At 40.5% G+C, this 142353-nt stretch overlaps 4 protein-coding genes and 1 long non-coding RNA gene across 13 annotated transcripts; 3 read left to right on the forward strand and 2 right to left on the reverse strand.

Moving 5' to 3' along the window:
- Positions 1-217: 217 nt before the first annotated feature.
- PRKD3 (protein kinase D3) lies at positions 218-46694 on the forward strand. 5 transcript variants are annotated; one of them, XM_054822783.1, is made up of 20 exons: positions 218-357; positions 3154-3466; positions 3940-4194; positions 16077-16215; positions 17926-18057; positions 18779-18936; positions 21128-21317; positions 24081-24158; positions 26168-26351; positions 27894-28017; positions 29369-29446; positions 31081-31357; positions 34522-34574; positions 34944-35016; positions 38388-38494; positions 39095-39256; positions 39723-39821; positions 41343-41610; positions 42512-42597; positions 43475-46694. In XM_054822783.1, exons 3-20 carry the CDS (start codon positions 4075-4077, stop codon positions 43646-43648), a joined length of 2502 nt encoding a protein of 833 aa, XP_054678758.1. In that variant the 5' UTR covers positions 218-357; positions 3154-3466; positions 3940-4074; the 3' UTR covers positions 43649-46694. The 5 variants fall into 5 exon arrangements, with proteins under 5 accessions (XP_054678758.1, XP_054678754.1, XP_054678757.1 ...); XM_054822779.1 differs by having other exon boundaries at positions 3154-4194; XM_054822782.1 differs by having other exon boundaries at positions 254-294; positions 3154-4194.
- A 650-nt stretch (positions 46695-47344) lies between these two features.
- NDUFAF7 (NADH:ubiquinone oxidoreductase complex assembly factor 7) lies at positions 47345-53700 on the reverse strand. Of its 2 annotated transcripts, XM_054822797.1 has the most exons (10): positions 53391-53700; positions 53147-53310; positions 52905-52985; positions 52005-52115; positions 50807-51017; positions 50288-50346; positions 49443-49556; positions 48513-48656; positions 48008-48181; positions 47345-47628 (listed from the first exon to the last, which is right to left on the reverse strand). In XM_054822797.1, the coding sequence occupies exons 1-10, from the start codon at positions 53470-53472 to the stop codon at positions 47416-47418; spliced, it is 1353 nt and encodes a 450-aa protein (XP_054678772.1). In that variant the 5' UTR covers positions 53473-53700; the 3' UTR covers positions 47345-47415. The 2 variants fall into 2 exon arrangements, with proteins under 2 accessions (XP_054678772.1, XP_054678773.1); XM_054822798.1 differs by lacking the exon at positions 48008-48181 and having other exon boundaries at positions 53391-53666.
- A 41-nt stretch (positions 53701-53741) lies between these two features.
- On the forward strand, positions 53742-71335 carry CEBPZ (CCAAT enhancer binding protein zeta). 2 transcript variants are annotated; one of them, XM_054822811.1, is made up of 16 exons: positions 53742-53912; positions 54097-55613; positions 56650-56881; positions 57439-57610; positions 58216-58304; positions 58822-58875; positions 59555-59657; positions 60784-60852; positions 63274-63340; positions 64763-64863; positions 65599-65659; positions 66764-66972; positions 68004-68087; positions 68526-68587; positions 68675-68756; positions 69541-71335. In XM_054822811.1, the coding sequence occupies exons 1-16, from the start codon at positions 53763-53765 to the stop codon at positions 69678-69680; spliced, it is 3192 nt and encodes a 1063-aa protein (XP_054678786.1). In that variant the 5' UTR covers positions 53742-53762; the 3' UTR covers positions 69681-71335. The 2 variants fall into 2 exon arrangements, with proteins under 2 accessions (XP_054678786.1, XP_054678787.1); XM_054822812.1 differs by having other exon boundaries at positions 56650-56878.
- On the reverse strand, positions 67492-71895 carry LOC129205380 (uncharacterized). Its single transcript, XR_008576706.1, has 4 exons — positions 71729-71895; positions 70101-70145; positions 69760-69843; positions 67492-69641 (listed from the first exon to the last, which is right to left on the reverse strand). It is a non-coding gene; the product is annotated as an uncharacterized LOC129205380 (long non-coding RNA).
- Positions 71896-72024: 129 nt separating this feature from the next.
- SULT6B1 (sulfotransferase family 6B member 1) lies at positions 72025-81515 on the forward strand. Of its 3 annotated transcripts, none has more exons than XR_008576678.1 (8): positions 72430-73405; positions 76770-76882; positions 77131-77220; positions 78226-78352; positions 79006-79100; positions 79390-79546; positions 80463-80923; positions 81184-81515. XR_008576678.1 is itself a non-coding variant. In XM_054822585.1 (8 exons), exons 2-8 carry the CDS (start codon positions 73378-73380, stop codon positions 80591-80593), a joined length of 741 nt encoding a protein of 246 aa, XP_054678560.1. In that variant the 5' UTR covers positions 72430-72540; positions 73300-73377; the 3' UTR covers positions 80594-81103. The 3 variants fall into 3 exon arrangements, 2 of the variants coding, with proteins under 2 accessions (XP_054678559.1, XP_054678560.1); XM_054822585.1 differs by lacking the exon at positions 81184-81515 and having other exon boundaries at positions 72430-72540; positions 73300-73405; positions 80463-81103; XM_054822584.1 differs by lacking the exon at positions 81184-81515 and having other exon boundaries at positions 72025-73405; positions 80463-81109.
- Positions 81516-142353: the final 60838 nt, after the last annotated feature.

Raw genomic sequence — 142353 nt, forward strand, 5'->3', positions numbered from 1 at the left:
AAGCAACCGCTGAAGGCGTCGCCCCGCCGCGCCGCGCCCCGCCGTCCCGTTAGCGGTTCAGGGCAGCAACCGCCACAGGCAAGAAAACTAACGGAAACTCTTTCGGCCAGGGCTGCGCATGCGCCGCCTCACTCGCTGAGCCCCTCTCTCGCGGGGCACGCCGGGGCTTGTAGTTCGCCCGGGAGAGGCGCCCTGGGCCAGAGCGGGGCGGCGGGACTACACTTCCCGGCAGCTCCCGCGCCGCAGCCCGTCCCGGGCGGCTTTGGTGTGTGCGGGGAGCCGCGGGGCTGCGCGGTGGGTGAGATGTGCGCGAGGCAGCTCTGGCCCGGGGGCAGTCGGCGTCTGGCGGGGCCGCAGGTGAGGGCGGCGGGACGGGGGGGTGCGCGCCGCCGCCGGGGCTGGGAGCCGGCGCGCGGGGGGGCGGGGGCCGGGACCGGGCCCGTCGCGCCGGGGAAGGGCGGGGGCGGACTCGGAAAGTTCCTGCAGCGGCGGGAGCGGCGACGTCGTCGCCGCTGACCCCGACGAGGGCTCTGCCCCGGGAGCTGTGAGGGGGCCCCCGCCGCCCCCCGCGGGGGGGAAGCGCCGTCGCGGCGGCAGCTCCGCCCTGGCGCGGGAGTGCTCCGGGGTGGGGGTGACGGGCCGAGGCCACATCATCTCCGGAGAGCGGCGCCGCGGGGAGCTGTGCCGGCAGGGGCGGGTCGCCCAGCGGGGATTTAAACCGGGACGGGACAGGACGGGGCGGGCGGCTGCCAGCGCCAGCCCGGACGGGGCTGCGTGACCCGCGGCAGGCAGGACGCATCCCGCCGCCCCGCCGGCGGCTCCTCCGCTGGTCTCGCCCGGCCCTGCCCGTAGCGGCGGGGAGGCCTCTCGCCTCCCGCAGCCCCAGTCCTGGCACCTGCGGGCGGCCCCGAGGTCTGGCGCCGTGAGCCCGGCAGCTGCGCGGCAGGGGCTGGAGTCCCTCCCGGCGAAAAACGGGGAAGCGACCAGCTGCCGCGGGGGTAAGACGGGCGAGAGGAGCCGCTTGGAGCGGGGCTCGGAGTCGGTGTCGTGCCTAGCAGGGGGAAAGGAGAGCGAATTAACTGCCAGATGTTGAAGAAACTGCCTGAGAGCTGCTTGGTTTGGGAGCAGCCCCAAAAGGAAGGGGAGGGTCAGCGCTTCTGTGGCGAGAGCAGGCTGGAAAGTAGGCTGTGAGCTGTGCAGCGGGGACGGGTGGGCTCCCTTCATAGACAGCCCTTGTGTCTCTCGGCTTTTTGAGGTTTACCGGTTTTTTAATAAATATATATGTTAAAATATATATAATCGTAGGATTGAATGTGAATTTCAATACACGCTTATTTTGTTTGATGTTCAGAATCAGTTTATCCTGACTGCAAGGTGAGCAGTTTCTATGGTTTTCCTTTCTTAGCAAGATCCATTCTTTCCTACCAAGTAGGAAAAATAAACTTGGTATGAAAAGGCTTTGAAAAGGCAAATGCATCATGCTTTTGGTAAATATAATTAACATTCTAATTAGGCAGCTGTAGGTGAGCTTCTGCAGTGTGTTTTCACTGTCTAAATTAAACTTGCTTAATTAATTATTTCCCATTAATTCTTTCACATCATATGACTTCTATTTTCTGTTATGTTGGTTAGACATTACAGGTTTTTAATTCAAATCCACCCCTAAGGCTCGCTCTTTGCTGTCTCTGGTATCTGTGAGAAGTGAGGGAGAGAAAAAGCAATATGTAGAAAACAAAAATAAGTTATCTTCAAGCAAAGTTGAAGGCACTGTGAAGCTGCTTTCTTTAAATGTTACTGTTGCTGCCCTTGTTCTTATTTATGACCTTCATCTGTATTGTGTTTAGTGTGTTCTTTAAGGCAGAAGTGGTCTTTTCAGATGTGGTTGGTAAATGTTCAGCAACTCTTTGAGTATTTGAAGACAACGGTTTGTAGATACCTGTGCAGAAAATTCAGAAGGTATCAATTTGTTCTATCTTCTGGAGCCTCTGTTAGGAATTTTTATCACAGAACCAAAAACTTATTTTCCTTCTAGTACTGCAATTCATGTACCTCTCTTTGCTTATCTAACTTTTAGAATGCAGTGGCAGTGCAGTTTTGAGTTGTTATGCTGGTAAATACCAGGAGTGTGTAATCTATTAAATGGACTGTTTTACCAGTTGCCAGCCTTATTTCTAGTAAGGACAGTTTATATTGTGTGTGATAAACTGTGGCACTCCTTTTCTAAAATTTCATTTAATGTTAGTAACAGTCTTTCTGAGTTTTTTTTTTTGTACATAAGGGAAGGAAAAAATACGTGAGCTTATTTGGTGTCCTGTATGGATCTATGCTCCTTTAAAGACTGTTAGCAATATGTAGTATCTATGTATTTGAACCACTTCTGTATTCACAGCTAACTTTTTCTGTGGCAGAAGTTGCAAGGAGAATCTAAAAATTATTCTTTTTGAGCATTTCAGTTGCTTGTGAAATGCTTGAAGGATCAAATCAGGTAGCACAGCATTTTGTAACAAGTATTTTGAGCCTGTCCTCATGAAATGATTTATCTTAAAAGGTTGTAGCAGACTTGCTTTATTAATCAGGTGTATAAGCATTAAATGTTTGGGTTTTTTTTCCAAAGGAACCAGTGCTCAATTGTATGATATGCATGTCTTCCTACAGTCAGAGTTTGTGCAAGATGTCCTTCAGTTGTCTTGAATAAAAGTATTAAAACGGTATCCTGAGTACATGCTACATAGAGGTTTTGTCAGTTTTGACATTATGGTTTTTTGACATTTCAATGCATTTAATAAATTTCCTTCCCTACTCATTAGCTTCTCAGTATACATCTACAGAGCAGAGATGTGATCTACTCGCCCTTTTTCTTTCTTTCTTTCTTCTTTTTTTTTTACCCTCTTAACTGTTAAGTGCTTTGCTCTGCTAAATTACCATTAATTAAAAGATGTGGTAACATATTGTAGTATTAGGTCTGATTTGTCTTGTCTATCACACAGTGGGAAAACAGTTAAATTCCAGTTGTAAGTACAAAATGTTACTAACATAACATATTTGAGTGCAAGGAGTTGGTGATCCTGCTGCTTCAAAGTACAGTGTTTATGACATTGCTGTGCAATCTTATGCATTTTGTGTGAAATAACCACTCTATCTTTTCCCCTACAGGCAGAGTACAACGTTTCAAAATGCTGGAGATTATCTGGGTGAAGCTAGAGATTACATTTAATGTGATTGTGTCTTCAGACATTCTGCTCCTGCATTTCGTGAGCTAAAATATTTTATAAAAATGAAATCAGATACCTTCACTGATCTCCAAGTTAACCGTGTCCTGTGAATTCAGAGAAGACTTTCTGAAGGAGGAATAGATTCATCGCATACGTGGACTTCTGTTGTTGTTCACGGATACTTTTTTTTTTCATTCTAAAAGGCTATCTATATGAAGATGAGTCTGCATTTAAGATACAATTTGTGGAATTAGGTGAATGAGGATACTTCTAATGAGTTACCAACATTTATTTCCACCTGTGTTTCCAGCTTTTTTTTTGTTTGTTTTTTAGTACATAAAAATGAAGGAGAAGTATAAAACAGCAGAGCTGATGTATTTCTGTGAGGCCTTTATGTAAGCCTCTGTTGTCTGGACGTGGTGCTGAAGGACAGGCAATCTGCTTTTGATCAGCTGATTGTAACTGCAGAAAGAGAACCTTTAATTTAAAGTAACTTACAGCTGAAATTATTTTACTCTTTGGCTTGCACAGAATGAAAGGGAAAATTAAGTTTTACTGGTCAGGGGTGTTTTACTGAACTAAGAAAGGGAAAGTTACATTATCCTTGTTTTCATTTCAAACCAAGAACTGACAACGTATTTTTCTTAGAATTTGACTACTAGGGAGATCTTGACAGAGTAAAGCAAGTCAGATGTCAGCAAACAACTCTTCTCCCCCATCCTTACAGAAGTTTTCCCCACCTACGTGTCATGCTGCTGCACCACAAACCCCAACTTTGTCTTCAAGCCCGCAGTCGGGACTCTCCAGTCGACTCTCCAATGGCAGTTTCAGTACCCAGAGCCTCACCAACTCCCGGGGCTCTATGCATGGTGTCTCCTTCCTTCTGCAGATCGGTCTCACTCGAGAGACTGTCACCATTGAAGCTCAGGACCTGTCCCTCTCTGCTGTTAAAGACCTTGTGTGCTCTATAGTTTACCAGAAGGTATGGTATAACACTACCGGGCCCTGCTGATGGCAACGATTGTTTTGTAACAGACTGCTAGTAATAACAATGTGTGACTGGAATATGCCAAGAAGTCTGGTATAGTGACAAAGATCCATGTTAGATGTTTGTAGTTGTGCACAAAGAAATTTTGTGAACTCCCGAGATAGAAGCTTCTAACTTAAAAGGAGTAAATTCTTCTTTTACTTTTTTGCTTGTGAAATCTAGTAAAAGAAGATGTAGTAGTAAATTTTCTGCAAGAATCAGTTTTTACAATATGGAGAATATTTTTTTCCTTTCAGTGATTGTCACTGATATTTAGGTTTTTACTAGTATGTGCTTACTACTGTTAAGGAGTATTCTTGGGACAGTATAGCCAGTCGTAATGAAAGGACCAATTGTGGCTACAGAAGTGCACTGCAGGCCTGCAGAGTTGCATGATACTAGCTTTTCTTTTTGTTTCTAGTTAAGTATTAAAAACTCCACCAAACAGCTAATACTGTCCTAGTATTGTTTTTCCATATAAAGAATACATGTGTTACTCTTTTATGAGAAGACTATTATCAGCACAATTTCTATTAAGAGAGGGTCAACCAAGAAAAAAAATCTTAATGTACTTTTCAAAGGTGTCTTGATTAAGCTGTTGCATGTTCTGACTCTCTAGGAAGGAAATAACAGTGATCTTGCTGTCTTTGGATTTCAGTTTTATCTTTATTTAGGTTAGGTAGGTTAGATCCTACTAAGCAACCTGAAAAGTAGTTGGCATTGTTTCATAAAATAATTAAGAAATAATTGCTCTTTTCCCTCAAAGCCAGGAGTGGGTGAGAGGGAGGGAGTTGAAGGTAGATTATTTGAATTGTTTTCTCCATGTCATTGTTTGAATTGTTTTCTCCATGTCTTTTGTTGTTGTGATTGGTATTTATGGTTGATTAGTTTTATTAGATGGTTCTTTTTCACTTAATCGCTTGAAAGAAAGTAAATGCAAACATTATATGAACTCTCATTTGCATATGCTTGTGTGTCTTTTTTCCCTATCTCACAACTTTACTGCATCTTTCATATTTTTACAAACTAGCTGTCAAGCAAGCTGATTTCGTAATAACTTTATGGGCTACCAAAATGTAGTTCAGCATGTTAGCTCTCCTCTGAAGAGACGAGTTATTTGGGTCAACTTTTTTTTTGTACCATGCATGTTAGGTGCGCTTCTTCGCAGCCATTTTAGGGGCTGCTTTTTCTTTCTGTATCAACTCCTTTTTGCATCTGCATATTTCCTGTCTTCTGTCTTAAAGATGAAAACAAATACATTCACACTTATTTTTCTTTTTCCTTTCTGTTCTTTTGGCAGGCTCAGCTAAACGTTTAGCTCAAGTTCTTGTTGTAGCTCAAGAAACTTCTTTTATACTGAGCCTAATCTACTGCAAAACTGATGAGGATTTCATGATCCGTTTTCTTCTTTTGTCTGGCTTTGGTTCAGTTTATGCTCTGCTGCAGCTGATGCTACCAGTAAATGACTGCTCAGTGAGAACATGTTTGCAGGCAGCAAACTGATCAGGAAACAACCTTACGTGTGGGGGATTCATCTTTCATAAGTAGTTTTGCAGCCAGTGCACAAGTGGCAGTATCCTCCCTCCAGCCTCTATTTGACAGCAATGTGTCCTGCCTTGACTTTTTTCTCTTAGAGCTGGTGACTGTTGCAAGCATATTAAATATTCTAGTATTACTATATGGACAATTTTATATTTATGTAAAAACTGTAAACTCTGCTGTTCTGTTTACTGTTGTGCATATAACTGCCTGTTTTTTTTTTTTTCCAGTTGAAAGCTTTGAAGCTACTGAGCATGCCTTTTGAGATTCAACAGTATTAAAGCTTCCCTTTCCCTCTGGTATTTCACAGCCTGCTAAAACTGTCTTTTCTTGACCAGTTCCTTGGTCTCAACTTCAGGGTACTGTAGAGTTTGTTCTTGTGATAGTTCTGTAGTTAGCAGTATCTATTTACTGTTGTGTTTCTTTAATGAAAAAGGAGAAATAGCTTTTTTTTTTCACTTGGAATAATTTGTAGCTTTTCTTCTTATTTGAGTGGTATCTTTACTAGAATGAAATGGAAGTTTCCTTACCTATTTTTAATAATGCTTTTAAATCACATTTCAGACTTGTATTTCTCTGCATATCTGGAACAACAAAAAAAAAAGTTTCAGGTGTCCTTCCTCATTTGCTTGGGAGCTTGAACTGCCTGCCTAGCTATTTGAGGCTATAACTACCGTATCAAAAATGTTGATTGGGACTTAGAGCAGATCCTTGAGGAGGTTGGATTTTAACCTTTATAAAAGTACTTATAGCATCCTTAGAAGTTTTCAGAAAAATAAATTATGCCTTACCTTTATTTCTTTTAGGGAAAATGAATCAATTGTGGGGAAAACAATCCTGCAAAAGTCTGTGTAGGAGAGCAGTTTAGTTAGGAAATAAGTACTGTGTTTACTTAATGCATTTTCATAGAGCTTTCTGTATTGCCAGTCTTACTGTGTTGTTGATGGTCAGCTGTGCTTCCTGCTTCAGATGCTGTTGTTCAGTGTAGCCTGTTCAGGTTTTGCAGAAGGGTAATTAAAAGTAACAGCAGAACTGAAACTAAAGAGGCATATGTCTGCAAGGAGAGCGAGATGAGTAATGCAAATATTTGATGTGTCTCTTAGCTCTGTTAATGTTCTAAACATCAGGAGAGGAGCAAAAACTTTTTTCAGGTTTGAAGTTAAATTCAGGGAGTACTATGTTAGGGGTATTGTATATTGGAATGCTTAATAGAAGTCCTTAGAAAACCCAAACTTTAGACTTTATAGGGATGCTTCAAAAGATTCTTGGTTATATTCTCAATCTGTCTTCTCTGTTCATTCCTTATCTAGATTGCTGTATATTAAAGTACCAGACATATAGTTCTCAGGGGGAGTCTGAAGAGGAACCAAAGCATGAACAGATATGACTGCTAGAATAGAGGGAGTGTGTTTAGAAACAGAAAAAAAGCGTAGCATAAGTTGTAGATGGACACTGTGTGTCCTTGTGCAATGATCAGATATTACAGAGGCAAGTTTTTAATCTTGTTTCAAATACTGTTTCTTCATTCCTCACGTGAGGACACAAAGTAGAACATAGGGTTTATTAGCTTAAAACTAGAAGCATGCATGTGGTGATGCTCCACTGCCTGCAAACTGAGAATTGTGTAGAACAGCATGTTATAAATGCTTTATTCCGGCTTGTTTATTTTGTTCTAGTTAAACTAATAGCTATAAATGGTCTGTGCTATTACTTTTATAGTATCAATACCTGCAAGATTTATCATAACTCTTTTCTTAAACTTTTTAAAAATGATTCTGAAACTTCCCTTATCTACCTCTTTCATCTACAAACCTGTCCTTCATCCTTTTCATTTTCAGTCATAATCAACATCCTCCTCCTTTGCATACTTTTCCTCCAATGGCTTTGCTACATTTTGCTCTGAAATAGGCCAGTTACCCTCCTACCTTAGGGTGTTTGCCTGAAATTCTCCTGATCCTTTCTAACTGTTGCCTTCTCTTTGATTTGAGTACTGATATGCTGTTTACCTGTACAGTCTGTTTCTTAGTCCTCCAAACTAGTTTTTCTTTTTCCACTTCACTGAACCCACAAAAATGGTAACCATTTAGCAAAGTCAAAGGGGTATTTCTTATGTCTTACTGATTAATAAACCTCTCTCAGATTTTTTTTTTCCTCCTGTATTTTCATAACACTCTGCTCTCATATGTGTTAAATTTAAACAAGGAGAAGAAAAAAGCCAAACCAAACTTATTTTCTCACTCTCTTCCTCTTCATTCTCTGCACTTATATATTTCTGGTGTTTCATTCATGTTTGCTGCACTTGTTTCCTTTCTATTTATCTTTTTCTTATCAAATTTGATCCCGACTAGTATTTTTTGGTCTATCTTGTGTCTTATTTGACCTTGAAAAATAATTTTTCCTTCTGTGGCCTGCCTATTTCACGTGTGTTCTTAAACCTTCTCCAACAATGTTTGCAATTCTGCTGTTGCTGAACTCTTCCATATGTATTACGTGGTGGGTTTTTTCATTTCTTTCTTTGAAGTAGTGTCAAAATTGTCTTGCTTATGTATAGGCTTGAAACCCTTATCTAGCACCTGTTGGTTTCATCTTAATTTCTGTAACTCTTGTGTTTGGTGTCTTTGCTTTTGCTAGCAATAATATTTTTGTTATCTTAATTTTTCTTCATCCTAACATGATCACTGTTTTTCAACTACATGTGTAATTGTCTGTCTCTCAACAGCAAATTCATGATTGTGTATAATCTCATTTCTACTTGATTACTGTCTTTCTTTGTGTGTCTTTGTTCTTTCGTATTATTTTTTGGCTATTTTTTCCATGTTGGGTTTTCTGGTCATCTTTCTCTGTAGGCAGAGTCCTTAAGGTGTCATTTACCTTAAATGTTGTCTCCTCTCCCGACAGTACTTATGCTTTCTTACTAGTATGAATTCCCTGATTGTTTCCAGCCACATTATGCTGATTTGACTTGCCTGAATTCAGGCCTTACACAGGTACTTAGCATGTACACACTCATATTTATTTTTTCAAGACTCTGAACTGTGTAAGGTGTTGAGAACACAATCACTGGAAATATAGCTGTGTTTAAAAGGAGTTAAATTTTGTGTATTTTGCCTGCTTGTGAATCTGTCTACTGTTTCTGTAGTTTCATGTTTTTATAAATGTTGCAGTCCTGGTACATTGTATTCCCTGATCAATAATTTGAATAATCTGAATTGAATGTGGTCCTATCTGTATGCACTTTTTTAATAGTCCTGCCTACTATTTTAATTAGACTAGGTGGGATTTCATTTTTGATAATTGGTATATGACCGACGTCTTTGGATTGTTTGGAAAACTAGCCAGTTTCCTTTGAAGATGAAGTAGACAGGGAGGCAAAGCGGAGGGAGAAGAAGAGATGTATTCAAACATTTTGTTTTGATAATCAAGGGGGGAAAAAAAGCGTGACATGAAGAACACACAAATACATCTGTAGAATTGTCTAAGCAAGTGACAATTAACTATATACCTATATTATTTGTATACCTAAGAACTCAAGTTTTAATGGGGCTGAATTAAAGTAGTTTAGATAGCTAGCTCTTCAGTGAGAACTGCTGAAAGGAAAAAGGTGTTTATTTTGAAATACTTTAAATTGTCATGTTGTGGAAAGAACAAAACATGTGGAATGAATATGAGCTGTCTTCAAAGGTTTGGACACTGTCATGGTAGTGGGGAGCTATCTAACCAAATTGTGGCAGAGGTGTTGACTTGAAGCTTAATATGATTTCTCAAGTGTTAACAGATGTTTTACTAATAAAATATTGAGAAGTAAAAGAATCTTATTACAACGATCATATTACAATCCATCCATTTTACAAATCTATCTGTACAACTCTTGCAGTAACAGCTTAATTTAGGTAATAAATAGGTAACAGTACCAAAATCATCCTTCTGGGTTTTTCTCCAGGTTAAGCTTGTAATAGTTCATGGTGCTTATTTTTGAATGGCTCTAAAACTAATGCAAATCACGTTTTGTATTCATCAGCTGTGCTCAGATCTTTTCTGCCCCTGTTGGTCTGCTGCCTTGACTTCTCATCTGCTTTCTTCGTATGAGCTAAATAAGGCAGCAGAATAACAGCATTAAGGCATGAGAAGCAAACATGCCTGTGAGAAGATGGGAGCTGAGGAGTACTGGGGGTATGGAGCTGGTATATGTGGGGCAGATTAGCATTTCCAGCATGGTAATAGGTTTGTATGCTGGAAAACCTAGCCAAGCAGTAGTCCAAGTATGTCTGTACTGAGGCATCTGGTGAGGGACAGATCTCATGCAACATGTTTAAAGCTCATTTTCTGTGTGATAATGTGATTTGGCACACGATTCTAAAGAGTGGGAGTGAATAGCTGGGTAGGGATGCAGGATAATAGATTGGAGTGATTTCAGTGAACGAAGAGAATTTCCAAGGTAATGGGTGTTTTGCACCATTAGACTTTGGAATTAACTTTCAGTGGTTTGAAGCATTTGTTTTGAGTTATGATGGGTCATGAGATATTGGACCTTGAAACAATATCCGCCTACGCTTTTCCCTAGTGTGAATTTTTGGCGACTGGTCCAGAACTTTGTAAAGTAAGTCCTGGAACTGGAAGTAGATGGATTTTTCAGTTACTGCCAAGATAGAAAGAAGCCTCAGTTGTGTTTCGCTCCAGCAATGCTGGCTGCTGTGTGTTGAGTTCTTCTGGGTAAAAAGAACGGTGTAATGCACTATCAATTAAAACTAGACATAATGTAATACTTATGGTATAAGCATTCTAGATAACACCAATTGTTTTTCTCCATGTAACTGCAATAATGCACTAGTAGTGTTATTTGTGCTAGTACCACCCAAGTACAATGGATCGCATACATTCTTTACATAAGTTGATGGTATTGGTGTACCAGAGATTAATTTTGGCACAGTCTGTTGCATACGTAGACTTCCCGCAAGTGGTTTCCTGTAGTTAGATGCTCTTTTGGAACTGTTAACACTGGGAACAGTCTCCTTTTTGCTTTTAGGAAATATAGTAATACTGGGATTAGCAGTTTATATGTTCTGAGTCACTGTGCAGATACTTTGGGCTTTTAGGCAGGAAAGTAATAGCTGTATGATCCTGTAAGATAAAACAGGCTTTAAAAAAATTCTGCTTTGAGTTTTGTTTTCAAGTTTACGTTATGAGCTCTTAACACTTCAAAGGAACTGGATAGTGTTCTTCCTTAACAGCTTCATGTAATTGAGCAGAAGGAAGGCTATAAAAGCTGTGCTTTGCTGCAGTACGAGAGACACAAATTTGGTAGTGTACAACTTGAACATAGTTGAAGCTTTGTGTAAAAATTCTGTTAAAAGATACCACTTGAAATAAAAACCTTGTTAATCGATGAGGTTATTCTTGGCCAGCAGTCCGCACACAGTCTTCTGGCTAAGGTGCTAGCAAGGAATGCTGTATTCCCGAATGTACTGGGGAGTGGAAGAGAGAGCAGGGCGCTGCGCGTCTGTAAGGAGCCAAGCTGTTTGCAGAGCTTCCCCATTGAAGCCTGGCCATGTGCCTTAGACATGGGCTCTGACGGGCCACCTGCAGCTCATCAGGGCCGGCTGTGCAGAGGGCAGCCAGCCAGCACTTCCATTGCTTGGGTGCACAGGACTGTACTGGGGGCAGAGGAGAGTAATCTGAGCTGAAGTGTGTGGAAAGGAGCAGTCAGAGAGGCATCTTTGTGTTAGGGTCTGTTCTTTTATAACAGGGAAATCATGGGGGTGGGGGTGTGCGTGCAAGGAAAGGGCAGGACTTATTCATCAAACTTGAAAAGTTTTGGGACGATTGAATCCGACAGCCTCCTGGCAGAGATGAGGGTGCCACAGCTCTGTGCCCCAGGTCCAGCCAGGTTTGAGACTGACCACATATTCCCAGTAGTCACAGGCACTCGGATGCAGGTGTGCAACACATACGCATATACATACAGATCAACACAGGGGGACACACAGAGCACCTACATGAACACGAACAGCACCAATAGTCTCATACTGTACCCTTCTCTGGTGGTTCCCGATGAAGGTCTGTTAGTGGGAACACACACACGCTCCCACCCAGCAAAACGACAGCAACAAAGTGGATGTCTCCAGCAGCGGGGCTCAGGCACGCTCTGCCCGGTAGCAGCTGCTGGATCTTGGTCTCTCCAGTTGCTGGCACCACAGACAAGTGGGTCCTCTGACCTGTAGTCTGGCTCCAGTTGCTGGCCCTCAGACCCCCCTATACACACGCATATGTGCTCAGAATGAGAACCCATCATCCAGGAAATTAGTTAGAAATGGAATTTAATGAAAAGATAGGACAGATGGTGCTTATCGGGCACAGGGCATAGCCAGACAATTGTTCTGACAAGCCCCTCTTTACAGGTGACCAGCCTTTTTTATCTTCTTATCCCTCTATTTTTTCCCCATGTTTGTTTCTCCCTGAATCACCTCTTTTCTTGCCTTTGGTTCCTTCCATAAATATCCCGTAATACTTGCACAGTCCTAATGCCCTGGCATCTTATAATGTGTGCCATACCATTGGACAGCAAACCCTCTCAGTCCAAAAGGTGCTCTAGTGCTGACTTGATGGGTTTTATGGCTGGAAACTGTGGCTGAGGCTCTCCTGTGACAGCCCTGGGAGGGGCCTGGACAGGGTATCCTTTCCTCAGATTTCTTAATTTGGGTTCCCCACCTACTCTTGTACCTCTCTGCTCCTCTGGCATGTGGAGATGGGCCTTTGATGGGCTGATGGCCTCTGTGATGGGCCTGGGAGGAGCCGGCAGGGCATTGTATGGGCTGCCCGACCTTCGTTTTTCCTCTGTGCTCCTTTGTGGACATCCAGACAAGCACCTGACCTAACTGGCAGGACAGTTAAGGGACATGTTGCAAGGTTCCTCAGCTATGCTTGTCCCAGTTGTGGATTCAGAAAAACCTTGGAGCAACTGCAACTCTATTACCAATGAAGAAGTTCTCTCTAACACTTCTAGTTTTTGGTATTCTTGTTTCAGAAATGGAGATTAGGCATGCACAATGCATAGAAAAATGTGTCCTGGATGAAGTCTGTCACATATCTACAGAAACTGTGTACAGAGTCTGTGTTTAATGATAGACTTACTGCAATAAATACGAGCATAGACTATTGTTAGTCTTGTTAGGCCTGGGCTTGTGATTCTGCGTCTTAGTCTAGAAACTACTGATGAAGCTGAAGCTTGTAAATAGAGGAATTATCTCTTATGAAGTTAAATATTACAGTTACAAAACCAGACAACCTTTCACAGTCATTTCATCCATGAGTGTGTATACTTGTTTTGAGAGAAGGTGGCAGTAAAACATGTCACTACAGTATCATAAGCATTCATGATACATGGCTTAAAAGATCAATTTAATTAAGGTAGAACCAAACGAGGATGTTGATGTCAACAGTTCTCACAATCTACAATAAATGATTTTATTTTCTTTACAATACATTTATTCCATAGAGATTAATTTAGCCTTTGCCTGGAATTTATTTGAAAATCAAATCTTAATTATAGGCATTACATTGGTATTTACAAACTCTGGAATTAATGTTGATGTTACTTTCTAAGGAATGTAATGTCTCATATTTTTAATGATTATACTTGCTGTCACACAGAGGATTTGAGTATTCATCTGTAACTTTTGTTTATTCTGTTAGCTAATGCTTTTTAGTCATCAAAATCAATGTGGTATGTTTAAAACATTTTAATAAATCCAAGATTTGTACATGAGACCGAGTAAATGGTACACATGGTAAATACATATGGTCATAGCATTTAAAGTAAGTGCTTCTTGGTATGTGATTGTGACCTCTGATTACTGGAGTGGGGGAGATGTTCTGGCAGCTGCTTGATAGGTTTATGGTCTCAAAGAATGAAAAAAAGAGAAACAAAGACATATTTCTATCAAAAGAAGACAACTTAAACCTGTGAAATATCTTAGAGGTTCTTTAAAATCTGTGGTTTGTTGGTGGTTCCGTGAACTTAATACAAAGAGGCAATAGTTCACACTGACTCTCTGAATCATCAGTTTTCCCTCCTGGCAGATGAATTAATATCAGCATTAATAAAAAGCATCATATTTATCTGCAGGCAGATACATACCATATTCATGTTGATTTTTCTCTACCTTTTGTTGGAATTAAGTTTGTCAGCACCATGATGCAATTGATGTACTATAAATAGAAGTTATCTATTGATTGTAACATCCATGTGGTAGCTTCCTCTTTTTGTTACTTGCATTAAGATGTGATACCTGGCTAAACAATGTATATAGTATCAAAGGAATAAAACCTCATAGAACTTATTAAAAAAACGTAAATATAACTTGGGTTTTTTTGTTAATTGAGGCATGGTGGAATTTGAAGTTAGAGCTTAAAGCAGGTTTATGCACTGTTTTAGGTATGAAGAACTGTGGAAGAATTACTAGCGTGCTGTGTCTATGCATGTTCTGAATATAAATTCAAGTTCTGCGCATACTTGCAGAGATACCGAGATGCACGTTTGGGCAGCACAGCTAATTCTTAAGCTTTTTATTTGCTTTCCTAATAATCTTTGGGAGATTGGAAAACTGTAATTTTCAGAATATTCATGGATATTTGCTATTTATCAAGATGAATGAGCCGATGAGTATACTGAAATAAAGTATGATAAGAGAGGAGTTCTTACAGGTAATTCCAGATGACCTAAGGGATTTTAAGCAATAGCATTTTATTGTACAAAGGTTTAAAAAGCATCTGGTCTAGGAGTGCTACTGTCATATCTGTACCGTCATGGCTACTGTACAGAATACTAGAGAGTATCAAATTTATCTGGGGAAACTGAGTGAGTTGGGAGACAGAGGAAGCAGCCTACTGCTTTGGCATCAGCCTAGTAAATCAGTTTCTTGGTGCTGCGGATTAAATATCTACTGATGTCAGAATATTTTTTTCAGGTCCATCTTTTGCTTTTGCATGGGTTAAATAGCACAAATTCTGCCTCTCTTTCTGACTGTCCAAGTAGATAGTATGCTTTCCAGAACATGCGGATTCTTCAGTTTTATGTGAAATGTAAATGTGTAGGGTGTGTACACCAAAACAGAGAAGGCTAACAATATTTTGGCTAAAATTGCTACCGGAAAGAGGAAATTATTTTCTCTCTGAATGGGAAGGGAGTGTGAAAACGATGGGCGTGACGGATACCTTCATTATGTCTTTGATTTGGTACAAACAAATCTTTGACTACTTTAGTTAAGGACAATTAATACGCTACAAGCTTCATGCAGTTTAGACCCTGTTTCTTATTGACTGTGCAAGATCTAAATTACCAAACTGTAGTCTGTTACCTAATCAATTGAAAATTTGTTATGTGCTTTTCTGTATTTTTTCCCCCGCATTCTTCCTGTTTTCTTCTGTGGAGCACTTCTGTGTGAGTGTTCCCACCTCGAGTTTGAATTCTGGTTTGAACAAAAAGGCCAAAGGAGCTTGTTGATTCGTATTCATTCCTCTCTCGGGTCTATTCCTGCTCTTTTCCTCTGTGAACTCTGTTTACTTTTAAGCTTTTCATTTTAAGAAGTTTTACTCACACTTGACAATATTTTGAAGAGTGGAAAAAATACAGAATAAGAAAGCTATTTTCAGTGAAGTGTCATGGAGAAATGGTGTGTTACTTAGTGTATCTGTTCCCTGTATGGATTTGCAATACTATCTTCTGTCTTTGGGGTGAATTGAGTTTTCCTTTTCTTGCGTCTGCAAATCTAAACTGTTGTAAAACAATGACATGGAGCCTCTCTTGGCTTGCCCCCAAGAAAAGTGTGGCAGGTGCTACTGGAATGTCTTGAGCCGAATACCTACCTGCCTGACCAGAATGTCTGTGAAATAAGAATTACAGGTGGTGAGATCTGAGTTAGAAAGATCTACGTTGGCTTTCAGGTGCCAGACTGATTATGCAGGTCTGAGAGATTAAAAACCCAAAGAAACAAAAACCCTAACATTTTTTATTTTCAGGTTTGAAAAAAAGTGTCACTGTTAGTGGGGAGAAACAGGGAAGAAGTTGGTATTGATGAGTTTTATTTGGTGGGATTTTTTTTTTTGCTTTTTTTTTTTACCTTTTTATGCTATGTTTCAGTTCCGAAAATGCTTCCATTCCTCAGAAATAGACAGATCAATTTTGTTTCCATGGAACTCTTAAAACACTCAAAACACTGAAGTTCTGTAGCTGTTATTAAAAACATTTATGGATAAGATTATCAACAAGCATGTGTTAATTTAGAGTTTGCTTTCTATTGCAGTTCCCAGAGTGTGGTTTCTTTGGCATGTATGACAAAATTCTCCTCTTCCGTCATGACCTGAACTCAGATAATATTTTGCAACGGATTACATCAGCAGAAGAGATACATGAGGGAGATCTTGTTGAGGTTGTACTCTCTGGTAGGTATTGTTGTAACAGTGGAACAGCGCTTTATTCAGTAGATTAAAAGAAAATAGGACTTTATGGAACATTATTATCGTGCTTGCCTTGGCTCTTTGACTTGAGTCTCACGCTGGGTCACTGTTTTTGGGTAGAGGTTTCCAAGAAAATTGAAGTGATACTGATACTTCAGTACTGAGTTTTGTTATTGCTTCTTTGTCATGTTTTAATCTTCTTCACATTTATTTTTACAAATAAATTTGAATTCTAAGAATATGAATTTATAATTAATACAAGTTTATTATTATAATTATTGAAACTGAAATGCAGGTAGGATTCAGGATTTGCTCTTCCAACCCTGTTGCTGGCTTTCTTTTGCTTAGATCTGTCTCTTTGTTCTGTAGCTTTGGCCATTGCTGATTTATACTGCTAAAAGGCTTCATATAAATGTACTTCCTGAATCATACCTACAAGGACAGAGTCTTAAGGGTTATTGTAATGTTTGAAAACAGTATCTTTTAAACAATAAAGTTCTTAGCGTGATGGTTATTAACCTGTAGTAGTCTTCAATAACGAGGATAAAAAATTCACCCAAACCCTAACTGATTTGAATTGTATGTATTTCATCAATACCCTGTCAAATTCAACCAAAAGCCAGCTGTAGTTAAACTACAAACACCAGTTGGACTAGTATCAAGCAGTTCTTTCAGACTTCGAGGACTAAGTGCCTGACAGAGGTTACATTTTAGAAAGAGAGATCTCTTGGCTGCCATGGGATTAGATTTGTAAATTGGATCAATAAAGTGTGATTTCCAGAGTCATAAGACTGAGTTCTTTGGCTGCATTTCAGGACCTCTGTTCTGGGCATGTCTAGGATGTTCAGTAGTTGATCATCTTGGTTTGAGCTTTTAATTACTTCTGGTGAGTGGCATAGTTGCAAAATCTGTTGTGTGTGCCTCTTCTTGACAATGTCTGACCATTTCCGTATGAACAGACCAGCAGAAACTGAGGCATTTTGAAGGCATGTAAATTTCTGTCAGTAGGGTTTTAAAACTGAGGTATGAAAATCTGAATATGAAGTCTTAGTACATATTTGTTCAAGGAATAGTAACCATCAGAGCAAGGTAATGTTGGTGTAAAATACCACTTTTTTTTCAGTCCAAAGAAACAAGACAAAAATTCATTTAAATATATTGATGCTTGTTTAAGAAAAAGAACATTACTAATGAAGTGTCCAGTGTTCCATGGAGACTCTATCCACAGTTCTGTATTGATACACACAGAGTTCAATGTAATAAGTATTTACTGAAAAAAGTCCTTTAGAAGATAAAAATCTAACCTGTAGAAACCTTTGTTTGAAAATTTTGTAGGTTGCAAACCAGCTTGAAAATTAAGTTACTCTTTCAAATGTTTACTGTTAAGTTGATTTTAGCAAAGCTCATTGTATTTGCCTTCTCAACTTAGTGAGGTTTTCAATAATGTGACTCATATTGTCAGTTAGTTGTGGCCATTAGCCTACAAAATCTAACGGATTTTTTTCTCAATAAAAAAGCTTACTGAAAACTATATAATGTTCTAAATGCGTATTTAAATGATATACTGTAAAATACTGATGTCTAAACAGCTCATTAGTGTTCTTTGAATCTGCTATTTTTAAAACAACATATTCTTTCCATAAATCCTTGTTGATCCTGTGGCAAGAACCGTAACTTACTGCAATTTTTTAAAAGCTTTGGCTACAGTTGAAGACTTCCAGATTCGTCCTCATGCACTTTATGTGCATTCCTACAAGGCTCCTACTTTTTGTGACTACTGCGGAGAGATGCTTTGGGGTTTGGTACGACAAGGACTAAAATGTGAAGGTAAGTCCATGATTTTTAGTGGGCTTTTTTTGTGTGTGTGTATCTATATAAGATGAGGAAGAAGAAATTGTATCTTGCTTGATATGTTAGCATGTGATAAATGCAGTGTTTCATAGAGTTGGAAGGGGTTGTGCATCAGGAAACCCGAGTTCTGACCCTGGCTTTAACGCAAACTGCGTGTGACCTTGGGCAAATGACTTAAGAAGCGTTCTTGTTTCCCACTTTGAAAAAAAGCCAGCTAGCTTACAAGCGTATGTTCTTTGCACAAGGAGCATGTACTTTGGAGAGACTCCCGAAGGGGAATCCCTTTCCTTATGGCCTTCATCCAGCTGGCTGCAGAGTGCTCTGCAGCCTGCTGTCAGGTACTGACGCTGCCTGCTCACTGGCTTCTCCTTGGCTCTTGTGCTCCGAAGTCAGGGAGTGATGAAAGCTTCCTGGTGAGGGGAGACGTGAGGGGAGCCATCAGCTACTTCAGAGTCTCAGACCTTGCTTACTGGGGACCAGTATTTTAGCAAGTACTGCAAGTACTGCAAAAAAAAGCTGTTTTTGTGGATTGCGTCAAGAATGCTAAAAGAAGATAATTTAACAGAACAATCTATTTCTGTCTTTACCATTTTCCTGGATCATCCTTTTAACTGCTTTATCAAAATATTAGTACTATTTTTGTTATTTTGAATGTTGGGAGTTTTTTTTGCCTATTAAAAAAACCCTTCTCTTTCAGGTTGTGGGTTAAACTACCATAAGCGATGTGCCTTCAAGATTCCAAATAATTGCAGTGGAGTGAGAAAGAGGCGTCTGTCTAATGTGTCTTTACCAGGAGCAGGGCTTTCAGTTCCAAGACCAGCACAAGCTGAATACACATCCTCTGCCTCTGAGGAAGTATGTAATGTGAAAGGGGAAAATTTCTGGCTTTAAATCCTTTAACCTCTGGGGAATTAGATAGTGTTGCAGGTGGCTTATAATAAGTATGAGGGGGTTGAGCTTAACCATTATGATTTGGTTTAGTTCATTTTTAAATCTGGTGAGTCTTAGACTGTGACATTTACTGATAACTATTATTATTGTGAAAAATGAAATGGAAAGTAAATTATAACTTTTATGTATAATTTTGTTATTAGCCTGTCACTCATGGTTGTATGAACTCTGAAAACTTTGGTTTCAGGAATGATAAAACACCTTGCCTTCTTTGTAATACAGATTCATTCTGTAATTATGGTATCAGGATAGAATAGTTACTTGGCTAAAGCAGTAGAAATTGCAAGCTTTTTTGCTGGGAGAGGAGAAAGTGTTCCTGATATGCTGTTAAGCTTTTCAGAGTTAATCTAAAAAAACCCCCTAAGCCCTGTCAAGGAGGGTGTTAGGAAAGATGGGCTTACAGTAAAAACCATCATCCATAATAGTTCTTTTTTATAATGGTTATGAAAATTGCTGAGAGGCTATCGATTATACTGCAACTGTACTGGGATTGTAAGGCAGAACAGGCAGTGATTAGATCCATTTGTTTCATTGCTGCTTTCACCATGGGGTAAAAGCAGTGCTTTTGACACTTAGTCTTTCCTACTTATCTAATTCTATTACTTTATGTTATAACAATTCTTATATTCTTACCATATTTTAAAATATAAATTGTGTAGATTTTCTAGTTCAAGAACATATTTTTTTTTTAGCTAGAGGATACGAAGTCTAGTCTTGAGTCATGAAAAATACTTACTCTGTTGTTTGTAACTATTGGTAAGATTTATTCATTGAACGTAGAATTGTAACTGTTTCTCCTATCACAGCATTTAACTTTGATTTCTACATGAGTGTTTAATACCTCTTTGACACCTCTTCTTTGCTATCCAATTTTGAATACTTGGCTTAGATGACCAGTAAGTTATTATCATATTTGCAGTTCATCTTTGAGCAGTCTTAAAATTCTTTAGGTCAGATGTGCAAGGCCATGTTCCTTTACGTATTTTTTGTAGATGGTAGGTAACTGTAATTTTATCCTGCTGAATGTTCAGTATGATACTTAGTGCCTTTTTTGTTTTAATTGCCAAAGCTTTTGTTTTAACTTAATTCCAAAGATTTTTTTTTTGGGGGGGTGGTGGTAGTTTAATTTCCAAAATTATTTTTTAGTTTTCTAACTATTTTTTGCCTAACTTAGTAAGTTATCCAGGCATGCCGTACTTTGCTTTTTCAAAACTGATAGCTTGAGATAGTGATTAGATTTTGGTTTGCCTACCTCCACTGTTTTCCATTTTATCCCCTAAATGGGAGTCTGTATGTGCTGTCTGTGAACCTTGACAGATCACTTAAAAAAGAAATAAAAAAAGTAAGAATGAATTTTTTGCATTTTAGCTTCTGTGGAAATAAAGATTCATACATACTTTCCTGCTTTCTGCAAGGCTTTTCCATCTGGTGTTTTGTGTTTTCTTGATTTTGTTTTATGATACCAGAATGTCCTCTTAAAGTTTCTTGGCCAGGTTGCTTTCTTATCTGGTCCCTTTCTGAGCCAACACCTTCTTCCCAGCCCCACTGCCTTCCGTGCCCCCCCCCCCATTAGAATCACAAAATAGTTTGGGTTGGAATTGAGCCATTGACCACTACCATCTGGATGCAACCACCCAACCAATTCCTCATCCACCAAACAGTACACCCATCAAATCCATCTCTCTCCAATTTAGAGAGAAGGATGTTGTGGGGGACAGTGTCAAAGGCCTTACAGAAGTCGAGATAGATGACATCCATAGCTCTTCCCATCTTCACTGATGTAGTTGCTCCATCATAGAAGGCTACTAAGTTGGTTAGTAGGACTTGCCCTTGGTGTAGCCATGCTGGCTATCTTGAATCACGTCCCTGTCCTCCACAGCATAGCTTTTAGGAGGATCTGTTCTATGATCTTCCTAGGCAGAGGTGAGGCTGACAGATCAGTAGTTCCTAGGGTCCTCCTTCTACCCTTTTTAATAATGGGTGCAATGTTTCCCTTTTTCCAGTCACCAGGGACTTCACCTCACTGCCATGACTTTGAAAAGTCATGGCAGTAGAACTGCTTTGATGCAAATCATATATACCTTCTTTATTCCAGCGCTGCTGCCCAGAACCTAGTAAGAGGATTCCCTCCTGGAGTGGCCGTCCCATCTGGATGGAAAAGATGGTGCTTTGCAGAGTGAAGGTTCCACACACCTTTGCTGTTCACTCTTACACTCGTCCCACCATATGCCAGTATTGCAAACGACTGCTTAAGGGCCTTTTTCGCCAAGGAATGCAATGTAAAGGTAAATGTTTAATTTTCTGCTGCAGTGATAAATTTCAGTAAAGATCTTGTATTTAAAACTGATTTCAACTTATGTTTTGATTGCCAGAAGGTTGTGTGCTGTGTAATGGGCAGTATAATTTCTGAAAAACTGTATATTTTTGAGAAAATTACAGCAGCCCTCATTTTCATTTTAGTAGACTGTGCATTGTACGTTTTTCTGAAAAATAAGATTTAATCACATGTAGATTGCGTACACCTTAATTCTGGAACGATAATTCTAAATTAATAAAAATGGGAAATGCTTCCCTTTGTTCAATATCTGTCTTCTAGACTCACCCCTAAAGAATTTGTAAGTTTTCATTATATTATTCAAGCACAGAATACTGGTTATTATCTTTCAGAAAAAATTTATACAGGTAGTTGCTTTTCCTAAACTAGTTTAGGCTTCATCAATTGCATAGTTTTTATTTAGCATATGTTAAGATGCATGACTTCAGTTCTCAGACTCTTCCGTGCAATTCCCATGGCATAACTATGACATTGTGATCTTCTTCTGGCTCTTTTTTGCTGGGTAGTGCAGATCTGTCAGCTTTGTTGCAGGAAAGAAAACAGTAGTGATGAATCATAAACATTAATATGGAAAGGACTTTCCATTTCTGTCATGTGAATTTGTCAAATGTGAGTACCAAAGGTCAACATTTTGAAAGAGGTCCCTTAATACATTGTCAATTTCCTTTAGTAGGAGAGAGCAAAAATTGTAAGCTTATAACTGTGTTAACTTTCTTTTGACTAAAAATACTGCTTTCTCAAGTAAGGATGTAGTTTTATCTTTCATTTCTGTTTTTATTAATTTGCAGTCTTTGTAGTCTGCATCCTGAACTGTTTTTGATTTCTTTTTTTTTTAAGTCAGTGTCTCTTGGGTACATGTAATACATGAATAATGAAGCCTAAGAAAGATGCTTTGCAGTTTTAACATATAGAGGCTACTGACCATATACAGTTGTTGTGACTGTATATCCAGCTGAACAAATGGGGTTATCTCATCAGTTTCAGGGAAGTGAATGACACTAGATAAAAATAGCATTTATGTATGGAAAACAAGCCTAGAGAAATCTTAGGCATATGCACAGGACAGAAATAAGTATATTAATAGGCCTCCATTTATGCAGTATGATCCTATATGTATTTTTAATATATCAGGAATTTACATCAAACAATCAAAATATTTTCATACTGCTTTCTCCTACAGATTCTTAAGGTTTCCCACCAACTTCCTTGTGCACATTCCCAAAGCTTGGGGTCTTTCAGCAGTCCCATGTTCCTGAGTACCCATAAGAGCCCTGGATTTCTTGAATCCATCCAGGCTTCTACTTGGACTCTGAGGATGATCTTTGGGATGCTAAGACTATATTTGTGGTAATAAATTAAATGTGCCCAGGAACATTCCTGGACACTGAAGTCAACTGGATCAAAATGACCTGTGCTCGTGAACAAGCTTTCTTAGCATCCCAGCCTGCGTGGCTATATGCAGACTGCCTGTTGGGAACAATTTCATGGGATGCTCTGATTTATGAACTAGACCTGGGAACTGTTTGGGATTGCGCTAATGCTGTGGGCCAAAAACATGCTAGGGGATGTTTGTTTACTGAACTAGAGAGTTGCACTGCAGTACCCAAGAATGTTTCTGGACGTAGTTTATTAGGATTGACAGACTCTTACTCTTTCCAGTTCTCTGGTAGGATTTGAAATTGTGTTTCTTCTAGCCCCCTTCAAACTAGTAAAGTAACCATATTCCATAATATGGACTGAAAATGCCACTATAGAAAGGACAGTTCATTGGTCTCCTAGGATACTTCCTCGCAGGCACTCAGAAGCTGAACAGGATTGTATTTTGCTCCAGGGTTTGGCTTCTCTGCTACTATAATGGGGAGATAATGATTTTTCTCTCGTCTGGGCTTAAAAGGAAAGCACAATGAGCTTTCTTTGGATAGCAGAAAGAGGCTAAATTATTAGCCTGAAAACAGTTGTGGGAGCAGTAGGGAGTTTTGAAATTCGTGACGTTGATACAGAGTTGAAAATTACAGCAATGGTGCTAATAAAGAAAATTTAAATTCCTGTTAATACTACTAATGTTGTATGCTAGACTTCGTTCAGTAGGCTGCATCTGATGCAGAAATGGCACGCATCCAGGTTAGACTTCATCTCCACGTCAGGCCAGATCTGGACATAACATTATTCTGCCTGTCCTGTGTCAGCAGGCAGAAATGGAGCTTCAGTGTTCAGCCAAATCTGTAATCTGAATGACAGGGGAACTGGACTTTGGGATTCACTGCAGAGCATATTTGCTCCATGATATAGGTGTGTGAGCCTAGGGGCTCTGATGGCTGCAAGTCTTAGGCAGCAGGTGGGGAAAAATGATAGAGATGAGACATTTAAATCATATAGCAATGGAAAAAAGGGTGTGGAACAGATGAGGGGATGGGAAAAAATTACATCATAACGGAAAAAATAACTACAGAGAAAGCTAGAGAAGTTAGAAAACTGTTTTGTACTGGAAGAGGAAGTGCTGACATAATAAATAGTGGTGGGGCAAATCAAGATGTGGCATCAGGACAAGATTGTTAATTTCCTTCTGGAGGTGACCTCATTGGTACTGTCTTCAGTTACATGAAAATGTATCAATCTGAACTGAAGCTTGTGGCGAAGCAGTGAATGATAGAATGTTAGTGTCTGAGTAGGAGTAAAATTCTGGTGTCCTGGGCTTATTTATCTTCTGTTTTAGATTGCAGATTCAACTGTCACAAACGCTGTGCATCTAAAGTACCTAGAGACTGTCTTGGAGAGGTGGTTTTCAATGGAGGTAAGATGAGAAACATGCTTTCAAATACTGACAGATATTTGGAGGCTTAAGAAAATGCAATAGCTTTTCGTTCCCTCATCTTTGAATATTTTATGTCTTTTTGTTTTATCTTCCCATTTTTTTCACCTGAGATCATTGACAGTTAAAAAGATTCACTGTAAAACTTATACTCTGGTGGCCCCAATTTTACTTAATCAGTCTTGGCAAGTACAGTATGCTTTGCTTGAGATTACTCAAGGAAAATAAAAAATCAAGAAGCCTTCTCAATGTATAAAAAATAAACATCTGTTGTGATCAGTCTGCTCATTGTTCACCATGAAATAAATATTTTTAAATGTTAATATCTGAAGACAAGTACCATTTTTTGTGACTTTCTCATATCCATGATTTTTAGTGGCCAGAGCTAGCCCAGCAGTTTGTGAGGTAAAAGAGAAAGGAAAAAACCCAAGCTAAATCAAAACAACCCCCCCCCCTCATTTTTTGAAACCTCAGTTAAGTAAGACTATTTTCTGAATCGACCTTACAGAGTTGAAAGGGGAATATGAGGAACGATATGTGGCAGAAAGTTTGAGAGTCCTGTTCTTAGAAGTTCTAGATTAGTGTGTTTAAGCTGATGAAATATGGGATGGATGAGCAGACAGTGAGGTGGATTGAAAGTTGGTTGAATGGGTGGGCCTAGAGTGTGGTCATCAGTGGCATGTAGTCTTGCTGGAGGTTGGTAACTAGTGGTGTACCCCATGGGCCAATACTGGGTCCAGTCCTGTTTAACATCTTCATCAGTGATTTGGACGATGGGGCAGAGCATACCCTCAGCAAGTTTGCTGATGACTGGGAGGACTGGCTGATACGCCAGAAGGTTGTGCTGCCATCCAGAGGGACTTTGACAGGCGGGAGAAGTGGTCTTATGAGGGTTGTTGAACCAGATAACCTTCAGAGGTCCCCTCCAACTTGAACCATTCTGTCATTGTGTTGATCCTTAGCATGTATATTTTTGAGGGGAATAAAATTGATGACATGCAGCAGATTGCACCAAACTTTACAAGCTGATTCAGAGGCCTGGGCAGCAGCCCTGTTAGCCAGTGGGTCCGTTGCCATTGCACAGTGTATCCCATCCATTCATGCCTGCCTTCTACAGCTCCAGGGCTCGTGCCTGGGTCTTGAGATTGGTGGATGTGAACAATAACGTGCAACATGTTGTTGCTGCAGCCTGCTTTCACCAGCCTTGTGATGCTAAGCTGCTAGAGTACATAGTTTGGGAACTACAGTTTCAGACAATTTTTCCATGGACATAAGGAGTCACTTATTTTTCTTGTTCTTTCTCCCACCCTTAATTTGAGCTCTCCTCAGACAAAACAAAAAACCCCAAACAAACAAAAAGACCAAAAAACCCCTGAAAAGGCTACAGTTGAAGGTATTCGTATGTCTTAATTCTTAGTTTTCCACAGTGCAAGTTGTACAGCTTTTGGAAACTTTAAACTTCTGCCAGCAGAGAGTTAGATGCAAATAAGAGCTGTTGTGCTTTTCTCTTTTCCTGCAATAGCACGACCCGCTTTTTCTCTCTTACTTTTGCTGTTATGGACTACAAGGGCAATGAGAAGAATTGGGGTTCTGTTGTTGGAGAATTTCATTTGCACAGGAATAATTCTCTGGGTCATTTCTAGCCATTGAAAGGTTACTTTGTACTTTTGTGGAACGGTATTAGTTAATGATATTTAGGTTTAGACCTTAATCTTTTCGCTCCATTTCTTTCAATATGATTCTTGTTTTGGTTCGGTCTCTCTTGCCTTGGCATTTAGCAAAAACAAACTGATAATGTTCATTAGCACACATTAGCACAATTTGGCAAAAACCTGAGGATTTTGTATGTTCTGATTGTACTTTTATGTTTACTTGCATTAATGTGAACTGAAGAAGCAATTTTGTGGAGTTTTTTGGGAGGTTCTTATGGGGTTTTTTGGGTTTTTTAGTTGTGTATTTGAAATAATATCTAAATCCTGTGTTATTTCCAGAACCTGCTAGCCCAGGCCAGGACTTGGACATGCCAATGGAAGTTGATAGCAGTGAAATGAACAGTGATGGTAGTCGGGGTCTAGATGATGCTGAAGAGCCCTCTCCTCCAGAGGACAAAATCTTCTTTATGGATCCATCTGACCTTGATGCAGATAAAGATGAGGAAGCTGTCAAAACCATCAGGTAAGTCATAAGGTAGATTTCTTTGCGCTGGATGTACTTTACTCAAAATTTTGAGTAAATAAAGCACTTCTGATTAGCCCAGTTTTACAGCTTAAAGTTACATTTTTTCATTTGTGTTTGTTTTTTTTAACTTGAAAATGCTTTGTAAAGTTATCCTGTTCCAAGCAAATCTGAAACATAAATAAAATAATATAGTCTCTTCTAATTGGAAAAAGTGCTATGACTATTATCAAAGAAATAAAGCCAGATTATCAAAACATGGTATAATTTATGGCTTAATATGGCTAAGACATGACTAAGATCTTTGACTTTAGCCTGATTTCGTTACTGTTATACATGTGTTGATTTAAAAGGAATTACTTGAGATATTTTAATGTTCACATTGCAGTTTATACGTGTTTTAGGCAGAAGTTTGATTTATATAACTCGAATGTGATGCTTCTGAAGTCTTCTATCCAATAACTGTTAGCATAGTTCCTTTAATCAAATTTGATCTTTTTACTTTCTGTATTATGCTGAATAGTGTTACCCTGATTTTCTTAATTCATTCTTAATAATGTAAGAGCAGTTGTATTAGCTCAAACCAAAGGTCATTGTAGCTCAGTGCTTAATAGCAAATATGTGAGGAAGGGCATATAGTGATACCTTCTCAACTTTCAGTGATTTATAGCTCAAGGACTTCCTGAGTTGGAAGTAGCATCTTTTTTGTGTTCCACCTCTAGGTAGGATTTTTCTATTTATTTCTAATTGCATTTGAAGCAATTAAAAGTTGGGGGTTTTTGGCATGTACAGTATCCTGTGGCAGCCAATTCTACAGTGTACACAACTGTGTGCTGTGTTAAAGCATCCTTACGTTTTTGGTTTTGAATCTGCATGTGATTTTGTGCCATGTGTTTACAAACATTTCTGTTAGCGCCACATGTAGGAGCTCTAGTGTTAAGCAGGCAACTTAGTGGTTCACTCCATCTTCAGTGCTATTAAAACCTGTATGTTTAACTAATGACTCTGTCAGAATGTTAGAGGTTGTCAAATCTTTGACTGCAGGACAGTTAATATCCCTGAGCATTGATAAAATTTCCTAGTGCAGCTGTGATTTGAATTAAGACACTTCTGTTGATATTTTCAAAATTAAAAGTATGCTTAGCTAGAGACCTTTAGTGTAATAACAATATGAAGTAGTAGCATAGTCAGCTCACACAGACAAGAGAAAATAATAGCAATGCTGATGTTGTAATTACATTTTTATGCTGGATTAAGACCAGCAGTCTCAGCTAAATGTTTTGAGAGAGGATGATTTCTGTAGGTGTCCTCATGCCAGTGTGTTTCTTCTGTGTTGCATAGAGTAATTTAAGCACTGCAATACATGGACTAGGAGAGGTAGTGGAAGCTCAGATACCTTATCAATTTCATCTTTCATTGAAATAATTTGTATGGGAAGAAAAGGTGCCTGTTCCTGAAAATTATGGGTTAAATGTGTAGTACCAGTATAATTGCAGTACTGTTGTATTTTAACTTGTTAAATATTAACTGTTCTATCTTTAGTCCTTCAACAAGCAATAATATTCCTCTCATGAGAGTTGTACAGTCGATCAAGCACACAAAGAGGAAGAGCAGTACAATGGTTAAGGAAGGATGGATGGTCCACTATACTAGTAGAGACAATCTGGTCAGTGACTTTAGTTTCTTCCTGCATTAAGTTAAATTATTTCTCTAAGCAAGTGTATTTTATTTCTTTTATTTAGATATTTTGATTTACAGGATCATTTGAAAGAACTAATGTTCATTATAAAGAAATCTGGTGCAAAGGAGAAACTGTAGTTTATTCAAATACTTCATGTGGTGATTCAACAGTACTTTTCCGTCTCCCTTTTAAGAAGGAGAAGCATCTCTAAATTGTCTCAAATGAATTGCATGTTTAAGATATCAGCTTTCCTGAGATAATACTTTGGAATAATTTGCTCATGTCTTCTTTCTGTTTAGCAATTGAACTAAATATTTGTGTTAGAGTTTTGATTCAACTACATGTAAAGGTGGAAATCATTATAAAATGATGAGTACTGAAATGCTTGACACTATTATTCTAATGATCTAGGAATGGGAATTCCATTTAGTTAAATCCATTCATGTCCTGGCTTTCTTTGTCTAACTCCTACAGGTAGTCTTAGATTCCCCATAATTGAAGTGATCTAAGCTCTGCTGCTTTATGCTTCAAACTAGTGTCATCCCAGACCAGAGTTAAGGGTCTTGGATTTTTGTCACAGAAAAATGAAAATTGGTTTCTAACTATAAGTGCATGGTGCAAGCAAAGTAAGTTAGATTTACACAGCCATATTAGCTTTCTAAGCGCTTCTTTGTTTTGAGGAATGTTCCTCTGCTTAAAATTACAAGAGTTATGTGCAACAGCTTATTCATACTACTTTTAAGTGGAGACAATATTTCTCATTGGTGGAGACTTCCAGAAAATGGCTATTTAGCTTGTCTTGGTTTTTATTTTTCCCCAAGACGTTCTGTCCACTTGAATCTCATAATCTGTCTTGCCGCTGTGTGCTTTTGACTTTCTAGAACTCTGATGATAAAAGAATTAAGGACTTGTAAGGCTTACTTAGTCCTTGAACTCACATAATGTTGGTGTGAGGGCACAGAGGGAGAAACCACAACTCCCTCAGTTGTTAATAAATTAAAATAATTCAGGTTTTGTGAGCACATGCACCTGGAGTGAAACTTGTGTGGGTAAGTGTTTTTCTTGTATGCGATAACTGGTGTTGTCACTGCTGTTGCTGTAAAGTGAGTGATATTTTTTTCTGGTTTGTGGAAATAATTTTATGAGCCTCTTCCTGAGTTCAAAAAAATCTTTATTCCCAAAGTGTGTATTTTCATGTATCTAGTCTGAGATGCAACTGTAGATTAACATGAGTTGATTATTTTAGTAATTTAAAGCATTTCTTATTTAAATAATCAGATAACAAAAGCCATACCAGTGATTTATTCCTTACATTATTATGCTGTGCATGTTGTAGAGAAAAAGACATTATTGGAGACTGGACAGCAAATGCCTCACGCTATTTCAAAATGAATCTGGAACAAAATATTACAAGGTAATGAATGATGAGTAATAATTATGTTGCATTTGATTTACTCAGTACTTTATAGATATGAAACCTACTTGTGAGCAGTTTAAGTATTATCTCCATTTCTCCATCTCTTTTCAATCAAAACTGTAACAGGTTTATGATTGGCCAAAGCTTGTAAGTGAGAAGGACTAACTCTGAGAAGTTGCTTGCAGTTCCTGTTCTAATCCTCTTGAGTATGTCTCTTCTTACATTTTATGTGTACTGTACTCCTGAATTGCCTAGCATATTAAGCTTTCTTCACAATTATCAGAGAATTTGTTTGGCTACCAGTCTAATGAAGGCTAGGATTTTTGCATTCTAAAAATAGTAACTGAAAGTTTGCATGCTTATGTATTTTATTTCGAGGTTCCCATAATTAAATTATTCCCAACTGTACAACTGAAAATTGCAAGCAAGATTTAGAGGAAAATTTACTGTGCGGCCTGGTGTTATATGAATGGAACTCAGCAATAAGTTTAGTATATTGTTAATACAGTAATGTGTTCAGTGGTGGAATATTCAGAAAATGTGTTCAGATGCGTAAACAGGATTTTTCCCTTTCTTGTCTTACACTTTTAGGTGGGGGTCCAAATCTTGCAGCTTCTTCCTTTATAACATCTCTAAGATCAAGCCTTTTCTCTGTACACCCAGCTAAACTTGCCCAGATCCTTTTCATCCCTATCTTGACCAGTGCAGTCTCTTCTTCTCAGACCTCCCTGATATTTGTATTGCCCTGTGCATTCAAAACACAGCTGGTAAAATATGTTCCTTGCTTGTTGCTCCGTTATGTCACTGCTTTTAGTCCTTTGACTTGCCCCTTTGCCCCTCTTTAACTGCTTAAATCTCAGGTTATTTGTCTTTGCTGTTAGAATCATTCATGGTTGCTGCCTTTACATTTATTTGCTCTTCATCTTAATCAGCTACTGTCTCTTACCCTCCTAATGTGAGCCTGGCATTCACCTGCTTGTTCACTACTCTTGCAAGTGATGTGCACCTGTACGCCTTCCCATGTGTGTGGAATGTCCTCCTCCAGCTAGCGTGAACTTGCAGCCATTTCTTCCTTCAGATCTGTTCTCTAGTACTGCTTGTACCATGATCTTAAACTGACAAGGTAGAGGAGTCAGTAGAAATTGTTAATATCTGTATGAAAGAGAATCTTTACCCAAAATGATTCAGATGCGTGGAGCGGTGCTTACTGACTAGCTTATAAAACCACATCCTCCTCTTAATGTTGTCTTGTTTCCCCTGTCATGTTCTTCTCTAGCTAAGCTGCATAAACTACAGGGGAAAAATGGTTGTTCTGTAGTTGTGCATCATTTGTGTGCGATGGGGGCGTGTCTCGTGCTGAATGTAAATGCAGGTTGTCTGCGTAGAGCATAACAGTTGTATAGTGAGAACTGTGCTGGGGCTGAAAGCCTTTCTAGGCTTGTATAGAGGAATTCAGAAAACTATGGGCGGGCAATGGTCGTGCACAGTTTGACGTTAGTTATGAAGCTTGGTGTTTTGTTATTTTGATGCATTTGCTTTGATTTCTTTGCATACACTTTTAAGTTTTGAATATCAGTATATCAAAATATTACGTGCATTTTCATTTTTTAATCTTTAATATTTTTCTTCAGGAGATTCCACTTTCAGAAATTCTCCAGGTGACTCAGCCTCGAGATTTTTCAAACGTGGTGCAGGGCAGCAACCCATACTGTTTTGAGATCATCACTGACACGATGGTGTACTTTGTTGGCGAAAACAATGGCAGCAGTCATCACAGTCCTGTTCTTGCTGCCACCGGAGTTGGACTTGACGTAGCTCAGGGCTGGGAGAAAGCCATTCGTCAGGCTTTGATGCCAGTCACTCCTCAAGCTAGCGTTTGCACTGCTGCAGGACAAGGAAAAGATCACAGTAAGCAGGCAGACAAGGCACTATTATTCATATTCTGAAGCTGTTAATGGTAGAGACTCCTTTCAGAAAAGTGCTTATGTAGAGTGAAGTATTGTCTGTCTATTCTCTGCTGAATTGGGTCCATTGTTTTCCACAAGTCTCTAAGAAGTGACATTCAGGTTTGGGGATGGTGGGCAAATCCTTTAATTTGTTGTAGCAGGAAGCAGTAGTTAAGAATCAGATTTACAATATGAATGCATATTGCAGAGCTTTATTGTAGGAGCGTTAAGAACTTGCACATGGTTGCTGGACATAAAAAAGGACCATAGTTCAGATATTTCTAATATACTTAAAATATATATATTCAGATTATATACATATACTCTGAAAACTAAATTTGGATGCTTTTTGATGTTATCCCCTTTCTATTTTTTCCTTAATCTGTGAGATGTCAGTAGCTAAGGAGAAGAAAAGGGCTTAGTGATGCAATGTAAATACTGCCAGTGATGGAAAGAACTCTTGTTGAGCTGTGGTTAGTAATAAAAAGTACCCTATTCTTCTTTTTATACACCTGTCCTCCCTTTCTTTCTCTGGCATAGGATCATATTCATTATCAAGGCTCCACTAAACTATATATTGTGTTCCTTCTCTTCAGATATATCCTTGTTCCTTACAATGACATTAATTCACATTCTGTACTGAGATTTATGCTTTCATTCTTGAGGTTTCCTTTCATCTTCCAGCTACTCCTTAATCTTCTTTTAGTGACATCTTATTTTGCAGGAGATTCTGAGATTAGTTTCTCTGTCTCTGATGTCTGGCTACTCTGCATCAGCAAGAGTTAAGAATATGTAAATTCTAGTCTGAGGTAGAGGCACTTTCTGAAAATGCAGCCATGGTCTGAAGTGGTAAACTATAAAATGCCACTACTGGTATCTGTATTTCATTACAGTGAAGAAACATATCTGTAAGATGGTACCTCATAACTAACCTTATACTTATGTAAAAAGCCACTTTCGACATGAAATTCTAAGTTCCAAATATATACACCCCCCCCCCCCCAAAGGTCTCTTTGTTTTCTAGAACCTAAGGCTTACTGTTGCTGAGAGACTTGCAAAGACAGTTGCTTTTTCCAAAATTAATATTTTTTCAGATATAAATAATAACCTTTTTATATTAAAACTTGACAGTGGTAGGGAATAGAGCTGCAGGGGTAGATACAGAGAGGAAGTATCTTGGCATGTTTAGGGTTCTAGGAGTATAAGAAACTACTGTGAGTTGTGGAGCGGCGTTCACATGTTCTTAGACAACACAGGTTGGTTTTTAAACTCTAAGAAGCCCATAAAATGTCCATTCATCCCTCTTCTTCCTACACACTGTGAGCCACGAAATGTATCCCAAGAGCCTTTAAGAAAATTAGACTTTTAGTTAAAAAATCCCAAACCCCCAAAGCCTCAAATATGTTCTTTTAAGACCAAAAGAGGAGGGAGACAATGCTAGTGCTTGAAATACTTGCAGCAGCAGGGAATTTGTAGTGTCAAAATGTCCACAAGACAGTAGCTAGTCAGTTTATACCACGCTCTAGCCAGAAGGTAGCTAGGAATGAAGAAGCTCTTCCAGTCTGACCCATGGGAAAGTGTCCTTTCTGACCTTGTACTTCGTGGTTGGGGTGGGATGTTTCTTTCCAGGATGTTTCTGAGCTGAAATGATAAAGAGGAAAATTAGTAAGCTGTTACCTAGTATAGATTACATATTGAATCCTGGCATCACTGACTTCTTCAAAAGTGACAGTTTTTCAGCCCTTATGCATTTCAGACACTAGAAAAATGGTTTTTTTGGAAGGAGTAACCCAATCTCTACCTACCAGATAGTTTGTATTCTGTAGTCATCTGGGTTCAGTGTGTTCTCTTTAAAAAGTTTCAAAAACTATATCTTCACTTTCTAGTTACCTTGTTTCAACCTTGTTCCAGTTTGTGTTGACCTTAGTAACTTTTTTGTCTGCCTTCTTTCTTGTTTTTTCTTGTGTTCTGTACTGTTCCAATACAGACTTGACTCGTCAATAATCAGTAGACATATGCAAGGCTGTAATTCCAGTTCATATTTCAGATGCAGTATTCAGAGTGTCTTTGAGAGCTAGTATTTGTTGCTATCTTAAGCCTGTAAATTCCTTCTTTGAGATAAAGCACAAGTGGCAAAAATCAGATACAAACATTTTCTTTGTTCTCTGAAATTGTGTTTTTAAAACTCAACACTCTTAGGATGATAAAGGCTCTTTTCAAAGTGCTAGTAGGTCTATAGTATATCTTCTATCTACCTTGCAGGTAAATTTGTTCTACTTTTTTTTTTTTTTAAAGTTAACATAACAAATGATAGATGTCCATTTGTCTGAGACTCTTCACCTCTGTCTTGGAAGTCAAAGGAAAAGGGTATTTTTGCCTGCCTTAACGTATCTCTTTTTGTCCATGCATCATAATGTTATTCTTGTAATGAAAACTTTGTGTCAACATCTGCCGCAGGCTGAAAAATTCTGTGTCTTTATCTGGTACTTTTACTTGCAAATTACACTTCCTAGATGTGCTCTTATATTCCAAAGATTGATATACTTCTGTAGTTTGTCCATGAAACAAAGATTGTTTATATTGTGGGTTTTATTGCTTTTTTTAATTATTAGATCTTCTGTTACTTTGCTTGATTTGTTTCCTTTTCTTATGCATTACTTCTGTGTATCTTGATGCCACAGAAAATCAGTAACCACATTCAGGTTGTATTCAGGACTAAAAGGATCTACCTGGTTCTCTTCCCTGTATTTTTCTATATTGCTACCAGAAATTCTTAGTAGCTTAATGAACTCTGGTACAATTGACATGTTACTGTTGCTTTTGGTTCTCCAGCTCTCTATTGTGTACACACTCATACTGTTCTACTATTTTTGTAATCAGCAATATGACAAAAATAGACAAATAATGCCAGCAAAACTCCCAGGGTTGTTTATCTAATCAATCAGTGAAATTTGAGTTCCAGGGTGTGATGTTTCTGTAGAACATCAATAAAAATTGTTTTGCCATCACTGGGTTAGAAGTCAGTAAAGGTTTTTTGGTTTTTGTGGGGTTGTTGTTTCCCCCTCCCTTACTAGAAGAAACCTGCTCTTCCTATTTACTTACTCAGTTATATCTTCTTTATTGCAGAGGAGTTATCTCTAAGCATCTCTGTTTCAAATTGCCAGGTCCAGGAGAATGTGGTGAGTCATATGCATTGTATAATAATAGTGTTTATTTACTTGGGTATTATAGAGTAATTGGTAGTAATGGTGTTTGGATAAGAAAGCAAAACCAGAGTATTGTAGCTGTGTTATATACAGGAAATAATCTACTTACCTGGCACAGCTGTTAGTTTGTATGAATGTATGTCCCTGCTTACAGTGCTGATAAGTGGATCCTTTTCAGGAAAAGTTTGTTGTGTTTTTCCATTCCATTCCAGGTAATGATGGCACCCTTTACAGAATTTGATTAATGTCAAATGTAAATATAGCTTAACCAGTACTAATTAATATGCTCACGAACATTGTGATTACTCCTGATATTTGTGATTTCTTTTTTTCCTACATTAGGATATCAGCTCTGTGTACCAAATATTTGCTGATGAAGTGCTGGGTTCTGGTCAGTTTGGTATTGTATATGGAGGTAAATTACATTAGATTCCATTATGTGTTTATTAAGGTAGAATGTCTGTCTGCTTGATGTAATTAGCCTTTTCATATTTGCTTAGCTATATCTAGAATGTCTAGGTGAAGTTTATCTTGTTAAAAGTTCTGTTTGGATTACTGTGTGCCTCTGCAGTTTTATGTACTGTATTTCTTGCAATTAATTTTTTGCATTTAGAGTTTTGCATTGGCATCAAAATCAGTTTAGAATATACATTGCATTTTGACCACAGTAAACTACAAAGCAATCTCTAGTCTGAATTTGGCCTTGCTTAATTACTTTTTTTTTAATTGCAAATTCTAACACTGTTGTCTGTATTGTACAGTATTAGAAGTCATGTATTTAAGGAGGCTGTCAGTTATACCTGCTTTTAATGATATGAGATGTGGCCAACGGCAATTAGAAAAAATATATAGTTTATGCTTTGACAGTATTTATGCAAGCATATTATTGACATATTTTATACAAACAGTTTTGCTACAAATTTCTGTCAGCAGGATAAAGTAGAGGGAGATTTGGTTTAGGTTTCAAATGTAGTTTTATCACTTCTAGTTTTTAAAAACTTCTATCGCAATGTATAACTTGTTTATAGTATGTAATCACAAAAAGAAGTAGCACTAGAAATGCATCAAATGAACTGTTTCTCCTTTTTTTGTTTCCTTTTTTTTTAATCCCATGTGTTATGTATCTCAAGTATTGAGAAAACCACAGACCATAAATCTGGAAAGAAAGAAAGAAAGAAAAAGTGATAACTAATGATTTAAAAGTGGTAATGTTTCTGCTTCTGTCATGTTGTCTTTCTAGTCAGGAAGTATTGTGGCTATGATTTTTCTGTGTGTCAATTGTGTAGTTAAATACTTTTGTCTACTACTTCTGAACTGCTTGGTGGAAATGCATTTTGATGGTCTGGTTTTACATCACTCTTTAGAGGGGTCTATTTTTTTTCCCCTCTGTATTTCTTAAAGCATAGTGTGAACCAAAGTGTGCTCCCTCTCTTATGAATAGAACATGCACAAATGCAGACAGTAGTTTAATGTTCTGATTTTATTTCTAGATAGATTCCTAAATTGCCTTTTAGATAAATCTCAGCTTGGTATTTTTCATTCTTCAATCCTTATAAATGCTTATAAACATAATAAATGCTTATAAAAGGCTTTTATTATATTAAATCTTTTCACTTAAAGATGCCTTAAAATATATAGGGTATGCATACTCCCTTTCTGAAGATAAAATCACAAGCTGAAAGAGCAAGAAAAGAGAATATAAAAGAATATTCTTTTGCTGGCTGTGCACACTGTTTAATTGTTGCTGGTGTTTGGGGAGACTAGATGTGGTAGTAACTTCTAATATTGGCTTCTTCCCACCTGTGTAGTCTTACTGAAATAATGGTAATCAAACTTTTTATTTAAACTAATAAAGGTAAAATTAAAATTAAGTTGCTGACATTCTTGTGGGGTTTATTTTTTTGTTGGGTTGGTTTTTTTGGAGGTTTGGGGTTTTGTTGTTTTTTTTCTTTGGTGTGTCCTCTATTCTAGACAAACATTTACAAACTGTAAATCAAGAAGTTACAGGATATTGATACCCAACTCCTGGGTTTTTTTCAGTGAGAACTATTTCCCTCTGCTTTTTCTATTTTGGTTAGTTTTGAAGGGTCTGAAAAATGGAAACAGTAAAACAAAAATTCCTGACAGTTTCTTACTGATGTAAAACTTGCCCTGAAATCTAGTTAGTTGTGTTTTACTTAGGAAAAGGAATTTTCAAGCTGCTTTTCTATTAATCTTTCCTCATGTTCAATTTTTAGCTCTAGTCTAGCTTCTGTAGTTAAGTATTTTGTTAGTTTGGCAGTTTTGCTTTATGTTCTCTTGCAACCTAGCATTTGTCTTCGGGTTTTGTATCTAGCTCATAATTTATGGTATTTCTGGTACATTTCAATATAATTTGATGTCTAGTGGAGCCAGAGTTATTTTCTCTGAGTTCAAATTATAGCTGGGTGCTGTGATTTCTAATATTTTGCCTAAAAATTGCTGATTTGTAACAGACAGAATGACAAAACTTCCTGGAACACTCTTTTGAGACTTCTGGCTTTATGCTGTTGTCTGTGACCGTCCATTATACAGTGTATACTTTCCTTAGGAGTAATGTAATCTTTTTAAAATTTGTTTTGCTCTCCAGTTTTTAGTTCTATTTGGTAACCTTGTAAACTCTTTTGGACCTAGAGTGATATCTCCATTAGCCGCTTTACTTCATCTGCTGGAGATAAGCCTGGTTTTGATCCTTCGTTCATGATGGTGCATCAGTTGCTTGGCGCAGCAGCCTTTGGAGCAGTCCCTGTGCCCTGCCTGAGCCCTGGCCACCCGTACTGACTGCAGAGCAGCAGGCGAGGCCTGGCTGGACGCTTAGCGAGGCCTAGCTGGGCTCCCCGCAGCAGTGCCAGCAGAGTCCTCTCTGCTGCTTGCACTGTAGCTCTGTGTGTCGTCCCTTTTACTAAAACGGCTTCCAAGCTTTTCACTGAGCAGATAATGGTTTGGTTTTTTTTCTTTGGTGAAGACTTATTTGTTCTATATTAGTTTAGTGTTAAATGTCATAGATCATCAAGGTCTTGCAGTGTGTGATCCTGTTAACCTCTCTGTTGTGAATGTGAGAGAAGTCAGTTTAGCAGTTGTGGAGAAGCTGGGTAAGCATTTACACCTACTCACTTTAGTCCTTGAAACATCCTATCTGTGTATTGCAGAATTATTCTCATTTAGCTGATGCAGGTTGCAGTGAGGAATAGCATTTGGCGCTATCAGCCCATTTTTTTTTTCTTAGCACAACCTTTTAGAGCTTTTTGATCATAACAGACTGCCTTTGGGTGTTAACACGTTGTTCTTCATGGCACATAATTACTCTCACGTTCCCGTAGAGTATTAGGTATAATTTCCTGTGCATGTGGAGCCCATGAAAGTATGAAACCACTGGAAAAGACTTATAGATCTTTCTTCACGTTTGTCTTGAATGGTTTTGTTGTTGTTTGTTTTTTTTTCCTTTACATGAGAGGCAATATTCTGGGAGTAGGTGTTACTTGCTCATATGCAAGTCCTTTGCACAAGCAAAAACTGCACCTAATACATCTAATGTCAATGTGCATACCTGACAGCAGAGTAGTAACTAGTTTAAGTTTATCTAAAACACTCTGAGGCTGATCACTTCTTGTTATTCACATACCAGTTGCAATTTAAAATGTAAATGTAGTAATACCATACACTTTGTACAGAATATACTTGTTTCTCCAAAAAAGAATTTCTGCTGTAATGTTGTATAGGTATGAATTGCTTCTACCTCTTGATGGCTGATGTTGACTGTCTGTTTAGGAAAACACAGGAAGACTGGAAGAGATGTGGCTATCAAAGTCATTGACAAGATGAGGTTTCCAACTAAACAGGAAAGTCAGCTTCGTAATGAAGTAGCCATTCTCCAGGTACAAAAATATTTTTGGAGCACATTGGAGTTTTTTGTCTCAAGCCATTAATAAGATTTTTATGATGTGTGTAAGTGCTCTGAATTGATTTCTAAATCTGAGTACGTGATTTCTGAGTCTTTTTATAAGAGGGAATCTTAGAAGAGAGGGAAATCTGAGCGTTTGGTAGAATTGATAACTTGGGGGTGGTATCTATGCCCTATTGGGGATCCACTGAAGATGTGTACTTTGACTCTATGTTGTCTCCTACAGGTAGCAGGAAACTCTGTATTATTTTTGATTGTCTTCAACTCCTGGCTCCTCAATCTATGAGTGTTATTCTTGTGTGTACCGTACTCAAGCTACTGAGTGTATCAACTGTAAAATTAATCATTACAGATAATTTGTGTTAAAACAAATTAGTCTCACTAGTGATAATATGCATGTTTCGTAGGTTGATGTTTATGTTTCAGGCTAGTTTCTTGCCTCAGACATTTTGGGTTTTTTCATCCCTAACTCTCTGTTTAACTGCTTTTTGATTCGAGGTACAATATTTCTGTGTAATTCAGCATATTTCATACCGTTTTATTTTAACGATGAACCTATACTGCTTTATTTTAGAATTTGCACCACCCTGGGATTGTGAACCTGGAATGTATGTTTGAAACTCCGGAACGGGTCTTTGTTGTGATGGAAAAGCTGCATGGCGATATGCTAGAGATGATTCTTTCCAGTGAGAAAAGTCGACTTCCAGAACGAATAACTAAGTTCATGGTGACTCAGGTTGGCATTCAGTCTCCCTTTGAGAGAAAAAGCTAGATTTGTGTCCTGTAATTATATGAGAATAGAGTTTGAAGAAGGGTTTTTCTGTGTTGTTATTTAAAAGAGACGGCAGTGAGGGCTGCACATCTAATGAAATTTGAATAAACAGGGAAAGAATTTTGAATGTTAATTATGTTAATTTTTTTGCCCTTCTTTCCCAAGACATAACATTGTGGACATCCAAAGATGCATGTCAAAACAGTAAGCATTCAAAGAGACAGAGAGGGAGGAGGGGGGAAAAAAAAAAAAGAAAATCAAAACCAACAGTTCCAAGTCTTGATAGGCTGGAAAAAATAGTACTTGCAGTTTATACAGGTTAAGTCTTGAAGGCTGTGTTAATACAAATTACTGTATTGCTTAGCGTGTGTGGCTTTTGACACTTTTGATCCACTTTAATAGTTCTGAAAATGTTCTTTCCTTTTCGTAGATACTTGTTGCTTTGAGGAATTTACACTTCAAGAATATAGTGCACTGTGATTTAAAACCGGAAAATGTATTACTAGCATCAGCAGAGCCATTCCCTCAAGTGAGTGAGGATTAAAAAACATTTCTTTCATCACTTTTCATTGTTTTGTTTTTTTTTTTTAAGAAATACAGGCATAGTGGCTTAAAAGGTGATCTCTTGTGGGACTATTCAACTGACTTAGTCTAGAATTGTGAACTACATGTATTATAGTTGTCTGTCTGTTGGTTCTTTTTCTAGCTCTTAGCCTAGCTTTGTGCTCAGTGCTCTGTTTCAGTTTCTTTCCCCTCAGACGTGGATCTCATCTCATGGTGATGCTGTGTACCAGCATTCTTTCCTCCAAGGAGCCCGAGAAGTACAACTACTGCCAGCACTTAGCAAAAGACTGTGTAGACTATTTTTATGATTGTGAAGAGTGCGTGGAAATCTGTGTTCTGGATTAGTGAGAATAATCTTGTGCATTTTCCACTGGACTAGAAGCTTCAAGACCAGTCCTCATTTCTGTTCCAGTGCTGTTTGACCTTGGGAAACAATTTCTTCCCTGTTGTGCATCTCCTCCTCACTCTTGTCTGTTTTGCTTATAAGCTGTTGTAAAAAGGGTCTGACTCACTTGTCACAGGACTTGCTCAGGGATCTTTGTCATCAGTTTGTGTGATGTTGCATTGTAATATGAACTAAATAGCTAATTTATGTAAGAGAAATGCTGTTCGGCGATACTGAACAGTATTTATGTACCGTCAACACATACCCCAGTCAGCTATTACCTTAGATACCTTGGATTCTATGGATTTTGTGGAGGATATACAGAAATTAAAATCTGCTAGGTGGCATCAGGGAATTGCTTCCAGTCCTGCGACATTAATGCAAAGCGGAGCGGCCTTTTGGAGAGTCACTTGTATGCTTTTAGTGCACTGCTTTTTCTTACACCCTGAGGACTTACTAACTTGAGGTTAGTGTTGAACTTGATCTGGATCCTTTTTTCTGTACAAGTGTCTGCTGTGTTCAAGCTAAGGAACCATCCTAGAACTGTGATGATTTGAGCATCAGTGCAGGTACCAGCTGTTGATGCTTTTTACCTGGATGACTGTTGGACTCTTCTGCCCAGAGCTGGCTGGGTGTGAGTTCTAGCTAAAACTCATCGTTTGATTTCCGTGTAGCTGAAGCTGCCAGCTTGAGGAATATGATTAAGATGAATGTGATCTGGCTGGGATTCATGTGCTTTTTAAATTTTGGTTCTGTGCCTGGTGAGGGTGTGGATTTGCCTCTGAAAATGAATTTGTAGTCAAGTTTTTTTTTTGTCCTTATTTGCACACTTCTGGCCATTTACTACACAGACTGCCTCAGACCCGAGTCTGTGCAAGGCCAGTTCAGGTTTCAGTCTGAAGCATGGTTGGTCTGCAGTCTGGAAAACCAGCAACCTAAAATCTTAACTGACTGGCTCAGGTAATGCTTCATCTCTGTTTCAGTGCATACAATGTTTAAATGATGGCAGAAACAGTATCAAGTACCGCTCTGGTCTTGGGTCTTGGCATGCTTTGGAGATCAAGCAGAGACTTCTCAGTTTAAGATCTATTTCTTTTGCAGGTGAAGCTGTGTGATTTTGGCTTTGCACGTATCATTGGTGAAAAGTCTTTCAGGCGCTCTGTGGTGGGGACACCTGCTTATCTTGCCCCTGAAGTGCTCAGGAGTAAAGGTTACAACCGCTCTCTAGACATGTGGTCAGTAGGAGTTATTGTCTATGTGAGCCTCAGTGGTACATTCCCATTTAATGAAGATGAGGATATAAATGATCAGATTCAAAACGCAGCATTTATGTACCCACCGAATCCCTGGAAGGAAATTTCTAGCGAAGGTAAAGAAATGAATTTTCTCTATTAGAAAGTCTTTATATGTAGATAATGCATTCAGATGCTTAAACCTCAAGATTTATCCAGATGGGAATGTGAGAATTATTGATAGTTTGAGTTTAGACTCTCCCAAAATTGATAAATATGAGCTGGCATATATTTGTGAAATATAAGTTGTCAAATATAATGTTTTAGATCATTTTCAGGGTAGGAGTAGCCAATAGATTTAGCAAGGAAAATTAATTGCATGCATAAGGATTGGGATTAAATAACCTGAAACTTCCCAAAATTCCCAATGAAAAGTTAAATCACGTGTAAGCATTTGCTGAACACTGGTCTCAAAACATACTTTATCTAAATTATAATTACAGAAATTATTCAAAGTTGAATCTGCAATTTTAGTTTTGTACATCAGCAAGTGAAACAAAACTTGGATCTAAATGTCAGGTGTGACCAATCTAGAAGTTTACGAGGTTGGTCGCTAGAGCTCTTCAATGCCAGCTTTGTTATTAGTAATGTATATATGATTAACACACAGGTAGATGTGGAAGGACATATGCAAAAGTATACAACAGTGGTAGTACCGGCATCATTTTGGAACACAGGATTATGCTCAAGTTATTTAGGCACTTCTGAAAATCACTAAAATCAGTAGCGAAAAAGATTAACAACTAATACAGTAAAGCTTATAGTGTTTCTATCAAAGCAGGGGGAAAGCTAACCTCATACCTATTTCTTAGCCTCATTTAACATAAGCAAAGCTAAATATAAAATTCAAGAGCTTGATTAAGTTTAAAAGTTCAGTACGATATACACACACACAAAAAATTACTTTCACTGAAGCATATGAATTATGATAGAGGTGATTAGTAATTAAACAATATAATTTTTGTTCCTCTTTGCCAGCCATTGATTTAATAAACAATTTGCTTCAAGTGAAGATGAGAAAACGTTTCAGTGTTGACAAGTCCCTTAGTCACCCGTGGTTACAGGTAAACCCATCTGCCTTTTTCACAATGTTATAATGGGCGAATAATGATTTTTTTTGATGAAATCCTTCAGAAGCTTATTAAAACTGCTACTATCGAAGTCTGTCAACAAGCATTCATGGAGGCTTGAGTATGTCTGACTTTGGTTTTACATTTTATGTGCTCCAGGATTCTGCCCATCTGTTAATGTCTCCTTTCCTCAAGGACAATTTTGTCTTGCTGTCTCTCCCGCCCCTTACTTTCTGTCTGACATCAACGTGAGAGTTTTACTCTCCTGGCACCTCTTCTGAATGTGGGCAGTGATAAGTGCATGGAGCCCAAGTGAAATCTATATCGAGACAAACATTGTTTGATCAGTGCTGAAGCGGACACACAAGCTGGTGTGTGCTGTAACTTGTAGTCATTGTGGAAGAGAATTGTTTGGAATGTAATTTATTCGCTTGTTTGACACAGGTTTCTTTCACAGCGGTTTCACAATACTGTATGCACGTATCCATGCACACAAATAACTTCAAAGACGTTAAGGCGAAAATCCAATTAATTTGGAGTACAAACAATATTGTAATGAATCTAATTTCATGTATGGGTCTATATACAATTAATTTTATAATAAAGCTTACATAGCTGTCTTGGTACAAAAAGTCTTCATGATATACAGTATTACAACCTTAGATACTAGCCTATTGAATTTTGAACCATTCCTTGTGGACCCTCTGTTAGGATATCTTGGGGGGGTGTTTTTGGTGTTTTTTAACAGATGTTGATTCTATCATGTGGCTATTTATACTAAAAGTAGAGATAAACTGCAGAAGAACTTATCTGTGAGAATGTAGTGCTGCTGTTTCTTAAACTGCTTCCTTAAATCTCTTTTACTCCTTAGGATTATCAGACTTGGCTTGACCTCAGAGAATTTGAAACGCGCATTGGAGAGCGTTACATTACCCATGAGAGTGATGATGCACGCTGGAAAGAACACGCTTATGAACACAACCTTGAGTACCCCCAGCATTTTATTATGGCTCCTAATCCAGATGACATGGAAGAAGACCCTTGATTTATTCATTATGCCAAATTGTGGCAGAGAAGGACACTCCAGACAGAAACTGAAGATAAGTTTTGGAACAACTGTTGCTCTTTCTGAATGCTGTACACAGCGTACAAAGCCCCAAAGGATCCTGCATTGACATGGGAATAGACTGTCGTCTGACAAGCTTTTCTCCATCTCTGACTTAAACTATGAGTAGTTACTGGACAGTGGGATAAGCCCTGTTGGGTAACATTTCACCAAGCTGTGTGGCTACAAAGCCATTACTGAGGTGTAATGTGTACAGATTGAGTGGTTTGTGTGTTTTTCAAGGTTGTTTTGTTTTTTTCATAGCCTACACAATAAGAATTTTGTAATGGTTTTCTAATCCCTATTTACTAGGCCATAGAGGACTGTTTTCTGTTACTTAGATACATCTCCCGTTTCCTAAACTGTGCATGGTGAAAAGAGATTGTAAAAAGAAATCGGTGCAGAATACCTTGGCTAGTAGCAAAACATGATGGTTTAGGTTGAATACAGCTTCATAGATGAAGGAATAATTTGCTGCTGTTAAGACAGTTAAATATGTGTGTCTTTGCCCTAATTGAACTTTTCTCAGATAGCCCAAAACAGAAAAACCCGTAACTTCTTACATTCCTCTTGAAATGCTAGCTGACAATCTAAAGAGAGGACAGTCAAAGCTATGCTAGTCCTTTATTTTGTCTGTTAAAACAGAGCAATAAGCCACGACAGTGTGTTGCTGTGCAAGGCTGGCACACATCATTGATGCACACCAAAGGCATTTTGCCTTAAAACTACACAAGTATTGCACAGAGAGCACACAAGACTTGATGTAGCATATCCTTTCACTCTGGAAAAACAGCTTCTAGCAGAAGGATGTGGAAGAATAGGGAAAAACACATGCAGCTTTCTTCTGTTGTTTTGAGGTTTTAAATTTTTCTAATATTTTTCTAATTTTTTTAAGGTTCCCTGGACTTAACATCAGGAGTAGTTTGTAGCCTGCTAGCTTGTATCTTAACTCTGCTCGAAACCTAGGAGTAACAGCGGATTATCAAATCACCTGTTGCTTCTGCCAGGGCAGCTGGACTGTAGGAGAAAGGGCTTCGCCTTCTGACCTTGACCTGCATCCCCTCCCTGTACTGTGCTCAGTGTTGGTATTTCAGCTGAAGGAAGAGTCCAAACCCAACTCCCAAGACAGGTTTTTATGCAGAAGCCTCATGTTGATGGATTCCCAACCACTTACTGGACTTGTGGCATAATAGAGAGGAAGCAGCAGTTTTCTATGGAAATGATTCCTTCAGAGAGTGGTGTAATGGTTAAAGTTCACGGTATTTCAAAGAAATTTGAGGCTGTGAATGCTAAATGCAAATGGAAGAGGGGTTTTTTTTCTTTTTTTTTTTTTTTGGTCCTATTTTAAAAAATAGAAAAGGCAAAATCTGTCCTTTTGTGTGGGATAACAGCATTATGCTGCTGGAAGGTGCTGGATGGCTGTACGTATGCCTGATGTGCTGATCTGCTTAACTGGAGCTGGGTTTGAAATACTTTTAAAAATACCGATACAAGCTTGAACTGCAACGTCAGTGATAGGCTTTGGGGTAGCTCCTCTCTCTCCTACAAAGATTTGTGTGTGTGTGTGTGTGTAGATAAGTATTTTTTTTCTACTGTTATTCAGGTAATAAAGCAGGTGAGCAGACTTTTCTAAGTTTAGATATACATGCATCAAATTTTACATGGTTATTTCAGGGCTGTCAGCTGCTTGCAATGACAGAGACCTGGCAGTAAAGTCAGTGGCAGTTGCAGAAGTATGTACCCACAGGTAGGTTTGGGTCTCTAACCCATTTCTTTTCCTATTGCCCATAATCTAACCACCACTGCATTTTGTAGGTGTCTAAGTTGGTAAAGGCTGGACTCTGGCTTCCCCGTTAGGATACATCAAGCTTGGTACAAAACTTGTGTGCAATCTGTAGGGCAGTTTCCTACAACCAGCAGCGTGCAGAGCATTTCAGCCCTTCAGACCACCCTGCATCCTCTCTCTTAGCATGTGTTTTTCTCAGGTTTGTGCAAGGGGACTTGCCTGATGGCAGTCCCTGCCCCTCCTACACTGGGCATCATCCTCCCCCTTCCATCCTGTCAAGGCAGCGCAGAGGAATTCAGAAAGGGCGGAATTTGTCCCTTAACCTTGCCATCCAGTTAAGGCAGGGTTTCCAGACTGATTCTTTGGAGAAGCACTATTTTTCATCTTTGGAACCAGAACAATCACCTATGAAGTTGGTAGTCTAGCACTTGCCCAGGCTTGGCGAGGGAAGCAGCCCTTTTTTTTCAACTTCCACTGCTCAAGTGACCAAATTTCAGTGATATTGCTATCTTCCATCCTAACTGTAATAATGTAGATACAGTCTGGTTTTAAACTTCAGATTTTATACTTCAGCTGTCACTTCAGGTTTTCCTGTGCTTTGGGGTTGGGTTTTTTGTTGTTGTTGTTTTAACGGAGGGGGAAAAAAAGCCAGCTCAGTCACTTGAAAAAGCACAAGAGGAATAGAGGAAGGAGGGGACAACCATGAAGTAGAAGGCCTGGCTGATGTCTCTCCCCATGAAGTCTGCTCTGCTCCAAAATATTAAGACCTATTTATTCTTCAAATTGTATTAAAAAACCAAAAATGCTGTTGGCCTTTGGAGGAGATTGCCTGATCATATGTACAGACTTATGGGGCCAGACAATAGAAGCCACAAGTGGCTAGTAGTTGAGGAACCAAAAAATCAGACATAATTAGAAGTAAACTTTCTTCAGAGTAGTAAAATTAGCTGAGTTTTTTTATTCCCTTTTTTCTACCTTTACTGCAAACTTTGACAGCAGTAGGTTACAGCGTTTAATATCCTTACCCCTAGATGAATTAAGTTGCGTTCATTCAAGAAATAGTGCTATGATGATGTTAGAAAAAAGCTCATGTAAAATTTATAGGCTCAAAAGGACACTGTCAAGTACTTTTATATTTTTATACATCCCATTGTTTGTAAATATCCTCTGATAAGCTTGAAAATAAAATTTATTTCCCTATCAGATTTGTTCTTTTTATTTACATGAATTCTCTCCTGTGAAATGTTCTTAGAAGTAAATGTTTCTTTATGCTTCCTTGGCTGTGGATCTGTCATTAGATATGCCTTGCTGTGAGAATTCTGTTAGAAATTAGATTTTTAAACTAATAATTCTTTTTGCATGGTTCCTGTCACCATTCTCTTTATAAAAATACCTTCAAAATGTCAAGAGATCTGGTGTTTTCAGCAAGTACCAAAACAAAGTACTCTAGTAAATATTTACTAGTGGAAGCAAGTTAAAACTTGTCAGCAACAAACAGATGTGCTAAGGAGACTTTCAGTCAGCTCTATCGTAAGAGCCCTGAAACATTGTTCATTCTCTGCTCTGTGTATGCTGGTTCCTGTACCTGCAGTGTTTGATTTCTACATGTACAGGGTAGGTCAATCAATTGGTTTAGTGTGCAGCACTATAATTACTCTGAAATAGCACTCCCTACCAAAACGTGGCCAGGCCCTGAAGCATAGATTGGTGTGAGAAAACTGCCTGAAGTAGTAATGTGACATTCCCTGTGCTTTCAGTTCAAAGACAGCTACATATGCAGTATTTATATGCTGAGTAAATTATTGCAAAACATTTAGTTTGTGAAATCATAAAATGCAGGACTCCATTCCTTTTACTTTTTTATTTAGTAAGTTGCTATTGAAAGCTACTACTATTGGACTTATTGCTGTAGTATTTAGAATTACTTCAGTAAAAGTTCACCAAATCCAGCAACAGGCGGTAAGGGAGACTTTGATTCTGGCTTATGTTTCTTGTCAGGATGGACAAGTCTGTGGTGAGGCAGCAGGGCAAAGAAGTTAAAACAGTCCCCCATCTTCTTGGGATTCATCAGCATATCATAGCTGTGAAGTAACTGCTCGCGAGTGGCTGTGTCACGTGAATTCTGCAAGAGCACCTAAAAAAACCAAACCAAAAAGAATGTAGATTATAGCCCTTCCTGCTTTCCTATGACTTCCCTCATACCTGCAATTGCTTCCTGCATCCTTTTCACTTATACTAATGTAACAGTGCCCTAGTGTTCAGTAGAACTGGCGAGATCCCTGGTGGAGCTCATACATCAATGTATATGTAGCCAAGTATTATGTTAAATACTCCTAAATATAATATGATGTTTACTTTGAGGGATCCAGAGTAACTTATGTCTAGGAGAAGCAACTCTTTGATCTCGCACCTATGTGTTGTTTTAAACAACTTTCTTTTAAAATCAGATTTTTATAAAAGCTCTTGCTGCTTGTAGATTAGGAGAGCTTATGTACCTGTAAACACTATCATACCTGCAATCGGAGGTCAATGCCCATGTTCTTTAAAAATTCCCGCTGTTTTATGGGGCCTAGTGTGGCTGTTCTTCCCTGGGCCATCTTTTGAAGATAGCTGAAATCAACATCTGCTGTCAGGTCTGCTGTACCTGGAGCTCTCAGCACATCATGAAGTTTGTGATTCTGGAAACCCTGAAAAATTAAATTGGAAGATTATACTCAGCTGTAGTCCTAGCTACCACAGCTGGTGCCAGCAAAGACTAAATTGGGCATGTGAGGAGCAAAAATAGCAAATTACACTTCGAAAATTTGAGATAATCTGAGCCCTTGCAACACCTATCTTATCTGTCTGGCAGAAACCCTTATGGGTACTGATGAAGTAAGTACTCAGTTTTGTGACTGCAGCATAGTATGGGTTTTGCTATTATGGCCACCCAAGATCTTTGTCTTACAAGAACTTAATGATCCAAGTGACAAATAAAAGAGAGTATTTTGGCTTCTTATTTCAGGGTAAATGACCTACCCGGAAGGTGTCAGTTTTGGTTCCATCATGACCATAATCAGCAACCAGCGCAGCCCCACCATCCTTTTCTATACGACAGGCAAGCCTCTGAATGATGACCCCAGCCTCGGGACACACTTCCACGTGATCTCTCGTTTCTTCAGGCTATAGTGCGGGGTTCAAAGATCAAAACACCTGTATTAGCAAACAAGTACAGGCCAAGAGTTCTTGACACTTAATGTCTTGTGATTGTTGTCACTTCACTGGGGCACAGAGGGCCAGGAGTGCATTCTAGGCTACTTAGAGCTTGAGCTAGCTTTTGCTAATTGTCATGTTCAATTAGTGACTGCTGGATTTCAGTCATCTCTCTTATTAACTGAAATGAACATTTTTGTAACAAGAATACTTGCATCAGGTGAAACTGCGTTAATGGAAATAGCTCCAGCTGTGCACACCCTTCAAAAAGGCCTTTCTGTAGGAAACTTCATAGTTGGTTTTAATCTCAACTACTTCATTTTGTAACTTTAGAAAAATAAAGTCTTAGACACTTCCAACTGAAGGTCAGTATAGCACAGAAGTACCCAGCTGCACCAAGTACGGTACACAGCAAGCTGAGAGCTTGGCTTAGGCAGGGCCACTGTGGAGATGATGTGACACATGCAGTGCAGGACCCACCCTGTCACTTGCTACCTCAGTTTGCTCTCTGAAGTGTTTTGTCTGTTTAAGCTCTGATTTTGCAAGGTTTGATGTACATGTTTATTTTTGTGCTCAATTTCACAGCATACAAAGTTAAATGCTTGTGGAAGTTTTGCATTTGGAAATGGTAAGTGGTATTTACTCATTTATAGACTGAGAACCCTCCTCGTGCTGTCAAAGTAACTGAGAAGTGGTAAACGTAATTGAAAGGGTCAGTAAAGATCTAAGTACAAACTCCGGTAGGCATAACCGTACCTGAATAAAGTTTTCTGTTGCAGGGGTACTGGATGGTGACAGGACAAACTGCAGCTGGTCAGGAACTTCTGGATCTATATCAACCAAGACCTCACGCCAGCCTTTCTCTGTTCTCTGTTTAATGAACCCAGAGTACTCATTTTATGCTTTAGCGGGTAGACACAGTATCTTGGGGTTTGAATTGAATTGATGTGTCAAGCATTTTCACAAAAGTTTTAAGAACATTGTATGCTATTAACAACTATTCACTCCTATTTAATTCCAATAACTGCCTTGGAAAAAGTCTGTGGCAGAGACTGCTCTGCAGAGTCAACAAATACGGGTTTAACTATACTTGAAAGGAATGAATGATGCTGTTAAGAAAAATGTTGCGTCTTCTACTGGCAGTGCAACGTGCAACTTAACAAAATAAAATCAACTTATCCTACCAGTGATTTTCATAAATTATCAAATTAAAGTTGAAAGTTTCTTCTGAATCCTAACTAACCTTTATTTTGCTATTCTCATTACCATTCAAATGAAAGCCCTTCAGAGCATTGTCTTTGTTAGTAGTGGTATGTAAAATAACGTTGAAATTAAAAACTGATTAATGTGGCATAAGAAAAAAACTTGACTTAATTAAGCAAAAAGAAATCACTTGCTTTCTACAAGTTTTTCCATTCAAGAACAATTACTAATTTTACAGTTACCATCTGCGTTAAGCCTTATTTGTCCAAGTTCAGTTACAAATATTTTATCACCATAGACAACGCATGTGTCTAGTTTGGAACTCTAATTCTGTTCTTCCTCAAAGAGCAAAGGCATTTAAGTAGATGGTGACAATTACAATAATATTTTTGCTGTACCTGAAACTTATGTATTGGCAGGGCATCAAAAAACTCATGTGCTAAGTAAAAGCTGTAACCTGGTGGAAGGTAAAAAAAGAATGTATTCAGTTATTAACACTCCCATAGCAGCTTCCATTTGAAAATTAAAATGTTTTTATGAATTTTAATGAAGCTAGTTAATGTGGTTGTGAAATAATTATCATTACTTCCAGCTTGGATACATCAAAGACAGCATTTCTACAGCTAGCTCTAGCTTCCAGTCCATGAATTTTAGATTGGTATCTCATGAAAAAAGATTCAGGCAAAGCCAGTAAATGTCTTCCCATGAAAAGAAAAAGAATATATGAAATTGGGTAGCTATCCCAAAATGAAGGTAGTCAGAATAAGTAGCAGTTACAAAAATGAGTTAAGATCCCGCCTCAGACTCATACAAGAAGAGCAAATATGTATATTAACTACTTTTCTACCAATTATGAAGGCTGGCAGAGATGTCCTTCATTATCAGAAGCTGCAAATGGAGGAAGGGCAGCTTCTTACCTGGTGGTACATCTTGAATGTCTCTGTACCAGAAAATGGGAATTCCAGTCTTGCTAACGCCTTTCATGTAAGCAGACATGTCCTCGGGGTTTGACTGCACCTTCCCTCCTGTCAGCATCAGTGCTTGGGTCTCACTGAGTTTGGGACTCACTTCTACCAGATGAATAGAGACATCACATTTACTAAGTAAAGAGGCAAGCTGGTTGAAGACCTATAAAGGCAGATGATTTCTATTAGGCACAGTCACACGCTGTACACTTTAAAGGTTTAAGATTTAACCTTTAATCTCATTATTTATATTCAAGATGAAAGATTTAGTTGGCTTTCATTTAACAAAGTAGTCTCAGTGAAAGAGACTGCAGTTTGCTCCTCCAGAAAGAAGTGGAGATTTCTCCATTAATTTTAATAAAAGCTGCTACCCTTTTAATAATGTTGGCAAAACAGAGCACACATTACATAGCTGTAAGGACAACAACATGAAATGCTAATTTAGAATAGTAATAGTCTGAGAGTGAGTAGCTCCTCTAATACCTGCAGAGGCTTTAGCATTAGGAGAAAAATGGTTCTGTTGTACCAGACACCATAAACAAAAGTGCTTGATATCCTGCATTTCACTGTGCTTATTAGAGTTATTTTGTTAATATATGTAAATAGAATAAAAGTTCTTCTAAGGTACTAAATCCCATTAGCAATCTGGTTTTGGGTCAGTATTTTAATTAAAACAGCCATGCAAGCATGACTGAACGTGAGTTAAGTCAGAAGAAATAAGCCCCTTAAATCCCCAAAGGAACTGACACAATTTCACTCCTGTATTATTCTCCCCCCGCCTTCCTCCTATTGCTTGCACTGAGGCCTCCCTCCCAGTTACACACAGCAGCACCTTCCTAAATGGTTTCCAGTTTGAATGCTGCTTTCCTATACAGAAGTAATTTGTAATGGAATATTCCCACCCTCCCCTTCTATCAAGAGGTGTTGAAAAGATTACACGCGTGTCTGCAGTGTGCACACACTGGCCCATGTTCCACTTTCAACTCAAGAGACCTTGTCTCGGAACCATGCCTATCTTTGAATTAGAGTCTAAGCTGTAAATCTCCTGACTGAAATTGTTTGCTTACAGCAAAACCTCATTCCTTCAGATTTCAGTGTAGCCACAGAATAAAACCAGAAATAGAGAACAGCAATATCAGTTTTCACCTACCCGTAATATATCATCAGTAAGAGTGCCCCTCCCTGGGCCCAGTTCCACCAGCTGGAACGCTTTAGGTTTGCCTGTGGCTATCCATTCACTGATATACCATATTCCTATTAACTGACAGAAACAACACCAAGAAAGAGTTACAGTAATAACTTGAGAACTTGTGAAAAGCGATAGCTGCCTTTTCCCTGGTAATAACTAAGATACTATGCAATATTCTTGCTCAGGATTTTAAAGTTACAAAAAATCATTATGATACACAACTTTGACCTCTTTAGGTATTAAAATCACGCTTGTTTGTTGTCAGCCCAGCAGAAGCAACTCTCCACCAGTAAATAGGTGGGACTCTTTTCCAGCTGGCGCAAGAACTTTTTGTACTTAAGGCTCAAATGCACGTCACTGTCCGGCTGCCTCTGAGCAGCTGTTCTTCATGGCAATGCATTTATCAACACAGCATTGAGAGCAGCCTTTAGCCAGTCTTCACTACTGGAAATGATACACAAACCAGAGTGAACCAGACCAAAACCTGAAAGTTACTTTTGAGAAGAGTTTTCATACTGGGGAACTATCCTAACTTTTTAAATTTATAAAAAAGTTCTATGAAAAGTTTTTATTTATAAAAAAGTTCTACAGAAATGTGTTACTAAGCACAGATGGTGTCCCAGATTATAACACATGAAAGGCCTCCCCCATCTTCCAGAAAAACAAAACACCCCTTCCTCCTCCAAAACCAATTTTTTCTTTTGGGAAATAACTTGAAGCCTCGCGTCTATTGCTCATCATTGCCTTTCAAGTATTTTGACATCGGTAACACACACAAATACCGGCTTGGAAATCACAGCTAGCCCCCTGTAGCTTAAGAACGAGAAAAAGACTCTTAGGGCACAAGGAAGTACACGTTACCTCTCCAAACACCTGACTTATTTCAGGTGAGGTGACAAAATCCCCGGTTTCGCCGATGGCGCCGCGGTGCGTGTAGTAACCCTGCGGGGGGAGAGGGGAGAGGAGCCGGGGCCCGGTGAGCGGCGCACGGCGGGGCCGCTTTCCGCCCGGCTGCGACACTACGGGCTCCGGGTGCCCAGGCACAGCGCTCCCGGCCCGCAGGCCGTGGCGGAGGGGAGCCCCTGGCCCGGCCCCGCCCGCACCTGGCCGGGGTTGGTGAGCGCCTCCCGCATGTACTCTGCCACCGTCACCGGCCCGGTGGCCCGCAGCTTGAGAAGCAGGTGCCGCAGCAAGGCGGTGGCCCGGTTGGACCCCTCGGCCTCCGGCTCACCCCCCGCGCCCGAGGAGGGTCGCGCCGCCGCCGGAGCTGCGGGGAGAGGAGGGGGGAGATCAGTGGGGCGGCTCGCACCCCGCGGCTCCGGGGACGGGGGAGAAGGCGGAAGTTACCATGGTGACGGGGGAGCCGACGGCGGCCGGCGGAGCCCAGGACGGCGGCGAGGAGCGCGCGGCGCGCGGGCAGCGGGACCATGACAGCGGCGCCAGCGTCTGTCACCTGCTGCTGCTCCTCCTCTTCCTCCTCCCCGGGTCCTGGCCGCTTGGTGGCTGTGCTACGTTTCACCACCTGCGTGAGGAAGAGACAATGGATAAACGCCGCTGAGAGCAGGCGAAAAACCGGTTAGATTTGTCTGAGACGCCCGCTCTCCGCGTCCCCCTCCGGCGAGGCCCGTACCCGCCCTTCACCCCACTTGCAGGACCTGAGGTCCCGCGGGACCGGAAGCGCGAGCCGCGCATGCGCGCAGGAGCTTCCGGTGGGCAGCGATGGCGGCGCTGTGGGACTTCGGCGTGAGGGACCCGAAGAAGGTGGGTGGCGACAGCGGCGAGGAGGAAGAGGAGGACGGTGAAGAAGGAGAAGATGGAGATGCCGAAGGGTTCACGCTGGACGAGGTGCTGCGCCTCGGCGGCACCAAGGTAAGGAGAGAGGCGGGAGGGAGCGGGAGCACGTGGCGGCCGGGCTCCCCCCTGCCCGGGACCCCCCCTGCCCGGGACGGGCCCTTGTGGGGGACGAGGTGTGGGGGGTGGTGGGGGGCAGCCGTTGGGAGCGCGCGACCTGGCGCCAGGTCAGCCTGTAACGGCCGTGCGGTGCCGCCCGCAGCAAGACTACGTGATGCTGTGCGCCGTGGACGAGGCGGAGGAGATGGTGGACGGCGGCAAGAAGGACGCGATCGACGACCTGAAGGAAGGGGAGCTGGAGGCCTTCGTTGGCTCCCTGGGGCTCGGCAAGTATGCGAAAAGTTGCCTCGTGGTGGAGGAGGACGAAGATGACGGGGGCAGCGAGGAGCAAGAGAAGCCCCCAAAGAAAGAGAAAAGCAAGAAAGAAACTAACCCTCCTTCGTTAGAGGGGAAAAAAGAAAAAAAAATCAAGGAAAAGGCCAGCAGTGTGAAAGACAGCAAGAAGAAGGAAGCTGGTGGTGATCAGGACCAGCACCTTTCAGCAAAGAAAGAAAAGCTGGAAGACTATTTTGAATTTCGTGCTAGGCAGGTGATACTGATCAAATCAGGGGGCAAATGGTATGATCTAGAATACACCAATGAATTCTCTTCAGAGCCACAAAATCAGATGCTTCTGACCAAGTATAAGGCCTTGGCCCAAAAGCTGTACCAGCATGAGATAGATCTGTATAAGAATAAGACAGATTATCAGAAGGGGGCCTCTTCAGCGTGGATGAAAACTGTTGTGTCGTCAGGTACGTTGGCTGACAGGATGGCAGCGATGACCCTTCTCATTCAGGACAGTGCTGTCCACAGTCTCCAGTTTGTTGAGAACTTGGTAAACCTCATAAAGAAAAAGGGCAGCAGGAACCAGAGCCTCATGGCTTTGGATACTTTCAAGGAGCTTCTCATTTCAGATCTCTTACCAGACAATCGGAAATTATGGTCTTTCTCCCAGCGACCATTTAACAACATAGAGAAGATGTCGAGTGGCAACAGGGATTCAAGAGACAGACGATTAATACTGTGGTACTTCGAGCATCACCTGAAACTGCAGGTGGCAGAGTTTGTGCAAGCGTTAGAAACACTGAGTCATGATTGTCTTACGGCAACGAAATCCCGAGCGCTGGCAGTTTCCCATGAGCTTCTCTGTAACAAGCCTGAGCAGGAGAAAGTTCTACTTGTTCAGCTGGTAAATAAACTGGGAGACCCTCAGAATAAAATCGCCACCAAAGCCTCTTATCTTTTAGAGACGTTACTTCACAAGCATCCAAATATGAAGGGAGTAGTGTGCAGTGAGGTGGAGAGGCTTTTGTACCGGTCAAACATTAATGTGAAAACTCAGTATTACGCCATTTGCTTTCTAAATCAGATAGTCCTCAGTCATGAAGAAAGTGCATTGGCTAACAAACTGATAACTTTATACTTTTGCTTTTTTCGGAACTGCATTAAGAAAAAAGATGTTGAATCCAAAATGCTCAGTGCTCTTCTTTGTGGGGTAAACAGAGCTTACCCTTATGCTGAGACTGGTGATGAAAAAGTGAAAGAACAAATGAACACGTTGTTCAAAGTTCTGCATCTTGTGAACTTCGGTACCAGTGTCCAGGCCCTGATGTTACTGTTTCAAGTGATGGACTCTCAGCAGACTGTATCGGACAGGTACTACGCAGCACTATACAAGTAAGTCAGAGGTTTGCATTTTATGCATTACATTTTATGAGGGAGTGACCGTTAATTTAAAGTTGTAGAAACACTAGTTTTGCTTTTAAGATCTTGCGAGTGTTGCGTCTCGTTGTCTAAAAATTTCTGATGTTTTGTATGAGCTAGAAGAAAAAGCATATGATTTCTTTGACTTAACGTGGGGATAAAACAAGTGGTAGTGATAGGTCCTGAGAATTTCATCCTTTGCACTGTTTTCTGGTGGCATGTTTTAATTCCAGATATTATTTGAAACTAATAGATAACTACTTCTGAAGTAATTTGTACAGGTGCAGTGGCTTAGTCACATAATAACCTAAAATCTTGTTTCCTTTGTTTCATACAGGGGATGGGGAAATATTATGTTGACAAATTATTTAGATGATTTAATTTGTATGCTTGGAAAGCTTTATGTTATAAAAGTATCTCTTTTTTTTTGTCCCAACTGATTGTTTAGAGTCTTTGTAGGATCCTTACAGGCTTCTGTTTAGTTGACCAAAGGGAAGTCACTGATTTTTAAAAAGGGAACTCAGGTTCCTCCAGAATGTGCAATGTATTTAGGGGCCTTCCTGTGCCTGATAGTCTGGGAAAAAAGTGGAGTAGAAAATGAACTTGTCAGCACACACATCCGGTCTTGATTATGAAGCATGCTAATTGCTAACCATTTTCTTTCTATTTTTTTGAACATCTGAATAAATCAAATAAGTTTTTTACTTTGAATATGTCAAATTTTGAAACTGTTTTCAGTTGAACTCAGTTTCTTTATATTTTCGTACAGTTTTTTTTTACTTACTGACACAGGTGGTTTTTTAATCTTCAGCGTCTCATATATATCTAGAAATATTTCACAGCCGTTGACAGTTCAGGGTTGATCGTAATAGTTTTGAGTATCAGGGAACAAGCTGTCATTGGTCTTTTTGATGGTGCTCTGAAAAATGTGGATGATTGTTGTTAATAGCAATTATTCTCTTATGTGTGTTACGACAATCAGCAATATTTTCCCCTGTGTGTTCTACAGGAAGCTTCTAGATCCTGCTTTAGCAACCTGCTCCAAGCCATCCATGTTTCTTAATCTTGTCTATAAATCTCTGAAGGCAGATGTAGTGTTACGGCGCGTGAAGGCCTTTGTGAAGAGGTTACTTCAAGTCACTTGTGGACAAATGCCACCCTTCATTTGTGGAACCCTGTACCTTCTGTCTGAGCTTCTGAAAATAAAACCGGAATTAAGGCTCCAGTTACAGGATCATGTGGTATAAGATGATTAATTTATCTCATTGTTTTTCTCAGTAAGAGCTAGTTTCATAAGCACCTTTCCCTAACCTGTTTATTAACAACCTGAGGGTTTGCTAATGTTGTGGGAGAAAGCACTTGAACAATTAAAAATGTGTATAGATGAGGGTGTTTTAAGCATTCTAGCAGGTCCTACGGGCTTCATTCATGGAGAGAGGATTATTTTGCTAAATGCTGTATAAGTAAGCAGGTAAACATTCTTCACTCAAAAGCTTTGTCAAAACATGGCCTGTTTGTTTCTTCTGTCTGCAGTCTCTGAGGTATAGCTAGGCAGGACAAGAATTTTTTTTTTTCTTCTTTCTTCAGGCAGGGAGGGACTATTACACTTGTGTGATCTAAGCTGTAAAGTTCAATTTTAAGTCCTGTATTAAACCCGAAAATCTGTATTGCTTAAACATTGGCCATAATTTGTTTATATTTTTGTAAGTAGCTTCTTAAGTGCTGTATGTGCATTTTTCTAGTAAATCAGAATAAAACTGGAAAGGAAAACTGTTTGGTAACGTTTTTTGTTGTTTAGGAGTCAGATGATGAAGAGTGCTTTAAGGATCAAGAAGAGGCTGAAGAGGATGAGGAAAAATTTGTGGATGCAGACAAAGAAGTAGAAGGTGAAGAGAAGAGCACAATGGAAAATTCTAAAACAAACGACTCGAATTCAACAGCCTCGTGGGTGCATCATCTGAATATGGGAGGTAAATTAGCAAGAAAATGTAATTCATTTAACTTCTAATACTCTGTAACAGTGATGTGTTGATCAAGACTTGTAAAATTAAGTAATTAAACCATTAGTTTTTCAAATTGAAGTTTGATTCAAAGCAATCAGTCAGAATAATTTATCTGTTAGCTCAGGAGTGATGAAGAGACCATGAATCTGCTAGCATGTTTCACTTTAAGCAGTTTATTGCGTTTGTGCCTAAGCAGTAAACAGGCTTGGGATTTTTTGCTTCCAAGTTCATACACCTTTAGAGCGATGTAGCCAAGGTTAGGACATGTAACTGATCATTCGCTTGTGAAGCTTGCTAGAACAGTTTGTTTAGCTTTGAACCTGCTCGAGGACCTTTTGGGACAGAGCAGAGCTTTTCAGGAGCTTCCTTGGAAGCACGTAGGAACTCACCTGTGTGCCTCATCATACACTGGGGAAGGGCAGCTGAATATAACCCTTACTTGCTACTGAACGAATCTGTGGCCTGTCCAGCTAAGAATGATGGGCAGCATTACTGTCGTGGTGGAATGAATGCAATACTCTCATAAAGTTGCCTGAGGAAATGTAAGTTGTTTTCATCTCCTCTGCCCTCAGGGAGGAAGAGTGGAGCTTCATACGATCCTATGCACCGAAGTCCTTTATACTGTGGTGCTGAAAGAACCAGCCTTTGGGAACTGAAGAAGGTAAAGCATTCTTACTTTGCTGATTATAGTGTTTCTTAGTGTGGCCCTTGCATTGAGAGAAGAAAATTAACTTGGTTATTCTTGGAGTAGCTACCTGGGTAGCATAACAGAAAGGTTAAATGCCACAGTCTTCAGCTTTAAGCTTGTATATGTTACATACAACGCCGATATTCCGGAGTAGGGAATAGGAATTCTTAAGTGGAGATTTGAACAATAATAATCTTTTTGACTTTTGGATCTTTGCTTTGTGTCAATAAAGCTTTTTAGTGTTCAATTAAATAAAATTGTAAGTGAGGATGCGTTTAGTTAATGCAAACAAAAGATGAGAACTTGAAGTTCTTCAGTGGTTCGAGGGCAGAGCATGTCAGCCTTGCACTACCACCTGCATCTGCACATTATCTGTTGATTTATAGAGTGCTTTTATGGCATAATGGTGTTGTCAGGAGTTGGATATGTTAATGTGAATAATGATTGCATTTATTTTTAAAGTAGAAATAAATTATTCATGTTTTTTCAGCTTTCTGAACATTTTCATCCATCTGTGGCCCTCTTCGCAAAAACAATTCTAGAAGTAAGTGCTTTTACTAGTCTGTAGCTTCGAAGTTTGACTTTTACGTTACTTGTCTTTTGCCATTCGAAAAAGTACTTTATAAAGCCTCCTTGCACTCTGCAGCTAACTAGCAGCTCTGCAGCACTGTAACACACACTCAGATGCAAAGCTTTGCATGGAATTAAAGTGTTTTATCTAAAGGAGACTGCTCATGGAAGTAATTAACTTGGTAAAAATGTGGTTATTACATGATTCTTAAAGCTTTTTTAGAGTTTTGGTCTCTCTTTTTATTTAAAATGGGTTTTTTATGTGGGGAACTCTGCTGTTGGAACAAATTCTTTTTTAATACTGTTGTGGTATCATGCCAAAAATACTCAAACCTACACAAATACATATTTAAAATACTTTAATTTGAATATATGGTATCCAATTAGTACTGAGTATTAACTGCTATTAGCACAGTACGTTGCAAGGCAGTTCATCACTGAAATGAAGTGAAAGAGGTGTTTTTAGTTAAGAAAATACTGAAATTCCAAAAAATAAGAACCTGTACAAGAGCGTATTATGTGATGAAGCATCTCCAAGTCTTTGTCTTTTTAAAGTGTGGTTTAATGTTGTTCTTGGACTGAGTCCTCTGTGTTTAGTTGCTGTCTTTCTAAAATGAAGACCTTAATGATTTTTTGCTTTTTTCTTCCTCCAGGGAAATCACATTCAGTACTCTGGTGACCCTTTGCAGGATTTCACATTAATGAGATTCTTGGATCGCTTTGTGTACAGAAATCCCAAACATCATAAAGGCAAAGGTACGAACTTGTCTGTACATATTAGCATATGATACTGATTATTGATGATGACCTAACTCTTTTCCTCTCAGATTGCCAAGTAACCCTTTGTGCTTGTCAAGTTACTCGGGGTACATGTGGTGCAACAGAGGAGTGGGATCAGTCTTGAGGGCTGCAGGAGAGATGTCTGCAAGTCACCTGTCTGACAGTCACATACTGCTGCCTCTCACGCCTGCAGCGCAGAAATTGCTAACCTAGCAGGAATAAGCAAACTGATAGGGGAATGTAAAGACTACAGAATGGTTGAGGTTGGGAGAGACTTCTGGAGGTCGTCTGCTCAAGCAGGGCCACCTAGAGCGGGCTGCCCAGGCTATCCAGATGGCTTTCGAATGTCTCCAAGAATGGAGACCCCACAGCATCTCTGGGCAACCTGTGTCAGCGCACAGTTCCCCTCAGAGTGAAACAGTATTTCCTGATGTTCAGATGGAGCCTCCTGTGTTTCACTGTGTGCCCATCACCTCTTGCCCTGTCATGGGCACCACTGAAGTGCCCACCTCTGTCTTCTTTACACCCTCACTTCAGGTATTTCTATTCATTGATGAGATTCCCCCTGAGCCTCCTCTTCTCCAGGCTGAACAATCGTAGCGTTCTCAACCTTTCCTCACAGGAGAGATGCTCCAGACCCTTCATCATCTTAGTGGCCCTTTGCTGGACTCTCTCCAGTAGATCCATGTCTGTCTTTACTGGGGAGACCACACCTGGAGTGCCGTGTCCAGGATCACCTCCTTCCACCTGCTGGCAACACTCCACTTAATGCAACTCAGGGTACTGTCAGCCTGTTTTGCCGCTAGGGCACATTGCTGGCTCACGGTCAACTATGGTGTCCAGCAGAACACCCAGGGTCTTTTCTGCCATCTGCTTTCCAGCTCGGGAGCCCCCAGCACATGCTGGTGCATGGGGTTGTTCCTCCCCCGGCGCAGGGCTTTGCGCTTCCCATTGAACTGCGGGAGGTTCCTGTCAGCCCATTTCTCCAGTCTCCTGAGGTCCTTAGGGATGTCAGCAAAATCCTCTGGTGTATCAGCCACTCCTCACAGTTTTGCATCAATAGTAATGAAGTAATTTGTTTTTAATTTATGTTCTGCTACAGAAAACACCAGCAGTGTGGTAATGCAGCCGAAGAAGAAGCAGTTTATGAAGGATATGCAGAATCTTGCAGGTAAGCCAGCCCCTTTTCAGTTAAGATGATGACAGCTAGACATGTAGACGTGTGTCATCTATGTGGTCTATACTGTTTCTTTTAGCAATAAAAGAAAGTCTTGTCCATCGGGAGTGCAGTGGGGGTGTCCGATGTTTGGGATCAGGTCTAATCTCCTTGTAAGGGTGCATGAAATCTCCACAGCTGAAACTTTGGATCCATTGAATCATTTTAAGAACAAATGACGTAAAGTCAGTTACCCCAACTGTTAGCCTATGAGTAGGAAAATGCTTTGTCTTCTACTGTAGCACTTGGCTTTAAACACCGCATTTTTTTTAAGACATTTCTTTTCTCTCTGTTTTTCCCCCTAATTGTCAATTAGTTTCTATTGTAGCAATTCCTTTTTCTCAGGCAGCGCATGATGAAGATCGTACCTTCTGTTTAGCCATCCCATTCAGAAAATGTATAACAGCAAAGTTCAAAGCTACTGAAAACTGCATGCCTTGTTTTATGTGCTGTTTTTGCTATGACATGTGTATGCTTCCTATCCTTCTCTTACGCTAAGTTGTCTTTTTCCTGCATCCCAGTAAAAGGAAATATGCTCCCTGGGTAAAGAGTAGATTTGCAATCTTGTACAAAAAGTTTAGAACCTTGTTCCAAATTTGCTTATAGCTGGTAATGTGACCACTTGGGGTGGGGGGGGGAAGGCTAAAAAAAAAAGCCTTAGAATTTATTCCAGCTAATAATATTTCTAGTTAGAGCAATCTGTTAGGCTACTAACCTCAGAGGAATGTGAATTTATAAAATACTAACTAAATTTTCTACTCACAAACATGCCCTTCTTATGCCTGGCATCCTAGTTTTACAAATAATTTTTTTTAAAGTTCTTAAAAATATCTGAAATTATATAAAATCTATAAAACATATGCTGATGTAGTGGTAGTTAATATAGTAGTATTGTGTGGTTAATGTTTTTATTTACTTCCAACATCATATAAGAACTTCTGTTCTGCTTGTTACGATTGAACAATGACTTAATCTGAGAAAATGGATTTATATAATGATTTAAATCACATTAAGCTCTTTCATTAAATGATATGGATTACTCCATACAATGCCACAGCTGCAGCTATTGTTAGGATTAGTGTAAGGTATCCTTGGCACTGTTATTTTGCTAAGAGTCTTCCTGCCCCCAGAAAGAGGCTGCCTTTTGTCTAGTCCCACTGTTTCCAGCGATTAAGGGCAGGATTTGGTGATAAGAACCAGCAGTTAAAAAATCAGGGTAAACCATCAGCAAAACATGCTGCTTGAGGACAGAAGAGGTACCATCTTCAGTGGTAGAATCTCTGTACCATTCCCAGGGATGTGCTTTCCTCTAACTGTGGGTCTGTTGGGTTGCACAAGAGGTTTTAGTTATAGATTAGCTGATGTACCTTTACTGATGTGTGGGTTTATGGCTATCAAAGTTTAAATTAGGAATTTTTACCTAGAATGCATTTGAAGGTACAGCTTGTTTATTGTATTCTTTAGTTTATTCTGAGTTGAAGGAGCAGACTGAGCATTTAGAACTGGATTTGAGGAATATAAGTGTTCTACAAATGAAACATCTGATATAAAAATACGGATATATTAACGTGGCTACAGAAATCTGCACTTGTTGCATGTAGCTGGTCTCTGCTGAGGCTTAGAGAACTGAGATTGCCAGTCCTCTGGTACCTTCTACCTTCTCTTCATTTGAAGAGTCCTTCTGTGAGTCTGCTGATCTGGTTTCAAAAACTTTGGACCCTTGTTGCTCTAGAAAATATTATAATCTGTGCCCACTGAGATAATCAGTAGCTCTTGCTCCTTTGATTTTCTGAGGTGGAGGAGGGAAGAGGAATGTATGAGGGTAAAAAGCTTCTCCATAGGGGACCTGATCAATACCCTAGTCAATCTGCTGTTACAGTGTCATATTTTGCCTCAGTTCCTCGGAAATGGAGGCAGGGTGAGGCTTGCTCCCTTCCTCAGCACACTCAGCTGGTGTATGGTCCTGCCTTGCAGCTGCTGATGAGCATTTCTACTGCCATGAGTGCTGGGCAGAAGTGGTTCCCAATGATTTAGTGCATGATAGCGAGTTTATCTTACTGCCTTTTTTTTTTTCTTCTTTTTTTAAAATGCATTCCTGCTGTAGGTGATTGCGAAACCTCCATTGCTGATCCATAAATTAGAACCTGGTTAAGGCTGTGCCTCTTGAGTTTTTCCATGGGGTCTGCTCACATTCAAGTATCAGTGTATACACTGAGAACTGTTGGTTTGAAGAGGTTTTGAGATAAGCTCCACTTTATTTAATGGATGACACCGGATATCTGTGTACTTCTGTCTGTGAATGCTGTTTAACCTTTTAAAAGAATAACAATCGTTTCAACTTGAGGTAAAATCAGGGTTTTTTTTTTGTTTTTGCAGTTAACAGTAAGGAATTCCGTACCAAAGATGAAAGCAAAATCCCTGTGGATGAAGTGTTTTTTCACAGGTAATGAAATACTTGTGAACATTCATTTTAAGTGTTGTTTTTTAATGCAATGCCATCAAAATCCATTACATTTCATAAGTATTATCTGGTATTCCAAGTGTTGGCAAAATTTGATTGAGTGACTTGTGATATTACTTTCCTTAGAATGTAATTTCAACATTTGTCAAAAGTGCTTAGGAAAGAATATCACTTATGAACAAAGGCAATCAATGCTTGTAGTCTAAAGTAAGGTGACATTGTAATAAAGAAGCCTTAAACAATGCGTAATGATGTATGTCTTGTGGGTTGTAATTCTTATGCATTAGAAGTAGATTTATAAAAACCTGGAATATACCCTACTTATGTTATTAGCATCAAAGCTTATTAGAATGGAACAATGCAAAAAAAGTCAGAGGAGCTAGTTTTCTGTGTATTTATTCTTTTATTATTCATAGTTCTTTCCATTTAGTTGGCTTTCCTTTCAGATGATGATATAAAAATGCAGCTCTAACACGAAAATTGAAGTGATACGTATTTGGCAAAGATTTGTTCTTTAATGAGATCAAAAATACTGGTTACCTGTAAGTGTCTCCTTAGGAAATCAGTGTTTGAATTAACTTCATTTATTTTATTTATTTATTTTGTTTGTTTTTGTTTAATATATTCATTGCTGTAGGGGCTTTAAAAATTTTTTGAAGTATCAGGTTAATGGAATTTACCAATTTTAATTAATTGATATTACAATATTGAGGAATATAATATTAATAAATAAATAAAATAGTGGTATTAATTTTGAGATTAAAGAAAACCAGCTTCAAAACATGTCCCTGCCTGAAAAGTCAACAGTCTTGTTCCATTAAAGATGATTGAAACTGAGATTACACATTTAAAGTCTTCCATACGAAGCGCTGTACTCTTTTGCTCTTGTATATGATCAAAATTGCCTTCTGTGTTTGGTGGTTCTTTAATATGAAATGAAGGAGGGAAAGTAGTTTAAAACGACTGACACAACGTAAAACTAAACACACAAAAGAGCAAGGCTATGGGGGAAAATTTAATAGAACTTAATGGGCAAATCTCTTTTACAGATTTTTTTTTTTCCTCCCCCAATTAGATTCAAGTTGAACTTGATCCTTTCTTCCTTATCAGTATAAGGCAGATTTTCACATCTATCTTGTGCCCTTTTATAAATTCACTATGTTCAGAATAATATCTGGCACCTTTGGCTGTGAAATTTCTTTGGTTTAAATCTTACGGTAGTGGTCTACTGTTTGAAAAACAAAGAAAATACAAATCTCTGATTTGAGATGTGTTTCAAACCATTGCAATTTTCAACTGGCAACATACATGTAAAACAATCTGCAGGTTGGTTTGTTTTTTTAAAAACTTGTCATAAAAATCATCACCTGTAATTTTGTGTCTAAGAGCAATATATTATTTCAGATTTTATTCAAAGTTTGATAAGAAGAGAGAGAAACAAAAGCGTCAGGATGATGAAGAAAGCGTGGAAGATGTAGATGATGATGAATTTGAAAGAGCATTGGGTAAGGTTCTGTTTTTCCTTGCAGTAACTATCCTAATATTTTCTGCAGTTGCAAATTGTTATTTTATCCTTTTTGTAGTTTATATTGTATAAAAGAGCCAGATACAGGAATATGGAAGTGGAAGAAAACTGGCTTTCCAATTCCCCTTCTGTGCTACTACGGGCAGCAGTTCATACTTCCCCTCCCATAAGCCAACTGATGGCCCTCTTGTAAAGAGGTCTGGCTCTCACCGCTCTGGTATCATTCAGCTTGTTCACATGGTTGGAAATTGCTGATTTTGAACACAAGTTCATTTCATGCCTTTTTGTTCTTTTCCTAATGTAGTCTAAGAGTTAAGTAACTTTTCCTAACAGCATAACATTTGCCTTTATTCTTTTCCTTACTGCTTGGCCTTTTTCAATCTTCCTTACAGTTTCTCTTATCATTCCTAACATCTTTCATGAGGTTATTTGTTCAGTTAGGTCCTTGGCAAACTTCTGTGGTAGTCTTAGCTCTTCCTGTAGCATGTACTTTGTTTGCCTTTTTTTAGAAAATGTCCAGTTGGCTTTAGGTAACTGTTTTGTGGAGTGTTTTTCTATAGGAGTAAGGGCCCTTTGGTATCAGAGCCCTTTTTATATGATCTGCATCAGTAATACTGTGCAGGTAAATGATACCTAAAAATAATGTATTTTTAATGACTCCACATTTCTTTGTTTGACTTTTTTTTGTGGTAATAAACATTTTTTTTCTCCCTAGATACATTTGAAGCTGCTGATAATGCCATTGACGTTGGCCAGGATGACCTTGATTTTGCTGGGTAAGTCTTTAAATTGGTTCTTTCATGTCTTGTTTTAATCTCAAAATTGGATAGACATTTTTCAAAAATACTCAGAATATCACCTTGCAAAACAAGGCACTAGCAGTTGAACGCTGGGTAATGCTGCTTTTCTGCATCTCATAATGGGGCATCGTGATCATGTGGTGCTTACAGTCTGCGGGCTTGACACGTGAGATGTAGTATTTTACTTACACAATGCAGTGACCCAGTAAGCAAGGTAAAATCTTACTTGTTTTTCATTGTCTCAGGTTTCTGTTTGAGAATTCTCAAGTACGAAAGTAAGCAGAATGAGGCATAATGGTACTGCTGCTGTAAGGACTGGTTGCAACTAGACCTAAGGCAATAAATAAATTTTGTGGAATCCAGAATCACAGAGCTCAATTCTCAGGAAGTCAGCAGTTTCATTAATCATAGAATCATTTAGATTGGAAAAGACCTTTAAGATCATCGAGTCCAACCATGAATGATTAAGTAGCCTCTTTTTTACTTAAAGTGTCTGCAGTATAGCTTTTGAATCAGCACAGAAATGTTTTTTCTTGAGGTGAAAGGAGAATTAAATTAAGCTTTAATTAATTAAAACTTAAACTTCTAGTGAAACCTGAACATTTTTGTGATCCAGACTGGTGTAAGTAAAAATTAGCAAAGAGGAGACAAAATACAAGCAACCATCTAGTACATAAAAAGCCATGTTTCCTTTCTTATGAAGAAAAAAAAAAGTCGTCTTATTTCTCCATTGAGTAGATTTGCTAGAGGTGCCAGCAGGTTGTGTGTTTTACAGAAAGACTTCCTGAAAAGGAGCAAAGGCACGTAGGAGATAAAATACTGAAGCTGACGTTTCTATTAATTTCAGAGTAGGATTCTCTCCAGGACGTCTTAAAATGGTTGACTTTTACGTTCCATAGGCTGATGTTGAAAACATACCTGAGCGCGTAATAAATGTTTCTTAGGTCTCAGCCTACATTTACAGTAGTTTGCAATGATGTCGAACTTCTCTAACATAGTGTTTGCCAGTAGATAGATGTTATCTGGATGCAAACAGTATTTTGCCAGATGAAATGCTAAGCTTGTTACATGTTTTTTTAGTAATATAAAAAAGAAAACAGAAGGTGGTAAGAAAGGCCAAAGAAACAAGGAGTCCAGTGCTGACTGGGAGGATTCTGATGATGAAGATGAATTCAGTGATCTGGATGATGAGGAAGTCTCCTTAGGAAGTATGGAGGAAGATTTTGGAGAAGATATGGATGAAGAGGGAGGTGTATTTATGGATGTGTCTGATGATGATAACAGCCTAGGTAAAGTACCATTTATTACCAAAAAACAAGAAGAAAAAGCTTTAGAAATAGGTTATTTAATGTCATTACATGTATAAATTCAGGTTTAGTTCCCTAGGTGGGAGGTTTGGCTTTTAAGTATGAAGTGACAAGTCTTTCTCTGGACAATGAAGTCTGAAGAGAAACATTTCCTGGCACAGTCTCCTAAGTGAGAGTGGGAATTGGGCATCTGGGTATAAAAACTTGCAAACAAGACACATTTCTTTCATTCCAAAAACATTGGCAGTAACTTAAGTAGCTTTACACACAAATAACTGGCTACAGTAGGCAGAAATATTAAAAGATCTCAAAAAGAAAAATAAAAAAAAAATCTGGTACTTGGTAATTTTTTTTATTTCTTTAGACCTAGTTAATGTTGTTTGGTTTTTTTTTTTAGATGAGGTAACTTTTATTTAAATAGCTGTCTCATAAGTAACAGCTTATTCTTCTAATACAGCTATGCACCCAGATTTTTATTATCACCATAATAATAACTGGTCATTGCACTTGCATGGTTTATTATCTTTTCAACTAAAAGTATACACTTTATGTGGCTGGAAAAGCACAGATCAATGGAGTATTTCAACTAATAACTTAAAGTTGCAGGAAAATGATTGAGGGCAGAGGAGATAAACTATTCATACAGCTGTTAACACATTAATCTTTCATTAGATGATTATTTCACCAAACTTCCCAAGCAGACATTCAAGGTTTACATAACACCTGCTTTTAGCCTTCATATTTTATGTATCTTAGTATCGTATTTCATTGCTTTTTGGTGCTGTGGGGAAAAAAAAAAGCGTAAAGAATGGCACACCACTGACCAATTTTTAATTGTCTGGGTTGAAGAAATCCCAGATTTGGTTGTGTGCACTGTGTTTTAAACTTTTAAAAAGTAAAGACTCGGACCATTATGACAAATATGCCTAAAAAGAAGTTTTAATCTCTGCTCTAAATACATGTACATGGTGTGAGAAAGAGGGATTGATGTATCTTTTTTTTCTTTCTGTCAGATCCAAACAGTGACAAGCAATTGAAGTCTGTTGGTAAAAAGGGCAAGAGAAAGAAAGATATGAATTTTGTGGGATCATTTGAAGGTAAGGAAACACTGCCATGATTTCCATTTGAGAAGGTTTAATACAAATAGAGGGTCTGAAAAACTTTGGAATCAGAGGGTTTTAGTACAGCAGTACAGTAGATTATCTATGCTTTTGCATCTGGGTTCAGATAAATGAAAAGGAGGGTGGCCTAATTCAGAGTCACAATCTGCTGTTGAAGGACTGAGAACTGGAGGAATTTTGAAGGAAGCATGGAATTGTACTGGTGGTTTGTGCTTCTATTACTAACATCTGATGTACACATTTGTGCTATTCTTGGTTGGAATATTTCCTTTATTTTTTTTAGGGGAGGTTGCAAATAAAGGTTTCTATCACAACTATTTTAGAAGGTCTCATTAAATAAATAAATAAAAACATGTTTTAGTGTCTTTGTGAACTTGAAATTCTGTCTTGTAAGAATAATACTTTTGTTTGAAGGATCCAACCGAGGAAAGAAGAGAAAATTCAAGGATGCCGGTATACTGGCATCTGCAGAAGAGGTGAGTTTGATCAGTCCTTAGCAAAAAAGCGATCAAGCATTTTACTGGTTTCTTCGTAATAAAATACTAAAATTTCTCTCTTTAAAGTTTGGCTATCTGCTGGATGAAAATGCTGGGTCCAAGTTTGACAATATCGGAATGAACGCCATGGCCAACAGAGATAATGCAAGTAAGTACATGCTACAAAGAGCAGATAGCTGTAATGCTGTTTTACTTCTTTCTCTTCAGCTTCTGTACTTAAGAAGATGTACCTTCTTTAACTGAAATACACACGTGGCCAGAAATCACACAGTAGGGGCAGTAGCTTAACGTTGGTAAGACATGACTTAGTTTTCTTCAGTTAGGAGAGATGCCCAGTGACTACTGGAGCGAATAAGGCTTCAGAAAAGAGGAAGAGGCTATCATGTCGCCCTTTCACACTGCAAATAAGGATGGGCAGTATGCTGTTTGTCATGTGTTCGTGGGAATTTTGCTCTGATAAAAGCATGTCCTGGATTCTTGTGACAGCAAGGCATAAGGCATGGCTGTCTTTACCTACCTACCAGAGTATTTCCTTGCAGTATCAGTGAAGCAAAAGTAGTTTCCCAGAAATAATTCTAACAAATTAAATGTGTATATACCGACTGATTTTTACAAGTCTTGCCGGTGTCACCTGAAAAATGTTAACAACAGCACTCAAACACTGTGTAGTCCTAACACAAACATGTCTAGCATTAGTAAAATACAAAGCAACTGCAAGAGCGGTCTTAAACTCTGAAATGGTAGGGCATGTTTTGTGAAATGAAAAAACCAAAACTTTCTCTGGTATAAAAAAAAAAATAATTGGCAGCTTGCACTTTATTAACGCTTATAAATACAGTAGCCAAGTTGTAACTTTTACATGATTCATCTGTATTCCACATCATGGTCAGAAGTATTCATCGGCTCCTTATTTCTCACCTTTCCTCTTACAGATGTCAAACAGATCCAGTGGGAAATAGAGCGTGACAAGTGGCTTCACAATAGGGATGTGAAAAGCATCATCAAAAAGAAGAAACAGTTCAGGCACAGAGGGCTGAAAAACAAGTTCAAAGGCAAGAAATCAAAACGATGAACTGGACATTTTAATGTGGACATTTTTACAATAATTATTTTAGAAGATAATTTTTTAATTAATCACACATCTTTCTTACTTCAGTTCTTGCTGCTTAACCATGCCATTTGGTCATTCTCCCTTATGCCGTGAATTCCAGACCACTCATTGGATTTGTAATACACTGAAAAATAGGAAAATCCATGTCAGCTGTAAGTTGGGCACATCTGAAGGTGAGCCACTCTGTGGCTAGTTTTGTTGGATCTATAGTCCTGAGTACTTCACCCACAAGTCTGACACTCCAGCCACACCTATGCATAACAATAAACACTTCTGCAGCATTTCCTGGGGTAAGTTTTAAGCAGTAATAAAATCAGCTTTATAGGTAAGATGCAACAGAAGCTTCAGCCATCCTTCTGAAACCAACAACTACAAACCTACCTTCCAGAATTGATGGAAACCTCTTCTGCATTTTATATCTGAAATCTGACAAGAAAGATAAATCAATTACCCAACATATTTTAAGACAAATAATTAAATACACTATTTTTCTAACTAGATTAGTTTTACCAAAATTTGTCTGAGCTCCTTAGTTACAGCCACCACTAAATAATGTGATCTGAATTTACTTTTTCTTTTTTTTAAATTGTATCACAGACTGTATTCAGGTTACTCATGTGTGCAGCCCTATCATCATAGTGTTTTCTGAGCTTCCTCACAATTGTTATAACCAAATACAAATTACAGATTCACAGGAAGCTGAATGCCTCTCATAGGTTGACATGCAAATGAAAATTGGGAAAACTACTCTGCTTCCTTATGGAGCTTCAGGTGTTCATTGAATCCTTCTGTGGGCTGCTCTGGCAACCCAGTAGAAAAACATGTAATGATAGCTTTATGCTATTTTAATGATTTACCGCAGCTCATAGAAGGACCTTATCAATGCTAATACTAGCACAAAGAAAGCGGTAAAAGTCTCATTCTGAGCGCACTGAGCTGTTAGATAAGCTCACTGCACTTTACAGAATTACAAGAACTACAGCTTAAGAAAATCTTCTGCAAAGGCATGAGAACTAGGATCTAGAACTGAAAAGAGGGAAGAAATGAGAAGCCATGAATGCTCAGCACCAAGTTCCCAAGACAGGCCAATACATCTGCTCTCCACATTTTGGAGAGTAAAAATGCAAAGAAAGATAGCTTAAGTCTAACAGCCTGCCAGCTCCTGAATCTGGGATAACAAAGGCGGACTGATGTGATGTAGTGTTGGTGCCCTCCCAGCTGCAGTAGCAGCTGCCTTTTGGTTCGCCCTGACCCTGTGGGTAGCAGGAGTGGCTTTCTTGTCCTGCAGGGGCACAGGTCTGTAAAACCAGTGCTGCACCCTGCAGAGTCCTGACTCCAAAATAAGGCCATTGCTGTGCAGAGCAGATCTTGCAGTAACTCGGTGCCTGATTTATTTTTGTGTTACCTAGGAACTGAGTCCTAAGTTTGAGAGTTGAGGGCCTGAAGCCAAATCAGCTGGAAGATGACGCTGGCTGCTTCATGCCAGCTGGGTCTGTTGTCTACCTGGGAAATGTCAAATCCCAGAGCCAGTGAGACCTAGGCATGAGCCAGGGGATCACTTCAAGGGCTGAGCACCAGATGCCTGAAACAGGATCGATTAAATCCTGCCTCATTTTCCGACAGCCTCTCCTTTTTAAGTCCTTATTTGAGCCGATGCTGTTACTGTAAAAACGCACAGGGTTCAGCTTTGTTCCTCGTGGTCGCGTGCTGCCTTTCAAAAGTTTCCCCGCGGTTTTAGTTTTATGAAACTAAAATAGCAGCTTCCCTTCAGGATCCTCCTAACAAGTGACTGCTGTGCACCTACGCTAATACGAGCCAAACTACTGCCCCTCACGCGGCAGGTTTTCTTAAAACACCCGCGCGAGCACGCAGCGCACGCGCCGTGGCGGTGTGAGGCGACACCTCAGGCGGCCCCCGCGTGGAGGAGCTCCTTCCGTCACGGCGGCACCGGCAGCCGCCCCCTCCCCCGGCGGGATGTGACCCCCCCCCCCCCGGCCGCCCCGCCGCACCTTGGCTGCGGTCCATGGCGCGGTAGAGCAGGAGGGCGCCGAGCAGCCCCGCCGCCTCCAGCAGGAGCAGCCCCGTCACGACGCGCCGCGCCATCGCCGCCGCCGAGGCACGGCGCCCTTCCGTTACTGCCGGTAACGGCTGCACATGCGCAGCGCGCCCGCACCGCCTGCGGTCTGCGCACCTTTTCTGCACATGCGGTTCGCGCATGCGCATTCCTTCCTGTCGTGGCCGGCCAGCCCTCCCCCCCCCCCCAGCTAGCCACCGCAGTGCTGGCTTTGGTGGTTGGGGTTCCGTCGAGGCGCTAACCTCGGCCCGGTCGCAGGCAAGCGGCCCGGGGCTGTGGAGGGTGGCAGAGAGGAGGCGGAGGCGCGTCTCAGCACCCCGCGGTTACCGCCCGCTCCGCTGCTGCCTGGGCCGGCCTAGAGAGGGCCGTTACTTAGCACAGTGATGGCGTGGGGTGCAGGTGGCGGTCCTTGGCTGCTGCCTCTCCCTCGGCGGCCCGCTCGGGCTGCTGGCAGCAGGTCCGACTCACCACCGCCTTTCCCTGCTGCCCAGAGGGACCCACTGTCCTCGCCTCGCTGTTTCAGCTGTGACCTGGCAGCATGTGTGCCCAGCACAGCTGAGAGGCCAGGTCAGGCCTTGCTGCCCCGTGTTGAGGCTCTTGAGCAGGTGCCTGCTGTCAGGCGAGGGAGCAGGCCTGCACTTCAGTGCTGCTGTTCTCCTGCCTCAGCTTGTGGAAGAGCTCCTCTGTTCTTCCTGGCAGCCGGCACTGGTCAGTCTGTATTCCTGCTAGAGGAAAACTGCTGGATATGTAAGGCTTATGGCTGTTAAAAACAGATCCTAGTTCTATCATGAGGATGCTGAAAAAACCTGTGCTATGCAAGATCTCAGTATTTGTCTTTTTAACATGATAAAAGGCATCAGTGCAGCCTAGCTCTCACAGGGGGTATTTAGAACATAAAATGGCAGCATCCCTTCCCTCTTGCTATTGCTCTGTTTTATGGTTTTGATTTCATTGTTTTCTATTACTCACTATGTATTTCTCTCAACTCATAGTAGGGAGCTGACTTTATTTCTGAAATAAAACCTCTTGGGATTTTTCTTATTAGGGACTTTCAATTCTATGTGATGCTTTTTTTCTATTGTTATGTAAGATTAGATATAATATTTTGTTGCTCATTCTTACAGGGTGATTCATTTTCCAATTCTCTTTTCTAGTGGCTGAGCTTGCAAGTATTACTTGCCCTCAGTGGGATTTCTTACTAAAGTAATTCCTGCTCGGTAGATTATAAGTGGGCAGGATCAACCCAGCTTCCTTTTCCAGAAAGGTGGGAAGGGAGGAGAGAAAGAAACGTATCAAATTTGAGGGAGGGCAGAAGTAATGCAAAGGATTTCTACTCCACCACTTAGAAACATCTATTTAAAGGCACTTACTGCATTAGACTAACAGTTTCACACCCCAAAGGTGGTAAACATGGCTGAGGATAAAAAAGCCTTTGTTGATGAGATAAATAAGGCGTTGGCAAAGTCTGAAGGGCTTACCTTGAAGGATCTGCTGTTCTCCTACCAGGGGACCCTGTATCCTGTCACAGTATGCAGTGCGGAAACGTTCCAAGCCCTGGAGAAGCTGGAAGCCAGAAGAGATGATATGGTGCTGGTGTCCTACCCCAAATGTGGTGAATACATTATAAATTGCTTGCTGTAGTGTACAATACTGTAATTAGCTGACACAGTAAGAAGGAAAACCAACTGATTGTGGTTGTATGTTGTGTGAGCATATCGGGCATTTCTACTGCAACTGGAAGCAGCAGGTTTTTGTCCTGCTTTATCTTAATTATGCAGTCTGTTGTGCTGCTTTTTAATATGGTTTGTGTTTCTGAAAGGAAAAGAAGTTTTAGTGTTCAAAGATATTTGGCTGAAGAAGTAAGAATAAAGTACATAGTGTTTTGTATATCAGTGGGACAAGAACTCTGCCAGTATGATAAACTGTATTCTGAAAAGCATGTTAGTAATGTAGTGTAGTGTACAAAAGCAATAAAGTTATGCATTAGACAAAGGTGCAGAAAGTGACATGGCACAGCATCTTTACTTGCAAAATTATAAGCTGTTTCTTGGCATTATTCAGTATCAGCATTGGCTTTTGTTTTGTTACTGCAAAATGGTATTGACTAAGACATACTGAAAGTCTAAATCTTTTAGAGGTTTGCAGAAAGAAGGAAAAGTGCAACAGGAGCAATGAAAAAAACCCAAACAACCAACTAGTTGATTTTGATCAGTTTCATTAAATGTCAGTTGTGACATGGTTGCTTACAAGGAAAGCATGGGTTTTGCTAATCTAGGAAATTCTGTCCAAACATATGTTTCTTCTTTGAGACCCAAGCAGCAGAAGCTTAGGATTGTCGGTGGAGATGTGTGTCCAGGGAAGGATTTCATTGCAGTAGCATGGTAGCAGGTGTGGTTGAGTTGGGCTCTAACCAGAGAGTCCTAGGTTAAGCTCTCATTCAGCACATAGAATTCCCATTGGTGGGCAAGTTCTGATCTGGAAAGAAACTGTGGTGTATTTAGGGGCTTAGGAAGTATGCCTGTAGCGTTTAGGGTGAATTTATAGCAGCTGTGAGACAGAACCCTGAAAGAGGGCAAATATAAAAGGAAGGAGCTGTCACAAAATGTGCAATGTGCATCTTTATTTTAAGGAGCCTGTAATTCTGTTGGGTTTGGGTCCAGAGTTGTGCTGGACCCTCCAAAGGCCTAAAAGGTCATTGCCATAACTTGGCACTGGCTTTGATTTCTCACAGAGTTTGGAAGACTTCAGACATGGAGTCATCTGAGGTTTAGTAACTCAGTAAACCTCCTCTGCTCAGGGAGAGGGATCAGCAGATAAAGAAAGAGATCTCACACTGTTAATATCAGGCAGTTTGTGGTAGGACAGCAGGGGGAAGTTTTACTAAACACCACTGCCAGTTGCTCGGTGGGAGAGCAAGTTCACGGCTCCCTGTGTTTTGCTGGGGAGTGCAGCACCCTGTTACTTGGCAGGCACTGCTGAAAAGGCATGTACGGGAAGTTGTGCAGAAGAAATGGGAAAGCAGGAGGCAGTGCTTGTGCAGTGTAGTTACAATCTGCAGGTAAATCTCGAATTTTCTCCCATCTGGATGTTTTCTCTTACACTCTTAAACAGTGCTAAATAGATTTCTTGTCCTAATTTCCTATAGCTTGCAAAGTAGGAGGGAAAAAGGCAAGAGAGGAGGTTAAAGAATGAAAAGGAAAGATTATCTGACCCAGTTTGAAACCAGAAATTGCTGGGCTCACTCTTGCCCCTTGATGTGACGCTTGGACCCACCAAGCCATAATGTCACCAGACAGTAATAAAAATCTCTCTCCAGGCCTCTTTCCTTCTTGAACCAAGGCAGCCTGGTGTCTGGCTTCCTCTGCCAGCTTCTCAGGTGCTTTCTATGTAGGGCTCAAACTCTTAGGCATTTGCCAGGTTTAGATGGTCATGAACATGCCTGATGAAGGACTCGCACTGAGGCCCTTGAAAACCTTTGTCTCTCAAAGCTTTAATATTGTCCCTACTCCTTTTACTTATTAGGTATTATGAAGGTTAAGTTGCAGTAAAGTCTCACAATGTGAAAGGCTTCCCCCAGCTCAGGTATGTGCAGTGGAGAGAAAAACTGATGCAGACAGCTATCTATATATGAGGTAGGGGTAAAGGACAATGGCGCTCCAGAGGTGGGTCGCACGGTTGAAAAGCCAGTAGGGGATTTAGAAACTAGGAATTTTAGGTTTATCAATTGTAGCTTTTCATTAAAATAAAATTTGTATTAGTGCCCATGTAGTTAATACTGGGCAGATGAGGATGTGGATTTGGAGACTCTTAATGCTTTTGGCTCTGGTCTGTACATAAATGGGAGAATGATATAAATGATATACATCATACAATGTCATATACAAATATGATATTGGGTGGTATATAAATGTAATATTTGCATTATAAGACATTGTACGATGTGCACACGTTGTATTCACATTACTGTATGAATGACATGTATCAGCTGCTTCTATCCAAGCATCCTGAGGCACTTTATATAACATAGGGTGGAAGTTATTCCTTTCTGGGAATAACTTTGCACTGAAAACATGAGAGGTTAAAGCTGTTTGTATTGTGTGTTCTCTGTTAGTGCCTCTGGCAGCTGTGTTCACAGGGGACTCACAGCATTCAAGGAGGCGTCAGCAGCTCCATCTCTGTGGGCCTGGTGGGAAGCCTTCAAAGTGCCTCCCCACAGGGACGCGGGGAGGGTGCTGCAGGCCAAGGTGAACACGCTGTTCTTGCTCAGTCCTGCCGGCAATCAGCAGAGCATCAGTGGAGCAAATGTGATTCCTGGAAACTCTGGGGAAGCTCCAGGAGCTGGCCACAGGCTCACGCTGGAATGGGATGCAGTATGGGGGAGGCTTTGCTGCAAGATTCCTCTCAAAGGGTGAGGAGTAGGGAGGGATGCAGGTGTCCAGTGGGTAAGAGCTCTTCTAGCACTTGTTCTGGCAGGCACTTCATGGAGACAGCAACAGGCGCAACTGAGGACAAGCACTGGCAATGACATTGAATAGATGACTCCATTTCGTCCTCGACCCAGGGCAGTAGAGAGGCAGACGCTTTCCTTGGCAGAATGAGCAAAACTCCTTGCTCATTCCTTCCTTCTCCTATCCAGACCCTTCCCAGGTGATTCTCTGTAAAAGCCAGGAAATCTTCCTTTATTGTCTGTCACTGCCTTTTATGAATATATTAAAAAGATGGAAGTGCATCATTGAGTCAGTTCTGCCCCCAGTGCTTTCCACATCCCAGTTAGAAGTGAGCCAAGGTCACACAGTTAAGAAGCTGTTGAGGATCTCACAAATGGAAAACATTATTTTGTTTATAACAATTTGAGAACTTTAGTGTTAGTTGATGACTGTCTATTATGCTAAGTTAAGCCACGTAATGAGAAGGCTCTGAGATCTTATGTAAACCTCTGATATGTTTTATTTTGTTCTCTGGGTTTCTTGGTGCAGGTGTGAACTGGCTTATCCAGATTTTAAGTGATTTGATATTTACAGCTATCCAGAGTAAACCTGTAAGCACAGAACTACCATTTATTGAATGTGGAGATCCAAATAAATATCAGGTTAGTGAAAAGAAACTACTGAACCACTTAAAGTCTATTGTTTTCTCTCTCTTGCACCCCCGCACACAAGTTATTAAAATGAAGTCATTCAGCAAGTAAAGATATTTCTCCTGAGAGGGGAAAAAAGATAATCTTGGATGACTAATGCCTTTTGATTAGGGGCTGTTTCACACAGGCGACTCTTAAAGATCATTGCTGCACCCATGTAATAAACCTGTTCTCACTTATGGTTCTGTTTATTTCTAAAGAGGATGAAACAGATTCCATCTCCGAGGATTTTGGCAACACATCTGAATTATGATTGCCTTCCCAAGTCTATTTTCAAGAACAAAGCCAAGGTGGGCTTTTTTCTTTTTCAAATACAAGCTTCATCTCTCTGACAGTACCAGCATGCAAGAGTAATTTTGGGGCTACATCCTTTTGTTGCACCCAAGCAGGTGGCACTGGGGTAAAGCAACTTGGAGATAGTTTGACTCTCATGATGCCTGGACTGGCTTTGCACCCCCATAATTTACAGTAGCCTTAGGGGTGTTGTAGTTGACATAAGCAAGAAGAGATCTAGAGGCTGTTGCAGTGCTCAGAAATGGCTGGAGCGTCACTCTTTTCTCTTTCGTGCTACTCTTTTCCATGCATGACTGTGGTGGGAATGAATGTGGCAACAGTATTTCTGGGACATTGACTGTCTCCTTGCAAAGAGTCACACTGTTAAAACTTTGATATTTTTGGTTCTTGGTCACTGAACAATGGCGGATACATAGCACTTTGGAAATGTACCACAGATGAAGGAAATAATTGGTTAAGGGATGGGGATTTTTTCTGTGTTTCATTGGTATTTTTTCCTGTATGAGACAGGAAAAAATATAACGTATAACAAAAATTTAATGTGTATAACGTGTTTTCAGAAGTGTGTACACTTCTCTGAGGATTTCATTCTCTTCGAATTTCAAGAACTTTATTGCCATGCTTTGAAAAATGGGAGATGATTGTAACAGTTGCAGTTTCCTGAAGGAGAATTGAACAGAGCTTTTCCTATCAGGGGGTCAGCAAATGGTTCCTTACAATTTCCCAGGTCTTAAGTAGTTATGGGATAGTATTCAATGACAGTACTACGGTTTTTCCAGTTGGTTCCTTCTACAATTGCTTCATGACATAAGTAAATCTTAGAAGTGGTAACAAGGTCTTTATTATGATCACATTATAAGTTTGTTCTCCATGCCTTAACTAATAAAATATTTTATAGCCCCCAGTATGTTATTGATTGCAGAATGTTTGGTTATACTTTCATTTTGGTTGCCAGGGGAAATAAGTGATCTAAAATTGTTGACCTCTTTCTCCCACTCCAGATACTAGTACTGTTTCGAAACCCTAAAGATACAGCTGTTTCATTTTTCCATTTCCACAACAATGTGCCAAGCGTCCCCAGTTACAGCTCCTGGGATGAGTTCTTCTTGGAGTTCATGAATGGGAAAGGTATTTTTATAATTACTGAATGTAGCTGAAGAAGCAACAGAAAAAAAAAATATTAAAACCAACTAAATGGGGCCAGTGGGAAAACAGCTGTGTCATAATTAGTTTACTGATGGCTGTACATCATGATAAAGGAGGCAGCTGAATGCCAGAACGGGGAGAATATCCGAAAGATGCTTTGCTTCAGGGTATTTTGCTCTTCCAAGCAAGGGTGAGGGAGTTGCATGGCAGCTTGACAATAGCATTGGGTCAACATTCTGCCACTTAGTGATGGAGGAAAAGCTACAGGTCTGAAGTGGTAATGAAATGGCGGTTTGTTGTCTTTACTGGTTTTGCACGAGGCCAAACACCTTATTACTAACCCAAATTTTAGATTAGACTGATGTCTGCCTTTGGCTTTTAAGAGATGTTTAAATAACAATATAGTAACAGAGGGGAAGCACATAGTGAAATTCATATTTCTGTGTGGAAACCATTTACCTACCAAAGTCCAGAGGAAGTTTCTGTCATTCTGTTGTACAGAAAGGCATAGGCTGTTCTGTTTGCTGGCAGTCATGTAACCGATAAGCAAACGAAGGCAATTCTTCAGTCAGAGGAAAATAAGTACCCAGTAAGAAAAGAAGGTCATACTGATGTTTTTTTTCTCTTCATTACAGTTGGCTGGGGATCCTATTTTGATCATGCAGTCACCTGGAACAAACACATTGAGGATGAGAATATTATGATCATAACATATGAAGACCTGAAAGAGGTAAAGCAGATGCTGTGTACTGACAGGCAAAACACATCTGAGCAAGGCAAAACAAATCTGCTGAAGTGAACAGCAAAAGGCATAGGTTTCTGAAAGAGCAAAATCAAGTTGATTTTAGTGACAAGTTGAATCTGCCTATAGAAAAGTTGAGCTCCAGTGTAATGCAGAAAACATACTGTGAAGAAAAAAATATATTGTTAATAGAAGATGGCAATGCACGTCCCAAGTGGGCAACTGCTTTTTCAGAGGAAGCGTGTTGCACGACTCCCTTTCACTGTATTGCTTTCAGAACCTGACTGCCAGTGTAAAGCAGATAGCTGAATTCTTTGGATTCTCCCTAACGGCAGAGCAGATCCAGTCCATTGCAGACAGGGCCACTTTCCAGGCAGTGAAAGATAAGGCTCAGGAGACTCATGGTGCTGTTGGCTCAACTCTTTTCCGCAAAGGTAAATCTGTTTGTATTTTGCCAGGGTGGTGAATGGTAGCACTGCATCTTGGGCAGACAGGAATTTGGATCAGTAGATGGTTCATCTTCCTGTATAATTTTCAAGGTTGGGAGTTGTTTAGAAAACACTGGTTGTGTTTCAGGACACCGTCACTTGATTTCATCACAAGGGCCAGTGCCATTTGGTAAAGCCCTGTATAATGCGATTAGCAGAAGTGCCCTACAATTAGCACACCCTTCAGTTGTGGTATGCAGCGAGCACCAATTAAAACCACAAAGAGTTTTATTTTGGTTTCTGTGAGTACTGGCGATAGCCTGGCACTTGGTCTACAGAGTGCCTCCACAGATTTTCCTTCTTGGGTTTTCTAAATAACCCTTGTGATTGCCTAAGAACCTTGGTCACCACATGGAATCCAGACACTCCACAGACTGAGCTGTGTCTTTTAGCCATGGATCAAGCTAGAGCTGCAGACTGACAACCCCAGACTATGGACTCTCCAAAATCTAGATTAAAGGTAGACTGCAGCGTAGGGCAGTGTCTGGTTGCAGTGCACAAAGCACTTGCAGTTAAAAGCCTAATTTTTGAACTTTCTGGGTTGGTTTTATAATGGCTAGTCATCTTTTATAGTCGTCTGCAGCTCTACAAGACACATGCCACAGCTATGAAGGCAGACCAGTAGCTTCCTATGTTCGCTTTATGTTCACATTCTGTTAAAACACCAAACATAAGGCAAACATAAGAGTGTATTCTTGGGCCAGAGATTCTTTTTTCTTGAAGGGGAAAAAATAAATGAATAAATAAAAAATTATAATTCTGAAATATGATAATAAGAGAGACAAGGTAGTTTTTTTGTTTTAAATTATACTCCTTGGTCCTTACAGTCAAGGGTAATATTTTACTTTTCTTTCTATTCCAGGTGTTGTTGGAGACTGGAAAAATCTTTTCACTGAAGCTCAAAACCAGGAAATGGATGCCAAATTCAAAGTGTGCTTAGAAGGAACTAAGCTGGGAGCGAAATTAAAATATGATGTCTACTGCAAGGCCTGAACCTCCTTCAGAGAAAAAACCCATGTCCAGGCTGCTTTTCACTCCCTTTTATGAAATAAAACAGAAACCAGGACAATATCTGATTTAAAAATTTTGAAAATCCATGCAATTTGCAAACCTGTTTCTGCTGCCTTAACTTACACAAGCAATCCTTGCTCGTGCATTTAGTATCATTGACTTCACTGGATTCTCTTAAATGACCTGTAGTTCTTTGGCCTCACTTGTTTTTTAACACTGATTTTTAGCTATGCTTTCATGTTACCTGGTAAAATCCTATGTGGAATATATATGCAGTAGTTAAGCCTGCTGAAATCACAGGAAATGTATTCAGTATGTTGGAAGTGATTTTCCATGAGATTTTTTAAAACAACCATGAAGTGTCATTTTGATCCTTAATTTCTAAGTTCATAGTATTCATGTATGATTTTAAATTCTAAGTTCATAGTGTAAAATGAAATTTCAAAAGGTCATGTTGTAGTTGTCTTTTGCCACTTTCTGTGTGGTGATAAACACGTGAAAAAAAGTAGAGGAACTCAGTAGTGGAAATTTTCTTCCCCTTTCGGTGATAGTATTTTTCTTTCCTTTGGTAGTGTGAGATCTTATCCTGAGCAATTGAAGGAATTGCCTTGGACAGAACTCGCTCATGGAGGTTGGAGTCCCCCTCCTGGTGGTGGCTTGCTTTGTTGCTTAACCTCAACACAGGGTTACCCATGGTGGAAATTTGAAACACATGTTGAGAATACCAGGTTTTGTCCACATGATTGTCAAGACTCCTGAGCACCCACCCTGCTTTGAATGTTGAGAAAGCACATGAAGCAGCTCCTGGCTGAGCAGGACTGGGAGGAAGTCACTTCTTTATGGCATCAGGGCGGGGGGGTGGTATCCGTCTGGTTGACTTGTTTGGAAGAAGGGACTTCTTAGACATGAGAGAAGGAAGTGTGTTACTTGCATAACTCTGGAAATGGAGCCTTTGCCTGGGCTGTCTGGGTTTGCCTGGGTTACGTTATGCCTAATGGTATTACATGTGATCTCAGAGCCAGGATGTTTTTCTGGACATCTGGGAACTTTGAAGTGCTGCTCTCAAGAACAGAATGACTCTCCTTTGGTGGAGCCAGAAGACCAGTGTGCACAAGATGGTTGAACATTGAATAGTCTCATAAAGGGCTGACTTTTTAAGCTGCAGTTTTCCCTTGGGAGGCTGATTAAACATGTCTTCGAGTGCTGGTTGTTTTCCCTACCAGAGGCATTTCTTTGTCTCTGAAGATAAGGAATAAAAGGGAAAAAGTACTCAGAGAAGGAATATGCAGGTAATGGGCACACAGTTGCTAATTTAGCCAGTAGGGGAGGTTAAAGTCTTCCTCCTCATAGTTTGTCACCTTCTGTCTGAGAAATAATTGGCTTAAGTGTGGTAAATTACTTGGCAGAAGGAGTGTTTGTTACAGGTATGTTGGATAAAGCATGTACCTTAGCCAGGCTGAAAACTCAAGCATTGGGTTACTTGAGGCCTTGACACAGATGGACTCTGTGAGACCTGCTGCTGCACACTTTGTTCGCTGCTGGTAAACGTAACAAACTCCCAGTCATTCAGTGCTAATGAGAATCCTTTTCTAAAAGTCTGCCAGTGACAGGGGAGTGATTAAGACAGGTTAACCTCACTGCAGAGTTAGGAACATCTTATCATTTTGTATTCAGGTCTCCACAAAATCTTGTTTGTTAGTCCTTCCTGGCATATTCCCCTTTAATTTTCTTCTCCTGTTCTAGCTGTGTTTGCTGTAGCAATGAAAACTGCATACAGCTCTCTGATGGTGCAAAAACCCTCCAGCTGTTGGTACTTTAGGTTGACTAGCTAAGATGTCAGTGTCCCAAAGACTGGCATTCACGTGGTGGGAAGAAAGGATCAATGCAGATGCGAATTTGCTTTCAAAATTAACAGCTGTAATAATGGCCATTTAAAATAAGTAAATCAAAAGTGGGGTACCAGTGAGGGTCGAAAAGCAAAATAAAACACATAAAACGACACCATATCAGAATGAAGTCGGTTAATACCAAACAAATGAAAGTTTCAGGTCGCTAAAGCTATCTCGAACAAATCCGAGGTTCCCTTTAAGCTTTACATAGGCATTGGAAAAAGCAGCAGCGTTCCTTGAGTATTCGCCTCAGCTGTACCTGCTGCAGCAGCAGGTCAAGATCATTGCTAAGCAATTAATAAAAGGAAGTTCAAAAGGCATTGGTTGAGGATAATGTTGAAACAGGAGCACTACTCCCTATTACAGTAGGTTGCCTGAAATACTGATAGATCACTAATAGCCACCTGTCCACTTAAATTGCTGTATTTCTCAGTTTAAGATTACAATGAAGTATTCCAGGGCAATTCAAGAGGAAATCCTATCTCAAGATGCCAAATAGGCTACTCCTAAATTTTCACACCTTTTGACCAGTAAGGTTATTTAAGCTGAGGTTGTTTAGCTATCTGACAAAATATTTTATAGGTGACGTATTAAATTCCTTCAGTCTGATCTGCACATTCTTCTCAGAACATATTTGCATACTCAGTAATTGCCAGCTAACAATGAGCGTTAAAGAACATCGAGTAGAAGACTAGTAAGTGTGAGGGCGACTGATTGTTGGTGGCTTTCTGTGTGTTGTAGGTTCCTTTCTGGTAAAAATGAGTGATGGGGTAACAGGGAAGAAAACTAGACATAATGTCACCAGAGAAAGGGAAAATTGTACCTTCCTCAAGCACTTAAGCACATTCAGGATGAAAAAGCACTGTGCAGTGCTTTGAGATAGTGGCGTTGAAGGTCAAATCCAGTAGCCCACATTGATTGCCGCTATCAACAGCAGCTAAACTAAACAAAAGATTCAAACCCAGCAGAAAAATTAAACTCCTCATTGTGTATAATCACCAGCCATATATTCTTTCATCCATACATGAAGAGAGCAATTTTGGATATATATTTTCCATTTCTATTTTTTATACTTTAAATATGTTTTCCCTTTTATACTTACTACGGTACTCAGCAGTAAAACTTTAAGTGGTATTTTTGACACACATCACTTAGGGAATATGTTGGATCATTCAGCTTCTCAGGAAAAGGGTTTTTCACTCCCTGACCACAGTTTTGATTTCATTTTTTCTGTATTTGTGACCTGTTTCACACTTACTATTTTCCAGCAGTAGTAGCTATTTATGATGTCTACATTTATGGTAACTGGTAAATGCTGCTCTATTAGTACTTTTGTCACCTCCGTTTCCCTTATGAGCTGTTCAGTAACAATCATAAGGCAGGAAAGTATATTAAAATGATATTGAAAAAGAGAAATTGGAGGTCTTATCAGAAAAGAGAAGCATAAATGTATCTTTTGTATGCAAGAGATGGCTCCCTTGTGTGTGTTCAGGGTGTCAACAATCCAACCAAAAAGGAAAAGAATTCTGGTACTGAATTATAATAGAAGTGAAATAGGATCAAAGCAGACAGAACTGAGCTCAATTTTCTCATTTACAAAGTGAGAGCATTTCATATTGCAGCATTATGCAATACATTAATTGGAAAGATAATTAATGTTGAATTACAATAGAAGTGCTGTAAAAGTACAGGGCACATATGACATCCACACGAACATCAAATAATTTTTTTCTGAGGGTAGGCTGGCTATTGGAAAGGATGCCAAATGGATTTATAATGAAGGGGGACATGAAATACAGTCATCACAATCTTGTTATGACAGCAAATAACTGGACTTGTATTCTAATGTTTTGTTTTTTTTTTTTTCTGTTAAAGTCCTAACACTTTGATCTGAATTTTGGCTGGTGGGGATTAGCACCTTCTGTTTAACTTAACACACTGCAGAGCTTGGCAACGTACACTGGAAGGGTTGAAATGAGACTGGTCAGTGATTGCTACAGATGTTAGTATTGTCGGGATTGATGCAAAGGGAAGAAATAGAAAACAACAACATTATGAATGAGAGCCTACTGTGTCAGTGTTGTGTCTGAGTACATTGCTAGAGCACTCTGCTAAAAATTTATTCATGTTCAGATGTTTACAGTCATGGATACGATTGTCCTGTATTGCTATTGCACTTGCAGATTGGATAATATGAAGTACTAGCCGATAACATACTCAGTTCGCATCTGAATGGAAAATTTTTTGCATGATCATTTGGCTTCTGCAAGAACTTTAGAGGCTTGAGGAAGATAGAAAATTAGTCTTTGACTTTGCTCAAAACGCGAGGCAGTCAGGAAATGAGGAGAGGCTGGGAAACTGGTGTACTTGTGAATAATGTAAGCTTATTGACATATGCTTGTGGGGTCTCCAGCGAGTTCCCTGCTGTTTTGCATTTTACAAGCCAGTGAAGCTGTTTTCGTTACTACAACACTCATTAGCGTTCCCCCAGTAGGTAAATAAATCATAGTTTCATTACTGTGTATTTCTGATATATCCATAGGCAATGTATTTATATTCAGAGGAAAAAAATAAATACAAGATAATATTAAGCATCAGCGAAATGTACCAAAAAACCCAATATGAAAATGGAGCGCTTATATTCTTCCCTCTTCTTCATTTCTTTTCTGCAGGCACAGAGAGTGATTGGAATAACTTCTGCAGATGACCTGGCTGGTCTCTTCTTTCATTCTGTGGGCAAGTATTTACACCATCTACAATTTTCATTTTTTTTCTGGTCTCCCAGCACAATCCACCCTGTTTTGTCCTGATGGCATGGATTTCCCGCCCCCTACCCCTGCCCCTGACTGTTATTTATTTCGAAAACTGTTCATTTTTCTGTTTTTTCCCTGGCAAGCCACTGTGTTTGTCCTCACTTACAACGTGTAAGATTCTGGACACCTGCCTTTCTTGCTGCCGTGGTACCAGAGGCATGGTCAGCCATTTATGCATAACACCATAGAAAAGTTACCTTAATGTTGTTATGCTGATGAAATATAAATAGAAACTTTATGCACCGAGGCCGTAAAGTGGTGAGACCTTGTGACAGCAGGTGAGGGGGGCCCTGGGAGACCTCTCTGCCTGTGCCTGGGGGAGCTGGGGCGTGGCCTGGTGGAGGCTGCCTCTGTCAAGGCGCCATTAAGTAGTCTTTCTGTTAAACAGGGTAGCCCTGCCTCAAGAGGACGGGACATTATCTGGAGTAGGACAAGGAGCAGCTGTGGAGGCTTCCCTGCACCTCAATCCCTCTGAGGCTGGGTGGGGACGCTTGCAGGTGTCATGTCAGATGTGAGCCTGGAGCCCTTGCTGTGCTGAGGGAAGGTTGCGGAGGGAAAACCCTTCTCACCTCACCTCAGGAGCAGTGGGAAAGTGGGGTCTTCCATGGCTGCCACAGCCCACCAGCCCGGTGGCTCTCCCACCACAGGAGCTTTCTCTCTTGGGCTGTCCAGTGCTACACAGCCTACTTTGAAAGGTGAGAGGAGTTGTTCTCCCATGACTGAAAACTACGGTTCAGCTCTCAGATCACCCTAGGCAAGTACATGGGGGAGTCGGTTACCCTCCTGGTGACACACGTCTGTCCTACAGACCTCATGTGCTGGCCTGCCTGGGGTGAGCGGGCACAGGGTGGTGGTAAATGCAGTTCCCCATGCTTTCTAAAGGATTTTCTAGCAGTAAAGCCTGGCTGTGGTCTCACCAGAGAGAAAAACCATGGTGTGGGAGGATGTGGGGGAACGGGAGCATGCAGCAAGCAAGCGTGGAAAGGAGAGCGGCTCTTAAGGCTGTACATGTTCCATGAGTGTGTTGCCCATACAGCCAGAGGTTATCGTTTGGAGCAAAAAGCCTTGTGAAATGTGCCTGCGCTGCAGACCCTCAGCAGAGCAGCAAATGTGTCTGAGTGCTGGGGTTTGCTCAGGCCTCTTGTCCTACTGTGGAGCACAGTATTCATGGTGGAGGAGTAAACAGGGCAATAAATAGTCTTTTGCTGTTACCAAATGTGAATGTTTCTGTGGCACTTAATTGCTTTTGCAGGCCATTTTATGCCTCTCCAGAACCTGTGTCATGACTATTGCCATTTTAAATGAGCAATCTGAAGCACAAGAGACAGTGTATTTTATACGTGCGTCATTTCAAATTTTCCATGCAGTGGAGGACAGGCCCTCGAGGCCTCTCTCGTGTTGCATTTTTCACTGCCAATGTTTTGCGTGGTTTACGATACAGGGCCATACAAGTGCTTTGTCCACAAATGAATTGTGTGCTGAAAGCCCAAGGGCACCAAAAGAGATGAAAAATGCACTAATATGGAAAGACAACTATGTAATGCAGTAGAATAAGTATCATTGTTAACTGCTGTAAATACAAAGCTGTTTGCCGGCATGGTAGACCCTCCAGAATAACAATAACAGAAGTAGCCTGAGTTTGCTTCAGGAGAAAAACTGCTGAAAGTCCAGAATTAACTCAAAATCACTGAAGGTAAAAGGAAGAGATGAGACACTGTTAGCTTGGATACAGTGATCCTGCAGCCTTTCAGTGGCACAGAAGCGGAGAGGAATGCTGACGCACCAAGGAAAGTGTTTCAAAGGAGACAATATAGCAAATCACATTCATTGAGTAAGGAGCAAGGGAAATCAAACCAAACGCAGCATCTTATTGCAAAAGAATGAATGTAAGTACAGAATGAATTAAGACTAAAGAAACCAAAAGTTAGGCCAAGATCCCTTCTGGCAAATTGAACTCCTCTTGCCTACCAGCCCACAGATTACATTTACACTCATTTACATCAATGTACATGAAGTCCTGTTTTAAGATACAGAAGTCTCCAGGACCAAAACCTGCTCGTTGCCTCCGTAGCCCACCCGTGGCAGCACGTCTCTCCCCTGCGGGTCCCACTGGACTCCACTGCTGCCCTGCTGTCCCCTGAGGCAGCACCAGGTGTCATGTCCTGGGCATGGGAGCTACTGAGATGCTACAGCAATTTTATGGTAAGCTTAAAGAGAGGAAAGGAGCTTGAAAAGAAACACATTGAATGTTTTTTTGTGTGTTTTTCCCATAGACATGATGGCCAGGCAGGAGTCATCTCTAGCCTGGGAGCTGTGTAGCCCTAATTACTGCAGTCCCAAGGACTCAAGTTAGCAAGGGCCACAGGCCAGGTTTATCAGTTAACACAGTCATTGGGCTACTTGCACACTGTCTCCAAAAGATGGTGTAGACATTGACAAAAAAGGATCTAAGAAAGGATTTGCATATGTAAAACAAGATGTGTTTATTTAAAATAGCACCACAAATCATCTGCCGGAGGGGTTGTTTTGAAGGAAAAGCTCGTACTAATTGCTGGAGGCTAAAGGGAGAGGTAGACCTGAAACCCAAGAAGTGCCTTCAGCACATTCCGGCTCCCCCTCTGCCTGCTGCTGGGGAGGGGGAAGGTGGGTTTTCAGATGTGCTACATTTTGCAGTCTTTTCTAGCAGTTAGCTGCAGTGATGTCTGCCTTCCCTCTGCTGCTCCCATGCACCATAAGCCTTGTTCTTGGGTGCTTTACTTCTCCTCAATCACTGTATGGGTGATGTCAGCTTGCCAAGCTGGGCTGTTTGGTTTGCAGATCACCTGCTCTCAAGTTGCTGTCCCTGAGGGGGCTGTCAGAGCATGTGCATGGTTTGTTTAAATCTTTGGTTAGGACAAGTGGCTCTCCATAGCAAGTAGCTCTTGTGTGTTTACTCCGGGCTGCTGTAGTAATGGCCCTCCCCAAGGAAGCTGCCCTGACTGACTCGTTGTGGGATGGGGAGAGTCTATTGGTTTGCACTAACAAGCTTGTGCGTTACTTTCTTGTCTCCGGAGAGCGTATGCCAGCCAGCTCTATCTTCTCCTTGCCAGTTTTTGGTCCTGTCACAGTCTTTCCATATTGCTTCTGTTTTCACTGAAAGCCCATATTGACTACATTTCTCAATAACCGTGAAAGAATAAGCATTTGGGCTCTTCATGCTGTCTGGCAAGGGATATGCCATGCTGCAGGCTAGTATCCTGACGATGCCATCATCTCTGTCTGGGGGCAGGCAGGAGGTGCCTGGCCAAGCAGCATGGGGCTTGACTTTCTGAAGGTATGGAAATCGTGCACTCTAATGGCACAGCCTTTACCAGTGCCTGTGAAGTGGACCTAATGGGTGTTCAGTCTGGTAGTACTTTTTACCTGTGTAGCCAGAGCTGCCTTTACACAAGCAGTGGATTGAAGATGGGTGCTACCAGGTTCTTCTATGGTTAAAGAAGCTTGGGCATCCTTGGTGTCTACAGTATAAAGGTGGCAGAGCTACAAGACAGTGTTGTGCTCTTCTGCTATGCTGCTGTCAACAGTGGGCTGCCTCGCTCTGCCAGGCAATAGGGATATGGCAGTAAGCATATGTGGCACAGTGGCAGCCTCTTGGCCCACATGACTGTGTCGGGAGGAACAGCTATTCCCTCACCACTGTTGAACGTGGTGGGACCCAGACCTGTGTGCTGGCTGAGAGCCTAAGCGCAGCCCCTCTGAGCAACACCGGTGCTCAGCAGCGTGACCCAGAGGAAAGCCAAGTCCTGCAGCGTGGATGCAGCAGGCTTGAGTAACCCAGCTTGCCAACCTTGAGCCAAATTGTGGCCCAGTGGCCAAAGGCAATGTCAGTGTATCCCAAGGTGAAAGTGGGGGGTAAATGCGTGGTGCCATGGGGCTGCTTATGGGCGTACTGCTGGGCACATGTAAGTGGCTGCAATGTCGATGCACTGGAAGAGTAAAGCAGTGAGAGTTTGTTTTGGGGATGGTCTGGAAAATGGTGGCTGTTATTTGCATATTTAAATATTGATACATGCACTCACTAATCTTTTTAATGGTAAAACTGAGTGTAATTTGATTGTGTTCTGGGGTGATTATATATGAATCACTTCCTTTTAGAAATGGTTATTTAGAATTAAATGAAATATTGCTGGGGTTCACAGACTTTTGCTAACTTATATGAACATAATAGTTAGTTGGCATTTAATTACGCATGTAACTAATCCAAAGCAATACAAGGTTTTCTAAGAATAATTGGTAAGTTGTCATGTAGGTGCTTTCTCTAAATGGCTTAATAGCATTTAGAAGGACAAAATAAATTGCACATAAATAATAGGTTATTAGAAATAAATGGGTACGCAATTATTCATAGCATCAGAAATGGACAATTCAGCTCACAATGGAATTCTTCAGAAAACTACAGCTACAGTATGTGTATAAAATAACATCTGAAATTTGCAATTGGCTTTGTTTCCTGTTTAGAATGCCTTATGTAATTATTACAGCAGTTCCCTTTTGAAGAAATCCATTATAATTTGAATTATGTTAATTCCGATGCTGTGAATAATTTGGCATATATTCAGTAAAATGAATTTGGTTTTTGACTCCTTAAATATGAGTGAACCATCTTATGGGGATATGTGCTTGACATCTTTGTAGCTATCTTTTTCCACTTTATCCTATAAAGTTGTTTGCATGAGAGTGTCATACAATTACTTCTGTAATTAGGAGCTAATTTGGGGATTGGGAGAAAGTTTAGGCCTATATTTACCTTTGGAGAGCGTAGCTGGATGGTGAGGATTGTTACAGCACCCCCCCCCCCCTTTTTTTTTCCTTCTTTGGACCATAAATATCTGAAATTAAATATAAGAGAAGAGCAGTGCCACATTCTGGATAAATGCTCTCCTTAGAAACAGCTGCTGTCATGGCATCAGCATCACTCTATTGGGGTTGAGTCTGACCTTTTTAGTGCTCTCCCATGTGTACAGGAAAGTGCTCTAAGTCCCTTTCTATTGAGGGAATCAGGAGGGAATTCATATTGTGCTCTTGTTTTGTGCCATGGGAAAACAGTCAGATTGCTGAGGGGCTGGCACTGGCTTAGTCAGTAAGTATTAGTTTTATTCTATCTATTTGATTATCAGGTTCAGGCAAAAGCAATGTATGAAAAGACCTATCAAAATGCGCTTCAGCAAAACATGGCGTGATCCTGCTCTGTAAATGTCAGATTACTGTTTGTATTGTGACAATCTATTTTTCTGTGCAGGGTAAAACCAAAATGCCCAATATATTTTCACACCATTACAGGAGAGAGATGCCGAATTACAGGGAAGATCCTGAGGGACAGTAAAGTCTCTTTAGTTGAATTTCTTTGCTTCTTTTCTCAAGGCGATCGTCCTGGGAATGAACCATCAGGATCTAGGTACTGTCAGTGGTTACAGGATACAAGGAATGTACTAGACTTCTCATTGGTTCTTTACACTGCTGTCCCTAAAATACTGGCTTGGGTTCCTTCAGGCATATCCCCAGGGGATTTTGATGTCTCAGTGCCTTGAGGTCAGACATTGATTCCTCCTCTTCCCTGCTCCCCCCAACCCTGCAAAACAAAAAAGCAGCAGGGACTGGCCCTTTCTGCTTGTTTAACTGCAGTGATGATGCCAGTGTCTCCTTCTTGTCTTTATAGTACAACCTTATGGTGAGATCATATTCCTGAGTTTAATTCCTTCTGCAGCAGAGGGATCAAACACATGTCTTCCAAGACAGAACGGAAGTGCCAGGTTGTAGGCTCCTGTGATATAAGGGGACTTCAGCTATTCTCCTGCTGAAGCCATTGCACTTAGCTTAAGACAATCAGAATTAATTGGGCAAGCCAGAGGGAACGTAACACTGACTGGGCCAACGTACATGCTGTTGAGAGATGGGAGGTGAGGGGCTGAGACTTGAGAAGGGAGGGAAATTACTTGTCTCTTGTGTTCTGCAATAGTACATTAATTGCTGAACTCTGCATTGTGCCGTATTTCTCAAATGGAAATAGCTGCTACTGCTGCGCCCAGTATGGAGAGCAATCCTATGGGTGTGCATCAGGCAGGCACACGAGGTCAGAGGTCCTCAGGGAGGTGGAGGAATGTCCATCTGCTGATTCTGGCAGGTTTAGACATGAGAGAGCGAACATTTATGGACATACGGGCATGAAAACAATGATCCCCAGGTCAAATGGAAATTTCTGCTGTCAGAGTAACACTCATCTGGGCAAACTCCTCTGCCTCTCTGTCCTACACTCACTGGATATGAGCACAGTACCCTGTCTCCATCACCTCTGTGTCTCTCAGGGCAAGCAACAGGACTGCTGGGAAATAAATGGCAGAGAAGGGAGGCTGGAGCAGCTTGAAAAAGAGAAGTTTCTGACAGATGAATGGTGGGAAAAAGTAGATGAGGGCTGTTAAAAAATTCCGTACTGCTTGTACCTTTTTGTCCAACTGTCTTGTAGTTTTTAGCCTCCAGTGTGACTTGCCTACGCTGTATCCTAACCCTTGTCTGAAGATACCTGTTTTGGCATGTGTGTGACAGCACAGTATGGCATTACTGCTGCCTTGTCCCACCTGCTCCATGTCAGCATGGACACACCTAAAGCAGCACAGAAAATATAAGAAAAAGAGGTTGGTTGGTTGTTTTTGATGGCAGTTTGCCACTGGTGCCTAGGAGAACAGGTGGGTAATCTCTAGTTTGCAGTGTCGTTTCTAGCCTGGGCTGTCTCTGCAGCTCTTCTGGAGAGAAGGGATTAAAGAGCTCCAAAATGTGCCAGCATTAGGTGGAAATCTTGGCATGCAAGAGCCCTGGGAACATCGGTATCACAGTTCTCCGCTTCTGAAGTATCTTTTTGTTCCCAGTGTTGTTTCCAGGGAACATATTCAACAGCACAAGCCCTGCTTGCCCCTGATTCTCTGGGGAAGACCAGCTGAAGAGGTGAGCCTAAAGTTGCAATCTGCAGGTGTCAAAGATTTGTTAATCAGCTTAAGCTAGCTACTTCAGAAGGGATAACTAAGGGGAGCAGCAAGGTGGAGAAGACAGTAGGTAAGAGAATAAAAAAAAAAATTTTTTTTTAACGTAGCAAAAATGTCAGGGCTATCACTGCTTTATAATCTATTTAGTCACACCACGGACTTCTCACCCTAAGCTATATGTCCTTCCATGTAGTTACTGCTATTTTAACACAAAAGTACTTTAAGAAACAATTTGTGCAGGATTATTACTCTTGTAAATGTCTCATTATTAGTCCTGCTAATCCCCAAATAAAAGCTGAAACTGCTGTAGTTACTGTTTATCGACCAGCTAAATAACAGTCTATTTCCAGCACTGAGTTTGCTGATTTTTTTTTTGTTTGTTTGTTTTACTGCTAATGAAATTTGACAACATTTTAGTTGTAAGGGGATTTGGGAATTTATACTGATGTCGAAAGATTGGTGCTAAGAATTAGCTAATTATATTACACAACTTTTCACTACACATTCTAATTCTGCTTGCATAGAAGGATGTACTCTGAAACTAGTTTGCCCACAGTGTTTATTTTGAATCAAAAGTAACTGATTTTTACCTTTTCCTGATAAATGCTTCTATTGATTTCACTACAACTTAAGCCCCTGCTTTAAGAATAAACACTTGTTTAAATCAATCCCTATTCAGAAAAGCATGTGGGAACAGGCTTAGTTTAAGGTCCTCCATAGACCACATGGGAATTCTCCCTGCATTTTGTATTATGAGCCTGTTTGGGTTAAGTCTATTAGTCATGGTCTCACCCTTCACCTGCCACTCTCCTCAATCTCAAATGGTAATAAAATATTCCCTCCAGATAAATGAGTGGTTCTAAGGTGGGTGAACCACAAAGTCCTCCAGGAGACTGTCATGCAGACTGCCCTCTTTAAAGCTGAGACTGCCTGTTCTCCTTCTCACCTTTGCTTTGGGCTCCTTTGTCCCAGAGGGCTGAAGCTGTTCTGGTGGGTTCAGGGTAGAAGTAGTCACTGCTGTTCCTGGTCCAGTGATGGCCTTCCACAGCAGGCTGAAGGCCACAGGTTTGTTGCAGAGGAATGCCTCTTGTTCCTTGTAATATCCCATTAAAATATTGTATATTCTGCATACAAGATATTGCTGAGCTAATGAAACAAGTCGTACCATAGCTTTCAAAAGCGTATTCTGCATGTAATTTAATGTTACCTGAATTAGAATGCCCTGGATCCCTAATTAGGAAAATAGTCCAAATATTGAATTTCTTAAAATGTAGGTATACTTATATTTGGGATTGGTCTGTCCTGTTTCAGATAATGTGACCAGTTGAGAAATGTAGATCCGGAGTTTTAACCATGCCCACTCTAACAAAGTGCATTCGTAGTTAGGATTCAGATTCAGGCCCCAGTTTGTCAACAGCCACTGTTATTGCTAGGCTGATAATTTCTCTTGCCTAATAAACATTGAGACATTTAGTAAAATAATATGTATTTTTATATAAGCATCTTTCATGTTGAGCATCACAGAGCATTAATGAGACTGAATGGAGGGGAATAAAAAACAAGTTCACAGGCTGAGGGGTGTCTGCAACAGTAGAATGCTTGAGACAGCAGCTCTCAGCTCTCTTCTTAGACCTTTAGGTGAAACTACAATGTAGCTAAAAAGGAGAATCATAGAATGGTTTGTGTTGGAACGGACCTTAAAGATCATCTAGTTCCAGCCCCCCTGCCATGGGCAGGGACACCCTCCACTAGACCAGGTTGCCCAAAGCCCCATCCAACCTGGCCTTGAACACTGCCAGGGATGAAGCATCCACAGCTTCTCTGGGTAACCTGTTCCAGTGTCTCACCACCCTAACAGTGAAGAAATAAAAATAATAAACAGTCCCTTTCCAGCTTTCTTGTAGGTCCCCTTTAGGTACTGGAAGGCTGCTGTAAGGTCTCCCTGGAGCCTTCTCTTTTCCAGGCTGAACAACCCCAACTCTCTCAGCCTTTCCTCACAGGAGAGGTGCTCCAGCCCTCTGATCATTTTTGTCGCCGTCCTCTGGACTTGCTCCAACAGCTCCATGTCCTTCTTACGTTGGAGACCCCAGAGCTGGACGCAGTACTCCAGGTGGGGTGTCAGGAGAGTGGAGTAAAGGGGCAGAATCACCTCCCTTGACCTGCTGGTCACACCTCTTTTGATGCAGCCCAGGATACCGTTGGCTTTCTGGGCTGCAAGCGTGCATTGCTGGGTCGTGTTGAGCTTCTCATCAACCAACACCCCCAAGTTGTTCTCCTTCCTTCTTTCCTTCTTCTTCAATTGGGGTTATTCTAAAACATTTTCCTCCAGTCTGCTGTATGAAATGCCAAGATCCACCTTCTGTGAGGTTTTTCATACTTATGTACGTGCCACATTTTTGGGAAGCAAAAACTTATGCCCTACATTCTGTCATGCCTGCATTAACTACTCATAAAATGAGTTTGACTTATACTGATTTTTTTTTTTTTAACTGAAGAGCCAGTGTAAGAAAGACACAAAGTACAGCATATTTCAGGTGGAAATTTAGGACCGAACTATTGCCTGGGTGCAGATCTAAAGAAGAAATTGGCTTATTCTGTTGCTTGAGATCTAATACTGTATGAGACTTAATGTTCACAACAACAGAAACTTCTGTTGTTTATCTTCAGAAGATATCTTTTCTTTTGTTGTTCTTCAGAAATATAGGAATTGCCCCTAAAGAGTTACACCTGGGATCAGGTTACTCAAGGTTTAGGGGAATTTACAAGACCTGCGGGAGGGCATTCATCCTGATAAAAGTTTCAGTCTTAGCTCAGTAAATTGTTAGGGGTTAATATCAGATATATGGTACTAAAACAATTCAGATATAGTTATATTTGTAGTTTATGTAATTCTAATTCTCCCTCCTTAAGTCAAGTACAGGTGGGCTTCACTTCAGATTGCTTATGCAATTGCTTTGTAAGTTTGTAAAAATATTTGCTGTTCCTGTGGCTTACAGGGTCAGCTATAGCTTGGGGCTCAAATGTAGTTTTGACACAGCCTTCATGTGTACTGTCAAAGGTCAAGGATCACAAAAACCTTGGTTTATCACGTGGATAGAATGATGTATGGGTTTTTTTGGACAAGATAAAGATCCCAAGAACAGTTCACTTGCTGGAGTAGTGTAAAAGCCTTGGTGACCTTTTGAAATTAAGTGTAACTGAACTCCAGTATTTATTGAACTTCATGAAAAACTTCTAAATACCTCAAAGTGCTTTGTGAAGTACTCCTGCCTTCTGGCATCATGTGAATATTGAGCACTAAAATGTATTTTGGTTATGCATTTAAAAATATCTGTGACAGAATGGAGAATGTATGAAGATATATTTCTATGGATTCTGTGGGATATAATGGACTCTCAGAGAGTGCTAATGCCAGGCTGCAAAATTCATTTTAATTGCAGGATCAGTCCTTGCCTTCCTTCCCTCTGTTTACTTCCAGTATGGACTGTAATTTGAAGACATGGCAGTACAGGGCTGCCAGTAGAAGGCTGTCAAATTCAGAGTTGTTTCCCTGTATGTACTATGCTGAGCCAGATGAAGTGGGTGGTGTGTCTTCTACATCAGTGCGTTACATGACTGAGCCCTCAGAGGTTTCTGACCCTCAAAAAAAATGAGTGACACTCTGTTGCATGGTGCAAAGGTGTAGGAGGCTGAATTTGGAATATTTTTCTTAAATTTTCAGAGTTATTCAAAGATTAGGGTTTTATATTATTGTCCAGTATTTCTAGGCAGTTCACAATAGCCTGTAAAAATAAAAGGAGGTTTTTGGATTTTTAAAGGTACCATGACACGAAGAGCCACAGAACCACCAGTGGGCCCTTGTTAAGTTTTTGGCCTCATGACTTTGTCAAGCTGTGTTCCTGATCCAAGTAGGTTGTAACACTTTTTCTATGTGTTTGTTTGTTTTTTTGTTTTTTTTTTTGTTTTTTTTTAACATATCTTGAGGACATATTCACTCTCTGCCAGCCTTTTATGGAAAAGCCAGCATACTGCATGCTGCCAATGGTCTTAAAACCAGTGACTGCCCTTCTTAGCTGTGCTGCTGGTTTGTGGACGCTCCTTAGAGCTCTGCCATGCGGCTTCTCTGAACAAGAGCAAATCACTGCTTACGAGCCCACAGCAGAGGAAGTAGACAGTGTGTTGCATGCTAACACAAAATATTCTTGCATTGTGCTGAAGAGATGCACAACCAGGCAGTCTCTGTGCATTTCTCTGTATGAAGTTTTTCATTGTTATGCTGTGTTCGCGGTACTCTCAAAGGCTTTGTGTGGTATGCAAGGACAGCACATATACTACATGAGCAGTTGTAAGTTACGCCTAGTCAATTCTTGAAGGAATTTTCTTTGTATTTGAGTGACCATAGTTTTATTTTGAGTTTGATATGGCCTCTCATGGAATGAGATTGCTATCTTAAATGTTCATGGAAACCTTCAAATGGGTTTGAGCTTCAGTAATAACATTGTAAAATGCCCACACCAATAAAGGCACTACAGACCTTCTCTCCTTTTCCCCTTATCTGTTTTTTTTTTTTTTCTTAGCTATGGTTTTTATTTTGAAACTTCAAGTAATGCTGGTATTAGAAACACTTTCAGTTTAGATCACATCAAGTTTTTGGTGATATTTACTCAGCGGACTGTCCTGCACTGGAACTTCAGCAGGCCACTGGGGTGGAGTCTGGCAGATATAGGGCCAGTTCCATAAAACCCCACACCACATAACTTTGGAGACAAAACAGTAGAAGGCAATGTCAGGCTTGCATAGAGATTCTAATCAATTTACTTTGTAAATAAAAATTATACATCTGTGTAGCAGCCATCTTAACTTTCCAAATGTGTGTACCTGGAATTGCAGTGGATTGTTCTAACTAGATTCTTTCTAGAAAGCAAAATCTTCATCTATCTATCTATATATAAAATTATAAGTGTATATATATATATAAAATATCTTGAGAACCCCATCTGTGGGGAATCTGAATTTTATGTGTAAAAGGCTCATACAAAGACTTATGAGGTGGTATAGAACCACCCCCACCTCCCCCATCTGTTTGATAGAATTGAATTACAGAATCTTAAGTTGTAGTCTGGAGAGGAAAAAAATCATTAGATACAGCTAGACCAGTGTCCTACTCTTATCTTATGAAAAGTTTTAAAATTCATTATTTTCAGATAAATAGGTTCTCTCCTGTGAGTAATAAACTAGAAAGCTGGATAGAGGCTGTACTTATCTGCACTAATCTCAGTGACTAATACAAAAGATGATGGATAGTAATGAAAATATCTGCTTTGAGTTGTTTTTAAAATTGAACCAGATGAACAATCCTTCATCAATTTTCAGTCATTACTCTTTTCTAAGAAAGACATTTTAGAATTGCATCATAGCTACAGCCTTGGACTCCATGCTGAGTATCATTTAATAGAAACTAGGTAAATTGCAGAAATGTAGTACCACTAGCTAAAGCTACTGCATAAAGAAGAGCTAAGGGCTACTACAGACTTGAAATGTGGAATCTGTCTTTAATGAGAAATTTGTTTTCCTGTCTGTTTGAATCAATAGCAAAATATGAAATAAACTCTGAAAACTGGCTTTTAACAGTATTTTCTTTCTTGTATATGTCAAAATCTGTCTAAACTATTAGGATCCAAGTCTCATTTTACTCAACTCGTTTTCTTTGGTTAATATAAGTCATATTTGCTTTGTCCTTAGCTGCCATGTGATTCTCAAAGTCACCTTTCTTTAGTATTTCTTTGCTTTGATGTTTTGAGATGCCTGCTAAATGTTACGGCTGTTTTGTCCATGGAGAAGATTTATAGCTAAGTTGAGTAGAGAAAAGTCCTAGGGAAAATTGTATGCACTCTGAACCAATGTTAGAAAAGTTCATTCCCTTTTGGAGGTGTATATTGTATAAAATTATTTGCCATGTGTAACTTTTAGTAGATCTAGTATAAGGCAGAGATGGCATCTCTTTTAAACCTTTTGCATAATAACCTTAATATGGGCCATTACTTTTCTGAATTCCCCAGCAGATGTTCAGGTTGATGAATGCCTCAAAAAGCTTTTTTTTTTTTTAATTACTGACATGCCAACATTTGTTCCATGATTGAGGAAATTAATGGATGCTTAACTGACCAATGTGAGCATGTTTCATCCTTATAGATTAGCATGGATAAACCGTAAATGCCGTTTGCTTGATTGCCACAGTCTTTTTTCTTGGACAGTCAAGCAATCCAACTAATAGCTCAGAAATACCCCTGCACCAGTAGCGTTAGCCAGGGAGGCTGGGCAAAGCATAAAATGTTCCAATACAGGAGACAGAGCTTGAAGTTGGGAGGTGAGCCACAAGAACTGGATTCAGACAACATGTATAGTAATTCTGATTCTGCTATGTGACTTTAAGCAAATTGTTTCTTCTTTTGAACTTTAATTTTCTCTGAGCTGCAGGCAGACTGTTTCTTGTTCGGATGCACTTAGTGCCACAGGTCCAGCTTTATTCATGCTCTCATCCTTTAGGCAAAGCCTCTACGTGGGCCTCGGGAAGCTCATATAACTCATTGGGTAAGCTAATCTGCAGCTCCTGAACTGTTTCTGTCAAGCCGGGGCAGCTCTATCTGGTTAAACACTGTATGCCTGCAGGGTTTCAGGTTTGATCCAAAGCCCTGTGGGTGTCTCTTCACTAATTCCACTGAGCTTTGGATCAGGAATTTAATGCTTCGTGGGATGTTTTCAGCGTGGGAAGCATGCACTCATTCCTGGCGTTTCAGTACAGTTTTAAGCTTCTGACTAATTCCTATTTACAGGTTTTGCATTCTAATGATTTATAAATTTGTAAAATGAAAGTAGAATTATTTAGGTTTCACGGGGAATGCAATCCTAGACACACCTGGTCTAATTAGAGGTTTAATTTCTCTCCTGAGTTAAGGTCTAAATCCTTTTAACTTTCTGGAGAGACAGAGAACAAAAATGATTGTGAAGTACTGAGCAGAGCCAATTACTGAAAGAAAAGAGTATTGTTGGATGGTCATAAAATCTGCAAAGCACTACCACAGATACAGAATAAGATGGCCCAGAGGTTCTCAATCTATCTCCGTGGCAGGCTTGTTAGAGCAAGAGAAGCAATTTTGAGGCATGCAGTTTTGTAGACTTGGCTGTAGATTAATACCTTTTGCATGTGAATAGTTTTGTTTTCCTGTTGATGCAGGGTTGTTCAAGTTTCATGTCTCTCTGAGCGACCCTATCGCAGCTCTTGAGTGTGGTTTCTGTGGTGGTGGTCCCACAGAGTTTAGGAACCTCCCTTACAGCTCAAGGCTCGTTGTAGGGAGAGATGGTAGGGACAAGGCCAAGTGCAAGTTCGAATTTATGTGCTTGAGATTAGATTTAGGATAAATTCGGGTCCTTGCATCCTAAATTATGACCCAAAGAGCTTTGTATAGCTACTGTTTAAACCCTGGGGGTTTCTAACTTACACAGGGGCATCTTTACTTGAATGAAGTTCCCCGTGTCTGCGCTGTCCCTCTATACGTGTTAGGGATATCCTTGTCTTGACAAGTGAAGCAGCTCGGGTATTAAATGATGTCTGAACCCTCTGCAGGCACAGAAATTGTTCTTCTGCCTCTGGCTCGTGGGCTGCTTGATTCTGCAAGTGCTCATGGAGTGGGTCTGTGGTAGGAGACCCCCTGCAAAATACAGTGTTGTGTGACTGATTTCTTTTCAATCACACTAGGAGAAGGGGCAATGTTGCTGCCTAACATGGTATGTTAGCTTTAAAGTTCTGTCCCAAGATTGTGTTTTTGTAGCTTAGTGGTTAAGATATGTAGCTGTGAGGAGGCAGACTTGCGTTCCAGTCTTCATTTTCTGAATCCAAAATACGGACTTGGTTTGTCTGAAAAATCAGCTTAAAAGAAAGAGCCCACTCAGCTATAAGAATGAAAAAGGAAGTAAATGATTAAAGTGCAGCTGACAAACAGTTCTACTATGTTCTGTGCTTGGAAACAGTAAGCCCTAAGAAACAGTATGGTCAATCTTTGTTGTATATTTTGGATTAGGCCCTTAGCCAACAGTGCTTGCTAGTTTCCTGAATCTTTCTCCTACAGCACCAAAATGCATCAAAAAGTTAAAATCAAAATGCTGGCAACAGAACAGTATTCAGAGGAGCAGAAAAAAGTACGAAGGGAGGATAACTCATTAAGTCTGTTCTAAATTAACTTCTTTCCCCAGGTCAGGGAAAATAGACAACACACTTTCATCAACTCATGATCTGTGTTTGGGTAAATTTGTTCATGAGAAATTTATGCTTAGACTGAAGGGAGAGAGAAAAATAAGTATCTGCTGCTGTTGCTCTACTGTTGTCTTCAGAGTACTCAGCTTTTGTGAGCAGCATGCATCTTCTTAAGTGATAATTATAGATCTTTTCAGTACATCTTTGTTAAAAAGGCAGACAGATGATCATTTTTCTTCCCCAGGTTATTTTGCTTTTGGTTTGTATTTATTTCTGAAGAATACTTATACTTTCACTGTAAGTGCTCAAATTATGGGGAGGGAGGATAGCAAGTTAGAAGCCTGTGTAGAAGGAGCTGAATGCACACGCAACTGACCCTATAAATGGATTTTCTGCTGAGTGTTTACAAAAATCTCATTAGTTATTCTTGACATTTTAGTATGATGAGTTTCCTCCAAAGGATGAAAAATTAGATCTTGTCTCCTGGAAGACATAGAAAAGCGCTAAATGTTGACAGTAATTGCCTTGTCAAATAGTCAAGAATAACAAGACATCAGGTAAACAACTTTTCATTGTTTTATCTATATCACTGTACTATCATGCTCACTTGCTGCCTTTCTCTCTGAGTCTTTTCATTTTGATGGCTTGGACTTGCCACTAATTTGGCTCTTTTGGTGACTTGGCCTTTCTAGTTCTGATTTCTTCCAGCATATTTTAAACCATGTATAATGGTCAAAAGTAAAACCTTATCACCCAACTTTGTCTCACTCCAGTTTTTGAATTACTTTTTTTAATTTTTTTTTTTTTTAATTGAAAGAAAGTGCTATGTGCCAGTAACCCAGCGTTTGGCAGGGGGCAGTACGTAAGTCTGATTCCTTTTGTTTTCTCCCTGTGAAGCTGTTTAGACCTGCTGTTTGCCCAGGCACAGCAGAGTTTTACATTAGCAGTAAATTTTCTGAGTGGCCTACCTGGAGTCTCCCAAACTCCAGCAATCTTCTCCATTGATCACCATCTGAGTCAACATAGGCAGATCGGAGGGTAAAAGTCATCATTATCATCTGCCTCTCAAAATATCCTGTGATGCAGGTACACTGCCAGTACCACAGAAATATTGCCTCTCATACTGCCCAGTGCTGGCATTGCCAGATATTCCAAAGCTCTCCACGTTGAGTGGATTCTGGTGTGCTTTCATCCTTAAAGGCTTTTCCCTGGTTGTTTTTTTTCCACTTGGTGATTTTTTTTATTGTTGCTCGCTATTCTCCCCCTCCCCTTTTTAATGTCTCAGCTATCTGTATTATTCCTGTTGTGGAAAACTGCTGTTTAGCCAAGGGTAATCATAGGGAATGATTATCTGTTAAATTTTCAAATCTGAGTATGGAATAAGTGTTTGTTGAATTTTTTTTTCTGTAGTTACTGTCACTGTTGACTTGCAGGCAATTTCTTCTATTATCCCTCTCTGAATAGATTGCCATTAACTTTGAGCCTTAAGTAGGGTAAGCAAAATCTGTTTTGGCTAATGGATTAGGAGCCAGCATTTGGTCTGTATCAATTTGCCCTGAAGATTTCTATATATGCAGCATATATACACATACACGATGTCTCTCCAGCACTGCTACAAATTGGTTTGACTGGCTTTTGTCAGTGAGGACCGAGTTGCAGGTGTGAGGTTCCCTGGTGATTCAGGATAAGGCTAGGAGATTTAAACACAACCAGGTGGGCCCTCTTGTGCGTAACATCTAGAGATGATCACTAGATGGCAACGTTACATAGCTGAAAGGGCCGATCTTGTCTTCTATTGCAAACTTTTTATTTATTTGTTATAATCAGAAATGAAACGGTCTTTTTCACTCAGGTTTTTAGTCAAGGTGGAAGATTTCCATGAACTTGTAGGGTGAAGAAGAAAATTATCACTGCAGATTACACAGCCATCTCAGAAATGAGATAACTATTTAGAGAGATCTTGTTAATCATTCTCAGGTATTCTAAGGACAGGCCATTCTGCATCAATGAAGAGCTGCTATATTTACTGTTCTTTAGGGTAATGGCTTGCATTTTGGATAAAGATACTTTAAAAAAAAATAAAAAAGAAGGACCATTACTGCATTTTTTTTTCTTAATGAAAATACACTTTTGAAGTTATAATGATCTCTGATAACCCTAAGCTTAGTTTGAGAAAGTGACCTTGTGCACTGATGCAGTTTTGCCCATTCTGTGGTTGATGTATGATTTGTCACGTGACTTTTTTTTAGAACAAAGCGCTGTCTAGGTTCTGTACAAGTAAACGAGTTAAATATGAGCAACTTGCACTTCAGACTGATACTCAAACTCTGACGTGATAATGTGATATGTTGTGTGTGCCAGAAAGAGTAAACATTATCTTCCAGCACATGCCTTGTGCTGAAAGCAGGCAATGTGGATTTCCTGGAAGGTGTGAGCTGGAGGGATGAGAGGCCAAGTGTGCACTGAGATCTCTTTGTTGCCGAGTTCTGGTGAACATCACAGGTTGTTCCAAAAGGAAGCTTGCTGGGGCTGAAGTCTGTCCCTGAGGTTTCTTCAGCTCCTACCAAGGCAGTTTCCAGTGATGAGGACATAGAATCTCTTTGGAGTGCATAAATAAACTATTGGAGGGGTAGATTTCAGAAATCACTAGTGAAGTCAGGGAATATTATTTCTTAATTATAATAGATGAAAATGACATTGATCATTTGTGGGTTAAAGAAATATATTCCTTTGAATACAGTATGAATGTTGAAGGCTAACCGGAATAACAAACCTTGCCTACGACAGAAGAGAAACAATTTTCTGCTGATACAGTAGCAGATGAACATTGTAAAACGGTGATTTCGATAACTTTCATGAGGGCAGTGACTCCTGAGACAGGAAGATGTTTTTTCCAGATTCACTATATTGCACAAGAATGTCTTTTGCAAATTGGACATTGCAGACTGGGAAAAGACCACATGTATACATCAGTATATACGTAGCCATGACATCCTGGTATCAAGAATAAGTGTAGGATGTTTCTGGTAAGGTATTCCTACTGAAGACAGGAAAGAATTAATGCTCTGGAGAAGTTAATCTCTGATCCTGATATATATCTCTCTGATAGTTCTGGTCACCCCATGTTCAAGGAAGATAAACTCAGACTAGAACAGGTGTTAGTACAGCCCTGTCTATTGAGCCATAAGGTACAAGATGAGACTACAACAACTTTTCTTGTTTAGCCAGGAAAATGAAGACTAGGAGGCTGAGTGTTTAGGGGTGACAATGATAGGGGGAGAAGGGGAGGGAGAAGCTAAAGAACCATGGTAGCAAAAGAGCAAGTGGATGTATATTAGGCATACATTCTGGGTGGAAAGTATGTCTTGCCATCAGAACAGGGAGGTCTACATGAACATCTGATAGGCACATTGCAGGCAAGAGAAACCTAATTGATGCTTTGCTTGAATGAATTATATGGCTTGGTTGACTGTGGGAGGACTGATCCCTTCAGCGCTCTTCATTCCTCACATATACAACTAAAGTGTTTGATGCTCCAGTGAATAATCATGCAACAGTGGACTATACTGTGGCTCTAAAGCACGCTGCTTTGGGGAGGGTTGCATGCTGGGTAGCTCAAAGAGATGTGCTTGAGATACCCACTGTTTTCAGGATTGATGTGGGAATATTTACTAGTAGCAGTAGTCTGAGTCTTGATATAGGGATTTCAAAAGCCGAACTGCACCTCTGCCAATACTGGCATGGACTTAATCTTCACTTTTATCTCTGCCAAGCTGAAGACCTTCTGTCAGCGATAGAAGCCTCCTTTTTGGACATTAAGATTAAACGGCCAAGATTTTAAATCTCCATTCACTTTCATGCTGCTTCATTGATGGTCCCGAGATCTGTGGCAAATAGAAACTAGTCTGAAACGCATAGAATGGAATGTATAAAGCCAAGATGTTATATCTCCCTCAGATCTGCAGATACGTGTCTTTACCTGTACACCTGAAAAGGTAATGTCTGGTCTTGTCCACTTCACAGTCTTTATAGCCCAAGATGATAATACCAAACAGCTGCTGTGGTGTTACCTTTCCAATGCTCTCATCCTGAACCCCACAGTAAGGAAAAATTCCATGAAGGTCAGCCAGCTGATATGTCTTGCCTTGTTCCATCAGGGAGAAGGGCAGAAGAAGGGGAGACATGCAAATATGTTCACATATTTTTAATTTACCTGGAATTTCCATTACCTTTGTTAGTTATGTTGACACATGACTTCAGTTTCTTTTGTCTTTTCATGGGAATACGTGCAAAGCGCACAATTTTGTAAAGACATCCACAAGGAGGAGCCCCGTGCTTGCCGAAGGAGGGTCTAGCCCTGTCCTGGTTTTCACTGCTGCAGCCTTGTCTTGAAGCGTAATTAGTTCTGAGAAAGAATTGTATCAGCCTAGTCTTTGGGGAGTGGTAGCATGTAAACACTTATTAAAATGTTATTTTGAGGTCATAATTCTGTCATGAGTCAAACTTGACACATGCAGATAGAAGAAGAGGTTATCTCTCCACGGGGACCGTTTGTGTTTCCTTCTGAAGATTTACATCAAATGGTGTATTTCCCCTTAGTCTGTGGGATCGTATGAGGCTAGAGAACATTTTCATATTTTGAGTAAGAAAGTGCATAGCCTTTTACACTGGGAAGGATATAGATGGTATAGCTTCTTAGAAGAAAGATTTTTCCTTCTGGTAGCTTCAGAAAGAAAAGTAACGGACATTCATTGACACAGACATCAGGTCTTTTTTTTTTTTTTTTCTTCCTGAAAAATGCCACTCAGCTGCTATTAATTTAAGGTATTAGAAGGGACAAAAGAAAATGTGTTTTCAGCTCTGCGATCTTCCATAGGCTTGCTGTGTGACTGGATAGAATGCTTTGTCTCTGTGTCTTGGTTTCCTTTTGGTAAAAGGAGGACCACAGTTCTACCTGCTTTCTATACCAAAGATGACTGCTTTCTGTGAGAAGGTCTCTTACATACTAACATGAGAGGGAATGGTTACATAGGGGCTGTCTAGGAGAATATCCCAGGATTCATTAACCATTTTTGAATTTTCTAGCTGGGGAGTGACTCCATTTAGATTATAGCCGTGAACCTACTGGTGAAGACAGATTGGTAATAGCTTTGAGGCTACCTGTCACTGACTCTGATGGATGCAACCCCCTTCCTAGTGAGAGGGTGCTGTGCCACGCTGTCCTGTTAGGTGTTGCAGAGCATATGCTTCCTTGGGCAGTGTTGCATGGGAAGGTGGCAGGATTACAGACATCTAACTTCCTGCCTTCCCCCTCTCCAGTTAATCTATTCTTGTGACATAATTGTCAAAATTTCCCCAGTCATGAACAGGACTAGGACCAAGCCTTTTGAGCCTGTTCAAAATTATTTTTTTAAATATTTTTGTTTAGGATGAATTGCTTTTGAAACGTGAGTAGGAATTAAAGTGAAACATTCTAAAATCACCTACCATTACCTTTGCCAGCTGAATGCACAAATACACTTCAAAAGCAGGAAACCAACATGTTCTTAAAGACTTACTTTTATCTTGCTGTTGCACATTGCTGAATCAAATGCCCCAAGGTAGTTGACTTCACTTAGAAGCCTAATTCTCATCTCACCTCACAAAACTTTTATTCTGGCACAGCCCTAGTACCCACATTTTGATCTTGCCTATGTAGTTTTTACAACAGTGTACCTGCCCTGGCAGCAGTGGTGCTTCTCTTGATTTGGAGGGACAGCTGAACTGGATCCAGGAAATCATGACATTCAGAGGACCTGCTGATACCTATTGTTGTCATTCCGGGACACAGGTGCCTGCCTCTGAGGGCAGGATACGCAACTGTTCTTCACTGCTAAGTGAACACAAACAGTGCCTAACACTCTCATTTGTACCAACTGAAAACTGTGTTCTGTTCCTCGGTGCTCATTAGCAATGAAATTGATAACATCATCTGATTGTCCCAGCATGAACCAGGCTTCTGTGATTGATTAAAGGCAGAGGCAAATTTGGGACATTAAATTAGTTGCAGAAGTGGTTTCTTGTAAGTGGACCTTGGAAAGTAGTACTGATTACTATTGCACAGTAAGCCACAGGGGTCTTTGTCCTTTACCTCTATACAGGCTTAAATGTGTTGTGGTATTTTGTTTCCTCCATGGCTCTGTAATGAAGAGGGATTAGGTTGTGGTCATGGAAAGGAACAGCGTGTGGGTAGGTATCAAGAGATTTGTGTTGTGCCTTGGCTGTTTCAGTCAGACTCCCTGCTCATGTTGAGCTAAGCATCTTTGCCTCTGCTCTCCATCCATATAATGAAACTAATGTGACTCTGCAGTTGCCTGGGGACATCAAGAGGCTCCATGTTAAAAGCTGATAATGACCACCAGCAAGTGATCCTCTGGAGAGGGATTATACCAAATAGTTTTTTCAGCTCAGTAGAAAAAAAAAATCCCTTTAAGTTCTTCAAGACAGGTAGGAGTTGTGGAGCTAGTGCCTCAGGGTTATGGAGACTTATGAGTGCCTATGACATGCAGGACTGGGTTTGAAGGCTCCCCTCCTTTTCACATCTGCAGGTGAAGAGTAGTTGGAAGCCCAGAAACGAGAGGTGATGCAGGCACTTCTGTAAGGCCTTGAGAGGAAGCAAGACAACTGATTTTTGGGTCAAGAGTTTACAGAAATGGCTGGCCTGGGATTTCTCTGCGTGAGAGAGCAGCCTACTGTGCGTTTCTATTGAATTTAGGGGAAGGTAGCTTTGCTCACTTACGAAATTTAGTTCTCTCTAAAATTGCTTGCCCCACTGGAACAGGTTTCCAAACCCTGGCCACTTGCAACCTTTCCTGTCACAAAGGCAGCGTTAGTATTTTTTAAGTGCCTCTTGGATCCTCATTCTGGTGGTGCTGTATAAAACCAAAGACCATTTCTGTGTAGAGGCTGAGGGAGTGGCTCACGTCCATAATTGAAGCATTTAAAATTAACCATTAAGATTAAACATTGTATTAGTGATTCAAGGATCCCTGTCTAGTAACTAAGTGGAACAGAAAAGGAATGGCCTGGAGAATCATAGAATCATAGAATGGTTTGGGTTGGAAGGGACCTCAAAGACCATCTAGTTCCAACCCCCCTGCTGCGGGCAGGGACACCCTCCACTAGACCATGTTGCCCAAAGCCTCATCCAACCTGGTCTTGAACACTTCCAGGGATGGGGCCTCCACAACCTCTCTGGGCAACCTGTTCCAGTACCTCGCCACTCTAACAGTAAAGAATTTCTTTCTAACATCTAATCTAAATCGACCTTCCTTCAGCTTAAACCCATTACCCCTTGTCCTGTCACTACACTCCCTGATAAACAGTCCCTCACCATCTTTCCTGTGGGCCCCCTTCAGATACTGGTAAGCCGCAATTAGATCTCCCCGGAGCCTTCTTTTCTCCAGGCTGAACAATCCCAACTCTCTCAGCCTGTCCTCACAGGAGAGGTGCTCCAGCCCTCTGATCAGCTTCGTGACCCTCCTCTGGACTCTCTCCAACAGCTCCATGTCTCTCCTGTACTGGGGCCCCAGAGCTGGACGCAGTACTCCAGGTGGGGTCTCACGAGAGCGGAGCAGAGGGGCAGGATCAGCTCCCTCGACCTGCTGGTCACACCTCTTTTGATGCAGCTCAGGACATGGTTGGCTTTCTGGGCTGCAAGCGCTACCCCAGCACTTTGAGGGATAAACAAAGGACTTCAGTTGTGGTGTTTTTCATTGGTGTCAGTTTTTAATGGAGCATTGTCAGCTTGTGAGGGCTAGATTTCCCCCAGCCCCGTCTATGGGGTGCAACCAGCTGAGCAGTTATGTTAAGCATAGTTTTTGGGCCATGCTTTAATACCAGAAAGTCCATTGTGACAATAAGTTTAACTTTCCTCTTCCCTTTTCCCTCACTGGTCTTTTGCTTTCAGCAGTGCTGGTATTTCTTTCAAGGCTTTATTCTGCTTTGCCGTGGCATCCAAGTGCCTGTTTGCCATGCTGCACAGAGACCATGGGACTGGGTCCTCTGGCTCTGACGCTTTTTGCACAAATTGAAGTGCTTGTGCTCTTTGCAAGTACAATTCATTTAGTTTCCTCCTGGAAAAACTCAATGGGGTAAGATAGCATCTCATAGCGTTCTCGGCATGTTTCCTTAGTGACGTCCCTGCCATCTTGTCCAGATGAATAACAAAGCCAGGTCTGCAGTTTTGTCTTGAAAGGTAATAAAAATGAACTCCAGCTGCCTTTGTTCTGCTGTATATAAATTGTTAGCCCTACCGTATGCTCCAGAACCAGAATTTGTTTTCTCTTTTCTGGCTATTGGTGGTGCTGATGTATGGGAGAAATGCTGTAGCCTGTGTTTTGCAAGCAATGTTGATAGTATGGAGTGGAGACTAATACAAATATGGCTATTCAAGTATATAATAAATTAGGCGATGCTGACATGGATGTGATAAGATACAAATAGGTAACATCGAGTTGTTGTGCTTACTAGGGCAGTTTCTCCAGAAGCATAATCAAGTAGCTGATTCTCATGCTCTTTCATTCTTCTTTCCCTCCCTCCTGCATATTTTTCTGTCTTCTCTCCAACTTAATTTTTGTGTGTACTTCCTCCTGCCGCCTCAGCCCTGAAATCTAAAGGCCAGCCTTGTGAGGGGGGATTATTTCTTTAAAAAGAAGGAATAACAGTAGAAATTGGACATAGCTTATTGTTTTCTGAGGCAAATGGCACAAACCCAAAGGAGACTTACTGACTTACATGTGCCAAGGACCTACTGCTGAAAGTCCCATCTCCAGTGTTTGAGTGAACCCAGGCTACCTCTGCAGACATTTCTCCCTTGGGAGATGTTTGACATGAAGCATATTAGTAGGATGGGAGATTGTGGGAACTAGAGTATACTTGGGAGTGGTTTGTTTGAAGCCTCTGTTTATTTTGAAGGACCTTTTGAAATGTGTGCTTTTTTCCAGTTGGGGCAGGGAGATGGGACAGAGGGTGAGCCAGCTCACCACTGTCAGTCTGCAGCTGCCATGTGCTCGGGAGGAAGCAGGGGCATAAATTGGCCTCTGCTTCTGAGCAGGGTTGTACAGGGAAGGCTCACCATGCATCCGTGCCCTTCTTGAATCTGTTGCGCCATCGTGGGAGAATAAGGAAGCACAACTGAGAGTGTAATACCAGATTTGCAAGGGATCCACTGTAACCCTCGAGGCTGTGAGAAAAACGGTGTTGTGCTTCAGTTTCATTACTGTTTCCTGAGTTCATAAGGCTCCTATCATTTATTGCTTCGTGTGTTAGGGTTTTAGTACAGTGGAGGTCACCCATCTGTGATTTTTGGCTTTGCTGCCTAATTGTAAGTGACATCCCCCTTCCCCCGGCTTGCTTTAAAAATAAATAAGAAAGGTTACAATTTGGAGCCTGAGATTTTTTTTTTTTTTTAAGAGGAGTCATGTCTTCCCTCTAAGGAAACACCTGGAAAATTAACATTTTATGGTGTGCCAAATTAGTTCCTTTGAAACTGCAAGGTGAGAAAGGTTGTTAAGTCAGGAGCTCACAGAGGATTTCTTCAGCTCAGTGAAATACCCGCGTGACCAGCAACAACCCGTTCCCTCTAAAAGTAGCTCTGAAAACAAGATCAGCATTTTGCTTGTGTTGATCACTTCTCCCCATCCACAATACTTATTCTGGACTGACTTAAAACCTTGAATACCAGCAATAAAATAAAGCCTTGGAATGTTTGAATGAACTACTAGTGGAGGAAAGATCCATCACTGTGTGTGGAGACTCTGGGCCAAATTTAGCCTCGGTGTTACTATTGTGGAATTTTGTTCCCAAATATGTAGGATGATCTTGTGGGTATCTACGTATCTGTGTATGTTCTGTTTGCAGGTAGCCTTTTGTAAATAAAAGATACCTACTCACTAAATGTGTTCGCACCAGCTCAGCTGTAAGAAAGGTTTGGGACTGGGAAATAATTTTGAACCCTGGACCATTCAAGTTGGTAAAATCCATCCAGGAGGTCAGCAGCCCATCTGTTTGATATACATGGCTCTTACCCAGGAACAGCAAGCAGGAAATAAATACAAAAATGGTAACTTTTTCAGTTGTCTTGTGTCAACCTCCCAGAATGTCATCTTGACTAATTACAGTTGATATTTCACTAAAAGGCAAGCTACTCTTGTTTTTTGTATTCTAAGGCAGGAGATAGGAGAGAAGCTGGAGCAAGAGAACAAAATGTTATCTACAGAACTACCATCACCTCAGTCACTCTTTGTCTGAGTTCTGTTTTGTTTATTTGTTTAAATCATAATATTCTTGACAAGAAATATAGTTTGTATTAAACAGATCATTAGGCAAGGTGGCTGCCTAGTACCGAAGTTCAATTAATGACTTTGTACGACAATTTGTCACACTCTGGTCTTCCAGTGCTATTATAATTTTACATATTTTAAAAGGCAAGATGCTGTACTGATTATGTTCGTTCTGCTTCATTTTTTACCTTTTAAGAATAACCTTGCATGCTTAGTAAGAAAATGCATTGTTCAATAAGCATGCTATCTTCCAGTGCCCTTCTGATACTTCAGCAAGGAATTTGAGCTGCTAAATGCTTGTCTGTGATGGAGCCCATCAGCTTCTACATTGCCTGATTTGGGAGATTTACGTTCAGTCATTAGAAATCCCACAGCGATGAAACTTAATATCCAGGTTGTCAGGCTAAATGTGTGATCTTTTTTAATATAAAATGATTCTGATCTGTTAAGCTGGTTCTGGAGTTATAAAGTGATGGAGGACTGCTAATTTTTTAAGCTTTAAGTTCTTTAAATGCTGAACCTAAGCCTGGAATCAGCTTAATGCTACAAAGTTAACATGTACAAGTGGTTATCTTCGCTTCTAAAGGAATTGTACGAAATAGTTTGGCCAGGTAAGGCTCCTAGCCCTGTAATGAAGTCGGGTGAATAAACCAACCTGACTTTCCACGCCTGTGGAGCATCACAGACTTGAGCAAAAGCTGGGTGGGTGTCTTGAGCAGCACGAGCCTGGTGCAGTGGTGAGGGAGCAAGGGTAGGGGGCACAGAGCTGCAGGAAGGCTGCAGGCAAAGCCCAGACCCCACTCGGGTAGGGAATGGTGCTGGCTACCTCGGCGCACAGCAGCAAGTCCAACTTTGCACTCCCACCTCTGGCAGTGGGCACTGCAAGGGAGAAAGCAGCCTCCTTGGGGAGGTGTTTGGACATGTGTCTGGTTTAGATAGGGATTTAACTGCTGTATTTTAAATGTCAGCTAAGGCATGTGTTACAGTTTTGCTGGGGAAGAGTGTCTCTTTAGGACCTCTCCCTCCAAATTGAGCCTGGTACTGATGAAACATTTGCCTGTCCTGTGTCCAAGCATGGTGCTTGTTTTTTGGAATCAGTCCCTGCTCCCTCAGAGATGCCGGAGAAAGGCCATGGGGTTTGTCACTCTTTAGGGTAGTAACTGGGTTTTCTCAGAGTCCTGGGATTTCCCTGTTGTGGTACCACTCTAACAAGTGACGTTTCTTATGGAGCAAACAGTGCCGAAGTTCACAGGGACTTCACTGAATGGCTTGTTGTCATTTTTAGTCTCTCAGCCACTTAATAGCCCTAAAGTTTTGAACCTGGCCTTCCCATGTCATACAGGGAGCCTATACGGGTTAAACTGCAAAGGAAAATGTGCATAGCTCACACATTTTTTTCATTAAAAGCAATTTACTAATCGAAAATTGCCATGGGGAGAAAAAAAGTTCTATATTCATTTTAGAGAATTTCATGGGATTCTTCTTATTTTTATTGTAGGGGAGGGGAAAGCCCTGTAGCATTTGCAATGTGACATAAATGTCAGTTTTCTTCTAATGAAGAGTCTTACAGGATGATTGCTTTCTGCTTTTGAAACCATGGCAGAAATAAGCCTGAGGAAAAAGAATAGTGTGTCTTGTCACTATCCTATACTGTCTCACAGCCACCCACAGAGAAACTGGTAGGAAGTGTCTCTTGATCATGGAAGATGGATGGGCCCATGGCAAGAGCTTAGCTACCAGATTTTAAATTTAGTATCAGTTTTTCCCTCTGGGTTTGAGCTGTTTACAACAGGTTTTAGCTTGAAGTGCAAAATTATGGTTGTAGGGAAATATGGCATTTTTGCTGCTGAAAAGAAATATATAAGGAGGTGTGTGAAATAGATGTGCTTTTCTCAACACCTAAGCAAGTCGACTGAAAAGTCCAGTTGCTGGGTATTCAAACGTCAGGACTTTTAGCACAGTCTGAATGCCAAAATACTTTCAGGGAAAGTTGTGTTCTGTTGTATTTTAACTTCAGCAGAAAATGAGAGGCAAGTTCCAAGTCTTGCTACCCTACCCTGAGTATTTTTGTTCAAACTGAAAAAGTGAATCTATTTTAATCTCATTATCTCCCTCAGCCCTACTAATTCAAGTAGTTTGTGTGCATCCTCTAAAGGAAAAAAGAGATACTTAGTGGAAGGAATTTTTTTGCATTTCTAGATATTTTAATTTTTGATAGTCATTGTATCACTAGCTGCTTATCTTGCTTTGTTGCCATAGAAAATACCTACAGCACCCAAAATCTCTGCAAAGTGCTTTAGTATATCACCAATAACCTAAAAATTTTCATTTTTAAGTCTAAATCTTGTTCCTAGCTCCATGTTGATGAATACCTAGTGTTTGACAGCATTCTGCCCTGTGGTTTCTGAAGTTATTGTAGGACTGATACAGCTGTCAGAAATGTGGTCTGTGTTCTTGTTCTTTTGAAATGAAGTTGCACAAGCAAAAGTCACAACAGAAATAAGTCTGCTCTGTAGCCTGCAAAGAGGCCGGTACTCTGCTCAGGCTGAAAATTGTATGAGACATGGCCTTATTATGTTAGGGATAAATCTGAACTCTTTGTTCTGCTCTTGTGATGCTTTACATCTACAAGGAGTAAAGGAGTCCTCCTCAAGATGAACCTAGTTCATCTTGTAAAATCCTGTTTCTGCCACTGATCGGTACTTTATGATCTGGGGAAAGATTCAAGCAACTTAGTGATGACTGGTGTGATGGGAAGGACAGTGGTTTTCATTTCCCATGTGGTTAGTGGGTAATTCATTCTCTGGTTTGTGACTGACTTCAGTAAGAAGTGATGTAAGTAGGGATGTTGGCATTTCAAATCTTATGAATAGGTGACTTTCTTAATGCAGTGTTTCTGGAAATTAATATTCTACAGGAGCAAAGAGATGATGGGAAAGTGACCATCTGTATGAAGGCGGATTCCATCCAGAAATCTGTGGTATCTGTGGAGGCAAAAGTTTAGAGGAAGAAGCTAAATCATCTGCTTTGTAATGTGCTTCCTTCCCTGTATTTGCTGCCTTTCAGTTTTAACAGATCATGTCACAGTTGTGTGCTTTAGACCCTACTACAAGCACTCTGTAAGTTTTCCTGAGTGCCTGTGTCTTGTGTGAATGACCAAGCAGCACATTCTGTCTCCACAGGGCATATTTTTAGTGTGGTGTTTGGGGAAAGAAGGTGCAATTAGAACTAACCCATTAACAGTAATAGCTCTTTATGTACCACACTGACTGCAGACCCCTGTGAGGGTCAAGGCATTGCCAATTAGCCTACATCTGTCCAGCAACAAGGTTTTCTTTGATCTCTTAAGTCTAATCTAATTTTATTTGTAAGTAAAGTTGGAAAGCGCAGTCTGAAAGAGATAAATGAAAACATTGCAAAATGGCCCTGAATTTGGTATTGTAATTGTTGGAGGATATGTTTTGGTTTATAGTGCATTTTCTGTAGTAAAGTGACTTAAGCCTTGTCAGCCAAGCTGGCATAACTCAAGAGCTGTTGGGTGCTAACAATTCTTCCAGGTAATAAAAGAGACGTGTTCTGAAAGAGTGCATGTGCTATGACTTGGGGACAGGCATTTTATATGGTAATATCACAGTCTTTTATTTGTGGCCAGTCTAGTTAAGGATGTTGATGGAATAAAATGAAGGCTGCTTCAGACTGAGCTGGAAAAAATGCTGTGGATTCTGTTGAAGGTAGTAGGGAAACTCAGCATGCCCTAGTCTTGGTCACTCAGCAGTCAGATAATTTCTGTCTACAAGTTAATTCCTCTTCTAGAGGAAGTTTTGCATTGTCAAAATCATAGGGCAACTAAATAATAATATTTAAAGCTTACCTGCAGAGATAGTTTTCCTTTCCTTCCTTTTTCCCCTGAGCAGAAGGCAATCTGAAGTTAATGTAGCATGTCTGTTAGGGATATTATACTTCATGGATACATGGAGGGTGAACTGTTCAGCAGGCTCAAAAAGCAGTAAAACAAAGCAAATACTCCAAAACTTGTCATCACTAGGGACTTATGTAAAAGTAAATTCACTTTTTCTGCAGCTCTTGTGCAAGAGACTATTGAGGAAGAACTATTGTTCAGTAAGTGCCACACCAAGAAATAGGTCAAAAATATTTTTTAAAAATCTTTAGAGTATGGGAATGGTCATATTATGTTACAACCTTACTGAATTGGTTTCTGTTGATGAAAACTATACCTCTCTAATCAAACAATTTTGAAACACATCATAAAGAACTGGTTGACATAGTTTAATTTTAAGACATCAGAACCATAAGGTGTTCATTCTTTCCTACTTGCCTACTGTGAGGCTTCTACAACATTCCCCTGCAGAATTTGGGATACAGCATGGTTTAAACCATAGGTCTCAATAGGCTGAGAGAGTTGGGGTTGTTCAGCCTGGAGAAGAGAAGGCTCTGGGGAGGCCTTATTGCAGCCTTCCAATTCCTGAAGGGGGCCTACAGGAAAGCTGGAGAGGGACTGTTTACAAGGGCATGTAGTCACAGGACAAGGGGTAATGGCTTTAAACTGAAAGAAGGTAGATTTAGATGAGATAGAGGGGAAAAAATTCTTCACTGTGAGGGTGGTGAGACACTGGAACAGGTTGCCCAGAGAGGTTGTGGAGGCCCCATCCCTGGAAGTGTTTAAGACCAGGTTGGATGAGGCTTTGGGCAACCTGGTCTAGTGGAGGGTGTCCCTGCCCAAGGCAGGGGGGTGGGAACTTGATGATCTTTGAGGTCCCTTCCAACCCAAACCATTCCATATGTTCATTCCCATGTTCCTTCCTAAATGCAGATTGCCTGCTTGACAGTAACCCTTGCTTTCAAGGTACAAAAAGAACCGTTATGCAGCACATTCCAGTGCACCAGGAAAAAGAAAGTTAACTTTGTTTTATTGTATAATTAAATATAATAACTTGGTATTTTTCAGTGGTGTTGCTAAAAAGTACAAATATGAGGGACAATCCTACTCCCACTGACTTGAAGCTGGATTTTGTTCCAGTTGAATAACGAAGCTGCACTAGCACTGCCGTGGCAGAACAGGCAGCAGGTTCTAACAGCATGGTACCACACAAACCAGAAATGATATGGAAATTACACCGTGCATGAAACAGTCTTGCAGTATCTTCTTTACATATTCCTGGCAGGTGTATTTTTCATGGATTGGTAATAGTCCTAATGGAGTCCACACTAAAGCCCTGGTCCAGCAAAAAAAGCTGAGATTGTCTTAACAGAGAGGAGGAGCAACCCTGCTGAGCTAAAATTCAAGCTTGCTGATGTCCCATTGCATCAGAGCTTGTTGGTGTGTATGGGTGTGGGGGTGTTTTTCTATCAACAAGTGTCTGTGATTTTTTTGTTTGCTCGCTCTTTTGTTGTTCTGTACAACAAAATAGACTATAGGGAGTGGTTTCTCTCTGACCTTTATTGGAATCTATGCATATGAATTCCTGCATTTTTCTGCCTAATGTTATTATGGTCCTTCCACTGACTGGAATTGTGAGCACGGCGAGACTATATGAAGCACTAGGGTAATAGGACAAATACAGTCCTGGATTAGTTTCACCTACTTTCTTCTTTTTGCTTGTCCTTTTTACTCATTTTATCCACTTTGGCTGGTATTATAGTCATGTCTTCCACTCCAAAACCTTCATTTCAGTTAACAGCCTCTCCACTGTTACCATAGAGTCCCATTACCTTTGTTTCTATTTACAGTGTAAATAGATGTCCATCATTACATTGTTGATCATGACATGCATCAGTAACACAATAAATGTCTGGGGAAATAGTTAGCTTCTAAGAAGAAATGTGCTGTGGCTGCTAATGCCTCTAAGGAAAAGGAATTTCATGTGGGGTAAAAACTTTAGTGAAGGATGTGGCAGCCAGCACAGTGCCTTTGGAAGACAGAAAGCCTGTGAGGGACAAGAAAACCAACAGCAATGGGAGACTTTGGTTTCCCTCTTGTCGATTGGGTGAAAGCAACAAGATGTAATGTAGCAACCAAGTGTTGAGGTACTCATCGATGGCTGGTTCATGGAGCAATTGATTAGCAAGCACGCAAGGGGTGCAGGTATGCTTGGCTTTGTGCAGGGATGTGTAGGTCCTGAACCCTACAAACTCTGAAATGAGGGCTATAATGTACTTTGGCTCAGCATCCTTGTTAGAGCAAGGGAGACCAAAAATATCCATCAAAGCTGTCCTCAGTGTGAAGAAAGGTAAATCTGTAAAAATGAGGGAGTGTGTTACCACTAAGCTGGCATGAAGACTGCTTAAGGACACTCCACCTATTAGAAGAGATTGCAGGAAGTCATGATGATTTCTTTTGCCACAAACAGAGATTATCAGAAGTAAGAAGAATGTGTCAAGAAGCTGAAGTCATGTTTGAAGAAAGAAAAAAAATTCTACTCTGACAGATTATATATAAAGCTCAGTAAGATACTCAAATTTTTTGTTTTGTCCTATCAAGTACCTAGAGGGATAAAAACTTTCATAATAATTAATATATTTCTTCAAATGCATTAGGAGCATTCCTACAGAACATGTGTAGGAGTAATAGATGATTGATGTATGAGAGGAATACTTAAATTCGTTAAGACCAATGCAAGGACATTTCATTAATTCTTTGCATTGCTGTTCTCTATGGAATAACTTGGGGAGATTTCCCGTGCCAGAACCCTTCCTATGTGGTACCCTCGAGAACGTCTTTCTGAAACTGAAGTGACTGTAGAAGGTTATAGAACAAACTGTCAAAATGAACAGCAACAAATCACCAAGACTAGATTGTGCTCATTCAAAAACTCCAGAGGAACTCAAGCTTACAGCACTGTGTGACCGCTGGCTTAGAGCTGCCTTGGTACCTGAGAAGCAGGAGGTGATACATGTGATGCCCAACTTCAAGTGGTTTGCAGGGTGGTTTGGGGAATTCTAGGCCTGTAAGTCTGATATAAGTACTTGGTACTGTGTAGAAACTATAACAAAAAGTAGAATTAGAGGATGTCTGGATAAGTATTGTGTACTGGAGATGAGTTAGAATGCATGTCTGCCTTGCAAATGTATTACTGTCCTCTGTAGGAGTCAACAACCTTGTAGATAAAGATGATCTGTGTGGTATAGTCTACTTTCTCAGAAACCTTTGTAAAAACCGGCTTCCCCATTAGAGAATTTTAGGGAAGCTAAGCAACTGTGACAGCAGGAGGACAGTTCTGGTGTGGATAGATAATTTGGCTAAAAGTTGGAAAACAAAGTCAATGGTCAGTTTTTGCAGTGGCAGGAGATCACACAGGAATGTGTGTTGGGACCTGTGTGCTCATAGCTCTGCTCACAAATGACTTGGAGAGAAACTGCTGGTGATACTAAGTTGTCATAATAAGGGTAGCAAGGATGAAGCCTGGCTGGAAAACTGCAGAAGGACCTCATGAGACTGAATGACTGGTTGATAAAATGTCAGATGAAACTCAGTGTAGGTAATCATAAAGTGATCCATGTGGGGAACAAACAATCCAGTTCTCATAAAAGATGAGTAGTGAACTGAGCTCATACTGGGAAGTGGGATCTCTGGAGTGAGAACCTAGGCTTTAGTGAATAATTCTGTGAAAAGGTCAATTTACTCACTAGTGGTCAAAAAAGCAAATCAAATGTTAGGGCTTATAAGGAAAGGAATACAGAACAAAACATGACATTACGTGTAAGTATGTTGTTTCCCTGCATCTGAAATAATGTGTGAAGTTCTGATCTCTGTATTTAAAAAATAATGCTGGAAAGGTTTGGAGAAGGACAGCAAGGATGATCAAAGGCACAAAAATCTTTTGTAGGAGGCTATGACAAAGTGAGCTGGGACTCCAGTTTGGAAAGAGACAGCTGAGGAGTCTCTGATACAAGTCTATCGGAAGTGGCATGTAGAGGGTTGCATTCACTTTGTTGAATATTTACTGGGTGTTCCAATTCAAGAACTGTTGGACATCAAATGGGGCTAATAGGAGAAAGGCTTAAAGACAAAAAAACGTTGATTCCTCATGCAAAGTGTAGCAGACATGTGGAACTTTTTGTTAAAGGACGTTATGAACACATTTATGTTGCTTTGAGGGAAACTGGAAAAGTTCAGGAAAGAGAAAGTTGGGGATGGAGGTTACTAACTCTACAGAAACCACAGTAGCTCACATCCTTGAGCTAAAACCCTGGAGGTTGGAACAATGTCAAGGATGACCTGTTTATTTGGTACTTGATCTTCTCTAATTACAGCTCCTGCTGAACACGGGTTATGGCAGGGGGAGCTGGACTTCTAGTCTGATCTAGTATAGCCACTCTGGAGCAGATCAGGGCCTCAGCTTTGAGCAGGACCATGACCTGGCTTCCAGACCAGGCAGCTGCAGCAGTTCTGGTGGCCACTGTATGAAGTGCAGAAGATGAACAGGTTCTGTAGTGCCCACTCCCTTTGCTGGCCTTTCACCCCAGCGCAGGGTGAATAACCAATAGTTAGCAGTTACTTTTCCAGCATTTTGCAAGTGCTTCTCACGGATGTTCAGGGTGAGGTGTAAGTGCAACTACTGAAAAAGCAGCTTATGTGGATTTGGCTGGTGGGTTTTTGAGACTGTTGCTCTATACTGAGTCTATTGTGACCCTGGGGTTGCCCTGCAACTTGTTTTCCAGTCTCAAATTAGAATAACAATATTCAGTGTGCTGCATAATGCTTTTGCAAGATTTCTTTTTCTTTCAGAGTTACTGAGACTAGATTTTTTTTTTCCTTGCCATTTATTTTTAAACACATTTTCCAGAGCCTTGTCCAATCTCCCTGAAGTCAGGGAGAATCTTTCCCTTGACCTCCCCAGCTTTGGAGTCAGTCTAGAGTGTGTTCCTTGCTGCGCTGTACTCTGCTTTCTGTTAGCTGTAGGGAGGCGCTCCTGGAGAACCAATTCACTACAGCCTGCACCTGAAAGTTTTGATAGCTGAATGTGGTGGAGACACAAGAAGCTGCACAGAGGGAAAATATGGGTTTATATATTTTCCTGTAAATTATTGGAACTGGTGTGTATTTCCATTTCTGATTTCTGTGCATGGATCCAGGAAAAGAACAGAGTAAAGCATATGTTCATCTTTGTTTTTCTTTTTTTTTTTCCCCCACTTGTACAAAGAAAAAGAAATACAGAGCTTGTACCTATTGGAAATGAAATAGCAGCATGGTCCTTTAACCACTTTCTCTTAGAAGTGAGTGAGCTGCAAAGGTATATGTGGGGTGTTCAGCCTGGAGCTGAATCTGCGCTGTCATGTCACAGACTGGGAGTGTCACAGAGTTTGATGTCCAGTTTCTAAAATCTTGGACAAAATGGCATCCTGAAGGAGAACATCGAGACAAGGTCCTGTGTTTTACCATCACTCTGACCACCATAGAATCACAGAATGGTTTGGGTTGGAAGGGACTTTAAAGATCCTCTAGTTCCAACCCCCCTGCCATGGGCAGGGACACCCTCCACCAGACCAGGTTGCCCAAAGCCCCATCCAGCCTGGCCTTGAACACTTCCAGGGAGGGGGCATCCACAGCCTCTCTGGGCAACCTGTTCCAGTGCATCACCACTATAACAGTAAAGAATTTCTAACACCTACTCTAAATCTATCCTCTGTCAGTTTAAAGCCATTACCCCTTGTCCTGTCACTACACTCCCTGATAAACAGTCCCTCACCATCTTTCCCGTAGGCTGCCTTCAGGTACTGGAGGGGTATCCTGGGCAACATCTGATAACTGTACTTCATGACTTGTTGAGGTCAGGCTGCTGCTGCGTAGGTGTGAGCTACTGCATTAATGTGGCTAAAGCCTGTAGCCAGTCTGTGTTACTGTGTTTGCTCTATTTTGTGTTGGCCCATGCTTGTCCAGCAGCAGCTCCAGCGTGGGTGAGTGGGGTTGTTCAGATGCTCAGCAGTGGTGGCCGACTGCCTTGTTTTTGTGGACAGCGTGGATCTGCCAGTCTCGTGGCTCTTTCTGCTCTAAGCCTAGGATGCTGGATTGGGACTACAATGTGAGTGATACGGAGGGATTTTTGTGAGCTCTCTGGCCCCAAGAACACACATACTTTTCTGTCTTTTAGTTGGGCATCTCTTTTTTTTTTATTATTTTTTAAATATTTGTCTGACCTGCTCTCATTGTCCCTTGAATACTGGTGCTCTAACACCCAGCAGAACTGCTACAGTTAGTCTGCTTGATCATGACTGTTGTCTGCACTTTCTGCAAGAGGCCACTGAAGCCCAGCTGTCGTGAGAGGCTCCTCAGAGCCATGTTTATTCCTGTATCTTCTGTTATCAGCCAGATAGTCAGTTCTTCATCCTGGAAAGCTGCGGCTGGATCTGTGAAATGCAGTCACTGGGGGCTTGCCTGTGTATCATTCATTCAAAAGCAGATGCTGGCAGCCTTTGGTAACAAATCCACATCTGTATTCCTGGTCTTGAGCAGAGCTGCAGGTGTGACTTAACTGCAGGGAAACTGAGAGGAAGCTACCTCGTGGAAAAAAAGATGCTTGCCAACGAAAATGAGAAAAACCTAGGAAAGCATTTCATGTTACCAGCACAGAAATACAGGGCACAAGTGAGGGGACCCCCAAAAATGGGTAAAATGGCAAATAAAACAATTATAGCAGGAAGAGGGGAAGTAATAAGGTTTGGCAGGAAAACCAAATGTGTGGATGAAGTTACTTGCAAGGTAGATTTTAAAGGCTGGGAGTAGGCACCCATTTTTGAAAGTCTTGTCTTTGGGCTTCATCTCTCTTCAGACTTCTCTGGTGGCTGTATGTTTTCCATGGCTTTAGCTGAAGAATGAGTTTTTTGATCTGCCAGCTAGTGTACCTTCCTGTCTGGACTGCTCTATCTGGAATCTGCAGACAGTTTTCCTGCCCACATGGGAGGCTCTGACTAATGAGAGGGCTGCGTACAGCCCTCTGTTCATTCTTTTGGAGTGGACTAAAATGTTAATTAGGCAGCACTTTGCAATGGAAAGCAAGCAAAACACGTCTGCCTCTCAAGACCTTGATATTAGCCAGCTTGCTTTTTACTGGTACATCCTGCTGCTGAATATGGACCTGACTGGTGTTTGCCAATTCACATCCTCATGAGTGAATATTCCTTTCATACACTGAGCTGAAATAGCGTGCTTCAGCATGACAGAGCCTGTTTTGTTGAACCGTTTAATGGGAACTAAATGTTACCAGATTCCTGTGTTAATGAACGCTTTCTAAGTCTTAGTACTGGCAATAAAGAGAATGAAATTAATAAGGGCCTTTCCTGTTAAAGGAGCTCTGCACTAGGCTCGGTGGCTGTTCCTACACTGTATTTTAATGTGGCCTTCGGTGGCCAGATTCACTAACTAGACTGTTGACCTGTTGGAGAATGCTTTTAGGACAGCTGGGGTAGTATTTTGCAGATGAAAAGCTGATGTCTGTCTATGCATTGAAGGGCACTCAAATGTAAGCTTGCTGTTCACATTAGTGCTTTATTGCTCTGCCTAGCTCACAGATCACTGCAAGAGTAGAGAGAGCATCTCACTGTTAACGTTGACCTGTCCCTCTCTGCAATTGTCCTGAGATTGTGTACCTTGGGGGAGGTGGGGCTTTTAGGCAGTTTTTGTGCGCAGCTTCAGTGTGGACACTGCCTGTGTCTGACTTATTGAAGCCTCAGGTTTTCTCCAGGAGCTGGGCATGAAGGAAGGCTGCATGTCAAGGCAGGGGCTTGCTGGTATGTCCTTCCTTCCATGCTTTCCCAGGGCACTGGAGAAGTAAAACCAGCATGTGCTTGCTCTCTCTTTCCCTGCAAGGGTGCAAGGCATGGTCTGGGGAAAAGACAGGTACAGGATAATTATTTAACTTTGCATTTTCTGCCAGTGTATGAACCAGCACAATTGATGCTTACTGGACTTGAGCATCAGAATAGTTATTTACTGCTAGCTTACATCTATGCTTACAGTAAATAACCACCAGCCTACAGTGTAATTCCCTCCTGTGGTGCCTCTGGAGCAGTTCAGAATGTACTAACTTTTGCTGAGGATGCAACACAGCCCTAAACCAAGTAAATATAAATTGTTTTAGTCAGCTTTTCTATGGCTTTGTACAGTAAATCATAGAATGGTTTGGGTTGGAAGGGACCTCAAAGACCATCTAGTTCCAACCCCCCTGCAATGGGCAGGGACACCCTCCACCAGACCAGGCTGCTTAAAGCCCCATCCAACCTGGCCTTGAACACTGCCAGGGATGGGGCATCCACAACTTCTCTGAGCAACCTGTTCCAGTGCCTTGCCACCCTCACAGTGAAGAATTTTTTCCCTCTATCTAATCTAAATCTACTTTCTTTCAGTTTAAATCCATTACCCCTTGTCCTATGACTACATGCCCTTGTAAACAGTCCCTCTCCAGCTTTCTTGTAGGTCCTCTTTAGGTACTGGAAGGCTGCTATAAGGCCTGCTCAGATCCTTCTCTTCTCCAGGCTGAACAACCCCAACTCTCTCAGCCTGTCTTCACAGGAGAGGTGCTCCAGCCCTCTGATCGTCTTCGTGGCCCTCCTCTGGACTCGCTCCAACAGCTCCATGTCCTTATGTTGAGGGCTCCAGAGCTGGACACAGTCCTCCAGGTGGGGTGTCAGAAGAGTGGAGTAGAGGGGCAGAATCACGTCCCTCGACCTGCTGGTCATGCTTCTTTTGATGCAGCCTGGGATGCTGGTTGGCTTTCTGGGCTGCAAGTGCATGTTACTGGGTCATGTTGAACTTTTCATCAACCAACACCCCCGAGTCCTTCTCCTCAGGGCTGCTCTCAATCCATTCTCCACCCAGCCTGTAGTTGTGCTTAGCATTGTCCTGACCCATGTGCAGGACCTTGTACTTGGCCTTGTTGAACTTCATCAGGTTTGCATGTGGCCACCTCTCAAGCCTGTGAGGGTTTGTGTGGAATATGTGTGTTCTATACTAGTGTCTGTGGAGTCAGTTATGAGAAGGTTTTGGAAAAAACAGACATAATAGCTCAGAAACAGTACCAGCTGATAACTAAGCAGAATTAAATATGTTATGCGATATAACATAGGAAATATGTCTGAGAAATATTTTCGAAAGTGTTCTAAAGTATTCATTATGTTTCCCAAGATAGACTGAGAAGAAATAGAATTATTTTTGATGAAACAAATTGATCTCTCATCGCTAGACATTTTCTTTCTCTAAAAACTGATGAATTTAACATCATGTTAGCTTTTGCAAATGTCATATGAAATAGATGAGAACAACTTGGGAGAAAAGCTGTAATCAATCACAAGGTGCCACATTTCTCTCTCCTCTCTTGATCATCTTCCCAGAAAGCAATCTAAGGAGGGGAAGATTACCAGTATAAAGAAAATAAAAACAAATCTCCCTGAAGGCGGATTAAGTGGGTCAACAACCATCTTTTTCCTGGAAAAGAAAACCCAGAGGCTGCAGGGTGGACTAGGCTTTACTAAAAACTTCTTACTTTCTTACTTATTTGAATAAATGGAAACAATAATGGTGTGTAAATGGCCCATTCTGCGAGCTGCTAGTTAAACTTCTAAAGTGGAAATGAAGTCATTAGGAAAGGAGCAAAATGGGAGGGTGCTGTGAAAAGAAACCAGAATTTAAGATGACACCTTGAGGTCAGACCAGAGGATCATAATAGTCAATGGAAATCTTTTATAGCACCAAACCGTGTTCACACTTTTTCCAGGAATGGCTCCATTGACTCTCAGGATTTCTACCTTAGTTATGTGTAACTCTTCAGGTTTTTTTATTCTCCAGTCATTTCTATTAAATGGTTACTGCCTTTTCATATCATTCGTGTAGGTGGTCCCTATCTTTCCCTGGCTCACAGCTGCCTGCTGAGGGCTGGAGCTTTCAAAGTGTTTGCACAAATAAGTGTACCACAGATGTGCCACCTATATGCCCTTTTGCAGGCTGTGTGCTCTGCTCTAGGGGCATACTGGAGGAGAAGCAATGCTAATGTGCTATGGATGGCTGTATTTTAGGTGGAGCCTATGGTGAGCTTTTCAGCTTGACGTTACAAGAATGAAACAACAAACTTCTGCTTAAAGATTTGGGAAGGTATTATATGTGGACTTGCACTTTGTAGAGGTTAATGTGACTACCACAACTTGCCTTCACTTGCTTGGGTGTGAAGTGGGTCGGTATTAGTGAAAGTCGAGCAGCTCCTCTGTTAATTGCTGTCCCAGGATCACTGACTTCCAGTGAGGCAGTTCACCTTCTCACACAAGAAAAGCATTTTGGGCAGCCACTGTACAAAACTGCTTAGCATGGAAACTTCAGTGACAAGTGCATTTTGCAGTCAGAAACCATGTGCCATATGTTATGAAAATGAAGGGAATATATTTAAAATGTTGCCTTTAAGAGAAAGAGGAAAGACTTCTTATCCATTTGGTGGCTAAAATTTCAAATTTTTAGGTGGTAAGTTTCAGAGACTCTCTTTAAAAAAAGAAGAGAAAATCATTCACATATGAGCCTGTGAAAGTCAGAGCTGGGGGTTTTAAAGAAAGAAACAAACAGCACGAGGTTTGTTGTGCTTGCTGCTGTGTACCCTTAGCAAGTAAACTGCTGCCACTCAGCTGACCTGCGCAGCATGCCGACGGCGTGCCTGTGGGACCGCTGCCTCTGAGCTGGCCATTTTCCTCATTACGGTGCAACTGTGCTTGCAGCTAGCCTCAGAGCCTCGAGCTTTAACAGTTCCTATTTCTATGGGGGAAATGCAATATGCGCTTTTTTCTGTTTCCCATCTTTTCTTTCACTGCAGACCTCTGAGCCTACAGAAGCCTCCTCCTGAATGGAGGGATTGGAAAAGTGCTGCTGTTAAGATAGGTGGCATCTACATCTGTATGCAGACTGACTTGTTGACCTGATCATCAATGTGGTTCCTTGGATTATATTTTCCTTGTGTTTCTGCATCAAACACTAGGGCTGATGTAATATGTCTCTGACTGCATTAAACATACAACAGTGTTGGGTCAATAAAAAAGTCAGAAAACATCTTTAAGTAAGGAAAATTCCAGTGAATGTTATTTTCTTAACTCTGGCTGCTGACAGTGTTGTTGAGGGCTCACTCTATGTTCTGCTGTCACTTGCAATATGCTCAGATGTGTAAGGATCTTCATGTTCTGTAATGATCCAAGACCTTCTGTATCACTCTCCACTGATCTGAAAAATAAGCAATTTCAGAGGAGTTGTCATCAAAGCTAGAAAAAGCTTCTGAACAGTGGAGTGTGTTGTGTTTTTTTTTTTTTTTTTAAATCCTACATAACCCCTGTGTCTGAAGCACTGGGAACATGTGAGTTCAGTAGGCAACTTCAAACGATATCACACCACAACTTTGAGCTCTTCTACAATGACCTTTCTTTTGAAAAAAGTTTTTATTTTATTTTCTGGTTCAGATCACAATGTGGACATATGGAAGTGCGAAGGATAATGGCCAGCAAGGTTTCTAAATTTTAGATACATAGAGAGATTTGGAGTGAAGGAATTTTGCTAAAGCTGGAAGACAGGAAATGAAATGGAGATGTGGCTAAACCATTTTCACTAGAAACTATGGAACAATCTCAGTTTGCATGACAAGTCTTCAAATTATTTTATTAAGCCTGCTGACAAAGATGACCAGAAAGCACATACCAGAGATCACGGATTTGATTTTTGTCCTCACATGTTCTTCACTAAATACAAGAAACAAACAATATCAAGGAGAACCTAAAATTTCTTTTTTGTTTGATGTCAAAATAACATTTCATCTGTAGGCTTTGTATGTGGATCAGCATTGCTCTGTGAAAATGTCCTGGGTCAGTATGGTCTCAGAAACATCAGGTGTGTTGTATAATGTGGATCTGTGTAAAGGTAGACAAGTTCTGACTACAAATTAAAATCACAAAGGATATTTTTCAGGCATAAGGAGCAGTGACTACTGTTCATGTGCAATTACTCTGTGTGTGTGCAATAGCCAGATGTGTGGGACTGCCTGTGTATAACCGGTTAGCTTTTGTCGTGAGTCTGATGCATTGGACTTGCTGCACACTGATTCTTCTAGCTGGAAGTGTAGGATACAGCATGCCCTCTACAGCTGTCTCTGCATGGAGATTGGTGGAAAGATTGTTGAGGCAAGGCTGCTGCAGCTCCAACTTCTCATTTCTGGACCGTAGCAAGGCTGGGTGTGCATTCCCATGTGTACATATGTACCTGTGCACAGGACTGGTCACACAGATCAATGCATACAGAAAACACAGCACAGATGTAAACAGCACTAATGGCCTCATCTTGTTACTGTGGTTGATCAAGATGAAAACCTCTTAGTGGAAAACTTATGTATGTATATACACATGTATACAATATGGATCCTTCCAGTAGCTGATTTTAGACACTCAGTTTGCCTCTGGCTTACAGGTCTCCCCAGTTGTTGGCACCTGGGCATGCCAGCCCCAGCCCCACTCCAGTTGCTGGTACTCAGACCCCTTTGCACACAGAGGCATGTGTACAGACACACACTATGGATGGCCTTGGATACTTGTCTCTTGAGTAGCTGGCCCTCGGACCCTTTAGCTTTTAGTTGCCTCATGCACAGACACACATATGTGAGTGGGTTTCAGCTGATCCCAGACCTCATGGTCTCATCAGTAATTTGCTTGGACTTGTTGGTACCCCCAGTAGCCAGCACTCAGACCCTCTGGTCTTTCCTGTGTGCAGCCCAGACTTGTGGCTGTTTTGATATCTGGCTCCCAAGCCTCTTTCCCTACTTGCTGGCTGATTCAGCTTGATACTTACTAGCAGTTTGATACTGATATACGTACCACAGAATACACATGCTCTCCATCCAGTCTCTTCAGTTGCTGGTATTACGAACACGTTGGTGTCTATGGCTTGTGGTCTCCACTCCAGTTGCTGGCACTTAGACCACTCGTGCACTCCAGCCTCTCAGTTACTGGTGCTGCAGGTGCACTTGGACTTCTATACACATACGTGCACACAGAGTAGAGTCTTCTCACCCAGGAAAATGAAAAGGAGTTTCATAAGGACAGGCTGCAGGGATCAGATGCAGGGCATGGCTGGATAAGCATACTGACGAGCAACCTGTTTATAGGTGATCAGCCCCTTTTATCCCTGTATCTCTCTGCTCTCCTATGTGTGTTCCTCCCCAGACTACCCTGATACATGCCTTCCCCTACCTTTGGTTTCTCCTTTAAAGTTCCTATAATAAATCTTGCGCACTCCCAAGGTGCTCTTCCCCTGCATCCCATAACAAATCCCATACCCCTTTAGGCAGTAACTCCACCTCCTCAGTCTCTAAGGTAATCGGAGGATCTGCTCCATTTGACTCATATTGATGATTTTCACATCTGGACAGCAGGGCTGATCACTCCTCCTGGGAGGAGCCAGGGCAGGGGGCTCCCTTTCTCTTATCAAGTTATTGGTGTTCCCCTGCTTGGCATTGTACTCCCGTGCTCCTTCGTGTCTGTGAAGATGAGCCTTCAAACACACAACCTAACACCTAGGTTTTCTACAAAGTCTAAATCAAGCCTTCTGTTATGTGAAGGGAGGAGAAAATGGCAGCTGAGTCTCCTTCTGGCACTCAGAGGAAGACATGGCAGTACAGTAAAAAATGGGAAAGCACAGTGTGAAGTGAAGGAAGTAATTTAGGGGAAGGGGAAAGTACAATGGAGGAATCACTCATGGGTTTTTGTCCTGCATTGAGAAGGAGGATAAAGATGAGGAGAGAGGAGGAGGGTAACAGCTCAGTACTATACTGAGATTGCAGTGAATATGATGCATCATGCATAGTGAGAAATAGGACTGGGCAGATTGAGATCTTTTCCTTTTGATGTACGTGCCTGTGTGGTTACTGTCATGAAGTGTCAGTGTAACTGTCATTTCTCTGTTGGAATATCTTCACTCTCTGGTTTAGCCTCTTGGTAGCAGGATACATCTGCCTAGTGCTCCTGAGACACTCTTCCTACTAACGTTCCCCCAAAAGATAGCACATGTTGAAGCTTGTCCCTGAAAGTGAGGAGCAGTATTCTCCTAAACATATAAATTATTTGTATGAGCTTGACCTCAGGACTGAAGGCATGTTGACATGGAAAAACTGTCATCATGTCTTTGGGACATTTTACATCCAGCAGCTTTCTGGTGGTGCTATGGGATATTAATCTCACTGTAGTAACTCATTAAAACCTAGCTAAAATGATACATAAGAATAACACAGAAGTATAGCTAGGGGTCACTTAGTCAGTGATGTGGAATATGAATATAAAATATCTCGGGGAAAAAAAATCCCCAGAGTTCTATTTCTATAAATAGGAGTCACAAATATGTAGCAGGAGCAAATGTATTTTCAGCCAGACTCCAGATAGGTTACAGGAAAAGAAACAAGCTTCAGAGATTGTTGCTCCACCCTGCCACTGGAGAACACTAACCATTGGTAAGGATTAGGTATGTGGCTACCTAGTACCCAGACAAAAAATATATTGGTAAATAAAAGAATATATCATTTTTATGAGGTTTGAAAGCAATAGATACCTTTTAAAACTCAGAAGACTGGGCTGCTAGAGCAGATGCTGAGAAAAGCAGAATCATGACTGACTTCTCTCAGACACAGAAACAATTAACAAGCTATACCATAAACCTTTTTCCAGCTGGCACAGCTTCCTCCTAGCTTATATTCCTGTTTGGAGTAACTTGTGCAATTACAGGTGAGAATTTCTTTCAACACTTTAGAAAGATGATATTTCTCTACAGAGTAATTTATCTGTACAAATATTCTTCCTGACTGATGTTTAGAGGAACATTCATGTGCTTCCACTCAACTACTGAGTTTAGTTGCTCTGTTTCTTGACTCTTTTCCTCCTCATTATCTGGCTTTCTTTGCTGTACGTTCCAGTATTCATTTACCTCTTTGTGGAGTGTGAGACACAAACAGGACTTTTTCTTAGGAAGCTTATTTCCAAGATTCCTTTTATTCATATCTATGCCTCTCCTTTTGATTAAGTTCTATCACATCCAAATCTCTCAGCATCTCCAAATCTCTGTTACCCATATTCCCCTCTGTTAAGTAACAGCTTACTGCTTCAACAAAGGCCCTTGAGCTATGACTTTTCCTGCCACTATCATACTACTCTAATTACTTTCTCTACAGACTTCTTTCTTTCACCTGGGAAGTCTCCCTCTCTTGTTCTCTGTGTCATTGTGATCTGCTTGCCTGCTGGACCATTCTCTGATTGCACTAGAAAGGTAGTGTTATGTACTCAGAAACAGGTTACATACTCATATATACATACGTGTGTAGCATTACATATGCAGAACTGCTTCCTATGTGCTGTTCATCTCTGAGCATCTGCTATACATCTCTTTCCTCTGAAGTCCCTCAAGTTCCTTTGCAGTTTCTCTGATTTTGATTTTCCCCTCCTTTCCTTTAAAAAACCTTCTAATATTCCTGCTTTTTGCTTTCAAATCTTCATTCTAAATTCCTGAGCGTCTCATAGAATCATATAATCATAGAATCTTTAAGATTGGAAAAGACCTCTAAGATCATCAAGTCCAACCGTCAGACGTCTCGACTATCATGTTCTTATCTCTTGCTGTCCAATCTAGGTTCTGGAGATCCTGTTATTTTTCCAATTCCTGCCTAGTGCTCTACATATTTTTTTTAATTGATGATACTTTCATACTGTACTCATGATTTCACCTGCAAAGACTTTGATGGTTACGTTTGCCTGCTTTCCTTTTGTTGCACATACTGCCAATAAAATGACTCTAGATCTTTCTGTTCTTTAACACATCGACTGCTATTATGAAATAATCTCAGTAGTGCAGCGTCAAGAATCTCTCTTATTTGGAGCTTCAGCTAGTGGGTGCTGCCTTTCCATAACTAGCTCATCTGTTTGTGCCTCATCTCGATTATCTTTTCCTTCTCATCTCCTTTCTTCCTATCTTAACCTATGATTGTATCTTAACTTATGATTTTACCTCTCTAACTAGCTTTTGCTCTGGTAAATCCATCTGAGATAAAACCTGTTAGATTGTATTTAAAACTCTCTTCAGATACATTGCTATATAACATCTATAACATCTTTATTCCTGCAAAACAGCACAGCACAGCATGCAGACACGCACTCATTCCAAGCATACCTTGAGCGCAGTCACCTCTAGAGTGAAATACTATGACTATTAAATACCCTGCACAAAATAACAGTACACATGAATGCAATGGCTCATACCCACTTGACAATGGAGAGGGAGTTTTAGTGCAAAGTATGTATCTACACACAGTGGAGCTGTTAAATTCCCCAAAAGTGCCAAGAGGTACAATAGTGACCCTGTCCATGCCTATTATCTGCTCTGTAGAGATAATATTTCCTGTTATGAGTACTGGGGGGATAAAACCTTTGAACTCTAAAATGATAAAAATTGATCTGATGAAAATTTAAACATAGGTTTATAAGACACTTCTTGGATTAAATTAGATGCAGAACATAAAGCTAGACTTTAACGATGCTTCTTCATGTGCTAATCAGTCCCACATTGGTCGTCTGATGATACTGATGTGAGCTGAAAAACAGAGGAATTAAAGAATAATTTGAAAGAATAAAAGCATTAAAGGAGGAAACCATGTATTATTGAAGGTTTAGGCCCTGGTCCTGCAAAGTGTTACTCATTTGTATAACTGCAGACAGCTAGTTACTTCAGTAACACTGAAGATACTCGTGCTAAAAATTAAGCATATGTGAAAACCTTTGCATGTCCAGCGCTGACTGAAATATGGTGTGAAGATCTAGTTTTAGGATAGAACAAAGAGAAAGTAGACGGTGGTCATAAATCCTAAAATATATTTTGTACATATACATTCTACACTTCTGTCCTCATCAGAAACCGCAGGGGTTTTGATCTCATTAACAAATTTTGAAAGTCTTTCTACAAACACAAAGCGCAACTGGGTCCTTCCCTGATGATTTTTACTTTTTAAATAAACACAATGGATGGAAGGTGGATGATAGAGCATGGTAAATTAACTAAGCTTAAAACCAGCAGAGTATTTACCTCCAAAATGAAGACATGCTGCTGGTTCTGTAATGCTCAGCGGGGACTTCACCTCTTCTGTTGTGAAAGGCGCTTGGATACCATGGCAAGATAACTCAAAAGAGTAGGTAAGAAGCAGAGGCAAGGACACTTAAACAGATCAATACCAAAGCGAGGACACAGGTTCCAATGCTCTCATTAAACTGTGTTTGCTCTCTATATGTATAGGAACATAATTATGGAGGAATGCAGTAATTTTTGGCCTTTGAAAACTGTGGGACTGTCTCATGCCTAAGGAAACGCTTCCATGCAAACTTGTTGCCTCAGGGAAGCTGCCCTTCAGTTTTCTTCTGGGTATTTCTGTTTTGCAGAAGGAAGGACTTCCCATTCAGAAAGGTCCAGTGTGTCCTTTCCACTTGTTTCAAGCAGCTGCCGGTGTACTCTTGCTTAATTAATAGTAAAGTTTTCTTCTTAGAAACAAGTTATTGAGAGTCCAAGGAAATTTTTATATAATCAAAATTTGTGTATTTGGAGAAAAGATACTTGAAAATCTGTACAAGCAAAGAGCACAGCTAAGATAGACAACAGCACAGGGTTGCAAAAAATTCACCAAAAGGGATCTGAACTGTGAGCACTTGATAAACAATGAATGAAGTGAGACACAGTAAATAGAAACAGCACCTGGAGAACTGCATGCTTAAAGAATCACAAAAAGGAAACCAGTGTATGTGATGAATTTTAACACAGCATTCTCAGATTACTGGCTTTTTTTTTAATAACTACCTTTTAGATCATGATGTTTTCATATTGCAAATTATATCTGATCTGAGGATGCTCAGATTTTGTAGGATTATACTCCCCCAGGTATGTGTTTAGGATTCCACTTATAAGGATTTTTTTTAAAGCAATAATAATCTGAAATCCTGAGCTGTTAAACAGGCTCATTTCTTATTGAAGCTAATAGAAATCACAAGTTTTCAGAACCTGTTTGTGCAGCAAATCCTAAGATTATATTTGGCTTCCTTTGGTCTGAACATGGGAAAATCCCCTGAGAAATTGACTGTATGTGAATGCACGGCTGCAACAGGCTGTTACGAAAGAAATGCAGAAGCCAAAACACAAAACACGCAGATGTGTTTGGAAAAGAGAAATGAGGACTGGTGGAGAAGGAATAGAAATTATTCCAAACATGAATAAAAAGAGAGGTTATGAGAACAGAAAAGCATGTGAGGCCATAGTTCAGCCAAGATACCTGTCCTTAGAATTTACAGAGTTTAAAAACCCCAAATAACTCATGCTACACAAGAAGAGAGAGAAAAAAGGATCTTTAATGCAAAAAGTCTGTTTGTATGTGAATAAACTGAGTTTGCTGAATGTGGAGACAACATAACTGGCATCATCATTTACAGTTATGACCAAAGCCAAACTTTTTGAAAAGTTTTGTCTGCTCACCACTGCCTTGAGTTACACCAGGAGAAACCCTTCTGGATGTAAAACATTTCAGTTCAAGATCATGAGCACTTCACAGTGTTCAGTTTTTTGTGGGCTGTGGCTACTGGCTGCTTCTTGCAGGACAACTACTTGTCTGATTAGGGGCACGTTTTCACCCACTTAGCTATCTGCTGACTTTATCCAGTGCTCTGCTGTCCTGATCGCTGGAAGGTTGCAGTTTCATTTGTGTTTTAGGTATGTTTCAGGAATGCATGTTTTTAGGAATGTTTTAAGAATTACTCTTTCTCTAGCAACCAAAAGTCAGCACGGTCTCTCAGGCAGAAAACTGAGGAGCTATGCCAGAAAGGCCTGCTCTCTACAATGTATTGATTTTTATAGTTGAGACAAGGCAACAAGCAAACAGACTGCCTTTCATTGGCAGGCTTGGATTTACAAGCCCTGAAATTGCTGAAAGTGAAGGGAAATCTGGAGAAAACTCTGGCCAATAGCCTTATATTTCTTTTCTAGATAAACAGTTTAATGGAGATGTTTTCATGCTGTGCATCTAAAGGCTGTTTTAATTTTAGCAAGGCAAGAAGTAATCTTCTTGCCCACAATATGACACTCGTATGTGCTGGAGTACAGCCTTGGCTGATAAAAGAAGAAAATACCTTATTAAAAAAAAAAAAGAGAAGATTTGGCTTATAACTAATTGTCTTATTTACATTTACAGGATAGTTATGTCTGAAATGTTTTCTATTTCTCATCAGAAAAAACAAAATCCTCATAGCTTTCATTCTGAGACTGATTTCCCATTCACCCTTTATGGTGGCCTGAGGAAAAATGTTTCGGTTTTGGGCTGCTGGAAACACAAGTAGTTGTGATTTTTGATAACAAGTTGAACTTCTGCATGGAGCAGTTTACGGGCAATAATGTTTCCACCCTTATTGTTGTGGAAGTTTCAGTGCTGAAAAGCATAAAAATATTTTCTGGCCAAAGTTTCTGCCTGAGGAAATAGAGCACATAGTACCTCAGCCTGCACTTCCCTCAGAGGAGGGAGAGGTTCAGGTGATGATGGTGAGTTCCTGCTTTCCTGCAGTCCTAGAGGTCTTTGGCCCAGCTCTTACCAGGTGCAAACTCTTGTAGATTCAGCCTGGTACGTGTCTAACCAAAACAAATAGATTGATGGGATATCATGCTGCTTTAAATCACTGCTGCTTTAAAGAAAATCCTATCATGTTATTCATCCAAAAGCAGCATTTTGACAATTCTAGACCTTTTTTTTGTTTTGTTTTGTTTTTAACTGGAAGTTTCCTTTTTTTTTTCATATGTGCAGAACTTTCCCCATGACTCCTCATTATATTTGCTTGTAGCAGTTCCTACTTGTTAAAGTCTGTCCTTAATCCCTATTGCAGAGTTATGGGAAGCACTCGCCTTCTGGCTAGAAAACACTGTGGGTCTCATATATTTGATCAAACAGGGAATAGTCTGAGGCAGTAATAACTTGCCATCTACACTGTTCTGTTAACAACTGAGGATTCTCCATTTTGTGAATGTACAATTGTCATCACAGCTGACCTACAGTCGTATTAACTCATATGATGCACAACAGTCACACAAAGTAGTTTATGTTGATGTTAGAACAAGATGGCAACATAAGTCTGCTTAGTGGGGTAAAGATTGACCCTTTACGAATTTCCAGGATGACTGTTTAGTAAGGTGCTTTCTCCATATACTCCAAAATGGTTTTGTTTAGAACTGACTTTTTCCTTTTTCTTATTGGTTTTCATGCTGCCATCACTTTATCAGAATGTCTGTCTCCCAAGGGCCTAATCTTTCAAGGTTTTGGAATGGCTTTGAGAGTTGAAAATTGTGAGCCCATCTCAGTGGTACTAAACAGTTTACAGAATTAGATGCTGGATGCATAAAATGGACATCGATGCACCTGTATTCCCCTTTAAGAATGACAGATTTCAGGACTTTTGAAGAATTACATTCTGAAAATTAAGTCCATTGTCAAGAATAACATTTGGAAATACTGTCTGCTTTTAAAAGCAGACACAAAAATCACAAAATTATTTACAGGCATAACAGCTAATTGTTGTAATTGCTGCAAATTTATTCATCAGAACTACACTTGACATGCTTGAGAGCATCAGTGGTTAAAATTATTTGGAGAATGTGGGTAAGCATCTGGGGCGCAACTGTTAGATTCAGAGCCATTTGTGGTGCCATGGGATTGCAAGTGTTTTAAGGGAATATCTATTGAATCTTTCATGAGTATAATATGTGTGTGTGCGTGTAGGACAGGAGGCTTACCTTTTCCCCTTAGTGCACCACTGAATATCCAGTACTGTCATACTCAATACTTAATAAGGGTAAGAAATATAAAAATCTGAGTTGACTGTGAGGAAAACATTTAGTGGCAGTATTGCTCATGGTAGCTTTCTTAGCTTCTCTGTTCGCAGGCATAATAATCCCACATAGCTGATCACGTTTTCACAGGTCATTCTGGAAAAAAACCCCTCATATATTTGAGTGATATATTTTCTACAGGCACCTGGGTAAGATCGAGACCCAGTAAAGCAAACAAAGAAGGGGTAAAAGTGGCCAAATGTGTAGCTGAGAAAGTCCATTCCCTTCCCTCTCAACTAACCACTTCGCAAACTTCCAGGGCAAGGCTGCTCTTGTTTGATGTTTCATATTAAACAATTTTTAGCAACAGAAACACAGCAGCCAGTGCAAAAGACTCAGTGACTGACAGGGAACGACTGTTTACCTAGAAAGCTCAGCCTGACTATGGCAGTGGAAGTGAGCTCTGTAGGCTTTAGACTATGTACTTACATTCTGGAGCTGCTTTTATCTGAGAATGTCATTTTTGATAAATAGTGCCCATTGTATATTGGGAAAAATCATGATAGTTGAAATTGAAGGCAGTGAGCATTGGAGAGGAAAAAAAGAATATTGAAAAGAAACTTTAATTATGTTGGATTCAGTTTTTGAGATGGAAAATAGCGGCATTATCCATCAGATAGTCGACCATCCATCATTCCTGTTCATCCACTCTCGCCATTGGAACATTTGAAATGCATGGTCAAAGTGCCAAAGAGACACAGCTACAAATATCCTTTGGAACATTTAGGAAATGAAGAAAGTGGGTTATATATCTTTAACTCACTGCTAGGAGCAGCTAAAACAAATGGCTTCTTATTAGATCCAGTTAGTATTGTACTACTACTTTCAACTTGCCCAAACTTTGTGTCTCGAAGTAGAGCTTGACTTCTACTTCAGGCAGAGAAATGTTACATAAAAAAAAGTTTAGACCTTTACAGATTTTAGATGTTATTCATTGACCCTGCATTTGAAAACATGCCCAACACTGCTCAGTAATTTAGTGTTAATTACAAATTTTTAAATTGCCATGCTTTAGCTTGAGATTAGTGAGAGTTAAGACAGTTTCCAAATGGAGAATACAGTCCTAGTATTTCCTGTTTAATTATTTTTGTCCAAACCCAAGATGATTCGTAGTCATGAATATATGGGAATGAGATACTTTGCAAACAATCACCTTAGCCAGTGATGAATCCCCTCCCGGAAAGATTTTAGTAGACATTAAGACATAAATTTCGTGCACTGTGCTCTGATGAACACAAGAAATGTCTGTAGATACTATTGAGTATTATAAACTGAGAATACTGATTATCCTAGGAATATTAAGATTTGAATCAGTAATCAGCCCATAGAGGATGTAGGAAGAAAATCCTTTTATTTCAAAATGCAGAATATCCTGGATCTGTGACTAAAATGTTTTATCAAACCATTTGAAATGAAGGAAGCTTGGTAAAAATAGCTGAGTAGTAAGCCCAGTTTAAGCATGGCTCTGGTGAATAATTAAAAACATTGCTCTCAACTGTAGCATTTTTAATAGTAACAATGCTGCTACTGTGGATATGCTGATAATTGCTGTTCTGTAAAACTGTCGGACAGGAGCAGAAATGAAAAACAAGAGAGAGAGACTGAGCAGCAGAAACAAACCACTTAAAAGTCACCTGGTTAATAACCTTGAAAAAGTCAGAAACAAAATTGGGATTAAATCATATTTAATGAGTGAAGAATGACTGTAGGCATTAATTGTTCTTTGGATATAGAGAATGGAGTGATGGAGTGATATGTTGGCTCTGAAAATAAATGAAATAATTCTGTGATTAGAACCGATGCTATCCACAGTAAAATCTGAGCAGTGCAAATGTATTAACACATCTTTCTTTTGTCATTGGACTGGTGCAAGCAGTACCCAAAAGTTTGGCTGTCAGTCCTGGCATTGGCGTTCCAACTCTCAAGTCCAAAGTTGTGTTCTTCTGGTAAAGGTACTGGCAAATACAGAGCTTTGGAGTTTTACTCCAGGTAAACTATTACATTTCAGATTCCGAAACAGAAAACAACTAGTGTTCATTAAATATCAGATATTAAAGAATTCAATTTCATTTTATTGGCAGAGCTGTCTTACAATTACTGATACTTCTTCACACCAGTAAGGGTTAGAGCTTCGTTTTGTTAAATAAAACAGATGGGGAGAGATGAAACAGTTCATACAGGTCATATGAAGGCTGGGTTTTGAGCTCAGGTCTTTACAGGTCACTCGTTGATCTGTCCTGCTTTTGCAGTCTCAGATAAACAAGCTTAGTTTTATCAACAGTATGGGAAATTAGTACTACTGATTGCGCTTTTTCCAAGTTACAGTATTGTTCCTTCATCCCTCTGGAAAAAATCAGAGGGTCTTTTACAACAAGCTTAATCACACAGCCATCATTAAAACATCCTCATGAGAAAGAAACTGCTTTCTTTTGCATCGTTATTTTCTGTGAAGTAACTTGCTACCTTGCTTCCTTATGAGAGTCAGTACATATTTAGAAGTTTTGATGCTGCTGTTTGAGTTAAATGACCTCTGCACTTCATCACTGAATTTCTCAAAGAGGTCAGAACTGGAGACAAAGCATTTTGTTGTAAGTGCTTTGCAGCAGTAGTGGAAGGGCAAGAAAAAACAAATGGGTTCATTGACAGCATTAGTGCCTCCACTTCAAGTACAAATTGCTTATAATCCATCTGTGCCTGTAGTGTCAAGGAATTATTTGTTCCAGAAGCCGTAGTTTAAGTACCTGATATTGGGAGGTACCTGAGTGTAAAGACAGAAGATAAAAATTTAATGGAAATGTAAACATGACTGAAGTCTTGGTGAACCTTCTTTTTTTTTTCTTTCCCGCAGTGGTATTGGAAGAATGGGATAGTTTGACGTTATGGTACAATTTTTCTGACATCTGGACAAGTTTTTTCCCCATTGGAAAGGGGAAAAAAATATTATGTGTCATTAAGCAGAAGAGCAAAATTCTGCTCTGTTGCCCCAGTGTAAATATGGAACGAGAACCTCTCCTGATGTGCTGGAGGAAAATATCAACCAAACTGTAGGTACTGTATATAATGTAATGATGATTAAAACCTCATGACTTCTTACATGAAATGGTAGAGGAGGGCTTTCTCCAGTAATTTTGGAAAGTACAGTTAGTGCTCCTGGATCCCTTGAGAACAGGGCAAAGAAGTGATCAAAGAGAGTTTGAGAGCCCTGTGAGGTTTGGCAGAGCACTGAGAACTGGCTGAGGAGGAGAGAAAATTTGAACAGAGAGGTCAGACAGGATGGATAAAGAGTCCAAAGCTGAACAGCGAACAGTAACCAAAAGTGCCCAGTGAAGGTGTGCTGGGATCCGGCTTACCACCCAGCTGAGAGTTGCAGTGCTGATTTTTCTATCGTAATCACAGAGACTTCTGGTTACAACCACTGCTTCCCTCCAGCTCTGAGAATGGCTCCAGCCTCACTAGACATATGTGATTATTGACTGAGCACATTGGTTCGGGGACCTGCATTTCTCCTCATTCATCTCATGATGCATAGAGTGATAGGACGCTGGAAAACAGATCTTTTATTTCTTGCATGAAATCTTTCTTTTTGATGGGGCATTAGGCAAAAATGAGCAAAAATTGAGATGAGAAGTGTAATGTGCTGTTCTGGGAGGGCAGAAATTTTCTAGCTTGTTTGTCACGGTGAGCTGAGACAGAGGTAGCCCAGCAGACTACAATACCGATGGGCCCTTACACCAGCATGGGACCTTGCTGGTCCCACCTGTTGAGTGGGAGAGAGCTTGAATGAAAACATTCTCCTAGAGTCCCTTCATGTTATGTGACTGAGGGCTGTTTCCAGTCTGTACTCCAGATAAATGGGTCTTCACGTGTTCTACTACTTAGTGCATTTAAGGACAGTGTGTCCCTGATCCTCTACTTGTGTTGAACAGACCAGTGAGCACCTCATCACCAGTAATACCTGACAGATGTCTGAACTTTGCTAGTGCAATAAAACCAGAAACATGCATAATGGACTTCTGGACTGCCCCCTCGCAATTGCAGCTATGCGTTACTCTATAAAAGGACCAGCTGCCAGTCTGCCAGAGGAGAAAAGCTATACATTGGAGCTACCACAATTAATTCCCTTGCTAGCCTATAACTAGATTCCAGATGTACTGCAAGAAAACCCAGACTAGAATTGCTACCGGAAGAGTGGATTATTGGGAAGGAAGCCAGTGTGTGCATAGCCAGGGACAGGAAAGTCTGTTTTCTGTGCTTTACAGTCCTATATACCACAGCATGAAAAAAAGGAAGGAAGACTCATCTGACTGGCTGGCAAAATGCAAATCTCCCAGTGAGGAAGCAAACCTGACTTTTTTAATGACATAAAGCCCTACCTTAACCAAGTTTAAAAAACCTGCAATTTTCTTTTTAAAGTAAGCGTTCACAATTGCCTTGTACCAAAGCAAAGGAAAGAATGACAAGGTTCATTTTTTTCTCTTTCCAGTTCATCATTAAGATAAAGGCAGTTTCTGTAAAGATTGAAATGAAGGGCATTGACAATATTCAGCAAAGGGGCAGGCTTGAATCAAAACTTAAGTCCTAAAACCTGAAAGTGTGGAAGAATTTTACTTCAAAATCTAGCCTTTTAGTTTGGATTAATAGCTGATTAAATTGATAGTTAAACATGTCCTTGGGATGCTGTGCAAGAGAAAGAGCTGATACTAAAGCCACTAGAATAAATTGTTGAGAAAACCTGTCTGAATCTCACCGTATGTAACCTTAACCTTCAGAATGTTAGCACAGCTTTTATTGCACAGGCAGACATTTTAATTTTTAAAATGGCCCCAGCTGAAAGATTAAAAGCTGGGGAAAGCTTCTCCCCAACTCAAAGAAACACTTGTCCCCACACAATAGAGTTTAGTGCATTGCTGAAAGAGATTTGACATTTCTGGGAACCAGTAAGCCAGCTCAAAGAGAGGAGGGGAAACAATCATCTGAACAGACTGAAGTTTTGTATGACTTTCCTCAGTGGTGTGCCCCTGTAGGAAGAGCAGAGGAAAAAACATTTCCTTAGAGCTTCATCACTGTTAGAAGGTATACTTAGCTGAGACTGTTCCTTCTGCGGGGGCGGGGGCTTGATACTATTTACATCCCTTCTGCAGGAATAAGATGACACAATCTTGGATTTAGGGAAACTGGATTACCACTGAGTATTTTACTTGATTGAAGTAACGAGCTAATTTGGTCAAACATTAGAAAACACTTGGATAAACCAGCAAAGACTCAAAAGAAAAACTTCTGATAGAAATCTGTTCTTCTAAATATGACCGAAGTATTATTTACAGTGGTGACCGTTCACTTTGGTTCACAGTGCTGTGGCATGTCTTGTCAGTGTTTAGAAGGGGTTTAGTACCTTAGCACTACAGCACTCAAAAATGAATGAGGAGTGAAATCCTAAGAGGATGAAAAGTCAGACAAGCTATGATTTGGGTCAAAATAATGATGACCAAAGCCTAATTTCCCTCCCAGTACTTACATACATGGTTTCTAACCAAAAGAGGTGGGAGCTGAGATCTAGTATGAACTGAACAGGCTACAATTTCTGTTTAATGTCGGCTGAGCCACTGAGGATGCGGTGGAGTAATCTATGGGTTGAGAGTTGTTATGCTGGAAGGACACCGTAGTGGGTTTTTTTCTTTAAACTTGAGTTTTATGCTCAGACTCTGTACCATTCAAGTCATTTGAGCATCTGCATGCCTTTCTGACCTGGATGAGGCATATGTTTGGTGATTGCTGTAATAGCATACCTCTTTTTCAGTGAAAATGTTTCCTTTGATTTGTGGTACAGTAAATAGCTTATCAATGCCTGGCACAGAATTGTAATCTTTGTCTCTTTGTAGATGTGTGTCCCCTTTAAGCGTAATGGATATTTCAAATCAGTAAGTACTAACATAGTTTGACAAAATAAACTGAATATAATAATAAAAAAATGATTGCTACTAGTCAGGATATTATAGCATTAGTCACCTACTTTCTGATGTTTTAATGACACTTTCAATGATAGATGATGAGGAATGGCAGAAAGTAACGCATTGCTGCCAACAGAGTTCAGTGGTTATCTGATCCCAATATTAACAACTGTGCTCAGACCATTAATACCGGTGTTTGTCCACAGCTCCATGGTGGTAAGGCAGCCAAGGCATTGCCCATTCTTTTTTTACAGTGACAAATGCAGCCAAATGCAGCTTCTCAAATCCTTCTGTGGAACATTGACTTGTTCGAGATGACCGCCGTACCCGAGAACAGCACACTGTACTCTTTACAATAGTTTTTTCTTTTCAGCAATAATGTGTTAAAGGAAACTAAAGTTGGAATTTCTCTGGATTTGCACCTCATGACTGATTATAAGCTTTGTTTGAAAGGTCATATATGAGCTTTCTCATGTGTTGATCTGTTGGAATCTAATTTAAAATGTTACCTAATGATTCATTTTTTTCCATCTGGACATTTATCAGTCTCCTGTGTATCAAGTTACCTGTTTTCATAAACTTGCAAGAGTTTATGAATC

The sequence above is a fragment of the Grus americana genome, chromosome 3 (assembly GCF_028858705.1).
Source record: "Grus americana isolate bGruAme1 chromosome 3, bGruAme1.mat, whole genome shotgun sequence".
Lineage (NCBI taxonomy): Eukaryota > Metazoa > Chordata > Aves > Gruiformes > Gruidae > Grus > Grus americana.

What these genes read in the sequence shown, in the direction of transcription:
- SULT6B1 (XM_054822584.1), top strand. Translation starts at nt 73,204, where the DNA reads ATGGCTGAGGATAAAAAAGCCTTTGTTGATGAGATAAATAAGGCGTTG. An exon ending in TTTTCAAGAACAAAGCCAAG is followed by an intron (nt 77,221 to 78,225) that starts GTGGGCTTTTTT and finishes CTCCCACTCCAG; the next exon opens with ATACTAGTACTGTTTCGAAA. An exon ending in GGAGTTCATGAATGGGAAAG is followed by an intron (nt 78,353 to 79,005) that starts GTATTTTTATAA and finishes TCTTCATTACAG; the next exon opens with TTGGCTGGGGATCCTATTTT.
- CEBPZ (XM_054822811.1), top strand. Translation starts at nt 53,763, where the DNA reads ATGGCGGCGCTGTGGGACTTCGGCGTGAGGGACCCGAAGAAGGTGGGT. An exon ending in TGATGATGATAACAGCCTAG is followed by an intron (nt 66,973 to 68,003) that starts GTAAAGTACCAT and finishes TCTTTCTGTCAG; the next exon opens with ATCCAAACAGTGACAAGCAA. An exon ending in TTTTGTGGGATCATTTGAAG is followed by an intron (nt 68,088 to 68,525) that starts GTAAGGAAACAC and finishes TTTTGTTTGAAG; the next exon opens with GATCCAACCGAGGAAAGAAG.
- NDUFAF7 (XM_054822797.1), bottom strand. Translation starts at nt 53,472, where the DNA reads ATGGTCCCGCTGCCCGCGCGCCGCGCGCTCCTCGCCGCCGTCCTGGGC. An exon ending in CAACAGAAAACTTTATTCAG is followed by an intron (nt 48,657 to 49,442) that starts GTACGGTTATGC and finishes CCCGCACTATAG; the next exon opens with CCTGAAGAAACGAGAGATCA. An exon ending in GCATTGACCTCCGATTGCAG is followed by an intron (nt 47,629 to 48,007) that starts GTATGATAGTGT and finishes TGGTTTTTTTAG; the next exon opens with GTGCTCTTGCAGAATTCACG.
- PRKD3 (XM_054822779.1), top strand. Translation starts at nt 3,904, where the DNA reads ATGTCAGCAAACAACTCTTCTCCCCCATCCTTACAGAAGTTTTCCCCA. An exon ending in ATACTAGTAGAGACAATCTG is followed by an intron (nt 28,018 to 29,368) that starts GTCAGTGACTTT and finishes TGCATGTTGTAG; the next exon opens with AGAAAAAGACATTATTGGAG. An exon ending in CTAAGTTCATGGTGACTCAG is followed by an intron (nt 39,257 to 39,722) that starts GTTGGCATTCAG and finishes TCCTTTTCGTAG; the next exon opens with ATACTTGTTGCTTTGAGGAA.